The sequence below is a fragment of the Symphalangus syndactylus genome, chromosome 12 (genome assembly GCF_028878055.3).
Source record: "Symphalangus syndactylus isolate Jambi chromosome 12, NHGRI_mSymSyn1-v2.1_pri, whole genome shotgun sequence".
Classification (NCBI taxonomy): domain Eukaryota; kingdom Metazoa; phylum Chordata; class Mammalia; order Primates; family Hylobatidae; genus Symphalangus; species Symphalangus syndactylus.
The window spans coordinates 61,024,353-61,156,745 of record NC_072441.2 but is presented as its reverse complement, the minus strand read 5'-3'; the positions used below and the strand labels follow the sequence as shown (position 1 = coordinate 61,156,745).

The 132,393-nt window shown below is 39.8% G+C and overlaps 1 protein-coding gene and 2 pseudogenes across 3 annotated transcripts; 1 reads left to right on the top strand and 2 right to left on the bottom strand.

The window, feature by feature from the left end:
• Positions 1-7,646: 7,646 nt before the first annotated feature.
• Positions 7,647-9,565, bottom strand: LOC134734837 (ribosomal protein uL30-like; annotated as a pseudogene).
• A 3,670-nt stretch (positions 9,566-13,235) lies between these two features.
• LOC134734836 (hsc70-interacting protein-like) lies at positions 13,236-17,629 on the bottom strand (annotated as a pseudogene).
• A 27,783-nt stretch (positions 17,630-45,412) lies between these two features.
• On the top strand, positions 45,413-110,567 carry SLC25A24 (solute carrier family 25 member 24). Of its 3 annotated transcripts, XM_063624395.1 has the most exons (11): positions 45,628-45,795; positions 50,111-50,159; positions 59,899-60,025; positions 63,818-63,905; positions 84,915-85,026; positions 87,015-87,173; positions 90,331-90,483; positions 97,011-97,118; positions 101,678-101,845; positions 106,189-106,339; positions 108,556-110,567. In XM_063624395.1, the coding sequence occupies exons 1-11, from the start codon at positions 45,713-45,715 to the stop codon at positions 108,738-108,740; spliced, it is 1,383 nt and encodes a 460-aa protein (XP_063480465.1). In that variant the 5' UTR covers positions 45,628-45,712; the 3' UTR covers positions 108,741-110,567. The 3 variants fall into 3 exon arrangements, with proteins under 3 accessions (XP_063480464.1, XP_063480465.1, XP_063480466.1); XM_063624394.1 differs by lacking the exon at positions 50,111-50,159 and having other exon boundaries at positions 45,413-45,795; XM_063624396.1 differs by lacking the exons at positions 45,628-45,795; positions 50,111-50,159 and adding an exon at positions 53,034-53,371.
• The last annotated feature ends 21,826 nt before the right edge of the window (positions 110,568-132,393 follow it).

Below are 132,393 nucleotides of genomic sequence, written 5' to 3'. Positions count from 1 at the left end.
CACAATTAAAAGAACTAGAGAAGCAAGAGTAAACAAATTCAAAAGCTAGCAGAAGACAAGAAATAACTAAGATCAGAGCAGAACTGAAGGAGATAGAGACACAAAAAACCCTTCAAAAAATTAATGAATCCAGCAGCTGGCTTTTTGAAAAGATTAACAAAATAGATAGACCACTAGCCACACTAATAAAGAATGTAAGATAGAAGAATCAAACAGACACAATAAAAAATGATAAAGGGGACATCACCACTCATCCCACAGAAATACAAACTACCATGAGAGAATACTATAAACGCCTCTATGCAAATAAACTAGAAAATCTAGAAGAAATGGTTAAATTCCTGGACACATACACCCTACCAAGACTAAACTAGGAAGAAGTTGAATCCCTGAATAGACCAATAACAAGTTCTGAAATTGATGCAGTAAGTAATAGCCTACCAACCAAAAAAAGGCCAGGAACAGACGGATTCACAGCCAAATTCTACCAGAGGTACAAACAGGAGCTGATACCATTCCTTCTGAAAGTATCCCAAACAACAGAAAAAGATGGACTCCTCCCTAACTCATTTTTATGAGGCCAGCATCATCCTGATGCCAAAACCTGGCAGAGACACAACAAAAAAGAAAATTTCAGGCCAGTATCCCTGATGAACATTGATGTGAAAATCCTCAATAAAATACTGGCAAACTGAATCCAGCAGCACATCAAAAAGCTTATCCACCATGATCAAGGCAGCTTCATCAGCTTCATCACTGGGATGCAAGGCTGGTTCAACATACACACATCAGTAAACGTAATCCATTACATAAACAGAACCAATGACAAAAATGACATGATTATCTCAATAGATACAGAAAAGGCCTTCGATAAAATTCAAAACCCCCTATGCTAAAAGAACTCAATAAAGTAGGTATTGGTGGAACATACCTCAAAATAATAAGAACTATTTATGACAAACCCACAGCCAATATCATATTGAATGGGCAAAAACTGGAAGCATTCCCTTTGAAAACCAGCACAAGACAAGGACGCCCTCTCTCATCACTCCTATTCAGCATAGTATTGGAAGTTCTGGCCAGGGCAATCAGGCAAGAGAAAGAAATAAAGGGTATTTAAATAGGAAGATAGGAAGTTAAACTGTCTCTGTTTACAGATGACATGATTATATATTTAGAAAACCCCATTGTCTCAGCCCAAAATCTTTTAAAGCTGATAAGCAAGTTCAGCAAAGTCTCAGGATAGAAAATCAATGTGCAAAAATCACAAGCATGCCTATACACTAATAATAGAGAGCCAAATCACAAGTGAACTCCCATTCACAACTGCTACCAAGAGAATAAAGTACCTTGGAATCCAACTTGCAAGGGATGTGAAGGACCTCTTTAAGGAGAACTACAAACCACTGCTCAAGGAAATAAGTGAGGACATAAACAAATGGAAAAACATTCCATGCTCATGGATAGGAAGAATCAATATAGTGAAAATGGCCATACTTCCCAAGGTAATATATAGATTCAATACTGTTTCCATCAAGCTAGATTCAATGCTGTTCCCATCAAGTTATTATTGACTTTCTTCACAGAATTGGAAAAAACTACTTCAAATTTCACATGGAACCAAAAAGGAGCCCATACAGCCAAGAGAAACCTAAGTTAGAAGAATAAAGCTGGAGGCATCACAGTATCTGACTTCAAACTATACTACAAGGCTATAGTAACCAAAACAGCATGGTACTGGTACCAAAGCAGATATATAGACCAATGGAACAGAACAGAGGCCTCAGAAATAACACCACACATCTGCAAGCCTCTGATCTTTGACAAACCTGACAAAAACAAGCAATGGTAAAAGGATTCCGTATTTAATAAATGGTGTTGGGAAAACTGGCTAGCCATATGAAGAAGACTGAAACTGGACCCCTTCCTTACACCTTTTACAAAAATTAACTCAAGATGGATTAAAGACTTAAACGTAAGGCCTGAAACCATAAAAACTCTAGAAGAAAACCTAGGCAATACCATTCAGGACATAGGCATGGGCAAAGACTTCATGACTAAAACACCAAAGGCAATTGCAACAAAAGCCAAAATTGACAAATGGGATTAGTTAAACTGAAGAGCTTCTGCACAGCAAAAGAAATTATCATCAAAGTGAACAGGCAACCTACAGAATGGGAGAAAATTTTTGCAGTCTATCCATCTGACAAAGGGCTAATATCCAGAATCTACAAAGAACTTTAACATATTTGCAAGAAAAAGACAAATAATCCCATCAAAAAGTGGGTGAAGAATATGAACAGACACTTCTCAAAAGAAGACATTCATGTGGCCAACAAACATATGAAAAAAATGTTATCATCCCTGGACATTAGAGAAATGCAAATCAAAACCACAATTAGATACCATCTCATGCCAGTTAGAATGGTGATCATTAAAAAGTGAGGAAACAACAAATGGTGGAAAGGATGTGAAGAATAGGAATGCTTTTACACTGTTGGTGGGAGTGTAAATTAGTTCAACCATTGTGGAAGACAATATGGCAATTCCTCAAGGATCTAGAACCAGAAATACCATTAGACCCAGCAATCCCATTACTGGGTATATATACCCAAAGGATTATAAATCATTCTACTATAAAGACACATGTACCTGTATGTTTATAGCAACACTATTTACAATAGTAAAGACTTGGAACCAACCCAAATGCCCATCAATGATAGACTGGATAAAGAAAATGTGGCACATATACACCATGGAATACTATGCAGCCATAAAAAAGAATGAGTTAATGTTCTTTGCAGGGACATGGATGAAGCTGGAAACCATCATTCTCAGCAAACTAAGATAGGAACAGAAAACCAAACACCACATGTTCTCACTCATAAGTGGGAGTTGAACAATGAGAACACATGAACACAGGGAGGGGAACATTACACACTGAGGCCTGTTGGCGGGTAGGGGCAAGGGGAGGGATAGCATTAGGAGAAATACCTAATGCATGCAGGGCTTAAAATTTAGATGACGGGTTGATAAGTGCAGCAAACCACCATGGCGCATGTATACCTATGTAACAAACCTGCATGTTCTGCACATGTATCCCAGAGCTTAAAGTATATATAAAAAAATTCACAGACACCCACAGAGAATGCCATGTATGGTGGAGGCAGAGACTAGAGTGATGCAGCCAGAAGTTAAGGAATGCCAAGGATTGCTGGCAACCAGGAATGAAGCAGGGAACAGATTCTCCCTTAGAACCTCTGAAAGGAACCAACATTGCCAACACTTTGATTTTGGTCTTCTGGCCTCCTGAACTGTGAGAAACTAAATTTTTATTGTTTTAAGCCACCCAGTTTCTAGTAATTTGTTAAGTCAGTCCTAGGAAACTAAAACAGCACACTAGCCTAACTCAAAGTTTCAAAAATCTCTTCCTCTGAACATACATAAATTGAGCACCTAGTGTGTGCTCCACAAATAACTGCTCATTTATACCCTTGAAAAGGGAGAGTTAATTGTGTATAATAATATAAATAAGAAGCACTTTCACAATAATTGTAAACAAGATATATTCAGATGAAGAAAAGCCACTCTCTCTTTTTGTAGGAAATACGTTATAATAACATAAATAAGAGGCACTTTCACAATAATTTTAAACAAAATATATTCTGATGACGAAACGCCACTTTGCTGTAGTTGCATTTTAAAGAGTTTTATCATGTGAATATTATATATGACATATTACTGTCAAAAGAACTGATGTAAATCAGGGTTATTAAGTTTCATGCTTCAAAAAGATGCTACCCGCAGATATAAAGATTTTTATCATTCTTTTGTCTTTTGCTGTTGCCATGCACCCATCACATTGGCTTTCATTATTAACTTGACCCTTAACGTGAAAGATACCAATAAGACAACCTGTATTTGTAACACTTATGAGAGAAAACTAGTGCAATGTATTTCCTCGGTTGATGAGCTTTCCTGATATTGTAACATGGAGGAAAAAAATGTAACAAAGAATAATAAATAAAACAGGAATAAGTGAAAATTGCTAATTTTTTCCCGTTGCTTTTCCCAAATTATGAATGCATTTTATTTATAATTTCCTTATGTGGTTTTATATTCATAGCTAAATATGTCATTGAGTTTGTGGAAAAATATTAATTGAATGAATTGTCTATAGAAAAATACAACATGGTCTAAAGGCATTCTCAAGCTGTCATTTTGGTGTTCTATCACCCTCTACTGCTCAGTGCGCCAAATTACATTTAGCCTTTTTCCCCACCAAAATTGGTATCTTTTCCAAGGCTAAAAAAATATTTTTTGTCCATTTGCTAAATTTATAAAATCTGTTCATAAATAAAAAATCATACTGAAAATAAACACAGAGAAAGTTATCTGTTTATGTCTCTGTTAGCTCCTAAATGGAAGTTAGAGACTATTTTATGTTCATATGCCTAGCAGCCAACATACTGTGTAGCACTGTTTATATATTCCATAAATATTGGCTAAATGAAATGTTGAGACAATTTGCACAATTATTGCTGTTTTCATTTATCATTTTTTCAAAGTTTTTTATTTCATGAATATCATTACTATGTGGATTTCTAAGTTAGTAAAACAGATATTTCTAATCTCTTGATTTCATATAAATGTGAAAGTTATTTTGACTTCAATATAATTAATAGTTTCAAACCCTATATTGATAGTCATTTTTACTATGGTTTAACATGGGCAGTTTTGTGGTGATCTGTTATTCTGAATAGTTGTACATTATTCATTGGAGCTTTTTGTTGGTTAGATTGGTTACAATCAGCTGGGGGTGGTGGAGAAAACCTGAAATACCAATGGCTTAAGGTCCGATCCTAGTTCATTTCTGTCACACATAAACCTATGTCATCCAGGATGACATGAAGTTTCCATAGTAATCAGGATCCTGGCTCCCTCTGTTGTTCAGCTCCATAATGCCTAAATTCTGTACACTAAGAGGAATAGATCGGCGCAGAGCCTCTGGGACTGTACACTAGAATAACTGCATGTCATAGCAGAGTGGAGGCTGGTATACTCTGACAAAAGGTTCTGAAATAGTGGTCCACTAAAGCTATATAAGGTCAGTGTGCTCAATTGTGAGCTACTTGATGCACTGCAAGTTTCACAAATTGATATCCTAAAAAATCATGATTGCAAATTGGTACTCATAGTGCCCAGTTTCTTTGGTAACATAGTCTCCTTGTCTCCATAAAAATGATGCTATACCTTTTTCAAATCTCTTCAAACTTCTGATGCTCTCCCTCACATCCTTACATCCTCACTTTTATCACAGTGCTTCAGTCTTCACTGAAGACATGGAAGCCATTTTATGAGCCTCCTTCATCTTTCCACTATCATACCTGCAAATTCTTAACCGAATTTGTACCCGTTTTTCAGCTGCATTGGAAGAAGTGTGCCTGTAGCTCCAGTCAGCCACAGAGGTGAAGTTGCAGGGATTTACTCAAGGTTATGGTTTTGCCAAATGAATAAGGAAAATAAAAGAGGCATCGGGGAGTAAAGGGATATGTAAGGTATTGGTTAAGATGATGGATCATGGAATCTAAGTGGGACTAAGGAAAGAAATGAGAGCCCAATGAGGTGAGGACTGTGATAATGTAGAAACATGAATAAGTTATAGGTCTTATGGGGTCCCTTTTCATGTTCTTTACTTATTCATTACATTATTTGTCTTTTTCTTATTGGTTGATAGGATTTCTTATGTACTCTGAATACTATCTTTTGTTAGTTGTAAGGTTTGTATTTTTGTTCTGTGGCTTTTATTTTTCATCTTTTAAATGATGTGTTTTGATGCACAGGTGTTTTCAATGTTACCAAATCTGTATTTTATGATTTATGATTTTTCCCCAAAGACCAGATTACAAGCTTCAAGATTTATTTTTTAAATAATAACATCTTTTATTTGTATAGAATTATGAATTATAAACTATTGTTTTGCTTAATCCTTTTAATTACCATGTGAGACAGACAGGCTAGAGGATATTAGCTCCCATTTTACAGACAAAGAGTGGAAACACTGTACCCATATTTAGTATAAGAGCTGGGATGCAAGCCCTGGGCTTCCATACTCACAACTGCTTTTTTCCCATGACTTTGTGATACATCATTTTAAAGTAATCTGATTTCACAATGTTTCATTACAGTGTAAGAGTAACATCTATGTCTTATCTTCCTGGCATGTTACCTCTGGAGCCAACCAACCTAATTAATTACCTCATAGGCTGAAACATTTTAAGGCACTATTATACCTCTCACTCAATTTCTCAGCCATGTTTGAGGGCCCCATGAGCCAAAATTGCAGCAAAACTGACCTCAAAGGAGCAGGGAATACAAGGTCAAGTATGTTTTCAAGTGTAACCTAGGCCTGGCACATCCTCGCCAATTGCTCAGATGGCAAGTGGAGACAACCAAGTGAAGGGAGTAGTGCAAAGGCCCATTTAGGGGTGGACACTGATGAAAAACACTACAGTGTCAGACCCACTGTTTTCAGGATTAAAATCCCAAGACGCCCAGTTGCTGGTCTACTATCTACTACTCTATTATTACCAGCAAGAGACTAGAGTCTCCTGGTCTAGACTACTGGAGACTAGAATATACAAGGAGATGCTAATTAACCTGCCTGCCTGGGACCCAAAAAATCAAACAGCACTAATTTTATCCACGCCAAACTGAGAAAATGGTTCATTCCTTTTTTATCTGGGTTTTAAGGAGAGTGCTGATCATCAGAGAAACCAGGAAATTCTTTCCTGAAGCCCAAGAGAAGATACGATGGGCATTTCCCAGAGTTATAGATGGTGCAGGGGGCAACACAATCTGCCACAGTGAAGGGAAAAAAGCTATCTTGGTGAGCGTTGGTCCTCCACAGGACATGGAACCAGAGATGAGCAAGATCAGGGACTGGATGACCAATCCTGATAAGAGCAGGACTTCCTCACATAAGGTGCATTGGTCTCTGAGGAGAAGGGTCTAAACATCCTAAAACTGCAAGCAAAATTTTGAGTACATACATGTTTTTCTGGTGACGGGGTCTTTCATTCTCAAATCCTGAGCTTTTAGAGAAAAGGACTAAGCTAGTTGCAGGCTATGATACAAAAGCCAGCAGATAGACCTAGAGCCAGCCAAGTCTGAGCACTCTCAAAGGCATCAGTGAAAAGTTGGAACATAGAGACTCACAAGTGACAACCCACCACCTGTTTTTGTGCCGTTCTTCCTGATTGTATTTCAAGTCTTTTCAGAACAAGGCCCTAGGAACTCTCAGATTCAATTATGTCCCTGGGCTTGGTCCACTGCTACAGGAGTCTTAGGGGGCCTTGTGCAAACGTGACAAAGCAGGACTCCTTTCATGACACGTGATTATTTCAGAGGAGGCGGCAGCCAATGTAGAAAACACTGGAATGTTTCCTTGGAGCTGGACTGTGATGAGAGGTGCCTGCCATGTACATAACTTGCTGTATTTTCATTGACTCTTCTCTTCCAGTTTTTGAAGATAAAGCAGGAAATACTCTTCCCTCAAGATACAATTCCAATTGTTATTTTTGATAACAATTCAGAAAAACAGAAACACATGCTTCCAATGCACCATGCATTCAGGTATTCTGGGTCTAGTTCAGCTGGTGGATGAGCTGATTGATGCATTCACTCTGATAGCCAGGCGAGCCCATCTCGTGGAAGAACCTCACTCTATTCTTGATAGTGTGATGGGCCACCAAGAGCTGGAAAGGGTGCAGGAACCATGAGATCTCCTGGAAATACTTCCTTGGGAAGGCAATATCATGAATGAGGTCTTCTAAGCAAATGACACCAAACTTCCTCAGGTGCTCCTCACTGTGTTGTCTGTTGGAGAGATAGTCTTATTCTTGACCTTGGCTTGTCCATGTTTCAAGATGAGTTCCTAGATGGGCTTCAGATTTAGAAATCCCCAGGTCATATAAGATTCCAATACATACAGCAGTTTTAGGCTCTGGGGGCGACTTTTACAAAGGCACCACTAAAAATTTTCTTTAGGTAAACCATTTTCTTCTTGCAGTGGTTCTCTGCACCAGTAAACTCATGTTATTAATTTTTAGGATGTGTACAACAAAGGCCAAAGAATGTTTATCTGGCAATTCCAAGGCATGAGGTTTCACTTCTAGTCATCTGAGAGGCACCTTGTTGTGTTTCTGCCACCAGAAATCATGTAGGAACGATTCTAGTTGCTTACACCTGAGGCCATTTCTCCCTTTTTTTTTTTTTTTTTTTTGCTAAAAGTGCATTCTTTGCCTGAGTGGCTTTGAGGACAATAATGCACTAAGTAATATTTGCTTCTGTATCTTTTCAAACTTTCCAGTTGATCCTTATTTTCTTTATTCCTTTAAAGGAGTGATTGATACTTCAGAAATTTATGGATGCTCTCAAGTTAATAGGTATAAATATTTCTAAAAAAGAGGCAGAAAAGATTCTTGAAAGGTCGGCTCTTGGCCGGGCACGGTAGCTCACGCCTGTAATCCCAGCACTTTGGGAGGCTGAGGCGGGCGGATCACAAGGTCAGGAGATCGAGACCATCCTGGTTAACACAGTGAAACCCTGTCTCTACTAAAAATACAAAAAATTAGCCGGGCGAGGTGGCGGGTGCCTGTAGTCCCAGCTACCCGGGAGGCTGAGGCAGGAGAATGGCGTGAATCCCGGGAGGCGGAGCCTGCAGTGAGCCAAGATCGTGCCACTGCACTCCAGCCTGGGCGACAGCGAGACTCTGTCTCAAAAAAAAAAAAAAAAAAAGAAAGGTCAGCTCTTATATATGTATGTATATATTAAACTTAATTTTTATTATTATTAATTTTATTAGCTCTAAACCCTTTTTAATGATAAAAGTGATAACTATGGAAACGTTAGAAAAATATGAATAATAGCTTTTCATTATTGAACATCTGTCTGCTAGCACTCTTCTAAGAACATTGCATACATTATCTCATTTAATCCTCACGAGACTTTAGAGGCAAAGTCTATTATTTTTCACAGAAGAGGAAATTGTTGACAAGTGAGGTTAAGTAACTTGCCCAATGTCACCATAATCACCCAAATATTAACCTGGTATCATTTTAGTGTATATATTTATTGCTTTTTATAAGATTATGTCATTTTATATTTATCAAGTTTGATCCTTTTTGCTGGGCATGTACTAGCTAATGAGGATGCAATGGTAGCCTGGCCCTTGTGCCTGTCCTTACAGAGCTGACAGTCCACTGTGTGTGTGTGTGTGTGTGTGTGTGCGCACATGTGCTAACAGTGAACAGACAGTTGCAATTTGGCAAGGATTATGACAGAAACATATAGAAGAACAACAAAGAAAAGTATCTTATCAGGAGAGCGCTAAATTTTATTAAACTATATAACTTGTCATTTGACCTCTTTATATAATGAATTATAGTAATAGATTTTCTCATGTTAAACATTCCTGAAATAAGGCTAACTTATGAACCATTTTATACAGAACAATAAAAAGAATAATATAACCAAAAACCATACCTACCACTGGGTTTGTCATATTTAACATTTTACATATTTGATTCAGATTTTTAAAAACAAAATATTATGGCAGCAAACACTTTCAATTTATTATTCTCTAAACCCATTTCCTCCATTCCTGCCAGAAGTAACTACTATTCTGAACTTGTTATTTTCATATAGACTTTTATATTTGCATACATTTTACTGTATATATACTTTTAAAATATAGGATATTGTTCCTTATGTCTTAAGCCTTTAAATGGTGACATACAGGATTTTTTTATGACTATTTTCTAATCCTTCAATTTTTGGAGATTTATTTATGTCAATGCATATAGCTCTAGTTCAATTATTTTAACCAATGTATGGTTCCATTTAATAAATAAAACTCAGTTTACTTGTGAATTCTGATGGTGGTTATTTAGGTTAAAAATTTCTTTTGTTGCTAATATGATATAATATAATATAATGCTGCAATGGATATTCTTGTGTACATCTCCTTGTGTATTGCTTGTGGTGGAATTGTTTGGTAATAGGCTTTACAGACATTTAACTTTAATTAAATATTCCAAATTGCTCTCCAAAGTAGTTGTACCACCTTAGATTCCTACCAGAAATGTATTTCCATTCCAACACTTGATACTGTAGTATTCTAATATTTTAATATTTTCCAAACCTAAGGGTCAGAAATATTATCTCATTATTTTTAATGTAACTAAATGTAATTAATTATATTCCTTATTACTAGTAAAACTAATTATCTCTTCATATAGTTGCTGGCCATTTGGATATTCCTTTTCTGTGAATTACCTGTTTATTCCTTTGGTCAATTTTTCAGTGGGATTGGTTGTCTTTCTCTTAATGGCTTGTAGGTGTTCTTTCTAAATTCTGGATATTAATCCTATGTTGGTATTATGCAATATGAATAGGGCTGTTGAGTGAGTGAGGGTGAGGATGTGGGGACTGTGGTTTAAGAGAAATGGTTAATGTGAGGATGTGGTTTAAAAGAAATTTAAATGAGAAGGAGAGGACAAGTCTTTTTAAATTTTATTTTTGTTATCCTTTGGTGGATAGAAGAGATCTGAGAAGTAGCCACCAGAGAAGGACATGTTGGATCTGTTATAGAGACAGGAGATGACTGATTGGGAGAAAAGGGTTCCAACAGCTCGAGACAGAGAGTCCTTGAATAAGACTCAATATTTCAACCTCTGAGTGTAGAGCACAAGAGGTGGCGATGAAAAGTGGATTTATTTATTTACTAACAAACATTTATTGAGTGTCTGTGATATGCCTGTCATTCATCTAGGTGCTAAGGATGCAGTAGTGAAGGAAATAGGCCCAAATCCTCGCTCTCATAGAGCTCACCATAAACAAGAGGAGAAAAACAATAAACTAGATAAATAATTAAGCTATGTTAGATAATGAAAAGTGCTGAGGGGAAATAAAGCAGAGGAGGGAGACTCGTGTGTGTGCGTGCGTGTGTGTGTTGGGGAAATGCAATTTAACTGTGGTGAGTAGGGAAGTCTTGAAAGTGACATTTGAGTAGAGATAAGAAGGAAGTAAGAGAGGGAGCTATGATGATCTTTGGGGGAAGAGCTTTCCAGGCAAAGGAAATAGCAACAGCAAAGGGTGAAGTAGGCAGTGTCTCTGACAGGGTTAGGGCACTGAGAGGAGGCCAGTGTGTGCAGAATAGAGTGAATGAGGGAGAACGTGGTAGGAGATGAAATCTAGAGGTAATAGGAGGCCAGATCACATAAGGCTTGCAGGAAATTGTAAGAACTTTGGTTTTTACTCAGTTAAGTCATTGGGTGGTTTTAAACGTAGGTGTGACATGATCTAGCTTAAGTTTTAACCATCTTATTCTGGCTGGTGTACTGAGAATGGTTTATAGCGGCAAGGGTGAAAACAGAGAGACCAATTAAGACAGTGCTGCAATAATAACAGGCAAGATTTTAGGATGGCTTGCACCAGGATGGATGAGGGTGAGAAGCGAGTAGATGCCAGGTAGATTTTGAAATACTGACAAGATTTACTTCTGGATCATGTGTAGGGTGTTAAAGAAACTGAATAGTTAGGGATACTGCCAAAGTTTTTGGTCTGAGCATCTAGGAGGCTGTAGCTGCCTCATGTATTGAAATGAATAAGACTGTGAGAGGAGCAGGTTTAAGAGTAGGACTGTGAGAGGAGCAGGTTTAAGATGGAGTAGATCTCAGAGTAGAGTTTTGTTCTCAAGTTTCAGATGCTAATGAGACATCCAAGTAGAGATATCAAGTAGATATCTTGAAACGAGTCTGGAGTTCAGATGTGGGAGTTACAGGCTTATAGATGATGTTTGAAGCCATGAGAATGGCTGAGATGACCAGGGAGGGAGTACAGTATGCTGGGTCCTGGTATGCTCTAATGTTATGTGGCAGGCGAAATGAGGGGAAACCAGGGAAGGAGAATAAGAGGAAAGAACCAGAGAGAAAGGAAGAAAACCAGGAGAATACTTTGTTCTGGAAGCCAAATAAAGAACACATTTCAGAGAGGAGACAGTTCTGTCTGTCAAATGCTGATAGACTAAGATGAGGACAAAGAATGGACCACTGGATTTAGCACCATGGAGGCCACTGGTGGAGTAATGGTGGTGAGAGCCTGAGAGTGGGCTCAAGAGAGAATGACAAGGAGAAGGTGGACATGCAAGGGAGACAAGTCTTTAAGGGGTGTTGCTGCAAAGGCAAAGAGAGATAAAGGTGATAGTGGGGAAAGTGGGGTCAAGAGGTTTTTTGTTTTTGTTTCTTTAAAGATGAGATTGCTTGCACACTCATATTTCAGGGAGAAATAGGGAAAGACATGGCCTGAAAGTGTCAGGAATTCACTTGATGGCTTGAGGAGATGCATGAAGTTTAGCAATAGTTGCTGAGGAAAGCGATAAAGGGAGTTGACTGAGATAAGAACTTGAAATTTTGGAAGCAAAATTAGCAAAGTAATATATCTCACAATCTTCACATTCTTTTTTTCTGTTTGCTTTGCACTAATAAACTTTCATTTCACTCAAATTAGAGCAATAATCTTCCATATTTATCTTTCCTGCCCAATAACTGAAAGGGAAAAATCCAAAATGATTAGTAAAAAAAAAGTAAGAATTAGGCTGGGTGCGACGGCTCACGCCTGTAATCTCAGCAGTTTAGGAGGCTGAGGCAGGCAGATCACGAGGTCAGGAGATCGAGACCATCCTGGATAACATGGTGAAACCCCGTCTCTACTAAAAATAAAAAAATTAGCTGGGTGTGGTGTCGGGTGCTTGTAGTCCCAGCTACTCGGGAGGCTGAGGCAGGAGAATGGGGTGAACCTGGGAGGCGGAGTTTGCAATGAGCCAAGATCACCCACTGCACTCCAGCCTGGGAAACAGAGCGAGACTCTGTCTCAAAAAAAAAAAAAAAAAAAGAATTAACAGACCCTTTTAATTTGTTTTACATATTTTTAAGGTTTAAAAAGTGTTTAAAGTTTGTAATTCCGAGTAGGAAGCATTATCTTCATGAATACCCTAATGGCAAACCACTGTAAAATGCTTTAGTTGCATTTGGGGTAGACTGGTAGGGATTATCTTCAAAGCACCCCAGCTGTCTTGATAAGGTCAGAGGTACACTGGTTTGTATAATTGCAACATCCATTAGGTGATCTAGGTTGCTTTTCCTTTATCAAGGGCTTTATTTATCAGAAGGGCATTATGCTTGACCTCCAAATTTGGCTGACAATTTACTGATGAGATTCTTAACCTTTGGGTTAAAATGCTCTGGCATTTTGACGTATTTGCTGGGTTCTGGGCCACATCCTGGAAGGCCACCATAACTTCTGAACCCTGCATGGCTGTGAGAACCTCTGGTCACTAAGAATTTTGAGTCCAGGCATTCCTGCCATTCCAGACACGTCCCCTCCCATTCCAGGCATTTCTCTGAGAAAATTACCAGGCATTCTCCCAGAAAGGCCACCTGGAAAAGAGCCATACTGAGCTCCGGATCATCTTCTGGCTTCTTCCTCCCTCTGGGCTCTCTCTTTTCTTGAGAGCCTTCTTAACCCTTTCTATTCTTTCTTTGATCTCTTGCTCTTCACGTTTTCACTCATACTTTCTACAATGTTCTATAATTTTCTAGGCCCTAGGTTTGAACTTCTTTCAGCATTTTACTAGCATCTTCATCATAATCCAATTTCCAGGCAAGGGCAAGAGCATGGGCTCTCCTTCCCAAAGTCCCAGAAGTCTGTGTGTGTTTTCTCACCACTTGTAAGGCTGAGCTGAATCAGGATTTATCTCAATGGCTCTGTCACGGTCTTGAATGGCAGCATTGGGCTTCTGTAATTTGATGAAGACACTGGCTCTCTTGGCACACAGAATGGCCAAGTGAGGATTCAGCTTAATGGCATCTGTGAATAAGCCAATGGCTTTTTGCAGTTCACCATCATTTACGGTTTCAGTGGCAACCACTTTCTTACCATTTGCTGATCCATCATCTCCTCTGTTTTCTCTGCATTTTCATCTCCCATTTCTTGAGGGGCATCAGTGTCTTGTTCAGTCACACCTTCATTATCAATTTCTAGATCAGTTTTCTCACTTGATGGTTCATCTATCTTTATGTTTTCTTTCTGCCTTCTTGCTATCTGTTTTTCCTTCCTTGATATTTTCTTCTGATTTAGCTTTCTGAATAGCAGATGGTACTTTACCCCCCATGCTCTTCACCCATTCCCTCAGGAAGTGCATTTCCTTGGTGTGCAGAACACTCAGATCCTGCTTACACATTTTCATGAAGGCCCCAGGCTTGCTCACTTTGGTGGGGGTCCATGGTCAAGAGGTCAAGAGGTGGAGGGCGAAGCTTAGGGGGCTGTGGCCCAACTGCAGGCAGAGGAGCTGGCTCAGCATGACCATGCAGAAGGGCTTTCTTCAAATTCTTAACTGCATTCAGGGATTTGAGAAATTCTTCACTGAGAATTCCTAAAATTCTTCTTTTTCCTTTTAAAAAATTTTCATTTTACTTTAAGTTCTGGGATGTGCAGAATGTGCAGTTTTGTTACATAGGTATACATGTACCATGGTGATTTGCTGCATCTATCGACCTGTTATCTAGGTTGTAAGCCCTGCACGCATTAGGTGTTTGTTCTAATGTTCTCCCTCCCCTTCTCCCACACCCACTGACAGGCCGCAGTGTGTGATGTTCCCCTCCCTGTGTCCACGTGTTCTCATTGTTCAACTCCCACTTATGAGTGAGAACATGCGGTCTTTGGTTTTCTCTTCCTATGTTAATTTGCTGAGAATGATGGTTTCCAGCTTCTTCCATGTCTCTGCAAAGGACATGAACTCATTCTTTTTTATGGCTGCATAGTAGACAATTCCTAAAATTTTAAAAATTGACTTGAGCCAGGGACAGTGGCACTTCCTGTAGATCCAGCTACTCAGAAGGTTGAGGCGGAAGCATAGCTCGAACTTGGAAGTTCAAGACTAGCCTGGGCAACATAGTAAGACCCTGTCTCAAAAAAAGTTGGCTTCAAAACTATTATTTCATATTAATGGGAATTATATTTCCAAGAATATATGGATGTCTTGATATTTTGGATACTGGATATTTTATAGCCGTAGAAAATGTATATTGTCTTGTAAGATCCATAACCAAAAAGGGTAATTGTCAACCATTCTTTGCTAGAGAACATACAAGAAGTTATAAAATGAGTTTATAAGACAGAAAGAAGGAGAAATGTTTAAGAAGAAATACTAGAAAATTGGGATGCAGTACTACTGACTTACAAGTTCTGTAGTTGTGTAATTTATAAGGCCATTGTACACATAAACTTATTTAATAGTCTAATAGCTCCGTGTTATAGGAATTATTCTCACATAAACTGAAGTTCAGAGATGTTAAGTGGACTCTATATCACAAAAGTAACAACAGGAAGAATGCAACTACAATCTGACTTTTCTGACTTTAAGAATATGTCATTTTGATAATGTTTTTTGAAATATATGAATCATAATTTATATTTGAGCATATTCTTCTTAAATAATATACAGCACGGATATTGATGGGTCAATGACAGTGGACTGGGTTGAATGGAGGAAATATTTTTTACTTAAACCTGCAAAAAAAGATGTTGAAGAAGTTGCCCATTACTGGAAACATGTTACCGAAAGTGGTCTCTTTCTTACTATTGGTATATTTTATGCTATGCGTCATGGGCATAAAAATGTAATGCATTATAAACTATTAGATTTGCTAGTGGATCTTGCTGATTAAACAAGTGATGCTATAGAATGTTGTTTCATTAGAAATTTGTACAATGCCAAGAAGAATTGGCATATAATATCTACTTCAACCAAAGTCCCAATTTGCAAAAGGCATCCATTTATTGAGAACAACTACACTCTTAAGAGTTGATTACTCCTACTCAGCACCATCATTCTGTAGGGTAGTTGCCTATTTACTTGCCTGAAAGTAGGAATTGTGAATTGCAGATTTAGATAATGCTTTCCCAATATTTACTGGATGAATGTATAAACCATAACTGAAATTCTCTTGAAAGAGTGGCAAGGCTCATAGTCATATATATATCATAGTCTGCATAGCATTTGCCTCCAAGTACTCTTAGAGATCTATGCTTCAAAATGTCTTAAAATTTGAGGCTGGGTGTGGTGGCTTATGCCTGTAATCCCAGCACTTTGGAAGGCCGAGGAGGGTGGATCACCTGAGGTCAGGAGTTCAAGACCAGCCTGACCAACATGGTGAAACGCCGTCTCTACTAAAAATAACCAAAATTACCCTGGCTTGGTGGCGCATGCCTGTAATCCCAGCTACTTGTGAGGCTGAGGCAGAAGAATTGCTTCAATCCGGGAGGCGGAGGTTGCACTGAGCCCAGATCACACGATGGCACTCCAGCCTGGGCAACAAGAGTGAAACTCTCTCTCAAAAAAAAAAAAAAAAAAAAAAAAGTCTTAAAATTTAAAACGTTGTAAAAAATTTCCTAAAAATTTTGCTTGGTGATTCCCAATTATAATCTACACTGTTCTTCTGTGTACCACAATATGCTTCTACAACTCTGAGGTAGGGATTATTGTTCCTATGTTATAGATGAGGAAACCAAGGCAGAGAGAGGTTAAATAACTTGCCTCTTCTTTTTTTTTATTTTTTTTTGAGACAGAGTCTCTTGTTCTGTTGCCCAGGCTGGAGTGCGGTGGCGTGATCTTGGCTCACTGCAACCTCCCAGGCTCAAGCAATTCTCCTGCCTCAGCCTCCTGAGTAGCTGGGATTACAGGAATGTGCCACCATGCCTAGCTAAATTTTTTGTATTTTTAGTACAGACAGGGTTTTACCATGTTTAGCTGGTTTCGAACTCCTGACCTCAAGTGATCTGCTCGCCTCAGCCCCCCAAAACGCTGAGATTACAGGTGTGAGCCACCGCACTTGAGTAACTGGCCTCTAAAGGTAAGGAGGGTAGCGTAACATTTAAGATCATGAACTCTAGAATCATACTTCAGGGGTGTGCTTCTTAGTGCCCCTACTTAGTAGCCCTGTGACCTTGGGGACATCATTTAACCTTTCTAAGCCTCATTTTTTTCAACTATAGAGGTGATATTACCTACTCCATAGGGCTGATGAGAGGATTCATGAGACAGTCGTACTAAAATACTGAATACAGTGCCTTGTGAACAGGAAATCATTAATGAATGCTGGTAGGTGGTCAGGAGCAAGGACTCTGGAGATAGCTTGCTTGAGTTCAGATCCTAGTTCCACCCTTACAAGCTGTGACCCCTCTTTACCTCAGTTTCCTAATGTTTGTAAAATGATTTATGGAGAGTACCTACACCTTAGGTTGTTTTGAGGATTAAACTAGTTAATATATGTAAAGCATTTGCAACAGCAGCTGACACACGTTAAACACCATACGTATTAGCTGTTATTACCAATTATTGGTAGGAAATAAAGAACCTTGAGCTGAAACTTGTATTTCAAATCTGTGACATCTATTGTTTCTTTATGAAATCTATGCTTTTTCTTTAATTTTTCTTTAACATTGAGACTTTCTTTTAATAGTCTATGTGTTGAAGAAAAAGCTGCGATAAATACCAACCTGCCGCCATCCTATTTTCTGTAACTCCCCAAATCCCAAGATACCCAAATCAAATATATGAAAGCTAAGCCTAACCTAACTTCTTTTAACTGCCTTCTAAGGAAACCGAACTAAGTGAAAAGGAGTTTTGCGTGAAGCTCTACAGCTTTTCCTATATCTCTAAGAGATTGCTCTGAGAAAGAGAGATGATCAGTTGAATCAAGTTACTATTGACAGGTAGAAAAATCAAAGACATTCCACTACAGCCTTAGCTTGAATAGTGTGTCTTCTTAATTCTTACCGTGTTACTTACAACACTCTTCAGTTACCAACATTATTTTAATTTAAAACATATATAATCATTAAGAGAATATGTTATCTTTTTGGTACTTTTTCCTCTGTACTCTTAAAGATGATTAAAGGAAATTCAGGTCAGTGAAAAAATACATTTGTTATATGCCTACCATAGGATAAGTTTTCTGTTTGATAATGAAGATAAAAGGAAGATAAATACACGGGAAATAGCTATTTTGAATATTAAATGACATATTGTCTGTGACAACCTAGTAAAGAAATATAAATTAAATTCAATAAACTGTCTTTTTGAGTATAGTGCTAACAAAGGGTGCTTCATTTGTTCCAGGGGCACATTCACTGTTTGGCTTATAGTAATTTCATGAGAAACAAATAGGTTTAGCAGTATAGCTGTACAGCAAAGAAGTAGAAAACAGCCCGTTTTCAGGGTGGAATACAGAGTGCAGGCTCTGGATTCAGGCTGCTTTGGTTCAAATCCCGGCTCTGCCACTTACTGGGTGAATTGGGATAAATTATTTAATCTCTTTGGGCCTCAGTTTTCTTAACTCTAAAACTGGGATGGTAATACCTCTCAGGGTTTTTATGAAAATTGAAGATGGCACATATAGCTTTAATATAGTGCTGACTTTGCTCTGCAAATGTTGGTTTTTATTTATGCAACAGATACTGACCTATTTTTTAGTCACATTATATTGCTAATGACTATGCATAGCATAGGCACTGGAGGCCAAAATGCCACCAAACAGTCTGTGTTTTACAACTGATAATACCAGTAACTAACATTCACTGAATCTCTTTTAGTGCGAAGCACTGTGATAAGTGCTTTATGTACTTTTAAGTCATTTAATCTTAAGAATCCAACAAAGCCGGTATTACTATTGGCTTCACTTTGCATTTGAGGAAATGGAGACCCAGAGAGATCATTCAATTAGGAATTCAGGAGGTCAGAATTTGAATTCAATCTGGCTCCTGAGCCCAAGTCCTTGATCATGATAAATGTTATCAATCTTCTGGGCCCTCAAAATATTCTCACTTTATGATATATGTGTAGCAGAGCTTACTCTCTGCTTTGGGCACTACATGGAAAGACCTAGTTTTTTGTCACTTCCACTGTAGGTAAAGATGTAAAAGGAAACTGCTTTAAATGTGTGTTGTACATTTTTTATTTATTTCATTAAAAGTAAAGAGTCTGAAGATATTAGGTTGGTGCAAAAGTAGTTGTGGTTTCTGCCATTACTTTCTTACTTTTTTTTTTTTGAGACAGAATCTTGCTCTGTCACCCAGGCTGGAGTACAGTGGTGTGATCTTGGCTCACTGCAACTTCAGCCTCCCAGGTTCAAGCAATTCTCCTTCCTCAGCCTCCGGAGTAGCTGGGATACAGGCACATGCCACTGCACCCAGCTAATTTTTGTAGTTTTAGTAGAGATGGGGTTTCACCATGTTAGCTAGGTTGGTCTCAAACTCCTGACCTCAAGTGATCTGTCTGCCTTGGCCTCCAAAAGTGCTGAGAGTACAGGTGTGAGCCACCGTGCCTGGCCTCTTTTTATAATTTTTATTTTTATTTTAAGTTCCATGGTACATGTGCAGGATATGCAGATTCATTACATAGATAAATGTGTGTGATGGTGATTTGCTGTACCTATCAACCCATCACCTAGGTATTAAGCCCAGCAAGCATCAGCTACTTTTTCCTAATGCTCTCCCTCTTCCCACCCACCCCCCAACAGGCCCCAGTGTGTGTTGTTCCCTTCCCTGTGTCCGTGTGTTCTCATTGTTCAGCTCTCACTTATAAGTGAGAACATGCAGTGTTTGGTTTTCTGTTCCTGTGTTAGTTTGCTGAGGATAATGGCTTTCAGCTTCATCCATGTCCCTGCAAAGGACATGAATTCGTTCCTTTTTATGGCTGCTTAGTATTCCATGGAGTATATGTATCACATTTTCTTTATCCAGTCAATCATTGATGGGTATTTAGGTTGATTCCATGCCTTTGCTATTGTGACATGTGTTTGCTGTAGTGCTGCAATGAACATATGTGTGCATGTATCTTTGTAATATAAATATTTATATTCCTTTGGGTCTATACCAAGTAATGGAATTTGAGTCAAATGGTATTTCTGGTTCTAGATCTTTGAGGAATCACCACACTGTCTTCCACAGTGGGTGAACTAATTAACAGTCCTACTAACAGTGTAAAAGTGTTCCTGTTTCTCTGCAATCTCTCCAGCACCTGTTGTTTCTTGACTTTTTAATAATTGGCATTCTGACTGGTGTGAGTTGGTATCTCATTGCAGTTTTGATTTGCATTTCTCTAATCATCAGTGATGTCAAGCTTTTTTTTTTTTTTAAATACGTTTGTTGGCCACATGAATGTCTTCTTTTGAGAAGTATCTGTTCATGTCCTTTGCCCACTTTTTAATGGAGTCATTTGTTTTTTCTTGTCAATTTGTTTAAGTTCCTTGTAGATTATGGATATTAGACCTTTGTCAGATGGATAGATTGCAATAATTTTTTCCCATTCTGTAGGTTGCCTGTTCACTGTTATGATAGTTTCTTTTGCTGTACAGAAGTTCTTTAGCTTAATTAGATCCTACTTGTCAATTTTTGCTTTTGTTGGAATTGCTTTTGGTGATTTCATCATGCAGTCTTTTCCTGTGCTTATGTCCTGAATGGTATTGCCTAGATTTTCTTCTAGGGTTTTTATAGTTTTGGGCTTTACATTTAAGTCTTTAAATTGATCTTGAGTTAATTTTTGTATAAGGTGTAAGGAAAGGGCCCAGTTTCAATTTTCTGTGTATGGCTAGCCAGTTCTCCCAGCACCACTTATTAAATAGGAAATCTTTCACCATTGCTGGTTTTTGTCAGGTTTGTTGAAGATCAGACGGTTGTAGATGTGTGATCTTATTTCTGAGTTCTCTATTCTGTTCCACTGGTCTATGTGTCTGTTTTTGTACCAGTACCTTGCTGTTTTGGTTACTGTAGCCTTGTAGCATAGTTTGAAATCTAGTGGCATGATGATGTCTCCAGCTTTGTTCTTTTTGCTTAGGATTGTCTTGGCTATATGAGCTCTTTTTTTTTGGTTCCATATGAATTTTAAAATTGTTTCTTTATTAATTTATAATTGACAGTACTTCAAGCTTATTCATGAGTTATTTTAAATTGTGCTAGTCAGTGAAGCCCAATGTTCTTGGAGAGGATATTAATTTACTGTGGATCTGAGATATATAAAGCATTATTTAGATCTTATAAGGAGATAAAATTTTTATTTGAGATCATCTAATTATTATTAATTTTTTTAAAGTAAGGAATTGATATGGGAGATAAACGGACTTTTTGTAATTTCATTGATGAAGGAAGAAAATCCGGCCTGTTGTGGAAATATCTATTGGCTGGAGGCATAGCTGGTACATATCGTCAGACATGCACAACGCCATTAGATCATCTGAAAATCCTGCTGCAGGTATGTTGCATAGTTCATGTGTATGATTTTGAGTGATATGTATCGGGGGAACCAGCCCCCAGTATTTCAACGTAGGTTCTTTTCTATTTTCCCTAAGTGTCGGCCAGTCTGAGAAATAAAGAGAAAGAGTACAAAGAGAGAAATTTTACAGCTGGGCCTCCAGGGATGACATCACATATCAGCAGTTTCCGTGATGCTCACCTGAGCTGCAAAATCAGCAAGTTTTTACTAGGGATTTCTTTTTTTTTTTGAGACAGAGTCTCGCTCTGTGCCCAGGCTGGAGTGCAGTGGCGCAATCTCGGCTCACTGCAAGCTCTGCCTCCCGGGTTCACACTATTCTCCTGCCTCAGCCTCTCTGAGTAGCTGGGACTACAGGCGCCTGCCACCACGCCTGGCTAATTTTTTGTATTTTTAGTAGAGACAGGGTTTCACCGTGGTCTCGATCTCCTGACCTCGTGATCTGCCCGCCTCGGCCTCCCAAAGTGCTGGGATTACAAGCGTGAGCCACCGGGCCTGGCCTTTACTAGGGATTTCAAAAGGGGAGGGGTGTACAAATAGGGAGTAGGTCACAGGGATCACATGCTTCAGAGGGCAATAAAAGATCACAAGGCAGAGGGCGAAATTAGAATTACTGATGAGGTTCCATGTCCTGCTGGGCATGCATTGTCTTGATAAACATCTTAACAGGAAACAGGGTTCGAGAGCAGACAACACAACTGGTCTGACTAGAATTCACCAGGCTGGTATTTCCCACTCCTGGTAAGCCTGAGGGCACTGCAGGAGACCAGGGCATATTTCATCCCTTATCTTCAACTGCTTAAGACAGATACTCCCAGAGCGGCCACCCGTAGACCTACCCCTGGGAATGCAGTCCTTCCCCAAGATTATTCCTTGCTGAGAAAAGAATTCGGCGATAGTTCTCCTGCTCACTTTCTGCAAGAAGAAAAATATGGCTCTATTCTGCCTGACCTCACAGGCAGTCAGACCTTAAGGTTATCTTCCCTTGTTCCCTGAAGATCGCTATTGTTCTGTTGTTTTTCAGGGTGCCCTGATTTCATATTGTTCAAACACACATGTTTTACAAACAATTTGTACAGTTAATGCAATCATCACAGGATCCTGAGGTGACATACATCTTCAGCTTACAAAGATGATGGGATTAAGAGATTAAAGTAAAGACAGGCATAGGAAATTATAAGAGTATTGATAGGGGAAATGATAAATGTCCATGAAATCTTCACAATTTATGTTCAGAGATTGCAGTAAAGACAGGCGTAAGAAATTATAAAAGTATTAATTTTGGGAACTGATAAATGTCCATGAAATCTTCACAATTTATATTCTTCTGTCATGGCTTTAGCCGGTCCCTCTGTTTGGGGTCCCTGACTTCCTGCAACATCATGAATGTTTGATAATTTTAGAAAGAAGGATTTCAGAGGTGTTAATATTATTATCTGATGCTCTCATGTGCAAATGACTTCATTACCAGCAATCTACTAGACTAATTTCTTCAGCAAGCTGCCAGGCACTGAACCCATCTTGATGGTACAAAAACCAAATATATATTATTCTCAACCATATGCATTTTGGAGTTAAGTGACGAAGACAGATCTGTAAAAAAAAAAAAATTAAACACAGTCTAATAATGTAGCTCTAGTGTTCTAAGGAGGGACAAAATTAGAGAAGCCTCCTTTTTATGGGGAGGTGTGTAGAGGTGGACCTAAACCATTCTATGATTCTCTCTATGAGGCAGAAATTTTGACACCAAAAGACAGAGACTGGTCAAAAAGTTGTACCCACTCTGTATTCCTTACCAAATGCAGGGTCCTATAGATAGAATTCTTCAGTTGTGTGAAAGGCTTTGGGTCCTAGAACTGTTCTGGTCTCTTTGAAGATGGGACAAGCAATGCAGAAATTGACTGTGGAACCAGGATAGGGGAGAAGGGTTTCCACCCTCTTCATTGCTCTACTCAAGGCAGAAATTAGGGGCCTGCAATAGTCACTATCTCCTTTTACATTTTTTGGGCCATCAAGGAACACATTTCTTTCCAATTTTTTTTCTTTCCAATTTTTATAGACACATACAAAGCAAGCAAGTATGCCTGGCTGCTGGGATTCTAGGTTCAAAGCAGAGAAAGAGGCAGAAGGCCTGCTATCCATCGTGCATATTTTTTTCACTGAATCCCTGTGTTTCCAGTCCTCACCGAATTATTGAATTCTGTATTCTTGAATCAAGAACTTCTTCATTTTCTCCAGAGAATAAAGCCTCCAGGGGTTTTTAAGGGCAAATCAACTTCTATGTGCATTCTTTTCTGTAGAACTTGTTGTAATTTTTATTCTGCTAAGTCAGTTATCACTTTTCCGTTTGCTTTCCACCTCCTCCAAATCTGTTGAAATTGATAGTATTTTTTTTAATTTGTAGATTAGTTATGGGGTGACTGTATAATTTTCATACAGACCAAGATCCTTTTGGAAGTGAAAGGGGGCTGGGGGTGGTGGCTCATGCCTGCAATCCCAGCACTTTGGGAGGTCAAGGTGGGTGGATCACCTGAGGTCAGGAGTTCGAGACCAGTCTGGCCAACATGGTGAAACCCTGTCTCTACTGGAAAAATACAAAAATCAGCCTGCTGTGGTGGTGGGCTCCTGTAATCCCAGGTACTCGGGAGGCTGAGGCGGGAGAAATGCTTGAACTCAGGAGGCAGAGGTTGCAGAGAGCTGAGATCTTGCCACTGCACTCCAGCCTGGGCGACACAGCGAGATTTTGTCTAAAAACAAACAAACAAAAAAAGTGAAAGGGAGTGCTTAGTAATCACGAAGGGACAATCCTTGGACAAAGAAAGATACGTGTGCCACCCTAGGTACTTCCTTATTACATTACTGGTGTTTTTGTGTGGTTTTGGGAGGGAAAGAGAAAAATATGTGTGGTCAATGGCCATTTTTACTGCAAGTTAATTTCTTGTATGTCTAAAAATTATTTCATTTTGCTTTTTTCCTAGACTGGCAGTTTGGCTGAGTTTGAGCATCAAGTTCAAAAATGCTTTCCCTCAGAGCTATTAAGGCATTAATTATCTTATTAATTTCTAGCATCTAGTGTTATTTCTGAGAAGCCTGAGCCACTCTGATTTTTCATATATGACCTGTTTTTCCTCTGTGCAAGCTTTTAGTCATGCTTTTATCCTGGCTGTTATGAAATTTTACAATGTGAGTTTAGGTAGATTCTCTTTTTATTCATTATGCTTGACATTTAGTGGGCTCTTCCTAACTATAAATTTATTTTTCCTTAGCATTAGTGTATTCTATTATTTTTCTGAATTTTCTTCCTTCTATTTTCTATCTCTAGAATTCTTATTACTTGGATGTCATACCTTCTGGGATGACCTTGTGTGTTAGTCAGGGTTCTCCAGAGAAACAGAACAGAACAAATAAAAAAGATGTATATCTTTTATATTTGTTTTGTTCAAGGCAAAGCATCTGACTGAAGATAACACAGGGATCTATAAAGTCTTGAACACTGAAGACACTTTGTTGTTATTGCCAGTTAAATAGCTACTATCTCATCAGTTGTGTAGCCTGTGTTTCATCATAGCTAAAATTATTATTAGAATTTGGAAAATCATTCTTTTTGTATTCAATCTTTGACAAATATTTCTATATCAGAAGTTTATTATGGGAATTGGCTCATGGGATTATTAGAAGGTGTGGAGTTCCACAATATGCTCTCTGCAAGCTGGAGAACCAGGAAAGCTGGTGCTTTCCAAGTCCAAGTCCAAAGGCCTGAGAACCAGGAGAGGTAATGGTGAAATTCCCAGTCCAAGGCCAAAGGCCTGAGAACTAGGGTGGAGGGCAGGGACCTTGGTGTAAGTATCAGAGTCCTCAGGCCCAAGAACCAGGAGCTCTGATGTCTGAGGGCAAGAGAAGGTGGATGTCCTAGCTCAAGAAAACAGAGAAACAGAGACAGAGACAGAGACTAAGGGTATTTGCCTTTCTTCTGCTTTTTTGTTTTATGTGGGCTCTCAAATGACTGGATAATGTCCACCCACATTGGTGAGTGTGGACCTTCTTTACTCAGCATATGGATTGAAATGCTAATCTTTTTCTTAAACAGCTTCACAGTCATACTCAGAAATCATATTTCACCAGCTATCTGGAAATTACTTAGTCTAGTCAAGCTGACGCATAAAATTAACCATCTCACCCTCTATGCATCTTATTTATTTATTTATTTTTGAGGCAGGGTCTCACTCTGTCACTCAGGCTGGAGCACAGTGGCACGACCACAGCTCACTGCAGCCTTGACCTCTTGGGCTCAAGTGATCCTTCCACCTCAGCCTCCCAAGTAGCCGGGGCTATAGGTGTTCACCACCACACTTGGCTATTCATTTATTTATTTATTTATTTTTATTTATTTTTTGGAGACGAGGTCTTGCTAAGTCACCCAGACTGGTCTCAAACTCCTGGGCTCAAGTGATCTGCCCTCTTCAACCTCCCAAAGTGCTGGGATTACAGGTGTGAGCCATTGCACCTGGCTGCATCTTGTCTGCTAAATCCTACCAAATATCTAAAGAAGAGTTGATACCAATTTTTCACAAACTCTTCCAAAAATACAGGAGAGAACACTTTGCAGCTTATTCTGTGGGGCCAGTATTACTCCAACACTAAAACCAAAGACATCACAAGAAAACTACAAATGAGTATCATCTTTAAGTACAGACACAAAATCCTCAACAAAATATTAGTAAACTGAATCCAGTAACATCTGCAAAAATTATACCTCATGACCAAGTGGGATTTATCCCAGGGATAGAAGTTTAGTTTAACATCTGAAAACCAATTAAGGTAGCATCAGTAGAAAATAAACCAAAACTAATGTGATAATCTCAATAGACATGGGAAAGGCATATGACAAAATTCAGTATTCTTTCAACAGACAAGGAATACAAGGGAACTTCCTCAACCTAATAGAGGACATCTTTGAGAAAACTTCAGCTAACATCTTGTTTAGTGGTGACAGACTGAGTGCTTTCACCTTTAGATTAGGAATAATACAAAGATGTCCACTCTCACCACTTCTATTCAATGTTGTATTGGAGATAGTAGCCAGGACAATTAGGTAAGAGAATGAAATAAAAGGTATCCAGATTGGAACAGAAGTTAAACTACCTTTATTTGCAGATGTTATGTTCTTATATGTAGAAAACCTCAAGGAATGTACTAAATACTACTAGAATTAATAAGTTCATCAGGGTTACACGACATGAGGTCAGTACTTAAAAATAAATTGTATTTCAGATTAGGGATACTCAACTTATACACTTAAGTCTCTGGACAGTGAAATCATGAGTATTTTTTCTTCTGTGATCTCCTACATTTTCTATATGGTAAATACATGCCAGTTTCATAATCAGAAATGAAATTACAAAGATCATTTAAAAATAGCAAAAGAAATTGGTATGAAGGAGATAAATTTAAGGTCGCTGAAAAAAAATCATTCTAATATAACCCAGTTAGCTAATGTAATTTCTTTGTTTTTAAGATTAATTGCTTAGACAGCATGCAATCAGAATAAAACAGGTGTATTTTAATCTATTTTTAAAATTTAGTCATTTTATAATAGTTGATTTTCTTAGTCACCACTGCTTTCATAAATAACCTTTGTTCTTCAAGGGGGAGCATGGTAATATTTCCATGCAAGCAAAATGTTGTTTATAATGCTGTTCATTGATGCATCCTGTCGGGTCGCAAAAGGCTACCTGGAAGTTTGTGAAAGATGTTTGGTGGGTAGCAGGAAGTTGTGAGGTTTAACAAATAAATTTGGCTGAATAAAATTCTGATGGGTGCACATAGTAGCCAGTACTCCAATTCATTCATGTGCATTCTGGATTACTGTAGCCACGTCATAATTAGGTTGGTAATGACTTAACCAAATAATTGAACGGGCTGGTGACTCACACCTGTAATCCCAGCACTTTGGGAAGCCAAGGCAGGCAGATCACTTGAGGACAGGAGTTCGAGACCAGCCTGGCCAACATGGTGAAACCCAGTCTCTACTAAAAATACAAAAATTAACTGGGTGTGGTGATGCATACCTGTAATTCCCACTACTTGGGAGGCTGAGGCATGAGAATCACTTGAATCCAGGAGGCAGAGTTGGCAATGTGCCAAGATTGCACCATTGCACTCCAGCCTGGGTGACAGAGCAAGACTCTGTCTTGAAAAAAATAATACTGATAATCCAAATCGTTTTTTAGATTCAGTGATACAAATGAAGAACAATGGTCTTCATTTCTCTACTTTTATTTTTGGTAGCACTGTTATTGTTTTTAGACCAATATACCTTTATTTAAATTAAAAAAAATTGTTTTAGAGTCGGTGTCTCACTCTGTCACCAAGCCTGGAATGCAGAGGTGTGATCATGACTCACTCCAGCCTCAAACTCCTGGGCTGAAGTGATCCTGTCACCTCAGCCTCCTGAGTAGCTGGGACTACCAGGCATATGCCACCAAATCTGACCAGCTTATGCTTATTTTTAAACATTTTTTCTTAAGAGAAGACATAATGACATTTAGTTTGATAGTATATTCATGATGATGATTTTTGGTCCTCAAACACATGTTATTACTTCCAGCATAATTCTTCTGTCTGCAGAAGAGTGAGGACATAAGGTATTGCTCTCTTCCGCCAATAATAATATTCTTGAGTTAATGGAGTGCTTTAGAGTGGAGTGTGTGTATCTCATGATTCTTTCAATATTCCTTGGAGGATGGCAGAGCCGGCATTACGAATTTGGTCTTGTACATAAGGAAACTGGAACTTAGAGATTTTCAGTTAATTTGATAGAAGATGAAGATGTCTAAGAGAAGGAAATGTGAACTAAGATGATATTTAGAAAGGACAAGGTGGTTGGAACCAGACAAACATGGATATGAGTCATGATTCTGTCATTTGGGAAAGTCACTCAATCCCACTGATAATCACTTTTCACATACATAAAAAAAGGTATTAAGTCCAATTTTGCAGAAATGTTATAAGACTTAAATAAGAATAATATATGTTAAGCATCTAGAATTTAGGATGTTTCTTTAACAGCTATCTTCATTCATTTCTCTTAAATATCTTTATGTTTAGGAGACAGTTGTAGCTGAATATTTTAAATATGGAAACAAGCATGACTGGGGGATGCAATTGTAGACAATTTTAACTGTGATTCCCCGGGTCACTTTGAATTTCTTCTGTGGGATAAATTCTTCCCTTGCTCTAGATGAAAGAGCAACTCCTACAACTTATCACTTCCAGTTAATGAAAGCTTCTTCAAAATAGGAATTCATATGTTAGACCCAGGGTGGTCATCAAAACTTTAACCTCAATTTCAAGCTAAAACTTCTTCTCCCTGCACTCAGGCCAGCTCACACCAAAAGCCTGCAGTGGAGAAAGTGGACGTGTTTGCCTTTTTCTTTTTTCTCCGTCTAGGATTCTTCCTTCTTTAGCTCGATAACCACATCAGAGTCACAACAGGATAGCGAGGAGAGGAAGCGGGCAGTTAGCAGGTTCTTACTTGACTAATACAGTTGTGATAGCCCTATGTTCTCTGCCCTGAGAGCTTTTAAAGCCCTCTCTTTCTCTTCTGGGTCTGTTTTGTGAGTTATGTGGAGACTCCCCACCCCACCTGTTACTATGGATCTCTCATGTAGTTGCTTAGTGGGGATCATGTACTCTCCCCCTGGCTGGTCACTTATGTCTCCTTTTTCAGGTGCTAGATATCTGATGGTGCCTCAACATTTTTTCCCCTGCCGAAATCTGTATTTCTTCCAGAATTCCCTTTCAGAAAAAAATCTAAGACAACCCCACCCTGGCTGTCTTGCACAGCTCGCATCTGGTACAGGAGAAAAATTCATATATTCTTTGTTTCAACAAACTCTGAGCGAGTAACTTGCCCAAGGCAGCAGCTTCTCTTTCACTTTATTGTGAGAACTGTTAGCTGACATTTCTTAATTATATTTGCTGTGTCCTCAAAACCCATGACACTTGCATCAAACTTTGTGTCTGTCATGAAGAGGAAATAAGAAATGCGGTGTATACATGCAATAGAATATTATTCCGCTTTTAAAAAGAAAGGAATTCTGACATGTTACAAATGAATGAACCTTGAGGACACTATGCTAAATGAAATATGCCTGTCACAAAAGGACCAATGTATGATTTACTTATATGAGGTACTTAGAGTAGTGAAATTCATAAATAGAGTAGAATGGTGGTTGCCAGGGGCTTCCAGGAGGGAGGAATAAGGAGTTACTGTTAATGGGTACAAAGTTTCCATTTTGTAAGATGAAGAGTTCTGGAGTTTGGTTGCACTGGTTTGAATGTACTTTATGCCACTGAACTGTACACTTAAAAACAGTTAAGACGGTAAATGTTATGTTATGTGCATTTTACCACAATTAAGAAATAAGGCCAGGCATGGTGGCTCATGCCTGTAATCCAGGCAGTTTGGAAACCCAAGGAGGGAGGATTCCTTGAACCCAGGAGTTTGAGATCAGACGGGGCAAAATAGTGAGACCCAGTGTTTACAAAAAAAAATTAAAAATTAGTTGAGCATCGTGGTGCACGTCTGTAGTCCTAGCTACTTGGGAGCCTGAGGCAGGAGGATCACTTGAGCCCAGGGGTTTGAGGCTGCAGTGAGCCATGATTATGCCATTGCACTTCAACCTGGGCAACCCCGTCTCAATAAAATAAAGCAAGAAAAGAAAAGAAAACTAATTTTAACCATCTCATGCCATTTTTGCAGCTTAAAGTCACATTATACACTTCAGGCTTAAATAGATGACTGAGTCATGGATAAATCATTCACAGGAATTATAAAAGTCCTGACTCAATATAAACCTTTAATTTTATTATTGGTGGAAGGATGCTGATGTAATCGATTTTGCAATATATAATATAATTCTAAAAGATAAATGTATTACATTTCTTTTGTTGTTGTTTTTTCGTTATATTGTAGTGCACAGTGAGTGAATACGGACAGAGAATATTTCTTAAAACAAAAAAAGTGTTACACTCAGGTCTTAAATCGTATTTTAGTTCTGTATCATTTGTTGGTGTATTTCAATGATCTATAACTGTAGTGATGACTCAAAAAGTAAAGATCCACTTATCTTTCTTTCCTCTTACCTCCTCCTGCCTGCATTCACCTTTCAGCTTTTATAATCTAGCCTAGAGCCATTCTTCAGCTTTAAGTTACAGCACCCTCTACTGAGCTGTTAGCAACATTACATTGTGGCTGTTTTTCTTTTTTCTTTTTCTTTTTTTGACACAATAAATTTTATTGTTTCCATAATAATAGGCTCTGGACAAAGACTATGGAAACAATGACAACACATTTAAACTCCTATAACAAATTAATCTGTTACAAATTTCCAGTGGCTCAACATATTAAAATGCAAAATATATGAAGAAAAACACAGGAAATATAAATATTGAGATTTTTGCAGTACAATGAAATGTCTTTTAAATAAAGTTTGTTGTAATTGTGTATGTAATTCTGACAGTAATTCAAAACACAAAATCACACATTTTCCCTAAGTTCCCAACATCTGGATCTGGGGATTGCAATAATACAGAAATATGCAAAAATAAGTTTAGTGCTCAGAGATAAATAATTTTCCTTATTTCAATGCATCAATGCACAAAAATTTCATTAAAAAAAGCCAATCACTGCTATATGCAGATAAATAAAACAGATTTGACAACACTTTTATAATCAAACCCAACATTATAAAAACTAATGTGTGCGCGCACACGTACGAGTGCATGTGCGTATGCAACGCCCATTTTTAAAAAAAAGGTGTCTTGATGAAAATGATTTTGAAAATAGTCACTGATACACATTATATACGAAACCTTTTATATAAAAAGTTAAACTAGTTTCAATGAAATTCCATCTTCACATCCTATCTGAAAACTGTAATAGAATCATAAATAGGTCTACTAATGTTTTCTCTCTGAAATCATGGCTAAGGCACTTCTCTTTCCAAGGGTTTTCTTTTATATCCACCTGATACCACTAATACTAATGTAGTCAAATATACAGATGCAACCTGACATGCCTATGCGTTATTACCTGGAGCTCTGTTCACTGCTATATGGGAAAATTTACAGTTGCTACAAAGAATATTTTTCTTTTTAAAAATATACTGGTTTCTGTATTCCAAATTAAGCACTTACTTAAGACATTAAGTTTTTCCATTAGTGGTTGCCTTTCTTTCAGAAGTAAAATATAATTTTCAAAATAATATTTTGAAAATGCACTACAGAGATGAACTCTGCAAATCCAGTTACTCTCAAACTATTTGAAACTTATTACAGTTATGCATTTACAGCCACATTACTGCAAAGATACAAGTAGTCATGCGTTTGAAGATACAATCAGACTTTAATGTAAAGGACATTCAGTTTTGGGGTATATTTAGCAGAAAAGCATGAAAGAAAATAGCAAAAAGTTCTACTTTAAAAATGAGTAGTAGATACTTTAAAATAGGAAATGTGCATTTAAAATTTTTCTCTGAAGAGTGTGTTAGCTGTTAAAATGAATGTTAGGGGAGCAATTTTTATAGATTCTTAGGTTAATTGTTACTGATATGACCCAAATTTCTTCTAGCTATAAAACCCTTTAAGTGTGATAAAATTATTTCCTGTATTCCCTGACTAGATTATATGCTGTAGGAAGACTGAGAATTTTGTTGGTTTTCTTTACTGCTGCATCCCCTATATGAAGATCTGTGTACGGCACATAGTAGACACTCAATAAATATTTAATAGTTAAATGAACAAAGTATGTGGGAAGGAATGTCTATTCACACCTGCTTTGCACTTTAAAAGCACAAAAGAGTTTATTACGGAACCACTTGTGATTAGTCCTTTTATTTCCATCTTACTTACAGCCTTTTTCTTCTTAGAACTTTGATCACCATTGTTATAATATGGTACCGAACTCTTCAGTGTTTGGATCTCTTCCTGTAAAACTTTATATATCTAACATGATTGGGGGGAAGTAGTTTACACAAGATAATTCATGTAACTGGCCTTCTCTTTAAATAATTCTATGTAAACTTTCTATTAATGTAGTAGCAATTCCTCTGTCTTCTGAAGCGAAGAATGTAGATAATAATTAGCCTTTTTTGGAGTTATGCTTTCCTTGTGTTTGTTTTAATATTTCTGATTGCCTTGTGTTGTAATGAAATCTAGCTTGGATGTTAGCTCTTCCTCCACCCTCTTCTGTCACTGTGCTTGGCTCAGACATTCCTGACCACTCCCCAGCTACCCTTTAGGCTTTCCTGCTTTGAATCTGCTCTTCTGCTGGAAAGCAATTAAGCAAATATGACGAGCCAGATATTAAATAAAATTGAATATGTCTCTGAATAAGGACCAAAAATCATGGTTTCAGTGCACAGCCTCTGTGCGGGGTTGAGAATTCCATCTTCATATGAATGAGGTGTTATCCCCATGTATCACCTAACAAATAGAACAAATTTTTCTCCTGGCTTATGATATCTTAAAATGAAAGCTGGGAAAGTTTGGAGTCTTTATGAACTTTTCCGTAGAATGTATTCTAAAAGTACATAAGAAACAACATCAATTATGCTCAGTGCCCATTACATACATTGCATCTTGCCAGTGCTTATTTGAAATGTCTCCTACACAAGTAGGAAGAAATGTGGGTATTAGGGGAATTTGGTTTATTCTTCATTCACCCTTTCTTTTAGACATTTGGCCCCAAAATAAAAAGGAGGAAGGTATTCTAGAAGGAATTTTTGGAATGAATGCCAGCGTAATCTTAACTTGTGATTCTCTCGGGGTAAGGATGGATTATATGCTATGCACCTAGTATGCAATTCCCTTTTTCCTTAGCGACCTTTGTGGGTATGGAATAATCACTGCTTCCACTCACCTTTGCAGCCCTCTTCATGCCAGCTTTCTAACCGCTACTCCATGATGCCAGCAGCATCAGCGACAGCATCACAAATGGAGAGATTGCAGGAAGGTGAATTATCTGCTGTAACTTCATTCGTGGCCATGAAACTAGGCAATAATGACGGGTATTCCATCAGTCTAGCATCACTTTGACCACTTTTGCTATACTACACTGCTGATCTGATACAGTATTATAGGTTGGTTTTGTTTAGATCAGACAGAGGCAGCTTGCAAGGGAAAATATATCACAGGGAAACCTGAGGAGTGGTACAATCTGAGGAAGTTAGGGAGGGCTTTTTAAAGGGCATTAGAAGTTTGTACATTAAAAGAAATTAATTGACAAAAAAAGTTGCAAGCACACTTTAAGGAATGCCTATATATGTTCACCCAGAGATTCCATCCAAGTTTCACACCAAATGTCCTAACAACATCCTTTAGGATCACATGTTACACTTACTTGTCAGATTTCTTTAGTTTCCTTCAACTCAGAACGATGCAGTCATTCCTGATCTTTGTGGACTTTATACATTTGAAGGTTACAGGCTGGTTATTCTGTAGAATATCCTCAATTTTGTTTTCTCTGATGTTTCCTCATGATTAGATTCAGGTTATGCATTTTGTTGGGACTATCACAGAAGTGATGTTCTCTCTATCACATTACCCATGATTTTATTTCCTGTTACTGGTGATGTTAAGTTTGGTCATTTGAGTAAGCTAGTATTTGCTAAGCTTCTTCACTATAAATTCTTTGTTCCATTTGTAATATACAATATTTTATTGAGACACAGTTTGAAACAAGGTAAATATCACATTTCTTATCCAACTCTTACACACTGAGTGTTAGCATTTTTTGATATTTCTTGCCTGAATTAATTACTTTTACCATGATGATCACCAGACGGTGATATCCTAATTCCATCATTACACTACATTTATTAGTTGGCATTCAACTTTAGAGAAGGAATTTCTGTTGTCTCCTTTGTATGACATCCATGTGGATTGATGGATTCCTGTTTCACTAATGTGATCTAATCTGCTAACACTATTTATTGTGATGCCCAAATTGTCTTAGGCTTTTCCAGGGAGAGCCCCTTCAAGCTGACTCTGTGTTCTTTTGACACTATTCTGTTCTTTGAGCACTTACTATCTGGTGAAACGAGATGTTCTGTGCTTATTTTGGACCTTTGTTTTCCCTACCCTGGAATCAGCTATTTCTCCAAGGTCCCCTAGTTTCTTTCAGAGAGTGATATTTAGGAAGAAAGATCTGGGTACTGTATGTTCTCATTGCTAGTAGGCCCTGTCAGTGGACAGAGGTAGAAAATATATGTATGTATGTGTGTACACACAGACACGCACATTACACACATACACACACATACACATCCCTTTATATTTCTATATCTAAAAATATTTAAAACCATGAACTCACACCAATAGTATTAATTATAATCCAACACTATAGGGTTCATTCTAGCTTAACTCTTTTCATATTTGTAACTCACTTCTCTGACTTAGCCCTCATTATCCTCAACATATTTATCTGCTCAGTCCCCTTGTGTATAACCAATCCCTCAGCCTCATTAGGCTATTGCCCTTCTCAGCACCTTCCTTCCTTCCTGAGTTCTGACTATGGTTGTGCAGCTTTCCTCATTCTAGCCTGCCTGATGACTTTAATCTGATGAGGAAGGAAGGAGGAAGGAAGGAAGGAAGGCAGGAAGGAAGGAATAAGGAAGGAGCAAGGAAGGAAGGAAGAAGGAAGGAGAAAGGGAGGAAGGAAGAAGGAAGGAAGGAAGAAAGGAAAGAAGGAGAGAAAGGAAGGAAGTGGGGGCTTTACATATAAAAAATAAGTGTAAAATATCAATTCAAGTTCCATGATTATTGATTCTTGGAAGTACAAAGTATTCTTTTAATTTTAGATCTATCAGTCTTTAGGACATAATTTAAATAAATTCTGAAAATCTAGAAACAGTCTTAATATAGTCTTTTTAATCATTTCAAAATACTGAGGTATGTGGTTTTTAAGGCAGTTTGAATTTAACACAACTATTTTGAAATGAGAAGTATTTACATATTTTAGTGATGATGGCAATTTTCTGGTAACTAAGAGCCATATTTTTATGATTGAGAATTGTTTGCATTTATTTTGGAGGATGGAATGGGGTTAGGAGACAGGCAGAGCAAGAGATAGAATTTGTTTTACCTCGAATTCCATCTCCTAAATGACTTGGAAAACCTGATGAAATTTCCAATTAGCTTAATGTGATGTAAGTGAGCCAAAAATTTAAAATGATTGTTTCACTAAAGACTAGTAGGACACCCAAATTCAAAATTTATTGCACAATAAAATTATCCTCCCAGAGATCTTTTGTGGGGCAAGATGGCTGAAAAGGAACAGCTCTGATCTGTAGCTCCCAGAGAGACCAACACAGAAGGCGGGTGATTTCTGAATTAACAACTGAGGTACCCGGCTAATCTCACTGGGACTGGTTAGACAGTGGGGGCAGCACACGGAGGGCTAGCAGAAGCACGGTGGGGTGTCGCCTTACCCGGGAAGTGCCAGGGGCAGGGGAACTCCCTCATCTAGCCAAGGGAAGCCTTGAGGGAGTGTGCCCTGAGGGACAGTGCTATCCGGCCCAGATACTACGCTTTTCCAATGGTCTTCAAAACCCACAGATCAGGAGATTCCCTGGGGTGCCTACACCACCAGGGCCTGGGTTTGAAGCACAAAACTGGGCGACCATTTGGGCAAGCACCAAGCTAGCTGCAGGAGTTTATTTTCGTAACCCAGTGGCGCCTGGAACACTAACGAGACAGAACTGTTTCCTTCCCTGGAAAGGGGGCTGAAGCCAGGGAGCCAGTGGTCTCACTCAGCAGATCCCACTCACTTCCAAGCAGCCCAGCAAGCTAAGAACCACTGGCTTGAAATTCTCACTGCAAGCACAGTACTCTGAAGTCAACCTGGAACTCGAGCTTGGTGCAGGGAAGGGTATCAGCCATTACTGAGGCTGGAGTAGGCCGTTTTCCCCTCACAGTGTAAACAAAGCCCCCAGGCAGTTTGAACTGGGTGGAGCCCACCAGAGTGTGGCAAAGCAGCTGTAGCCAGACTGCCTTTCTAGATTCCTCCTCTTTGGGCAGGGCATCTCTGAAAGAAAGGCAGGAGCCCCAGTCAAGGGCTTATAGATAAAACTCCCATCTCCCAGGGACAGAGCACCTGGGGGAAGGGGTTGCTGTGGGCGCAGCTTCAGCAGACTTAAACATTCCTGCCTGCCGGCTCTAAAGAGAGCAGCGGATCTCCCAGCACAGCGCTGGGGGTCTGCTAAGGAACAGACTGCCTCCTCAAGTGAGTCCCTAACCCCCAAGCCTCCTAATGGGGAGACGCTTCCCACCAGGGGTCGACAGACACCTCATAGAGAAGAGTTCATGCTGGCATCTGGCAGGTGCCCCTCTGGGACGGAACTTTCAGAGGAAGGAGCAGGCAGCAATCTTTGTTGTTCTGCAGCCTCTGCTGGGGATACCCAGGCAAACAGGTTCTGGAATGGACCTATAGCAAACTCCAGCAGACCTGCAGAAGAGGCGCCTGACTGTTAGAAGACAAACTAACAAACAGAAAGCAATAACATCAACATCAACAAAAAGGAAGCCCATGCAAAAACAGCATCCAAAGGTCACCAACATCAAAGATCAAAGGTAGATAAATCCATGAAGTTGAGGAAAAACCAGCACAAAAATGCTGAAAATTTAATAAACTAGAATGCCTCTTCTCCCCCAAAGGATCACAACTCCTCGCCAGCAAGGGAACAAAACTGTATGGAGAATGGGTTTGATGAATTGACAGAAGTAGGCTTCAGAAGGTGGGTAATAACAAACTCCTCTGAGCTGAAGGAGCATGCTCTAACCCAATGCAAGGAAACTAAGAACCATGATAAAAGGTTACAGGAACTGCTAACTAGAATAACCAGTTTAGAGAAGAACATAAATGACCTGATGGAGCTGAAAAACACAGCACGAGAACTTCATGAAGCATACACAAGTATCAATAGCTGAATAGATCAAGCGGAAGAAAGGATATCAGAGATTGAAGATCAACTTAATTAAATAAAGCGTGAACACAGGATTAGAGAAAAAAGAATGAAATGAACAAAACCTCCAAAAAATATGGGACTATGTGAAAAGACCAAACCTACATTTGATTGGTGTACCTGAAAGTGATGAAGAGAATGGAACCATTTGGAAAACACACTTTGGGATATTATCCAGAACTTTCCAAAACTAGCAAGACAGGTCAACATTCAAATTCAGGAAATAAAGAGAATACCATTAAGACACTCCTTGAGAAAAGCAACCCCAAGACACATAATTGTTAGATTCACCAAGGTTGAAATGAAGGAAAAAATGTTATGGGCAGCGAAAGAGAAAGGTCAGGTTACCCACAAAGGGAAGCCCATCAGACTAACAGCAGATCTCTCTGCAGATACCCCACAAGCCAGAAGAATGTGGGGGCCAATATTCAGTATTCTTAAAGAAAACAATTTTCAACTCAGAATTTCTTATCCAGCAAAACTAAGCTTCATAAGCAAAGGAGAAATAAAATCCTTTACAGACAAGCAAATGCTGAGGGATTCTGTCACCAGCAGGCTTGCCTTACAAGAGCTCCTGAAGGAATCACTAAATATGGAAAGGAAAAACTGGTACCAGCCACTGCAAAAACATACCAAAATGTAAAGACCATCGACACTATGAAGAAACTGCATCAAATAATGTGCAAAATAACCAGCTAGCATCATAATGAGAGGATCAAATTCACAAATAACAATATTAACCTTAAATGTAAATGGGCTAAATGCCCAAATTAAAATACACAGAATGACAAATTGGATAAAAATTCAAGACTCATCAGTGCGCAGTTTTCAGGAGACTCTTCTCACGTGCAAAGACACACATCCGCTTAAATAATGGGATGGAGACATATTTGCCAAGAAAATTGAAAGCAAAAAAAAAAAAAAAGCGGAGGCTGCAATCCCAGTCTCTGATAAAACAAACTTTAAACCAACAAAGATCAAAAAAGACAAAGAAAGGCATTACATAATGGTAAAGAGATCAATGCAACAAGAAGCACTAACTATCCTAAATACATATGCACTCAATACAGAAGCACCCAGATTCATAAAGCAACTTCTTAGAGACCTACAAAAAGACTCAGACTCCCACACAATAATAGTGGGATAACATCCCACTGTCAATACTAGACCGATCAATAAGACCAAAAATTAACAAGGATATTTAGGACTTGATCTCAGCTCTGGACTAAGCAGACCTAATAAATATCTATGGAACTCTCCACCCCAAATCAACAGAATATACATTCTTCTCAGCACCACATAGCATTTATTCTAAAATTGACCACACAATTGGAAGTAAAAGACTCCTCGCCAAATGCAAAAGAACGGAAATCATAAAAAACAATCTCTCAGACCACAGTGCAAATTGAAACTCAGGATTATGAAACTCACTCAAAACCTTACAACTACATGGAAACTGAACAACCTGCTCCTGAATGACTACTGGGTACATAACGAAATTGAGGTAGAAATAAATAACATCTTTGAAACCAATGAGAACAAAGACACAACATACCAGAATCTCTGGGACACAGCTAAAGCATTGTGTAGAGGGAAATTTAAAGCACTAAATGCCCCCATGAGAAAGTGGGAAAGATCTAAAATCGACACCCTAACTTCACAATTAATAAAACCAGAGAAGCAACAGCAAAAAAAATTCAAAGGCTAACAGAAGACAAGAAATAACTAAGATCAGAGCAGGACTGAAGGAGATAGAGACATGAAAAACCCTTAAAAAAAAATCAATGAATCCAGGAGCTGGTTTTTTGAGAAGATTAACAAAATAGATAGACTGCTAGCCAGACTAAAAAAGAAGAAAAGAGAGAAAGATCAAATAGACACAATAAAAATGATAAAGGAGACATTACCACTGATCCCACAGAAATACAAACTACTATTAGAGAATACTATAAACACCTCTATGCAAATAAACTAGAAAATCTAGAAGAAACGGATAAATTCCTGGACACATACTCTCTCCCAAGACTAAGCCAGGAAGAAGTCGATTCCCTGAATACTACCAACAACAAGTTCTGAAATTGAGGCAGTAATTAATAGCCTACACACTAAAAAAAAAAAAAAAAAATTGCACAGAACCAAATGGATTCACAGTCAAATTCTACTAGAGGTAGAAAGAGGAACTGGTACCATTCCTTCATAAACTATTCCAAACAATGGAAAAAAAGAGACTTTTCTCTAACTCATTTTATGAGGCCAGCATCATACTGATACCAAAACCTGGCAGAGACACAACACAGAAAGAAAATTACAGGCCAATATCCCTGATGAACTTCGATGCAAAAATCCTCAATAAAATACTGGCAAACTGAATCCAGCAGCACATCAAAAAGCTTATCCACCATGATCAAGTTGGCTTCATCCCTGGGATGCAAGGCTGGTTCCACATACAGAAATCAATAAACATAATTCATCACATAAATAGAACCAATGACAAAAGCCACATGATTATTTCAATAGATGCAGAAAAGGCCTTTGATAAAATTCAACAGCCAATTCATGCTAAAAACTCTCAATAAACTAGGTACTGATGAAATGTATCTCAAGATAATAAGAGGTATTTATGAGAAACCCACAGCCAATATCATACTGAATGGGCAAAAGCTGGAAGCATTCCCTTTGACAACCGGCACAAGACAAGGATGCCCTTTCTCACCACTCCTATTCAACATAGTATTGGAAGTTCTGGCCAGGGCAATCAGGCAAGAGAAAGAAATAAAGGGTATTCAAATAGGAAGAGAGGAAGTCAAATTGTCTCTGTTTGCAGATGACATGATTTTATATTTAGAAAACCCCATTGTCTCAGCCCAAAATCTCCTCAAGCTGATAAGCAGCTTCAAGCAAAGTCTCAGGGTACAAAATCGATGTGCAAAAATCACTAGCATTTCTATACACCAATAAGAAACAGAGAGCCAAATCATGAGTGAACTCCCATTCACAACTGCTACCAACAGAATAAAAAATCTAGGAATACAACTTACAAGGGATGTGAAAGATCTCTTCAAGGAGAATTACACCAATGCCAAGGAAATAAGAGAGGACACAAACAAATGGAAAAACATTCCATGCTCATGGATAGGAAGAATCAATATCATGAAAATGGCCATACTGCCCAAAGTAATTTATAGAGTCAATGCTAATCCCATCAAGCTACCATTGACTTTCTTCACAGAATTAGAAAAAACTATTTTAAATTTGATACGGAATGAAAAAAGAGCCCGTATAGCCAAGAAAATCTTAAGTAAAAAGAGAAAAGCTGGAGGCATCACTTTACCTGGCTTTTAACTATACTACAAGGCTACAGTAACCAAAACAGCATGGTACTGGTATCAAAATAGAGATATAGACCAATGGAACAGAACAGAGGCCACAGAAATAATGCCACACATATACAACCATCTGAGCTTTGACAAACCTGGCAAAAACAAGCAATGGGGAAAGGATTCCCTATTTAATAGATGGTGTTGGGAAAACTGGCTAGCCATATGCAGAAAACTGAAACTGGACCCCTTCCTTACACCTTATACAAAAATTAATTCAAGATGGATTAAAGACTTAAACATAAGACCTAAAACCATAAAAACCCTAGAAGAAAACATAGGCAATACCATTCAGGACATAGGCATGGGCAAAGACTTCATGATTAAAATACCAAAAGCAATTGTAACATAAGCCAAAATTGACAAATGGGATCTAATTAAACTAAAGAGCTTCTGCACAGCAAAACAAACTATCATCAGAGTGAACAGGCAACCTACAGAATGGGAGAAAATTTTTACAATCTATCCATCTGACAAAGGGCTAATATCCAGAATCTACAAGGAACTTAAACAAATCTACAAGAAAAAAACAAACAACCCCATCAAAAACTGGGCAAAGGATATGAATAGATACTTCTCAAAAGAAGACATTTATGTGACCAAGAAACATACGAAGAAAATCTCATCATCACTATTCATTAGAGAAATGCAAATCAAAACCACAATGAGATACCATCTCACACCAGTCAGAATGGTGAACATTAAAAAGTCGGGAAACAACAGATGCTGGAGAGGATGTGGAGAAATAGGAACACTTTTACACTGGTGGTGGGAATGTAAATTAGTCCAACTGTTGTGGAAGACAGTGTGGTGATTCCTCAAGGATCTAGAACCAGAAATACCATTTGGCCCAGCAATCCGATTACTGGGTGTATATATCCAAAGGATTATAAGTCATTCACATGCACATGTGCACTTATTGCACCACTGTTCACAAAAGCAAAGACTTGGACCCAACCCAAATGCCCATCAGTGATAGACTGGATAAAGAAAATGTGGCACATATATACCATGGAATACTATGCAGCCATAAAAAAGGATGAGTTCATGTCCTTTATAGGGACATGGATGAAGCTGGAAGCCATCATTCTCAGCAGACTAACACAGGAATAGAAAACCAAACACCGCATGTTCTCAGTCATAAGTGGAAGTTGAACAATGAGAACACACGGACACAGGGAGGAGAACATCACACACCGGGGTCTGTTGGGGGTGGGGAGGGGAGGGAGTGGGGAGGGGAGGGATAGCATTAGGAGACATACTTAATGTAGGTGACAGGTTGATGGGTGCAGCAAACCACCATGGCACATTTATACCTATGTAACAAACTTGCACATTCTGCACATGTATCCCAGAACTTAAAGTATAATGAAAAAAAAAAATTACCCTTCCAGTAATGGTTATGGCTTTACACTAAACCAAGCAAATTCTCTTACAGAGCCTACGCTGTGATTACTCAAATTTGAGGGAGCAATGACCAGGATCTTTTTTTCCTTTCTGAATATTCTTGAAGGATTTTGAAATAGAATTGTTCCTTGTGGAGAGGCAGATTCTTTGGTCTTATTAGCACTACACAATAAGTAAGTGATTCAGTGGATAGAAAGAAGAAATGTGTTTATCAACTAAAACTAGCCTAATCTAGAACGATTATTAAAAGATTCCAAAGTAGGTGCTGAAAGAGGTCTTCAAGGACTGAAACTGGTCAAGTCTGAAGGTTATTCCAGTGGAAAATGGTAGTACATGAGAAGGCTAGAAGCTGGGGACAACAGAAATAGCTAAATTGGGCTGAACCCTAGACTTTTGTTCTGACCAAGGAAATGAATTAAGGAAGTGTGAATTCTGGGTTTCTACTACTGCCCTCTAGGAACCACTGGTCTTTGGGAATTGCCAATAGAATTAAGCAGGGGTGCCTTCTTTCGTCCAGATGTTTAAATGTCCATGTAAAGGTTTCTTCTCTTATGCAGGAAGTTGCTAGTGTTAATTACACCTTTTATCTTCATGGTGTTATCTCAATTCTTTGCAGACATAGTTTCGTAAAATACAGTAAAAATGCAATACTAGAAAATTGAAATTAAAAAGACAAGATCTGAGTTTTATTATTAGATATAACAAAATTACTTTATCAAATTGCTATAAAGTTTCTAAATCCTTCCTCTCAATGTCTGACTCGTTGCAGACAGGTAACAGGTTGCACTTTGAGTGGTTTGCTTCATACTAGCTGTGCTTCTCAAACTTTATGAAATGCTCATCCAGGGTTCTTGTATAAGTGCAATTCTTGCTTAGTGGGCTTGGGCAGGCCTGAGATTATTTATGACAAGCTCCCAAGTGACACTGATGCTGCTGGTCTGTGGCCTGCACTTCATAAACGCTTTGATTTTCACAATAACACTGATGTGACACCAATGCTGCTGGTGTGTGGCCCATACTTCATAACTATTCATAAACTGTTTTGATGTTCACACTGATCTTTTGAGAATTTTTATTCCATTTTACTCATGTTTAAGTCAGATTTATTGATATCCCAGAATAAATTAACCCATGTTAGTGTGTAGTTCTGCTGGCACACACATACAGTTGTGTAACCACTACCACCATAAGCAAGATGTAAAATAGCTCCATCACCCCCATAAGACTTCTGATGCTCTTTTGTCATCAATTCCCCTCCCCCGAGTCCCAGCCCCTGGTAACTACTGATTTGTTTTCTGTCCCTATAGTTTTGCCTTTTCCAGAATGTCATTGTTGATAGGTATCAGTAATTCATTCCTTTTTATTGCTAATTACTATCTCATTGTATGAATGCAACACAGGTTGTTTACCAGTTCACCCATTAAAGAACATTTTGTTTCTGCGCTTGACAGTTATGAAGAGAACTGCTATAAACCCTCAAGTAAAAGTTTCGGTGTGAAGATAATTTTCTCAGCAAAAATGTTGACAGGTAATTTTTCTAAGTATTACTTTTTTAAAAAAGTAAAATAGCCTGTAGCCCCAGCTACTCAGGAGGCTGAGGCAGGAGAATCGCTTGAACCCAGGAGGCGGAGGTTGCAGTGAGTCGAGATTGCGCCACTGCATTCCAGCCTGGGCGACAGACTGTCTCAAAGAAAAAAAAAAAAAGAAATAAATAAAAAGTAAAATGAAAGCATGTAAGTATAAGATGACTAATTCAAGCAACCTCTCTTCAAGTACAGAGTATTCAGAGTAGGGATTAAAAGAGGTTTTCAAGGACAGAGAAAATTTGAAGTTTGAAGGCAGTTCCAAAGGAAGGCAATGATTCTTAATAAGACTGGAAGTTGGAAATAATATAAAAAGATAAATCAGTTTCAAGATGATTTTACTAAGCAGGCAGCCCTTAACTTACAAATTCTAGATTCATATATATCTTTTATTTTTTGTATTTTTTGTATTTTGTTTAGTAGAAACGGGGTTTCACCGTGTTAGCCAGGATGGTCTCGATCTCCTGACCTCGTGATCCACCCGCCTCGGCCTTCCAAAATGCTGGGATTACAGGCGTGAGCCACCGCGCCCGGCCTGATTCATATATATCTGAAACATACAATATGATATGAGGGGAGGTAAGTTCAGGGTCTGAGTTCCTGGCTCTTGTTGGAACAACTGATTTCTGTGTAGTGATTCAGAAGATGTGAGACACCCTAATTTACAAGTACAGAGGTATCTTCTTTAATGCAAACAGCAGTACAACAATAGTTCCACTTAAGCAGCTGTGAATGAACAGAATTATTACAATTAATGATATCTCATTTGATTGGCGCCTTAGAGAATTAAGACCTTTCACATATAATATACAACCTTGTTGTGAAGGCAGATATTTATATTCTCATTTTACTGATGAGAGACTACCGGGAGAGGCTATGTCACATCTGAAGGATTAGGTACTTTCTCTGTTAAGTCCAATGTTCCTTCCGTTATTCCATGCTAGGCAGTAATTTCTGTCTTGCCTGAGTAATAAGCTCCAAACCTTGGAACTGCACCCATCTTGAGAAGGAGGAGGGCGCTGAGGTTTTTTCTGATAAGTGCAGCTGGCAGACACTGTATACGCTTAATCACGGGCAAATCCTAGCTAAGCTGCCTACCAAACTAGTCCTTCTTTTCCCCGTTGCCCACGCGGATGGCTGTTGATCTTTTCTGCAACAAATCCAGGAGTTTCTCCTTTTTGTTTTATAATTGCTCCAATAGATGCTTTCGGATTAACTCTCTGCTTTTTAAAGCAGAATCGCCATCCCAGGTGTGCAGCCACGGAAATGTTAGACATGCGTGAGAGACAATGCCCTCCACGGCCCAGTTTCCAGGCAGAGAGAAGCAGCTCTGGGCTGACCGCCAAGGCTCCGGCCCGAGGGGGTCTTTAAGTGGAGTAATCGGTCTTCAAGACCCCGGCTCCCAAGCCACCGACGCGCTGACGCTGCAGCCCTGGAGCTGCTGGGGGCCTCCTCCTCGGACCCGCACTGCTGACAGCGGGACTGGCAACTGGGCGGAGGTCGACACCGGGTCCGCACAGCCCCTCCCGAGACCCAGCTCGCAGCTCCCATACTTCCTGCTCTCCGGAGGCGGGCCCGGCCAGTGCAGCGGAGGCCAGCGCGGCGAGCTCCTCCCCAGCGGCGGCGGGACGGCCACACCCTGCGCGTCGCGCGGGCTAGGGTGGGGTCTCCGCTCCTGCGCCCTGCGCGCCGCAGCCGCACCCCCGACTGCGCCCCAAACGCTGTTGCGCCGCGCGCCCCGCCCAGCGCGGCTTCGCGCTGGTCCCGGTCGCGCCCCGCAGCCCTCGATCTCCCGTGACTTCTTCGGCCAGTGCGCCCGCGCCTCTGGGACCATGTTGCGCTGGTTGCGGGGCTTCGTGCTGCCCACCGCGGCCTGCCAGGACGCGGAGCCGCCGACGCGCTACGAGACCCTCTTCCAGGCACTGGACCGCAATGGGGACGGAGTGGTGGACATCGGCGAGCTGCAGGAGGGGCTCAGGAACCTGGGCATCCCCCTGGGCCAGGACGCCGAGGAGGTGGGTCGCCGCCGGGGCGCCGCCTGAGCGCAGGGAGGGCTGCGGGCGCTGGGGACACTGCGAGGACCGAGGAGGGCGGCGGCCCGAGGCGTTGCCAGGAGGAAGGAGGAACTGTGGCGCCCAGCGCTCCGGTGGCTTCAGAAACTCGGGCGTGGGGCCGCGACTGGCGACCCCGGTAACAGAAGTGGGTCATAATACGAAAGTCTACTGGTATTTGTCCAGATAAAATGAATGTTGTGGGCACTCTGGCCCACGGACACTGTTAAATTTTTAAGACACTTTTGTCCTGAATCCATCCCAGGTTCTTTGTTTTTTGTTTTAATACCTTGCAAACATGTAATCAGTTTTAGCTGTCAGACTTCAGTGGGTCCCAAGTTTTGTAAAAAGGCGCACACATTCATCTCTTTCGAAGCTGCTTTGTTAACACCAGCTATGTGTGTTGTCTCCTGTTTCAAAACTGTTTGAAAACCAATCGCGTGTTTCCCCCACTTCCTGTTGAGAAGGAATGGCGGCATTTCGTTGTTTAAGACATTCCTAGGTTAATGCCCTAGGTACATAAATTGATCTGAAGGATTGACCTGCGACTGAGCAATTTCATTTTCTCTGAGTCATCTTAACTGTGCCCCTGAACTTCTGCCCTTTTAGTAGAGTGGAGATATGTGGAACTTCTCCAACCCTGTTGAAGTGTTCCCTGACACTGGCATTCTCTTATCCTAAGAGGGAAAGTGATTAGGTTACTATGAGGGCCAACAACTGTTATATAGTTATATTTAACTTCTCTTTTAATGTCTTTGGTAGTTATAGGCCTCTTCAGTTTACTGTTTCTTCTAGAGTCAGATTTAGTTAAGTTACAATTGTTTTTTGAAACTGCCAGTTCTGTCCAAGGTTCATAATACTCACTGATGATTTTATAACACTTCTGACTGAATCTGTAGGTAGGTTCTCTATTTCATTCCTGATATCTATCCTTTTCTCCCCTTCAATCTTGCCAAAGTTTTGTATATTTTATTCATACTTTGAAGGAACCAACTTTTGGTACTTTGTGCTGATTGTCCCAGAAATGGCCCAGTTGGAGTTCCCTACCATGTCCAATCATTGGCTGGAAGCAGCCCAGGAAAGGGACGGCCTTGCTGCAGTGCATCAGCAGATGCCAGGGTTAGAGGCTAGAGAGTGGAAGTCAACTGTGTTCCTCACAGTAGGCACCTTTGAAGGGGGATCTCGGTGGTACAACTCCATGGTCCCTACAATATACAAAAGCTCTTTGGAGTGCTCAGTGATTTTTAAGATTGTAAAGGGATCCTGAAATCAAAAAGCTTGAGAATTGCTGCTGTACCATCATTTTTACGTAACTGCATCATATTCTGTTATATGTTTGTGTCATAGTATATGTTACTAATTCTTTTTAAACCACCATTTAGTTTATTGATAGTTTAAAAACGATTGTAAGTGAAATTGCAATGGATGTCCTTTGTATTCATTTTCTCATTCTGGTCCAGTTACTTTCATAGGATAAATTTTGAGGAGTGGACATTGCTGAGTCTGAAGGTAACACACATTTTAAATTGGGATACCTATTGCCTTTTGGAAACCTTGGACCCATTTTCACTCTTTTGACTGACAGTGCTTGCTTCTCCACATCCTCGCTCATTCAGGGTATCAGTCTTTATAAAGTCTCCTATTCTGCAGGTGAAATTCCTTTTCATTTCCTGTCTTAGTCCATTTAGTGTTGCTATAATGGAATACCTGAGACTGGGTAGTTTATAAAGAAAAGACATTTATTTAGCTCACAGTTTTGCAGGCTGGGAAGTTTAAGAAGCGTGGTGCTGGCATCTGCTGGACTCCTGGTGAGGGCTTTCCTGCTGTGTCACAACATGGTGGAAAGTCAAAGTGGAAGTGGACATGTGTGAAGAAGCAAAATCCGAGGGATGTCCTGGCTTTATAAAAACCCAGCCTCGAGGGAACTGATCCATTACTGAGGGAACTAATTCAGTCTCATGAGAGAGAGAACTCACTCTCTACTGCAAGAATGGCACCAAGCCATTCATGAAGGATCTGCCTCTGTGACCCTGACACCTCCTGCTAGGTCCCTCCTCCCAACACAGCCACATCAGGGATTAGACTTCAACATGAGTTTTTGTGGGGACAAACAAAACGTAGCACTTGCTTTGCCTTTTTGTTCTATTCACATCCTCCACAGGATTGCATTATGCCTACCCATTTGGTGAGGGCAGTCTTCTTTCATTGGTTTACTGATTCAAATGCTACTGTCCTCCAGAGACATCCTCACAGACACACCCAGAAATCATGTTTTACCAGCTATCTGGGCATCCCTTAGTCCAGACGAGTTGATACATAAAATTAACCATCACACGTGGGATAGAATTAGGATTACACAGTCAACCTTTATGGGGGAAAATTTCAGAGGCATGTCAGGGGTTTGTGTAATGTCAAGGAGTGAGGAGATTGGCTACTTGAGCATAGAAATGGGAACTGTGGGGTGACTCTTCGGTGGAAAGTTTCAAGGTAGTAGTTTGTATCTAAGCCAAATACTCAGCTTGAAGCAAAATCTCTATACATTTTCATCTGATTTGATCTCATCTCCATGTTTCCAAGCATTTGTAATGAATTGAACATTTAGAAGAGAACAAATTTCTGTTTAAGTTTCTTTAGATTTTAGATGGAAAGAATGTAGAAATATGAGCTTTCTTTTCTATATGTTCCAAATCTCCTCCCTATGAAATTAGTGAAAAATTAAAGTTAAAAATTAGAGAAAATTCACATTAAGTTCTCCTAGGACTCAGTAGTATAAGGATATAGACTGAGAGTAGAATGTAGTATGAGAACAAGCAGATACAGTATTTAAACCATTGCTAATTTTCTTATACTTGTCTAGTAATCCTATTTCCTTTTAAAAATCTTCAGTTATTTTCTCTTTATGCACCTCCTTCTCCCTCTTGTCTTCCCCCTTCTACCCCCATCTTCTTTCTTCCTGTGGAGCCCTCATGAATGGGATTAGTGCTTGCATAAAAGTGACCCGGAAGAGCTTCCTTGCCCCTTCCACCGTGTGAGGACACAGTAAGAAAACAGTGGTCCATGGAACCAGAAAGTGGGTCCTCACTAGACACTAAATCTCCTAGCACCTTGATCTAGGACTTCCAGTGTCTGGAACTGCAAGAAATCAATGCTTATTGTTTAAGTAAGCCAATAGTATTTTTGTCATAGCAGCCCAGATGGACTAGGACAATTACCAAGAGCAAGAAGGGAAGCAGCAAGCTAAAGAGAGTTCCATCCTTATTGTAAATTAACCGTGTAACCCTTGTCAAGTTTGAGCCTTACTGGAGCTTTACTTTCTTATTCTTAAAATGCAGGTATCTTGCCTGCATCCTGGACAGAGCTTTTAACAAGGTCATATGTGGCAGAATATGAAAGTTCATGTTAAAAAACCCTTTAAAATGTGGTATCCCATTTACTAGCTGGTGAACTTCTTGAGGAACCTCTGTGCCCATGAGTATGAAGTGTATGCTGAATGATCACCCAGTGTTAGAGGAGTGGGTGTACTGGTAACCTGATTTAAGGGCCATTCTGACTCTTACATTCTATGATTTTTTTAAATTCTCTGTCTTTAAATGTTTACATTTACAATCACAGAAGAAATAGAGTCACATAGAAGAATAGTAGCTTAGCAAATGTTTATTGCATTGAATGGAATCAGGATTTCACTCCATTAAGTAATTCCTCTGTTAACAAGGAGGGTTCATTTCATTAATATTGCTTTTTTTTTTTTTTTTTTTTCTGGAGGCAGAATCTTGGTCTATCACCCAGGCTGGAGTGCAGTGGTGCGATCTTGGCTCACTGCAGCCTTTGCTTCCTGGATTCAAGAGATTCTTGTGCCTCAGCCTCCCAAGCAGCTGAGATTACAGGCACATGCCACCACACCTGGTTAACTTTTGTATTTTCTAGTAGAGATGGGATTTTGCCATGTTGGCCAGGCTGGTCTTGAATTCCTGGCCTCTAGTGATCTGCCTGCCTTTGCCTCTGAAAGTGCTAAGATTACAGGCATGAGCCACCATGGCTGGCCCATTTCCTTAATATTTTAATTGTCAGACATGTTATGGTTTCTGGCACAATATTAAGAAGACATGATACAGAAATCATAGAGTGAGTTTTGGGGCATCACAACAGAAAGATTATGGTATAAGAAAAACAATGGAATTTCAACTACATTTCTATCAAATGTTCTAAAATATATAAAATCTGTATCTTTTGTGTTCTCTCCTGATTTGTATTCTAAATTTGATGTTATCCTTCTCTGCAGAAATAAAGTGTCTGAAAGAATGAAAAAAATCGAAGAATTCTTTAGTAAGGTATAAAATACCCTTTCCATCTTTGTAGCATTCTAAGCCTTTTGTCACCTTTCCAAACTCCCAACATGCCATATTCCCTGACTAGGCCACAACCATGTACATTGATCCCTTTATTTTCTTCTCTCTGCCTGAGATTTCTCTCATTCCCCCTTCTCTGCCTGGTATATGATTGCCCATTGTTTAAGGCCCCAGCTCACCTTTATAATTTTCCTAACCCACTTTCTTTATCAGTATTCCAGAAAAAACATTTAGAAAGAAGCTTCCACAAGACAACATTCTGTAATACACTGCTTAATTTCTTTTGACCATGCTGAGTTCAAAAATCTTATCTTTTTAAGGATCGAATGGAGTCCACCAAGGTATCTATATTTGACAGGAATTATGAAAACAAAAGGATTTGTTGAGAACGTTTGAAGCCTAACTCTGACATGTGGATCATAGTGTTTACTACAGATTAACTGTTTTAGTGGATATAATGGTTATTATTATAGGCTGTGGAATCAGAACAGGGTTCAAATGTTTTCACCGCTTGCTAGACAGTGGCCTTGGCCATGTTATTTAATGCCTGGAGGCCTCAAATTTTAACTAGGAATGGTAAGAACTACCCAGTAACTTAGCATAAATAGTAAATTCATTCATTTAATGTTTTCAAACAGTACCAGACATTGTTTAATGAACTGGGGATATAGTGGTGAACAACACTGACAGCGTTCTTCATTGTATTCTCAAAACCCTCCCTATAGTAAGTAGGTCTGTCTGTGTGTGTAGGTGTGTGGGGAATGAAAAATAATAAGCAAATAATGAACAGGAAATTTAAAAAACCAGAAGGAGCTATTCAACAAAAATACCTGCTTTTTATTAGATGAAACTCTCAACTCCTGTCAATTCCGTTAAATGCTGTCAGTCTGTTTCCCTTATCACCCTGGCCATGACTTCTGTCTTTTCTGCTTGGTCCTGTAGACTCTAACCCAAGGCTCATTCTTTGCCTGGCTATCTGCCTTCTGTGGCTCTTTGCCACTACCTACATTCTCTGTGTTGCACAGGGAAGGACCATTCCCTGTGGACCATACAATTCTCTTTTTGAAAGAATTCATTCTTTTTTTTTTTTTGAGACGGAGTCTCGCTGTTGCCCAGGCTGGAGTGCAGTGGCGCGATCTCGGCTCACTGCAAGCTCCGCCTCCCGGGTTCACGCCATTCTCCTGCCTCAGCCTCTCCGAGTAGCTGGGACTACAGGCGCCCGCCAACATGCCCGGCTAATTTTTTTGTAGTTTTAGTAGAGACGGGGTTTCACTGTGGTCTCGATCTCCTGACCTCGTGATCCGCCCGCCTCGGCCTCCCAAAGTGCTGGGATTACAAGCGTGAGCCACCGCGCCCGGCCGAAAGAATTCATTCTTGATTGGGCCACAGCACATCTTGTGTGACAGCATTAGACATCTGCCACTGCTCAACAGCTCTGGGGGAAAATGTTTATTCAGTAGTTTTTTTGACTAACCATGGTACAACCTCCTCCCAGAGGGAAACCTATGAGCATTTCAAGGACATGTGATGGGCCATTTATGTCCCCAGTATCTGACATGATGGGTGGTGTAGAGCAAGAGCTTACAGATAATGGCTAAATTAAATTAAATTTTCTTTTTGAATTTTAATATTCAACTTTTTAGGGTACCTGATCTCCATATTTAGGAAAATAAATTACATAAAAAGTGGAGAGTTTCTATTATGAAACTGCACCTCCATATTCCCAGTGGTGCAGGATGAGGGAGCACAGGTGTTTGTCTGGGGAAGCCAGGGCCCTCCATGGTTCTGCAGGGTGAGGATTAAGAGGAAGCCCTAGATAGTATTTATGAGTATCTCCTAACTTCTCTCTGGGACCCAAGATCACTGAACTTTTGCCTATTTTGAGATCATCTTTCCAATCCAGCCACTAACAGCTGAAGGATAGTCTTGCCCTGGAGCCATTGTAGTGGTTGGATGAAGATAAAAGATAAAAAACTGTGAGGGGAGGTGTCACAGAAGAAAGGGCCCAAGTGGGCAGATTTTCATTCAATTCCTAGTCTTTATTACAGCAATTCTCCAGGGCTGCAACCTTAGAAAAGGATTCCTACAACACAGTGTAGGTACCCATCAGCAGCAGATTGGATAAAGAAAATGTGGTACATACACACCATGGAATACTTTGCAGCCACAAAAAAAGAACAAAATCATGTCCTTTGCAGCAATATGAATGCAGCTGGAAGCCAATAACTTAAAACGAATTATTGTAGAAACAGAAAAACAAATACTGTGTTCTCACTTATAGGGGGAACTAAACCTTGGGTAAATGGGGCATAAAGATGGGAACAATAGACACTAGGGACTCCAAAAGGAGGGAGGGAGGGAGGAGGGCAAGGGCTGGAAAACTTCCTACTGGGTACTTCGTTCACACCCTGGGTGATGGCACCATTAGGAGCGCAAACCCCAGTATCACACAATATACCCTTGTAACAAGGTGATGGTGTAACCCCTGAATCTACAATAAAATTATTTTATTTTAAAAAATCATTATAAAGATTTTTGAAAAGAAGGATTCCTAGACAGGTGCAGCCAAACAATTTTTTTTTAAATGTTGGCAGGCCGCCACCTCCAGTCACTTATGCTACAATAGCCCATGTCCCCACATTCCCGACCTACTTCTCTCCAAAAGAGAAGCTATACTTTTAGATGGCCCTGTGCTGGGTTCTCCCTGGAAGTTTCTGGGGAAAGGGGCGTGAGTTGCCCCGGCTGGACTCTTCCTGGAGTGGGAGCCAGGGCTTCTGTTCAGACGTGAGTGCGGCAGGAACTCCGCGGTCTCCCAGCGCAGCCCCGAGTTCGGACCCACGCAGGTCCCGGGTCCTGCGCGCTCGCGCCTTTGCGCTGGAGCCTTTAGGATGAGCCCTCTCCTTCCAGAGCTTTAACCGATGAAGGTGCTTTGTGTTTGGCGCCCCTGAGGAGGATGCTGTCTTAGGCCTCTTCCCACTGGACGTGTGGTGGGCAGAGATCCCGTTGGTCCGTCGCATTTCCACTCCCTTGGGGCTCACTCAGGCCGCGGAGCTGCGAGGGAGACATCCTCGATGGACTCCCTCTACGGAGATCTCTTTTGGTACCTGGACAAAAGGATGGGGACCTTGGACATTTTTGAGCTTCAGGAAGGCCTGGAGGATATAGGGGCCATTCAATCCCTAGAGGAAGCGAAGGTGGGTCTCACTGGGGCTGTGATCAGAGAGACGTTGGGGCTGGGAGCCCTGGAGAGGCATTGGGCAGAGAGAGCAAAATTTACATGTTGTCAGGCTTGACCTGGGCCCACTGCAGTGTTCAGGTGGTTGACCAGCGTTACTGTTTATTAAGAATAACACAACACAGCTAACACATTCTCAAGTATTTTTCTCTGTTTTCCCCCTGGCTGTAGTAAAATCTCCAACTTCAGATTGCTCTCAAGATGTTGGCTACATACCGCCTTGTCTTAGGAGTCACCTTGTTCAATGTGCTCACCTGTCATTAGTCACCCAGTGGGGCGTCTAGGCCAAAGACGCGCCCTCCCCAGTTCAGAGAACTGGGATAATCACTCTACGTGTATTTGGGAGTGGGGTGGTGATTGGAAATTTTCTGATGTTATGTTTTGGTTTCTGTTCCTGGAAGGGGGCAGTGTAAGTGGCTTTTACTCTTGGGTTTCACTAGTGCTGAGGTTTCCTCATAATATGCCTTAATTAATAGACCCTAGTTATCAGTACCGAGCTTAGGCTAACCCTTCTCTTCCCCAGCAGGCTAACCTATAGGCTCCTTCTCAGCATGTTATGCTTTGTACATACTCCTATTGCAGTATTTCCAAGTTATTTTTCATTTGGAATTTATTATTATATATAATAATTACTTTATAAGTATATTTGCTCTTTGGATGTTTGACCCAGTAGACTGGGAGATCCATGAGCATGCGGACTATTGAATTTATTTTGGATAATTGGTGCTTTGTGCCCAAAAAACTGTCAGTTGAGTTCTGTCATGTTAAAATTTAGTAAAACTCTTTCTATTAGCCATGTGAACTTTGGGAATATTGAAGCATCCATTCAGTCATGGGTCAGTTCTAGTTTGAGCACATTCTGTATTCCAAGCCCTGTACCCTGGTATCCTCATCTGTTATATCAGAGGCCTGGACTGTGTACTTTCTGTGGACCAATTCAGTCCAAAATGTTATTTCTGCAAAGCTTATCTGGATTTTTAATTCCTAGGAAAAAACACTGTTTCTCCTTTTAAAGTTAAGTGTTCTTGTTCAGGTGCAGTGGCTCATGCCTGTAATTCCAGCACTTTGGGAGGCCAAGGCAGGTGGATCACTTGGGGCCAGGAGTTCAAGACCAGCCTGGCCAATATGGTAAAACCCCATTTCTACTAAAAATACAAAAATTAACTGGGTGTTGTGGTGGGTGTGTGTAGTCCCAGGAGGCTGAGGCAGGAGAATCACTTGAGCCTGGCAGGCAGAGGTTGCAGCAAGCTGAGATTGTGTCACCGCACTCCAACCTGGGTGACAGAGTGAGACTCCATCTCAAAAAGAAAAAAAAAAAAAGTGTTCTTCATATTTGTTTAAAGACATTCTTATATGTAGGTTTGCAAGTGTAACTTGTATTTGTTTATTTGATACAAACTAGCCTTTCATAAGAAATTCTGGGTTACGCTATCCAGTCGAATCTTTTGAAACACATTTCTTCCTTATTGAAACAAAAGGTTTGTAGATCTGTCTTGCATTTTTGGCAAGGAGGCTTTGTGTACCTAGTGGTGACTGACGAGGGTTCACATGTCAAAACCCAAGGGAGAGGTGTCCCCAGAGAATTCTGCACCAACCACACAGAACATTCTGTTTCAGAGGAGCACCGTTGTGACTTTTCCTCAAGTGGCAGTCACATCGCTAGGAGGTTTTGATATGAGGTCTCTTCCCACACATCTCCACCTCCCCAGTAGGAAAATTTGTTTATATAGACAAAGCTCAACTGATTAAAAAAAAAAAAAGAAATGGTACTTACATTGTCGTGTCAAGATACAAAAGCAATAACTTTTTATTGTGAAAATAGTCTGTTTTTGAACAATATATTGTTTTGTTTTTTCCTGTGAAAGTTGAGAAACTGAATATACGAAGAGATAATGGTCAGACCATAAATAAAAATAGAACTTTGACTCAAAATTTACAGCAGTCTGCCCAGAAAACCAGCACTTTATCTAAAATAAACAGACCGGGAAACCAGCCTGTTATCTCAGACTTACAGGAAGTCAGGTTGCTATCTGTAGAGACAGTACACAAAGCTATGCAATAACTGCTGTAACAGCCCCAAATGGTCAGAATTTGATTAATAACCGACAGTCCGCCTAATTTTTTTCTTCACTTCCAACTTAGGACGAACCAGAGAAAGCTAAATATGTACCACCTACTAATCAAATAGGATGCCCCGTTTCTAATGAGCCCTCCTACAGCTTCCCCGGGGCCAGCAGCCCCCAATCAGGAAACGCCTGAAGCCTTCCCTTTTTCCCATTGTAAAGCTTTCCCACTCCTCTGCCTGCCTTTGAGTCTCTGTCAATACGCAAGTGACGTGTCTGACTCCCTTGCTATAGCAAGCTTGGGCCAAGTAGATTTTACTTTTCTCGTTTGATTGGTCTTTTATTTCTACAAGGAACATACAGGAAAATTTAAAGGGGAATCCATTCCTAGTCTTTCATATTATAGTAGTCCCCTTTTATCTGCAGGGCATATTTTCCAAGACCCCCACTGAACACCTGAAACCGTGGGTAATATTGAACCCTATATATACTCTCTCTCTCTCTCTATATATATATATATATATATATATTTCAGTATTTTTTTTTACTTTATCTTTAATTAGCTTTAGCTCTTTTTTTTTTGAGATGGAGTCTCACTCTGTCACCCAGGCTGAGTGCAGGGATGTAGTCTTGGCTCACTGCAACCTCTGTCTACTGGGTTCAAGCAGTTCTTGTGCCTCAACCTCCGGAGTAGCTGGGACTACAGACGTGTGCCACCACTCCTGGCTAATTGTTTTAAATTTTAGTAGAAATGGGATTTCACCAAGTTGGCCAGACTGATCTCGTACTTCTGACCTCAAGTGATCCGCCCACCTTGGCCTCCCAAAGTGCTGGGATTACAGGTGTGAGCCACCGTGTGCCCGGCCATAGACTATATATTTTTGATCTGATAACTGGTTCGGCTACTGAGTGACTAACAGGCAAGTAGCATCTATAGTATGGATATGCTGGACAAAAGGACATTCACCTCCTGGGCAGGATGGCACAGAATGTTGAGAGATTTTATCATGCTACTCAGAATGGTGTGCAATTTAAAACTTATGAGTTGTTTCTGGAGTTTTCCATTTAATAGTTCAGACCATGATTGACCGCAGGTAACTGAAACTGTGGAAAGTGAAACTGTGAATAAGGGAGGACTATTGTATTGTTAAGTCAGACTCATTAGGCAATCATAACTCTTGATTTACCATAAGAAATGCTGCAGAAATATGGGTTAAAAAAAAAACTGTTCAAAAATAGGGTCAGGGATGTCCTTTAACTTGTTACTTCCAAAATGTTAGTGAAAACTGTGGCCCCAAAGAGTGAAAGGAACCAATGACTAAGAGAAAATCTTGCTTTCAGGATGACAGATTAAAAAAGAAGCAACTTGCTGAAACACTGAAAATCTCTCCACTTATGAGATAACACGAAACTGGCTAAAACTGGTTGGAATGAATATGGCCAACTCAAGTCTGCACAGAACTAACTTGGTGATGTTACAGCCCAAATTTCCACCACATATTTTATACTAACTCCCCCTGGATTTTCACACATGATCCGTAAGGTAGCATGAAGAGGTAACTATGCATGCCTAAGTACTTGGGAGACCTCCCCATTTCCTTCCACCAACACCCACTAATCCCAGAATCTGCCCCCAAACATTTTCTAATAACTACCTTAAAGCCAGCACAGGGAGACAGATTTGAGCTGGACTCCTGTCTTCTTGCTGGTCATCTTGCAATAAAAAGCTTTTCTTTTCTCAAAACCTGGTATTATAGTATTGACTTCTAGTTCATCGGGCAGCAAGCCCCTTTTGGTCAGTGACTATTCTTGCTCGCTGATATTTCCATTGGCCAAAATATAAACCTCTTAGATGAAACTTCAGTACATAAATGGCGCCACAGAATGCTGTGACATTTTTCTCTTGGATTACAGCAGGTTACTGCACTGAATACTGTAGGCAGTTATAACACACTAAGTATTTGTGTATCTAAATGTAGAAAAGGTACAGTAAAAATATGGTAATTTTTTTCAACTTTTAGTTGAGATTTGGGGGGTATATGCACATTTGTTACAAGGGTATATTGCGTGATGCTGAGGTTTGGGGTACAATTGAACCCTGTCACCCAGGTAGTGAGCATAGTACCCAATCGATAATTTTTCAACCCTTGTCCATTCCCTCCCTGTTCTTGTAGTCCCCAGTTTCTGCTTTTCCCGTCTTTATATCCATGTGCACCCCATGTTTTGCTCCCATGTGTATGTGAGAACTTGTGGTGTTTGGTTTTCTATTTCTGCGTTAATTTGCTTAGGATAATGGCCTTCAGCTGCATCCATGTTGCTACAGAGGACATGATTTTATTCTTTTTTATGGCTGTGTAGTATTCCATGGTGAAAATATGGTACTATAATCTTACTAAACCACTGTCATATATATGGTCTATCCTTGACTGAAATGTATACAGTGCATGAATATATATATATGATATCCACTTTGTGTATTATTAGATTTGATTTGCTAATATTTTATACAGGAGTTTTGCATCTTTTTCGCTAGTTGACATTGCTTGTAATTTTCCTTTTTTTGTGATGTCCCTGTTAGGTTTTAGAATCAAGTGTATACCCGCCTCATAAAATGGGTTGGAAAATGTTCTCACCCTTTCATTTCTCTGGAAAAGTGGTGTTTTTTTCTTAAAGTTTGGTAGACATTATTGTTAAAACCATGGGGGCCTCAATTTTTCTTCATGGAAATGTTTTCAAGTTACACTTTAAATTTCTTTAAAATCTGAGTATAGGGCTACTCAGAATTTCTGCTGTCTTATGTCAGTGTTTAATAAGTTGTTTTTGTAGGCGTTTGTTATCTCACTTTCATATTTTTGATATAAAGCTGTTCATAATATCATTAATGTCTATAGTGTCTAGTAGTTTCCATCTTTACTTTCTGACATTGGTTATTTGCCAGTTTTAGGAGTTTATCAATTTTATTAGTCTTTTCAAAGAACCAAAGAGGCTTTGTTAATCCTCCCAGTGGTGTGTTTTCTTTCTCATTACTTTTGGCTCTTTATTTCCTTCAACTTCTTTTTTGCTTAATTTTAAAATAATTTCTTGAGATTGAGATAAGCCTCAATGATGGGTCACTGATTTCCAGTCTTTCTTCTTTTCTAATTATGCATTTTAAACCATAAATGTTTCTCTAAGTGTAGCTTTAGTTGCAGCTCACAAGTTTCAGATCTGTCTCTCTAAGTCTGGAGGTTGGAGATCTGACCATGACCATGAAACCATCCAGTCACAATGTGGCATTATTTTTTTAATTTTTTTTTTTTTTGAGGTAGAGTTTCACTCTTGTTGCCTAGGCTGGTGTGCAATGGTGCGATCTCGGCTCACAGCAACCTCCACCTCCCGGGTTAAAGCGATTCTCTTGCCTCAGCCTCCCAAGTAGCTGGGATTACAGGCATGCGCCACCTTGCCCAGCTAGTTTTGTATTTTTAGTAGAGATGGGAGTTCTCCATGTTTGTCAGGCTGGTCTTGAACTCCCGACCTCAGGTGATCCACCCTCCTCAGCCTCCCAAAGTGCTGGGATTATAGGCATGAGCCACTGTGCCCGGCCCAACTTGGCATTATTTGCCCAAAACAGCATGACCATCAGAACAGTAGAATTTGTAAACTTTGAGTGGGTGACTGTGAGTGTCATAATAGGTAGAATGTTGTATTTTGGGTGGTGGTAGGAGAGGGCTTACAGTTTGCTATGACAGCTTTTTATACGGATCATCCTTAGTAAAAGATTAATTTTTGAAATCAAAGGGGAAACCACTATTTTAGGCTTTCTTCTTTCTTTCGTTTTTAGAGACAGGGTCTTGCTCTGTCACCAGGTTAGAATGCAGTGGTGCAATATTGCTCACTGTAACCTCAAATTCCTGGGCTCAAGTGATCCTCCTACCTCAGCCTCCAAGTAGCTAGTATTTACAGGCATGCACCAACACATCTGGCTAATTTTAAAAATTTTTTATGGAGATGAGGTCTCACTATGTTGTCCAGTCTGGTCTTGAATCCTGACCTCAAGCGATCCTCCCCCATCAGCCTCCCAAAGTGCTGCAATATTTTAAATCCTGTGGTAGGTCAAGTGTTTGTCTTCTATCTTGGGGTTTATAAAGTGCATGTCAAGAAATTTAGGGCATGGTTAGATTAGCTTTAAAAATGTCATGTTTTATAAAAATCGATGCATCATTTTTCTGATTGAAAATTTAATACAAGACCCGGAATCTTTTTGCAGCAGTAGAACTACTTTTATTATAGATCTTTGCGATAATGAATGATGATACATCTGGCCAAAAATAGGTACTATAGTCTTTTAGGAAAACAGCTAATCTGCTTGAAATATGTGTAGAAATAATTTAGTGCATCAGCCCATATTGGCAATAACTTCTCTCTAATGTTTTTTTTTTTATAGAAAATTTTTACTACTGGAGATGTCAACAAAGATGGGAAGCTGGATTTTGAAGAATTTATGAAGTACCTTAAAGACCATGAGAAGAAAATGAAATTGGCATTTAAGAGTTTAGACAAAAATAATGATGGTGTGTCTTTCTTTTGTATTTATCACCAGCTATGAAGAAGCATTTATCATGCTTTCAAGAGTCTAAAAGGATGCTTATTTAATCTCTGTGGTTTTAGATGATAATTATAATTTGTGTTAATACTTTTTTTTAGTAATGTGATTTTTATGTAGAGTTTATATTATTTAGTGAAGAAAACTTATAGATAGCTTTTCTTTTTCATTACTTTGAAATGTAATGAATTGCATTGCTGAATTAAAAACTGCAGGCAGGGCCTGTTGTAAATGTTGACTATGGAACATTATGCTGATTTGAGTTAAACCTGTAGGTTAAAAATAATAATTATATTTTCTTGTCCTCTGGGTAAAGCGAGATTTCTTTTTATTTGTATATAAGAATGACAGTTGTGTAGTCTAAAATTTAAAAAACGTGCATTTTATCTTGCATTTGTTAGTGTTTTTGGAAGAATTAATTTAGAGAAGATACTCTCTGATCCTGGAAATTAGGGAAAAATAGCATATAAATATTTAAGTGTGTACCTTCTGGTTAAGATTATGACCTCTATATTTCGATTAATAGGTTGGAGTTTGTCTTAATCTGTTTTCTGTTGCTGTAATGGAATACCACAGACTGGGTAATTTACGAAGAAATGAAATTTATTTCTTATAGTTCTGGAGACTGGGAAGTTCAAAGTTGAGGAGCCGAATCTGGTGAGGGCCTCTTACTATGTCATAACATGCTAGCAGGCATCACAGAGCAAATGCGCTACCTCAGATCTCTCTTCCCCTTATAAAGCCAGTAGTCCCGTCATGGGGGCCCTACTCTGAAGATCTTATCTAATTTTAATTGGAAATAGGGTCTCGAAGCCCTCATCACTAGAGGTAATCTTTAACAGGAAAAGAGAATTTATAAAAATTATAATGCAGCACCAAACCCCTCCCTACTTATGAATAGTAAGGGTCATTTCATTTACAGACTTGTTATTAAAGAAACAGGTTAAACAAATAGATTGAGAGGAAATGTGGTTCATGGCTGAGATCAGCAAACTTTTTTGTCCAGAAATCCAGATAATAAATATTTTAGCTTTGTGGGTCATTTGGTCTCAGTTGTAGCTACTTGTCTCTGCTGCTGTACCTCAGAAGCAGCCATGGATAATATGTAAATGAATGGAGATGACTGATTTCCAATAAAACTTTATTTACAAAGAAAGTTAATACACCTTATTTGGCTTGAGGGTCATAGTTTGCCATCCCCTGATTTACACTGAATATTAAAGTTTAATTCAAAGCAAGTTCCTTCAAACAAACAAACTAAACTCTAAATGGTTTTGAAGATTATTCACATCTGTGACTCTCAGCCAGGAAGAGCTGAGTTTGGGTTGGAAAGTAGTACTATTGGAACATTTGTTGCCCATAAGCCTTACAATATATGCCCCTAAGTCTAGCCTTAGTCCAGTCTTCTAGCAAAACTCAGCTTTCTTTCTTCTCTGCAAACTTTCATTCCAACATCGACCCTCTGCAGTTCAGATTGTCTTGCAGGTCAGATTGTCTGTGTGCTGTTATGGCAGGCAGTAGCTGAGAGATGGAGCTACGTTAAGATCAATTGCCAGATAATCAGAGGTCAATTATCCCAGTACATAAGTTGTGTACATATCAATTGTTCATTTTATAAAATTCTAAATGAACCAGAGGCTATAATTAAAGATGAAATTTTGATGGTATATTTGTAGGAAATCTACACAATGTTTCCTTAATTTCCCATGTTTGTATATTTTAAAACAATGTGGCATTATAGGTTCATATTTTTACTTTTCAGACTTCCTTAATGCAAAACATATACAGATGATCCTCATTATTTGGGGATTCTGTATTTGCAAATTTGCCTACTCAATAAAATTTATCCCCAAAGTAACCCCAAAATATATACTCACAGTACTTTCCCAGGCATTCATGGACATGCACAGAGCAGTGAAAAACTTGAGTTGCTCAGCATGTACATTCCTAGCTAGTAGAATAAGGCAACACTCTGCCTTCTTGTTTCAGCTCTCATACTATTAAATAGCAAGTATCCCTTTCAAGGTCTATTTTGTGCCAGTTTTTGCACTTTTGTATTTCTGTTGGTAATTTCCTTTTTAAAATGTTCCCCAAAGGTAGTGCTGAAGTGCTGTCTAGTGTTCCTAAGTGCAAGAAAGCCATGGCATGCATTATGGAGAAAATATATGCATTTGATAAGCTTTGCCCCAAATTCAATGTTAGTGAATCAACAGCACACATTAAATGAGGTGCCTTCAAACAGAAACAGACATAAGACAAGGTTATGTATTAATCAGTTGATGAAAGTGTTGTAATCGAGGCTCACAGGAACCTAACCCTGTTTTTCCTGTAGGAACAATGGTTCAGTATTTGCTAATTCAGTGTTTGCAATGAATATAGAACTTTATGGAAGATGATTACTGTGAATAATGAGAATTTACCATATCTCTTTAAGAGTGCAGTTCTAAGGGAGAATATTCAGAAGGGTATTTGCATAATTTCTTTGCTAACAGATGTGCCTCTCACTGTCTTTACATGGTCCAGATTCTTATGCTGCTCCTTCCCTCTCCCCAGGAGGATTCTCTCAGAATCCTGTCATCTCTCCAGGATCCTTTCTCCAAGAAAGTCTATCCTTTCACCACTAACAGTAATTTTGGTCTTCCTCGTTTTCTGGAGAAGTCAGCTGTTTATGCTGCTTCAGCACCAGACCCTCTCTTACTTTGTTTTGTTTCATTCTTTTTCATGTACAGTAGTCTTAGGATTCTCATGAGCCTGTGAGCTGCTAGAAGGAAATACAGCAGTGCTTACATTTATTGCTTCTATTTTATTTTGTTTTCTCCTCCTGTCTTCTGATTATTCTTCTTCTGTCTACAAACATGCTCTAATTTCTCTAGTATTAAAAATTTTCTGTCTTTTGTTGTTCTTTTATCCTTGCTTCCTTGTTTTTACTGCCAGATTTTTATTTTTATTTATTTATTTTTGAGATGGAGTCTCACTCTGTCACCCAGGCTGGAGTGCAGTGGCGCGATCTCAGCTTACTGCAACCACTGCCTCCCGGCTTCAAGCGATTTTCCTCTCTTAGCCTCCCAAGTAGCTGGGATTATGGGCACCTGCCACCATGCCCGGCTAATTTTTGTATTTTTAGTAGAGAAGGGGTTTCGCCATGTTGGCCACACTGGTCTCTAGCTGCTGACCTCAGGTGATCCACCCACCTCGGCCTCCCAAAGTGCTGGGATTACAAGTGTGAGCCAATGTGCCCGGCCTTTTACTGCCAGATTTTTAAAAGAATAGTCTGTGCTTTAGCTCTATTTCCTCATTTACTACTTCTCTTTAACTCAGTCATATATGATGTTTTGCATAGTAAATGTCTAGTAATTTATTAAAAATGTAGAAATAGGTACTTTTTAAATGAATAGATCCTACTTTAATTGAATTTATCTTAGAGTTAGAATATCTTGATTTGGATCTTAGTTCTGCTACTTCTTAATTACATTACTTGGTAAGGCCACTTGAGAAGTCAGTCTCTTTGGAGGAATATTATTTATAAGGCTGTTATAATTACTGAATTTTTAAAAATGTGTGTTTATTTGTTTAATGGATTTGTTACATTTTTAGTATTGATGTTGGGATAGGCATTTAAGCAAATCTATAACTCACCTATATGCATAATTTTGCCTTAATCAGTTTAAAGCTTTCTCTTAAATGAGAGATTTGAAATTCATAATTTCTGTGGTTCTTATCAGTTCTGAGTTTATTTTTTGCCCTTTTTATTTTTTTAAAGGAAAAATTGAGGCTTCAGAAATTGTCCAGTCTCTCCAGACACTGGGTCTGACTATTTCTGAACAACAAGCAGAGTTGATTCTTCAAAGGTAAGCTCTTCATGTTGGTCAACAATTGACTTTCACTTTAATATCCTGCATTAGAACTCTGTGTTTGTAAGTGTGCCTTTAAAACACTTCCCTAGTCTTCATTATATATATCCAAGATCTTTTTGTCTTTTTTCCTCCCATTCATTTTGTATGTGTACATTTATCTAAAGTGTAAGAATGGGAAGTGTAAGCTCAGACTGGACTCTTTCTTTCAAGGCCTCAAAGGATAGTGGAATGGCAGGAAGTAAGGTTTTAACTCCATAGATGAGGAGCTGAAGAGTTTTGGTGTTACTTTTTTTCCATTTGGTTTCTAATGTGACAGTAAAACTCATTGATTCAAACTAAGAAGACTAGCAGATTCATCACATTATTTAACCTAGATGTGACTGGAAAAAAGGGAAATTACTAAGCTCTCCTAGCTAACAAAGAAATACCTGTTTAAACTTTCAGAAAACAGAAATGCAAATTTGAACCTTATTGTCTGGGGCAATCAGTTTGGCTATTTAAGTCAGACTTTTATAGTCTTAAGGTTTTATTTCACGGGATAGAACAGTAATCTCTGCAGCCCAGGTGCTCTCAAATACTCTGTTGCTACAAACACAGGGCAGGAACTGATTTTTTGTGATAACATAAAACAGAAAAGGACAATTACATTGTGTTAATATTGTTGTGAATATTTTCAGTCCTCACATTGTCTAAAAAACCTTTCTAAATGGCTTTGTTATTGAATTTATCTCGTTTTATATCTGTGCCAGTAGCATTTTCATCCTTTCTCTCTCTTCGTAATTTCTTTTACGAACAGCTGCTAAGAGGAAGGCTCAAAGTCTCCAAGGCTGAGCACATAATGACTTTTGTTAGTACTAGATGAGAAGGGCTTTCCTCAGGAAATGAAAACCTAAAACATGAAAAGAAGATAAACAGAATTTGGATAGTGAGATATACAGCATATAATATTCTGCTTCTAAAGTCAACATTCTTCTAGGAAAGTGAGGGCTTTTCCCTGGCTGTTAGGCCAGAAATCATATTCCTATATTTTCTTTGATAGCTTTAGGAATAATGCAAATTCTAAGCCCAAGCTTCAGAATAGACTAAGAAGTATTAGCTTAGCTGCCATGACAAAATACCATAGGCTGGATGCATTAAACAATAGAAGTCTAGTTTTTCACAGGTCTGGGAGCTAGAAGTTTAAGATGAGAGTGCCAGCATGGTTGGGTTGTAGTGAGGGCTCTCTTTCTGGCTTGCAGATAGACCCCTTCTCACTGTATTGTCATATGGCAGAGAAAGAGAGAGAGAGATCTTTCTCTTGCTTTCTATTATAAGGCCATAGTCCTGTTGGATCAGGGTTCCATTCTTATGACTTTATTTGACTTTACCCCCTAAAGATGCTATCTCCAGATATAATCACACGGTGGGTTAGGGCCTCAACATTTGGATTTGGGAGGGACACAGTTCTGTCCATAGCAAAGGATAATGCAGAGGGTTGGATATTTAAAAGTAGCTACACAATTTTTAATATAAATATTTTATGGCAACTTTTTTTTTTGAGATGGAGTCTTGCTCTGTTGCCCAGGCTGGAGTGCAATGGCGCGATCTCAGCTCACTGCAACCTCCGCCTCCCAGCTTCAAGCAATTCTCCTGCCTCAGCCTCCCGAGTAGTTGGGACTATAGGCACACGCCACCATGCCTGGCTATTTTTTTTTATTTTTAGCAGAGACGGGTTTGCACCATATTGGTCAGGCTCGTCTCAAACTCCTGACATCAGGTGATCCGCCCACCTTGGCCTCCCAAAGTGCTGGGATTACAGGAGTGAGCCACCGCACCAGGCCGGCAGCTTTACTGAGATGTAATTCACATACCATAAATTCACTTTTCTAAAGTATACAATTCAGTGATTTAAAACATTTATTTATTTTTAAATCGACAGAATTATATGTATTTATCATGTACAACATGATGTTTTGAAGTATATATACATTGTGGAGTGACAGTCTAGCTAATTAACATGATACATCTCATACTTAGTGATTTCTGTGGTGAGAACACTTTACATCCATTCTCTTAGTATTTTTCAAGAATATAATATATTATTATCAATTGTAGTCTTCATGTTGTATAGTGGAGCTCTTGAACTTATTCCTCGTGTCAAGCTGAAATTGTGTGTCCTTTAACACAAACCATACCCCACTCCCAAAGTATTCTGCTGTCTGCTTCTATGAAATTAACTTTTTCTGATTCCACATGAGTAAGATCATGCAGTATTTATTTGTCTTTACCTGGCTTGTTTCATTCATGTTGTTACAAATAACAGGATTTCCTTCTTTTTTTAGTGGCTGAATAGTTTTCTATTGCATATGTATAGCACATTTTCTCTATTCATGCATTGGTGGACACAGGTTGATTCTGTATCTTGGCTATTGTGTATAGTGCTATAATGAACATGGGAATGCACATGGCTCTTTGACATATTGATTTCATTTTATATATGTATATATATATGTATACACACACATACATACAGTGGTGGGATTGCAGGATCATATGGTAGTTCTATATTTAATTTTTTTTTTTTTTTTTTGAGACGGAGTCTGGCTCTGTCGCCCAGGCTGGAGTGCAGTGGCGCAATCTCGGCTCACTGCAAGCTCCACCTCTCAGGTTCACGCCATTCTCCTGCCTCAGCCTCTCCGAGTAGCTGGAACTACAGGCGCCCGCCACCACGCCCGGCTAATTTTTTTTGTATTTTTAGTAGAGACGGGGTTTCACCGTGGTCTCCATCTCCTGACTTTGTGATCCGCCTGCCTCGGCCTTCTGAAGTGCTGGGATTACAAGCGTGAGCCACCGCGCCCGGCCCTATATTTAATTTTTAAAGGAACTCCATACTGCTTTCCATAATGGCTGTATTAATTTACCTCCTCACCAACAGGGTGCCAAAGTTCCCTTTTCTCCACATACTTGCCAACACTTGTTGTCTTTTGTCTCTTTGGTAATAGTCATTCTAAGTGTAGTATGAGGTGATAGCTCATTGTGGTTTTTATTTGCATTTCTGTGGTAATTAGTGATATTGAGCTTTTTTTTTTCTTGTACTTTTTGGCCATTTGTATGTCTTTGAAAAATGTCTATTGGGGTTTTTTGGTTGTTTATTTGAGGTTTTTTGTTTTTATGTAGGCGTTTACTGCCATAAACTTTGCTCTTAAAACTGCTTTTGCTGTGTTCCATGGGTTTTGGTATTATGTGTTTCCATTTTTTTTCATCTCAGGAAATTTTTGAATTTTGCTTTCAGTTTCTTCATTGACCCACTAATCATTCAGGAGCATGTTGTTTGATTTCCGTGTATTTGTGAATTTGCTGAAGCACCTCTGTTAGTGATTTCTAGTTTTTTTTTGTTTTTTTGTTTTTTTTGAGATGGAGCTCTGCCACCCAGGCTGGAGTGCAGTGGCGCGATCTCGGCTCACTGCCAGCTCCGCCTCCCAGGTTCACGCCATTCTCCTGCCTCAGCCTCCCGAGTAGCTGGGACTACAGGCGTTCGCCACCATGCCCGGCTAATTTTTTGTATGTTTAGTAGAGATGGGGTTTCACTGTGTTAGCCAGGATGGTCTCAATCTTCTGACCTTGTGATCTGCCCGCCTCGGCCTCCCGGAGTACTGGGATTACAGGCGTGAGCCACTGTGCCCGGCCTGATTTCTAGTTTTTTATTATTGCAGTCGAAAAAAAAGAAACTTGATATGATTTCATTCTGCTTAAATTTGTTAAGACTTGTTTTGTGGCCTAACATATGGTATCCCCTGGTGCATGTTCCATGTGCAGTTGAGAAGAATGTGTATTCTCTTGCCCTTAGGTGAAATGTTTTATGTCCGATCTGTCCATTTGTTCTAGAGTATAGTTTAAGTCTGATGTTTCTTACTGATTTTCTGTTGAGAGGATTTGTGCATTGCTGAAGGTAGGGTGTTGAAGTCCCCTACTATTGCTGTATTGCAGTCTATCTCTCCTTTCAGACGTATTAATGGTTTTTCTTTAGTTTTCTTTTTTGTTGTTGTTGTTGTTGTTGTTGTTTTTGAGACAGAGTCTCGCTCTGTCGCCAGGCTGGAGTGCAGGGGCAGGGTCTCAGCTCACTGCAGCCCCTGCCTCACGGTTCAAGCGATTCTCCTGCCTCAGCCTCGCAAGTAGTTGGGGCTACAGGCACGTGCCACCACACCCAGCTAATTTTTGTATTTTTAGTAAAGACAGGGTTTCACCATGTTGGCCAGGATGGTCTCGATCTCTTGATTTCATGATCCATCCGCCTTGGCCTCCCAAAGTGCTGGGATTACAGGCATGAGCCACCACGCCCAGCCAATGTTTGGTATTTATCTTTAGGTGCTCTGATGTTGGGTTCATATATGTTTATAAAAAACAATAGCTACATAATTCATTAAGGGATATGCAATATAAAATATATAAATTGTGAGATTGAAAATTCAAAATGGGAGGACTGGAGTAAAAGTGCCTTCATATAACTTATTGTTATATCCTCTTATTGAATTGACCCTTTTATCATTATATAGGAACTTTGTTTCTCCTTTACAATTTCTGGCTTAAAGTTTGTTTTATATGATACAAGTAGAGTTACTCCTGCTCTCTTTTGGTTTCTGTTCCCATGGAACATCTTTTTCCATTCCTTCACCATCAGTCTGTGTGTATTTTTACAGATGAAATGAGTCTGTCATGGGCAGCAAATAGTTGGATCTAGTTTTTTTTATCCACTCAGACACTATGTTTTTTGATTGGATAATTTAATCCATTCATGTTCAAGGTAATTATTGATAAGTAAGGACTTGGTACTGCCATTTTGCTTATTGTTTCATGGTTCTTTTGTAGATCCTTTATTCTTTTCTTCCTCTCCTGCTGTCTTTTTTTGTGGTTAAGTGAGTTTCTCTAGTGGTATGTTTTGATTTCTTGCTTTTTATTTTTTCTGTATCTCCTATTGGTTTTTGGTTTGTGGTTACCAAGAGGTTACAAAAAAAATCTTAAGAGTTATAATAGTTTATTTTAACTTGATAATTTAATTTTTATTGCAAAACCCCTCCAAACAAAAAAAATCTACACTTTTACTTAATCCCCTGACATTTTGAATTTTTGATATCACAGTTTACATTTTTTCATATTGCGTATCCCTTAACAAATTATTGTAGCTATTATTACTTTTAATAATTTTCTCTTTTATCTTTCCTTTTACAAATATAAGTGATTTTCATACCATCATTACAGTATTAGAGTATTTTGAATTTACCCGTGTACTTTCTTTTATCAGTCAGTTTTATACTTTCAGATGTTTTTGTGTTAGCATCTTTTTCTTTCAGCCTGAGGAACTCCTTTTACATTTCTTATAAAATAGGTGTGGTCATGATTATCTCCCTCAGCTATTGTTTGTCTGGGAAAGTATCTCTCCTTCATTTCTGAAGGACACTTTGCTGGGTACATTACTCTTGTTTGGTATTTTTCTCCTTGAACACTTTGAATATATCATCCCTTTCTCTCCTGACTTGTTAGTTCTCTGCTGACAAGTCTGTTTCCAACCATATTGGGACTCTCTTATATGTTATTTGCTTCTTATCTCTTGCTGTTTTCAGGATCCTCTCATCGTCTTTGATTTTTGATAGTTTGATTATAATATGTCTTGAGGTAGTCTTGTTTGGAATGAATCTGATTAGAGACCTTTGACTTTTTCTGGATGTAGATATTTACCTCTTTCTCCAGGTTTGGAAAATTTTCTGTTACTGTTTCTTTAATTAAGCTTTTTACCCTTTTTATCTTCCTTTTCTCCTTCTTTAACTCCTGTGACTCAAAACTTTGCTCTTTTGATGCTGTTCCATAAATCTTGTAAGCTTTCTTCATTCATTTTCATTCTTCTTTCTCCTCTGTGTATTTTCAAATAACCTGTCTTTGAGTTCATAGTTTCTTTCTTCTTCTTGATCACTTCTGCAGTTGATGCTCCCATATTGCATTTTAATTTTGTTCATTGTATTTTTCAGCCCCATGATTTCTGTTTGATTTTTTCTTTTATTATTTCAATCCCTTTATTACCTTTCTCATTGTGGTCACTGGTTGTTTTCCTAATTTCATTGAATTGTTTCTTTGTATTTTCTTGAAGTTTGCTGAGCTTTCTTAAAACAGTTATTTTGAATTCTTTGTCAGTTGATACATCTCTGTTTCTTTAGGGATGGTCACTGGTACTGTTTGTTTTTTTTTTCTTTTTTATTATTATACTTTAGGTTTTAGGGTACATGTGCACAATGTGCAGGTTTGTTACATATGTATCCATGTGCCATGTTCGTTTGCTGCACCCATTCACTCGTCATTTAGCATTAGGTATATCTCCCAATGCTGTCCCTCCCCCCTCCTCCTACCCCACAACAGTCCCTGTAGTGTGATGTTCCCCTTCCTGTGTCCATGAGTTCTCATTGTTCAATTCCCACCTATGAGTGAGAACATGCGGTGTTCGGTTTTTTGTCCTTGAGATAGTTTACTGAGAATGATGGTTTCCAGTTTCATCCATGTCCCTACAAAAGACATGAACTCATCATTTTTTATGGCTGCATAGTATTCCATGGTATATATGTGCCACATTTTCTTAATTCAGTCTATCGTTGTTGGACATTTGGGTTGGTTCCAAGTCTTTGCTATTGTGAATAGTGCCGCAATAAACATACGTGTGCATGTGTCTTTATAGCAGCATGATTTATAGTCCTTTGGGTATATACCCAGTAATGGGATGGCTGGGTCAAATGGTATTTCTAGTTCTAGATCCCTGAGGAATCGCCACACTGACTTCCACAATGGTTGAACTCGTTTACAGTCCCACCAACAGTGTAAAAGTGTTCCTATTTCTCCACATCCTCTCCAGCACCTGTTGTTTCCTGACTTTTTAATGATGGCCATTCTAACTGGTGTGAGATGGTATCTCATTGTGGCTTTGATTTGCATTTCTCTGATGGCCAGTGATGATGAGCATTTTTCCATGTGTTTTTTGGCTGCATAAATGTCTTCTTTTGAGAAGTGTCTGTTCATGTCCTTTGCCCACTTTTTGATGGGGTTGTTTGTTTTTTTCTTGTAAATTTGTTTGAGTTCATTGTAGATTCTGGATATTAGCCCTTTGTCAGATGGGTAGGTTGCGAAAATTTTCTCCCATTTTGTAGGTTGCCTGTTCACTCCGATGATAGTTTCTTTTGCTGTGCAGAAGCTCTTTGGTTTAATTAGATCCCATTTGTCAATTTTGGCTTTTGTTGCCATTGCTTTTGGTGTTTTAGACATGAAGTCCTTGCCCACGCCTATGTCCTGAATGGTATTGCCTAGGTTTTCTTCTAGGGTTTTTATGGTTTTAGGTCTAACATGTAAGTCTTTAATCCATCTTGAATTAATTTTTGTATAAGGTGTAAGGAAGGGATCCAGTTTCAGCTTTCTACATATGGCTAGCCAGTTTTCCCAGCACCATTTATTAAATAGGGAATCCTTTCTCCATTTCTTGTTTTTGTCAGGTTTGTCGAAGATCAGATAGTTGTAGATATGCGGCATTATTTCTGAGGGCTCTGTTCTGTTCCATTGATCTATGTCTCTGTTGTGGTACCAGTACCATGCTGTTTTGGTTACTGTAGCCTTGTAGTATAGTTTGAAGTCAGGTAGCGTGATACCTCCAGCTTTGTTCTTTTGGCTTAGGATTGACTTGGCAATGTGGGCTCTTTTTTGGTTCCATATGAACTTTAAAGTAGTTTTTTCCAATTCTGTGAAGAAAGTCATTGGTAGCTTGATGGGGATGGCATTGAATCTATAAATTACCTTGGGCAGTATGGCCATTTTCATGATATTGATTCTTCCAACCCATGGGCATGGAATGTTCTTCCATTTGTTTGTATCCTCTTTTATTTCATTGAGCAGTGGTTTGTAGTTCACCTTGAAGAGGTCCTTCACATCCCTTGTAAGTTGGATTCCTAGGTATTTTATTCTTTGTGAAGCAATTGTGAATGGGAGTTCACTCATGATTTGGCTGTTTGTCTGTGATTGGTGTACAAGAATGCTTGTGATTTTTGTACATTGATTTTGTATCCTGAGACTTTGCTGAAGTTGCTTATCAGCTTAAGGAGATTTTGGGCTGAGATGATGGGGTTTTCTAGATATACAATCATGTCATCTGCAAACAGGGACAATTTGACTTCCTCTTTTCCTAATTGAATACCCTTTATTTCCTTCTCCTGCCTGATTGCCCTGGCCAGAACTTCCAGCACTATGTTGAATCGGAGTGGTGAGAGAGGGCATCCCTGTCTTGTGCCAGTTTTCAAAGGGAATGCTTCCAGTTTTGTCCATTCAGTATGATATTGGCTGTGGGTTTGTCATAGATAGCTCTTATTATTTTGAGATGCATCCCATCAATACCTAATTTATTGAGAGTTTTTAGCATGAAGGGTTGTTGAATTTTGTCAAAGGCCTTTTCTGCATCTATTGAGATAATTATGTGGTTTTTGTCTTTGGTTCTGTTTATATGCTGGATTACATCTATTGATTTGCGTATGTTGAACCAGCCTTGCATCCCAGGGATGAAGCCCACTTGATCATGGTGGATAAGCTTTTTGATGTGCTGCTGGATTCGGTTTGCCGGTATTTTAATGAGGATTTTTGCATCAATGTTCATCAAGGATATTGGTCTGAAATTCTCTTTTTTGGTTGTGTCTCTGCCAGGCTTTGGTATCAGGACGATGCTGGCCTCATAAAATGTGTTAGGGAGGATTCCCTCTTTTTCTATCAATTGGAATAGTTTCAGAAGGAATGGTACCAGTTCCTCCTTGTACCTCTGGTAGAATTCGCCTGTGAATCCATCAGGTCCTGGACTCTTTTTGGTTGGTAAGCTATTGATTATTGCCACAATTTCAGAGCCTGTTATTGGTCTATTCAGAGATTCAACTTCTTCCTGGTTTAGTCTAGGGAGGGTGTATTTGTCGAGGAATTTATCCATTTCTTCTAGATTTTCTAGTTTATTTGCATAGAGGTGTTTGTAGTATTCTCTGATGGTAGATTGTATTTCTGTGGGATCAGTGGTGATATCCCCTTTTTCATTTTTTATTGCATCTATTTGATTCTTCTCTCTTTTCTTCTTTATTAGTCTTGCTAGCGGTCTATTGATTTTGTTGATCTTTTCAAAAAACCAGCTCCTGGATTCATTAATTTTTTGAAGGGTTTTTTGTGTCTCTATTTCCTTCAGTTCTGCTCTGATTTTAGTTATTTCTAGTCTTCTGCTAGCTTTTGAATGTGTTTGCTCTTGCTTTTATAGTTCTTTTAATTGTGATGTTCGGGTGTCAATTTTGGATCTTTCCTGCTTTCTCTTGTGGGCACTTAGTGCTATAAATTTCCCTCTACACACTGCTTTGAATGTGTCCCAGAGATTCTGGTATGTTGTTCTCGTTGGTTTCAAAGAACATCTTTATTTCTGCCTTCATTTCATTATGTACCCAGTAGTCATTCAGGAGCAGGTTGTTCAGTTTCCATGTAGTTGAGCAGTTTTGAGTGAGTTTCTTCATCCTGAGTTCTAGTTTGATTGCACTGTGGTCTGAGAGACAGTTTGTTATAATTTCTGTCCTTTTACATTTGCTGAGGAGAGCTTTCCTTCCAACTATGTGGTCAATTTTGGAATAGGTGTGGTGTGGTGCTGAAAAAAATGTATATTCTGTTGATTTGGGGTGGAGAGTTCTGTAGATGTCTATTAGGTCCACTTTGTGCAGAGCTGAGTTCAATTCCTGGATATCCTTGTTAACTTTCTGTCTCGTTGATCTGTCTAATGTTGACAGTGGGGTGTTATAATCTCCCATTATTATTGTGTGGGAGTTTAAGTCCCTTTGTAGGTCACTCAGGACTTGCTTTATGGATCTTGGTGCTCCTGCGTTGGGTGCATATATATTTAGGATAGTTAGCTCTTCTTGTTGAATTGATCCCTTTACCATTATGTAATGGCCCTCTTTGTCTCTTTTGATCTTTGTTGGTTTAAAGTCTGTTTTATCAGAGACTAGGATTGCAACCCCTGCCTTTTTTTGTTTTCCATTTGCTTGATAGATCTTCCTCCATCCCTTTATTTTGAGTCTATGTGTGTCTCTGCACGTGAGATGGGTTTCCTGAATACAGCACACTGATGAGTCTTGACTCCTTATCCAGTTTGCCAGTCTGTGTCTTTTAATTGGAGCATTTAGCCCATTTACATTTAAAGTTAATATTGTTATGTGTGAATTTGATCCTGTCATTATGATGTTAGTTGGTTATTTTGCTCGTTAGTTGATGCAATTTCTTCCTAGCCTCGATGGTCTTTACAATTTGGCATGTTTTTGCAGTGGCTGGTACTGGTTGTTCCTTTCCATGTTTAGTGCTTCCTTCAGGAGCTCTTTTAGGGCAGGCCTAGTGGTGACAAAATCACTCAGCATTTGCTTGTCTGTAAAGTATTTTATTTCTCCTTCATTTATGAAGCTTAGTTTGGCTGGATATGAAATTCTGGGTTGAAAATTCTTTTCTTTAAGAGTGTTGAATATCGGCCCCCACTCTCTTCTGGCTTGTAGAGTTTCTGCCGATAGATCAGCTGTTAGTCTGACGGGCTTCCCTTTGTGGGTAACCCGACCTTTCTCTGTGGCCGCCCTTAACATTTTTTCCTTCATTTCAAGTTTGGTGAATCTGACAATTATGTGTCTGGGAGTTGCTCTTCTCGAGGAGTATCTTTGTGGCGTTCTCTGTATTTCCTGAATCTGAATGTTGGCCTGTCGTGCTAGATTGGGGAAGTTCTCCTGGAAAATATCTTGCAGAGTGTTTTCCAACTTGGTTCCATTCTCCCCGTCACTTTCAGGTACACCAGTCAGACGTAGGTTTGGTCTTTTCACATAGTCCCATATTTCTTGGAGGCTTTGTTTGTTTCTTTTTATTCTTTTTTCTCTAAACTTCCCTTCTCGCTTCATTTCATTCATTTCATCTTCCATCACTGATACCCTTTCTTTCAGTTGATTGCAACGGCTACCGAGGCTTCTGCAATCTTTGCGTAGTTCTCGAAACTTGGCTTTCAGCTCCATCAGCTCCTTTAAGCCCTTCTCTGCATTGGTTATTCTAGTTATCCATTCGTCTAATTTTTTTTTCAAAGTTTTTAACTTCTTTGCCATTGTTTTGAATTTCCTCCCATAGCTCGGAGTAGTTTGATCGTCTGAAGCCTTCTTCTCTCAACTCGTCAAAGTCATTCTCCGTCCTGCTTTGTTCTGTTGCTGGTGAGGAACTGCGTTCCTTTGGAGGAAGAGAGGTGCTCTGCTTTTTAGAATTTCCAGCTTTTCTGCTCTGTTTTTTCCCCATCTTTGTGGTTTTATCTACTTTTTGACTTTGATGATGGTGATGTACAGATGGGTTTTTGGTGTGGATGTCCTTTCTGTTTGTTAGTTTTCCTTCTACCAGACAGGACCCTCAGCTGCATGTCTGTTGGAGTTTGCTAGAGGTCCACTCCAGACCCTGTTTGGCTGGGTGTCAGCAGCAGTGGCTGCTGCACAGTAGATTTTCGTGAGACTGCAAATTCAGCTGTCTGATAGTTCCTCTGGAAGTTTTGTCTCAGAGGAGTACCTGGCCGAGTGAGGTGTCAGTCTGTCCCTACTGGGGGATGCCTCCCAGTTAGGCTGCTCGGGGGTCAGGGACCCACTTTAGGAGGCAGTCTGCCTGTTCTCAGATCTCCGGCTGCGTGCTGGGAGAACCACTACTCTCTCAAAGCTGTGAGACAGGGACATTTGAGTCTGCAGAGGTTCCTGCTGACTTTTTGTCTGTGCCCTGCCCCCAGAGGTGAAGCCTACAGAGGCAGGCAGGCCTCCTTGAGCTGTGGTGGGCTCCACCCAGTTCGAGCTTCCTGGCTGCTTTGTTTACCTAAGCAAGCCTGGGCAATGGTGGGCGCCCCTCCCCCAGCCTCGCTGCCGCCTTGCAGTTTGATCTCAGACTGCTGTGCTAGCAATCGGTGAGACTCCGTGGGCATAGGACCCTCCAAGCCAGGTGCGGGATGCAATCTCCTGGTGTGCCGTTTTCCAAGCCCATTGGAAAAGTGCAGTATTAGGGTGGGACTGACCCGATTTTCCAGATGCCGTCTGTTACCCCTTTCTTTGACTAGGAAAGGGAACTCCCTGACCCCTTGCGCTTCCTGAGTGAGGCAATGCCTCGCCCTGCTTTGGCTCGTGCACAGTGCGCTGCACCGACTGTCCTGCACCCACTATTTGGCACTCCCTAGTGAGATGAACCTGGTACCTCAAGTGAAAATACAGAAATCACCCGTCTCCTGTGTCGCTCACGCTGGGAGCTGTAGACCGGAGCTGTTCCTATTTGGCCATCTTGGCTGCATCCCGGTACTGTTTCTTTAGTGATGTCATTTGTTCCTGATTGTTGTCCATGCTTGTGGCCATGTGATTATGTCTGTGCATTTGAAGAAGTAGGCACTTATTTCAGTCCTTGCAGACTGGCTTTGTCTGAGAATGCCCTTCAACAGTCAGCCTGTCTAGAGATTCTTTAATATTTAATTAAATATCTTTAATATTTTGAAGAACAAATTGTTTCTAAAGTGGCTGCACCATTTTATAATCCCAGCAGCAATGAATGAAGGTTTCAGTTTCTCCACAGCCATATCAATAGTCATTACTGTCTGTCTTTTGATTTTTTGATTTTTATTTTTTTTGAGACAGGGTCTTGCTCTGTCATCACATCTGGAGTGCAGTGGCATAATCATGGCTCATTGCAGCCTCAACTTCCCTGGCTCAATTGATCCTCTCACCTCCTGAGTACCTGGGACCACAGGCATGTACCACAGTGCCTGGCTAATTTTTTATTTTTTGTAGAGATGAGGTTTTGCCATGTTGCCTAGTGTATTAGTCCATTCTCATGCTGCTATAAAGAACTGCCTGAGACTGGATAATTTATAAAGGAAAGAGGTTTAATTGACTCACGCTTTTGCTTGGCTGGGGAGCCCTCAGGAGACTTACAATCGTGGTGGAAGGGGAAGCAAACACGTCTTTCTTCACATGATGGCAGGAAGAGCAGTGCCTAGCAAAGAGGGAAAAAAACCCTTATAAAATAATCAGATCTCATGAGAACTTACTATTACGAGAACATCAAAATGAGGGTAACCTCCTCCATGATTCAGTTACTTCCCACTGGGTCCTTCCCATGACATGTGGGGATTATTGGAACTATAATTCAAGATGAGATTTGGGTGAGGACACAGCCATACCATGTCATTTTGCCCCTGGTCCCTCTGAAATCTCATGTTCTCACATTACAAAACACAATCATGCCTTCCCAACAGTCCCCCAGCATCTTAACTCATTCCAGCATTAACCTAAAAGTCCAAGGTCTCATCAGAGACAAGGCAAGTCCGTTCTGCCTATGAGCCTGTAAAATCAAAAGCAAGGTAGTTATTATACTTCCTAGATACAGTGAGGGTACAGGCATTGATTAAATACACTTGTTCCAAATGGGAGAAATTGGCCAAAATGGAGGGGCTACAGGCACCAAGTAAGTCTGAAATCTAGTGGAGTAGTCAAATCTTAAAGCTCCAAAATGATCTCCTTTGACTCCATGTCACACATCCAGCTCATGCTGATGCAAGTAGTGGGCTCCCATGGCCTTGAGCATCTCCACTCCTGTGGCTTTGCAGGGTACAGACCCCCTTCTGGCTCTCTTCACAGGCTGGCGTTAAATGTCTTTGGCTTTTCCAGGTGCATGGTGCAAGCTGTTGGTGGATCTACTATTTTGGGTTCTGGAGGATGGTGGCCCTCTTTTCACAGCTCCACTAGGCAGTGCTCCAGTGGGGACTCTGGGTGAAGGCTCCAACCCCATATTTCCCTTCCGCTCTGCCCTAGCAGAGGTTCTCCTTGAGGGCTCCACCCCTGCAGCAAACTTCTGTCTGGACATCCAGGCATTTCCATACATCCTCTGAAATCTAGGCAGAGGATCTCAAACCTTAATTCTTGGCTTCTGTGTACCTGCACACTCAACACCTTGTGGAAGCTGACAAGGCTTGGGGCTTGCACCTTCTGAAGCCATGGCCTGAGCTGTACCTTGGCCCCTTTTAGCCATGGCTGGGATGCAGGGCACCAAGTCCTGAGATTGCACAAAGCAGCAAGGCACTGGGCCTGGCCCAGAGGAAAAAAAAACCATTTTTTCCTCCTGGGCCTCTGGGCCTATGATGGGAGGGCCTTCCCTGAAGACCTCTGAAGTGTCCTGGAGGCATTTTTCCCATTGTCTTGGTGATTAACATTTCACTCCTTGTTACTTATGCAGATTTCTGCAGCTGGTTTGAATTTTTTCCTTAGAAAATAGATTTTTCTTTTCTGTCACATCATTAGGGTGCAAATTTGCCAAACTTTTATCCTCTGCTTCCTGTTGAATGCTTTTCCACTTGGAAATTTCTTCTGCCTGATACCCCAAATCATCTCTCTTAGGTTCAAAGTTCCACAGATCTCTAGGGCAGGGGCAAAAAGCCACCAGTCTCTTTGCTAAAGCATAACAAGAGTCACCTTTGCTCCAGTTCCCAACAAGTTCCTCATCTCCATCTGAGATCATCTCAGCCTGGACTTCATTGCCCATATTACTATCAGCATTTTGGTCAAAGCAATTCAACAAGTCTCTGGGAAGTTACAAACTTTCCCACATCTTTCTGTCTTCTGAGCCCTCCAAATCTCTAAGAAGTTCCAAACTTTCCCAGTCTTCTTCTGAACCTTCCTAACTGTTCCAACCTCTACCTGTTACCCAGTTCCAAAGTCACTTCCACATTTTTGGGTATCCTTATAGCAGCACCCCACTCCTGGTACCAATTTACTGTATTAGTCCATTTTCACACTGCTATAAAGAACTGCCTGAGAATGGGTAATTTATAACGGAAAGAGGTTTAATTGACTCACAGTTTCGCATGGCTGGGGAGGCCTCAGATAACTTACAGTCATAGCAGAAAGGGAAGCAAACATGTCCTTCATATGGTGGCAGGAAGAAGAAGTGCTAAGCAAAGAGGGAAAAGCCCCTATAAAACCATCATATCTCATGAGAACTCACTCACTATTACAAGAACAGCAGTATGTGGTTAACCACCCCCCATAATTCGATTACCTCCCACCAGCTCTCTCCCATGACACATGGAAATTATGGGAACTACAATTCAAGATGAGATTTGGTAGGGACACAGCCAAACCATATCATCTAGGCTGGTATCGAAATTCTGGGCTCAAGCAATCCACCCACCTTGCCCTACCAAAGTGCTGGGATTACAGGCATGAGCCACCATATCTGAACTGTCTTTTGATTTCTTTTGATTTTAACCATCCATTGGTTCTGCTTCTCTAGATAACCCTGACTAATATATAATTGGTATGAAGTGATATTTCATTGTCGCTTTGATTTATATTTCTTTCATGGCTAGTGACTTTTTTTGTACTTTTGGGATATTATTATTACTAGTGTTTATACTTCTTCAGTAAAAATGTTCAAAACAATTTTTAAAGGCAGAATGTGACCAGAGTTTCCTGTAGTTATGTAACCATCATGGACCTTCCCTCAAGTGCTTAGCCATTAGTGTTACTCATGTCACTCCAAATGTCAGCTTGTTTTCTTCCATTTCACGTCTTTTTGTGTCCCAAACCTGAATTCATGGGAAAAACATCTGAATGGTGCTTAATATGGCTTGGATATTTGTCCCCTCCAAATCTCATGTTGAAATGTGACCTCCAGTGTTGGAAGTAGGGACTAATTGGGTCACAATAGTGGATCCTTCATTAATGGCTTGGTGATAAGTGAACTCTATTAGTTCATGAGAGCTGGTTGTTTATAAGAGCCTGGCATCTCATTTCTCTTGTCCTTCTCTCACCATCTGACACACTTGCTCACCTTTTTTCTTCAGCCATGAGTAAAAGCTTCCTGAGGTTTCACCAGAAACTGAGCAGATGTTGGTGCCATGCTTGTACAGTCTGTAGAACTGTAAGCCAAATAAGCCTCTTTTCTTTATAAATTACGGAGTCTCAGGTGTGCGTTTAAAACAACACAAAACAGACTAACACAGTGCTGATTGAAACAGCTGTGACTGGGTCATCAGGGTGTAAGAGAGGAGTCACTGGGTTGAAATATAGCTTCCTACTTACACCTGTTCAGTAGAAGCTATAGATATGAAGTAGCTGAAGCAGGCATTCCCTCTGAAACATGTGTTTCACATATATCATAATTATCTTGTGCTCTCATTTTTCTTTTAGGCTTTCATCTCCATCTCATTTCCCCCGTTTACTTTCGTTTTCATATCTTTACATTTCTTTCTCCACAATTATTCAGAACCTTGGAACCCTTCACTCCAGTTATTCTTTGACTATGCAACTTGTTTCTCTGCTTCATGGTGCTTATGGTTTGTAATCATTGACTTATTTATATAGTTCAGTGGTTAGGAGTACAGTTTGGAGTTAGAATGCCTGGGTTGAAACTCTTAATTCTACTCTACTTACTAGTCTTGTGACTATAATAAAATTCTTAGCCTCTCTTTGTCTGTAAAATGGAGAGTACAGTAAATACATGGGCTTGTTTTAAGGATTAAATGAGTTAACATGTGAAATACTTAGAGCAATGCCTGGCAAATGCTCAATGAATATTGGGTATTGCTTGCTTTTGTTTAGTGCCGTGCCTGTTGTTCCCACTGAGGGCACAGACCGTGTGTATCTGGTTAACAGTTCTATGTCCACCACATTGCAATAATGGACTCTCAGAAAATATTGAAGCATATGTTAAAGAATGAGTAGAATTATGCTACTGAAAAGGGTGAGTGGAAGGTAGGTAGGAGAAAGGACATATACAGCCCTGGAAGCAGCATATATGGGGAATGGGTGACACAGTGTTTCGTTGTACTCTCTAGACCATAGTGGGCCACCTCTTAGCTAGTGGTCTATGGATTATTTCAGCAGTCTGTTGGAAACAGCCATGAATATGGTAATAATGACCCATTTGTGGGTTCTAAGAAAAAGGACAACTACAATGCTAGACAATAACAGTATGTAAGTTAAGAGGGAAGGGGATGATTTGTATTAAACTGTTCTAAAATTCTTACCTTATTTAGGATGGTGGGGTCAAACATTAACTTTAGACTTTGTTATATGTATGTGGTAAAATTTCAAGGTAAACCATTGAAACTATAGTAGTTGAGTATATAACTTCCAAATCAGGGAGGAAAGAAATGAATAAGAAAATAAATACATAAACATAAGATTGAAGCAATCCAATGAAGAGGAGAGAGGAGAGGGAAAAACATAGAAAGAATGAGATAATTAGAAAGCAATAGGTAAGATGTGAGAAATAAATTCAAGTACAGTAAAACTCCACTAAAATATGCCCTGCAATAATGTTGGGGCATGATTTCCCTTCATCCCCATTCTCAAAAGGGGCAGGCTAAATAAAGTTCTTATCCTGTTTCCCTGGGGGTTTGAGGTGGGTGACAAGTAAGTTAGAAGATAATCACCTTCTGATCAGTTAGGACTTTCTCAGTTTAGTCTTCAATTAATAAAAATTAATGTAAATTTTGTCAGAAGGAAGAGATTGTCAGATGAGAGAACAAGCAAAATAAAGTCTTACTAACTGAAAAAAAGCTGGGGTAGCTATGTTAATATCAGCTATGGGATAGCTATGTTAATATCAACAGTTAATATTATTAACAATATATTAATAATAGATTATATAGTAAAAACATCAATAAAAATAGAGTGTCACCACATTTTAAAATTCAGTATGAGGATATACAATTCTTAAACTGGTTGATAAAATTCTGGGGATTAATTGGCAAATCCATCATAGTGCTGAGAGATTTTAACAGAATTCTTCCTGCATTTGATAGGTCAAGCAGAGAAAAGCTTTAGTGAAGACAAAAAGTTTTAAATACATAAGCTTGATTTAATGGGCATGTAATAGGACCTTGCATCAAAAAATTAGAAAAAATATTTTTTCTTAGGTGTGTGTATGGAACATGTATAAAAATTGATTTCATAGAAGGCCATAAAGCCAGGTTCAACACATTTTCAAAGAACTGGTATCACAAGAACTACTTTCTCTGACCACTATGCATTAAAGTAGAAGTTAATTACAGACATACATTATAAAAATGCCAATATTTTAAAATGTGATATACACTTCTCAACTTATGGGTCAAAGGAAATCGTAAGTGGAAATTCAAGGACACGTTGACTTGAAAACATTAAAACTTATGGAATATTTCTAAGATGGCACTTGTATGAATTTTATAGTCTGAAAGCTTTTATTAGAAAAGAATTAAGTCTGAAAATTAATGTGCTAAGTCAGGGGAGAGAAACTGGAATAATCTCGAAGAGGGTAGGAGGAAGGAGATAGTAAAGAATATATAGCAAAGATGCAGTAACAGGACCAACAAAGCCAGAAGCTGTTTGTTGGAAAAGACAAGCCTCTGGAAAGATTGATGAAGAAAAAAGAGAAATGAGATGTAAATAAATCATATTCAATTACAAATAGACACATAAGAACTTTCAAAAAACTAATAAAATATTATGAATTATTAATGCCAATAAATTTGAAAACAGACAAAGTAGATGAATTTCCAGAAAAATATAACTTACTGGGACTGAATCAAGAAGAAACAGCTGATAGTACCTAAGCAATTGAAGAGATCGAGTCAGTAATTTAAAATTTTCTCATAAACAAAATGTTAGCCCCAGATGGTTCTTGCAAATGATTAAAGAACAGATGTACAAACATTTCCAGAGTGTAGAAGTACACGATCCTATCCTTTCTAGGAGATCATTGTAACACCAAAAGCAGACAGTATATGAAACAGGGAAATTAGCGGCCAAGATACCTGTGACTTATATGTAAAAATTTAAAGAAAATATTAGCAAACTGAATCAGCCATATTAAAAAATATACCACAATCAATGCATTTATAAGAGCAACTTAACAAAATTTATAAGAAGACATTAAAGAAGACTCAGTATGGAAAAGATGTACCTTCTCTCCAAATTGGTGATAGAGATTCAATGCCATTAAAAAAAACCACCTGGTTTTTTTGAGGAACTTGTCAAGCTGAGTCTCAAATTTTTTATCAAAGAGCAAAGGCCTAAGAATATCCAGGACATTCCTGAAGAACTGTAAGGAGCCAGGGGCCTGCCCTATCAGATACCAAGGGTTGTTATTAAGCCATAACTAAGTCAGTGCTGTTTCTACAGAAACAGACAAGTTAACAAGTGGAACATAATAGAGAGCCCAGAAACAGACCCATCCATATTTTGGATTTGTCACATGAAAGAAGTAGCTTTGCAAAACTTTGGGAAAAGGAGAGTGTGTGCAATAGATGATGCTCGTGCTCATGCAGACAAAAAGGAGATTGGGACACCTGCCTCTTACCATACACAAACATCAACCTAAATGTGAAAGTTAAACTTTAACAGCTTGAGGTGGTGGGGAAGAAATATCTTTATCTCAGTGTAGGGAAGAATTTATTTTAAAAAGAAGACACAAAAGGCCATACACAGAAATGAAAAGATTGAATTCAGCTGCATTAAAAAGATTAAATTCAGCTGCATTAAAATCAAGAGCATCTGTACTTGGACAGCATAGAGTGGAAAGACAAAGAGAAGGTATTTGCCAACTTATAACTTGAAGGATTAGAATGTAACAATATAAAGAACTATATAAAAATAAGAAAAAGACACACAAAATGTTAGAAAAATGGGCAAAGACATGAACAGCATATTTCACATGGAAGAAAGAGCAATTGCAAATGAGCATGGTAAGAGATGCTCAACATCGTTAGTAATCTGAAGGGAAATGCAAGTTATACCCACAGCAAGACTATCTTATCTAGGAAGTTTGTCAATACATTAAATGTTCTGTGGTTTTAAGCTACAGAGTTTGTAATTCATTTATTTATTCAATAAATATTTACTCAGTGGTTGGGTGGTGGGGTCAGACAACAAACAATTACATTAAAATAGAAAATAGTGATATAAATAAAGCTATAAATATTGCAACCCAGAGTAATATTATAAACGTAAGTAGTGACTAGGACTCTCATGCAGATATACCTCTGTGCTGGGACAAGTGAAAGTTTAAGTGTAATTTCCCATTTGCAGGTCAAAATAAAAAGTGACACTAGAAAACACAATAATGAATGTCTGAAAATTGCATTTTATTTGACTGCCATCCTTTTGCATAATTTTCATACTAATTATAGGATAAAATTTGTAGGATGCACCAAAGCTTTTTTTAGAGACATCCATTAATTCAATAAATAAATGAGCACCTTCTTTGTGCCAGCCATTGTAAGAGGTGGCCCAAGGAAGGGAATAAAACAGTCAAAATCCTGGCACATTCAGAGTTTCTCTTAGGAGAAAACAGATACAAATGGCATTAATTACCAAGAAACTTGTAAAACAAGCCAAATATTAATGATAAATATTTAAGAGTATGATATGTTAATTTTAAGATTGAAAATGAGGTGCCAGGATTTCTTAAGACTCAAAGTCACAGTCCCTGAGAGTTTGATTTTTACAATCACTGTTAATTTTCCTAACTTCGAGGAAATTGGTAGCATGTTTTGAGTATATTTCAAAAGTACATTCAAATGTTGCAATAGAACATTAAGAATTATCTTCATGATCCACTAAGCGCATAAAAAAATGGATAATGAATCTATTCATTACCACCTTTTAATATTTTATCTTTCAGTTTTTGTGTTTTGTAGCTCATTGGCAGAGTTTGACAGAGTGCTGAAAGTAGTCTTTAGTGAGCTGGCTGTAATTTTTGGGCCCATTTTTATCTAGATAATTAAAACTATCTGACAGGACCATAAAATGCTTGCTGCCATTTCCAACAACCTATACTTGTGGATGGGGTTTTTTGATTTAATAAGAATATTATGTTAGAAAAGAAACTGTCATTCTGTAAAGTGACCAATAATGTTAGTTTTATTTATCAATTTAGTTTTGTTCTTTGATCATTTTTTAAAAATTTCAGCATTGATGCTGATGGGACAATGACAGTGGACTGGAATGAATGGAGAGACTACTTCTTATTTAATCCTGTTACAGACATTGAGGAAATTATCCGTTTCTGGAAACATTCTACAGTAAGTCTACTTTATGTATTTATGCTTATTTGGAGCTATAAACCATAGGTACAATTATCACCCAAGAACACTCTGTAACACTTATGGGCCAGGATACCTGAGTCCCAGTAGCTCCTTAACCTGTAGAGTTCTATTTATTCTGTTAGGCATAGATTTATAGAGTATTAAAAAAAACAACAACCGAAGACTGCATAAATGTCCATTCTGAAAACTTGGAAGAAGTACCACCTTGATGAATAAGCTGTCTAGCTTTTATTGGCATTTAAGTATTCTGCCATAGGGAAGTGTAAAAGTTGTAGGCTTTTATATTGTCCACATTATCTCAGCACCTCATGGTTGCTAAGGATCTGTGTCCTCGTTTGGTCAGATTGCCTAGGTTTATCTCTGGCATAAGGCACTTACAATATTCGTTAAAGGTTACAGAATCTTTTTTGCTTCATCTGCGTAGCATTTCATACCAGTTTGTTTTCCACAAAACTCAAATTTTGATTGTTTCATTAATATTCTGCATACTGATGTAAACCAAGTTCTATTATTATGCAATCTGCTCCTGAAACCCTTGGGAACTCTCTGAAGGAGTTTTTTTGTTTTGCTTTTTTTTTTTTTTGAGACGGAGTCTCGCTCTGTCGCCCAGGCTGGAGTGCAATGGTGCGATCTCAGCTCACTGCAAGCTCCGCTTCCCAGGTTCATGCCATTCTCCTGCCTCAGCCTCCCGAGTAGCTGGGACTACAGGCGCCCACCACCGCGCCCAGCTAATTTTTTTGTATTTTTAGTAGAGACGGGGTTTCACCGTGTGAGCCAGGATGGTCTCATATCTCCTGACCTTGTAATCCGCCCACCTCGGCCTCCCAAAGTGTTGGGATTGCAGTCGTGAGCCACCGTGCCCAGCCTTTTTTTTTTTTTTTTTTTAGGGGCTTGTCTTCTACGCTTCAGATTTTACTAAATTAAATATGCATTAAATGAAATCAGGAGTTCACATTGCCACTAGTAACAACGCCTAAGCTTACATAAAGCATCATAAAATTGTTGGTGATTAGTGCCTTCTCAGCTAGGAGTATAAAATAATATTATACTAGTAGTTCAGTTGCCTAGATAAATTGTACACTATGTGATGTTTTATTTACATAATTCTTACTGTATTTTTAAGGTAGTTGATAACAGTTGAGACTACAATCGCATCTCCATTTTATTGATAGTAAAATGAAGGAAAAGAGGGTTACTACCATAGGAGAGCACCTTCCCATTGCACTCTTGCCTGTAAAAATTTTTCTGCCAAAACAATTTAGATAATAGAATTGTAAAAATATTATTATAGAATTGTTTCTCTCAAGCTATAGTAATGTAGAATAGGTTGAAGGGGTGATGATTTGAAACAACACCTCTCCATTAGCTAAATTTTATATAGAATCTATTGCGTGTTTTAAATGACAAGTCAGATTTATAAAGATATTTTTATAAACAGTAGGAAATGAGTTTGGGGTATTCACATACAGTTTTAATTTTTATTTACATATTTAAAACATATCATGGTATAAAGTATGATGTGGATATAAATTTGAGATAAAGGAAGTATTGTTTAAGAATTGATGAACTAATTTCTTAAAAGATGTCATCACCAGTTGGTTTTCTGGCCTTATGAAAAATGGTTGCAATAAAAAAGATTGACTATGATAAAATGCTGCCCTTTCATTCTAACCTAGACCAAGAGAAGAAAACATACTGTGAATCTATGATGAAAGAAAGTTGTAACTGTTGGTTTTGTATATTTGTAATTACTGTTTATTTTCATTTCTTGTGAACTGATACTGTACTTTGTTCGTTGTGAGTAGACGACTTATAATCTATGTGCTCAAATTGGTTTAGTATAAATTCTAGGGAATGAAGTTCATATTAACTGTAAAATAACATATGATTCTTCTCTAAAACAAAACGTCTTCTGGGATTATTTTTAACTAAGGCACATGGGGATCTTTTTTTCATTTTAACAGGGAATTGACATAGGGGATAGCTTAACTATTCCAGATGAATTCACGGAAGATGAAAAAAAATCTGGACAGTGGTGGAGGCAGCTTTTGGCAGGAGGCATTGCTGGTGCTGTCTCTCGAACAAGCACTGCCCCTTTGGACCGTCTGAAAATCATGATGCAGGTAAGCTTTATTATCTTGTGTCCAGGTTTGCCCTAAATATTCTAAAACAATGAGAAATGTGTTGCTTTGAAAAAGAAGTTTTAAAATTTCTCAGTAATAATCTTTTATACCCTAAAAAATAAATCTACTTTGTTGCTGTTAACTCTAAATTCAGTCCATGTAAGTATGGCAGTGTACCAAACCTTAAATTGTTAGTATGTGTGTGTAATGAACTTTTAATCTTTGGCATTCTATGACTATTCAAAAGTTTAATTTAAAAAATATCTCTAGCTATTGTTGTAGGATTCTCCTTATTTATAATTTCCTTCTTTTTTATATACTTTATCAAAAGTAAAGTATTTTTGAAATCTAGAATCTTAAAGCAGCAATTTAAAAAATATTCTATTTTTTATTTTATTTATTTATTTTTATATGACATCTCAGTTTATTTGATTTTGAAAGTGAAGTGTTTAATAGTAATATAAAACAACACTAAGCAGAGAACTAGAAAATACCCTCTAAAAGATTTAAGAAAAATGTGAAAACTCCAAGATGAGCCATCAGTTGTTTTGTAGTTATTTTTCTAGTAATTTAAGTAATATTTTGATATTCTATGACATTTCATTTAGATAGGTTTCAGGTTTTTTCTTTTTTAATTTAATTTAATTTAATTTTATTATTATTATACTTTAAGTTTTAGGGTACATGTGCACAATGTGCAGGTTTGTTACATATGTATACATGTGCCATGTTGGTGTGCTGCACCCATTAACTCGTCATTTAGCGTTAGGTATGTCTCCTAATGCTGTCCTTCCCCCTCCCCCCACCCCACAACAGTCCCCGGAGTGTGATGTTCCCCTTCCTGTGTCCATGTGTTCTCATTGTTCAATTCCCACCTATGAGTGAGAACATGCAGTGTTTGGCTTTTTGTCCTTGCGATAGTTTACTGAGAATGATGATTTCCAGTTTCATCCATGTCCCTACAAAGGACATGAACTCATCATTTTTTATGGCTGCATAGTATTCCATGGTGTATATGTGCCACATTTTCTTAATCCAGTCTATCGGTGTTGGACATTTGGGTTGGTTCTAAGTCTTTGCTATTGTGACTAGTGCTGCAATAAACATAGGTGTGCATGTGTCTTTATAGCAGCATGATTTATAGTCCTTTGGGTCTATACCCAGTAATGGGATGGCTGGGTCAAATGGTATTTCTAGTTCTAGATCCCTCAAAAAATATTCTAAAGCTGAGGTTAGCAGAAAAAGATCTGGCTTTATAGACTGACTTTGCTATTTACTAGCAGTGTAGCATTGGGCTGGCCAGAGTGGAAAGAGGGAACGGAAAAGAATTAATATGTATTTGCTCACTGTGGTAACCCAGTTAATCCTTGCAGCAGCCCAGTGAAGTAGGTATTTTATCATTTTTCCAGCGGGAATCTGAGGCCCAGAGAATTAACTTTTCCTTTACAACAAATGAGAGGGAGGGATGGAGTATCTTTGCCTCCGGTGCTCCTGGTTCTCATGCTGCATGAAACCTCTGAGGTCTCATTTTCCTTCATTCTGGGATGGGGATAAGAATATGTAACAAGAATGGCTTAAGAATCAAACAATATCAGCTATGTGAAAATGTCTGGTACACTGGAATAACCTATTGGAACATAGTAGTTGTTTACAAAATATTTTTAAAACTTTGTTATACTTATGGTCAACACTTTTTGTATTTGTCCATAGATTTCTGTACAAAAAGATTTCTGACAGTGTTTTAAGCTAGCATTTCTTCAGAATGTACCGAAATCTCAAAATTTATTTAGGGGCAAAGCTAATGCTTTAAAGAGAAAGGAGAGGGGATTGGTGTGTGTTTTTCTTAAGGAGCAGTAGTAACTTGACTTTTAGAGAACTTGAATAAGTATTTATTTTTTCCTTTGTCCTATTTTATTGTGAAGTTTATTTATTTAAAATAAAATGGATTTCTCTGGAATTTAGTTTCTGCAAATTTGAGGAGTTTCCAAAGTCAACCTTCAGGTTTGATACTTCTCTAAAAGGACTCACACAACTCACTGAAAGCTTATTACAGGGAAAAGATGCAGATGAAAATCAGTCAAGTAAAGAAGCGCATAGGGCAGAGCTTCTGTTGTCCTCTCCCTGTGGAGTCTCCGTGTCTTACTTTCCTGGCACTATTGTGTGGCACTAGGCATGGAATATTGCAGACCAACCAGGGAAGCTCACCCGAGCCTTTGGTGTGCAGAGTTCTTACTGGGGCCCGTTTTCATACTGGCCACGTGGCTGGCCTTCAGAATTCAACCCGTTCTGTGAGTGTGTGTGTGTGTGTGTGTGTGTGTGTGTGTGTGTGTGGTGGTAGTCACCCCTTTTATGTGAGCTGAAACAATCAGAAGAATAGCTGATTTGTTTAATTATTTTTGGTGTTATTGGATTTAATCAGTTTTTATCTGTAGGTGGTCATAAGGTACAGTATTTTTAAATGACTACCACATCTGTAGTATAAGCCAAGTAATTTATCAGTACTCACAAGATGGGTACATGTTGTAATGAATTTATTGCCTAGAGAGGCCTCAAAATATGCCAAAGAGGGTGCAATTTTTATTTTTGGTTTCAGGCTGTATGCATTCCAGTGTTGGTAGCCCTGATATGCACAATATCCAAACCATTTCAGACCCATTTACAGTTCATTTCTGTACTACTTCTTGAGGAGAGGGAGTAACATATTATTCCCTCTCCTCAAGAATATAAACAGTATTACCTGCAGTATATATAATGTGATGTAATAATATAATATTATTATCTGCAATATACTTTTTTATTTCTCTTTAACTGAGCTTGTTCATGTTTCAAAGGGTGTTCCACTGCCAGATACATAATTTAGTTAATATTATCTTATGAAGGTTGTTCATAATTTTAATATTCTTCTTGTCTTCTCTCTCTGCTTTCTCACACTGAAGATACCAATTATTCTTAGTTTTAGAGTCAGAGACAGGCCTCTAAAATCATGGCAATATTCCCTCCCATCATTATATATATATTTTTCAACCTTTCTATGTTTTATTTTCAAATATATCTTCTTGCAGTTAGAAACAGTATTGAAAAAGGTTGTATGGTTGCTTTAGAAAAGGTAATAGTAATATGCCACCAGCATTCTATATCATTTTGCTTTTATTTTTAGGTTCACGGTTCAAAATCAGACAAAATGAACATATTTGGTGGCTTTCGACAGATGGTAAAAGAAGGAGGTATCCGCTCGCTTTGGAGGGGAAATGGTACAAACGTCATCAAAATTGCTCCTGAGACAGCTGTTAAGTTCTGGGCATATGAACAGGTAATTGTTATCACCTGTGGAATTTATTAACAAGGAAGAGTTAGTAAACGGATTCAATAAAGGTTAATGTATAATGCTTTTGGGATTCTTGTTTTAATACATGATAATCTTTCACATATGCTCCATAAGGAGTATCACTTATAGGAGATTAGACTAAATAAAATCAGAGATTTCTCATGACCAAGTTCTTAAAGGAAGGGTAGAATTTTAGTTTATTCATTCTGAATTCTGAGCAGAAGCAGCACACTAACATAAGTTTTGTGAAAGTGTCACAGTCTGACCTCTGGAAGGGAAACTTATAAGTTGAAGTCCTTTGTGTAATTTGACATTGCTGTAAAATTGAGCTGAATTTGGAGTGACAGCTCTGTGAAGGCAGGGGCATGGCTTCTTCCCCATGTACTCCAGCACCTAGACAGAGCTTGGCATGTGATAAGTTTCAAGAGAGTGTTGAATGAGTCAATGAATGAACAAAAGCATTTACCTCTGAATCACTTCTCTGTCGACTTTTGTTAACTTGGATTATTTGAGCTATTGCTTCAGCCTAACTCAATGTAAAGGGGAAATATGAGGTAAGTTTTAGAGTTTGGGTTCTCTTTATGGTCATTAGCAGAACTGTCTAGTTGAGCAGCCACAGATTACTTTTTCCATTATTTATTCCATCATTGTTTATCAAGGACTGTAAGGGCCTTGAAATTCAACTCCCCCCCCATAGTTTTTGTATTATTCAATGTAGATTTTAGATTATTCTGGAGAATGCTTTGTTCTTGAGCAACAGAATACTCCTGAGAAGATTACGAAGTCTAGTGGTATCCTTTTCTTTGCCTAGGAAATAAAGAAGCAAAAAATAAAAATAAAAAAAATTAAAGAAAATCTAGTCTCCAGAATTTTAATGAGAACCTATCCTTGGGAAGGTTATTTTCCTTATGTGAAGGTTTGAAGATTCAAATGATGATTATTAAGGGCTAATGTTTGAGATACCCTTAGGTTATTCTGACTACATACTTGGATTTTATGATAGGAGAGCCAGAGCCTAAAATAAACAAATACTCAATGCAGTTATTTCAGTATGCAAGAAGTTTGGTATTTTTGAAAGTCCGTGGGTATTGCAAGCAAATATGCACATTTTACTTTATGCCATTTGTCAGATTCTTACCTTGGATACCACCAACAGGCATCCTCTGCTTCTGTCCACCCAAGTTCCTTCCTGAGTCCTCTTTATAGTATTGTGATTTCTGCACACCAACTTTCTTAGACATCAACAGAAAGCTGTCTACACAGTGTGGTGTAGTGTTCTTATGGGCTCTGGACCTATGGTGCTGTTTTCTCTCCTCCTGCTGAAGGTCCATTCATCCCTCGGGGCTCTCTAAAAGCCACCTTCCTGTGAGAAGCATATCCCAAGCATCTCAACCAAAACCAGTTCCTCCCCGTCCAGCCTCCCTCGAGTGCTGAATTGCAGAATATCCCATTTTTCATTGGATGAGGGAAAACCCATTGTTTTCCCAGTGGATTGTAAATTACTTCGGGGTAAATAGGCTGTATATATTCTCAAATATCCCAGAGTATGTAACTAGGTCACTTTTAGATTCAGATGGGTTTTGTTCCTTGAAAAGCTAGTACTTTAGGAAACTAAGTAAAAGATCTTTTCAACCTGGTATGTGGCTCTGTCAAACACATCATCAGTTTGGGGTAAACATGTGTTCTCTGTGGGTTGTCATTACCATAGTAGTGTCAGTGTATCATTGACAGGGTAGTAGTGTGGAGTACTGTTCTCGTGGTTTCAGCTGCCATCTCTGTACTGACTGCCTTCCACTCCAACATCTTCCTCTTTATCTCAACACTGTAGGTCTACCTGTGTACTGTGTGTTTCAGCATCTCTGCTTGCATGTCCCAGGAGTGCCACCCACTCAATATGGCCACCATGCATGGTCATCTTTCTGCTACTCCCTGTCTCCTGACCCTGCTCCAGCAACACACACAGACACCCTTCCTCTTTCTATATGTCATATGGTGGGGAATGTCCTTTAGTACTTACTCAGGAGTTAATTCCTCTGGAAAGCCTTCTGTTCTAGTTTCCTTTTGTTACAGCACTTTCACACTGAATTCTGACTTTCTCTGTACTTATCTGCTTTGTGAGACTGTGAGCTTCCTTAGGCAGTAGCTACTTGTATTCTTAGCACCTTGCCCAGTGCCAGGAAACCCTTATTTAGTGAATGAAAAGACAGAACTGCCAGACTGGAATTTGAGCTCAAGCTTGCCTCAATCTCAAGCCATTAAGATGAAGGGGAGCCGGGCATGGTGGCTCATGCCTCTAATCCCAGCGCTTTAGGAGGTAGTTTGCTTGAGCCCAGGAGTTCAAGATCAGCCTGGGCAACATGGCAAAACCCCATTTCTACAAAAAATATAAAAATTAGTTGGGTGTGGGGATGTGTGCCTGTACTCAGGAGGCTGAGGTGGGAGGATCACTTGAGCTCGAGAGGCAGAGGTTGCAGTGAGCTGAGATCATACCATTGCAGTCTAGCCTGGGTGATAGAGTGAGATCTTGTCTCAAAAAATAATAATAATACTAAATAAAGGGGAAGATAAGGATTGGAACCAGAAAGAGCAGCATGTGGACAGAAATGTAGGCACAAGAAGGCATCACTCACTGAAGAGACTGAAAGTGGTTCACTGTGCCTCAAGAGTGGTGGAATGTGTTTCTGGAAAGACAATAATGAAAGAGAGCTGGACAGATAAACAGGGGCCAAATGTAATAGGAGTCTGGATTTTATTCTGAATACGGTAGGAGCTATTGTAGCATCTTATATAGGGAAGTGAAATGAGTACATTCACATTTAAGGAATATCAACCTGAAAAAAGAGTGGAGACACTGTTGAGGGAGAGTGAGGTAGACTAGAGGCAGGGAGAATATTTAAATAATTCAGGTAAGAAATGACGAACACCAGTATAAGGTGATGTCTTTAAGGAATGGAGAAGGGAATGAACTGAGAAATATTTTGGAAATAGAAGCAACAGAACTCACTGACTGACTGGATATGGAGGTGAGAAAGAGAGGAGTCAAGAATGATATTCTAATTTCTAACTTGAGTGACTGCATTCATAGAGAATACAATATCAGGTTCCATTTTGTGCATGCTGAGTTTGAGATGTATGGGACATGTACAGGGAGCTGTCTAGTAATCAATTGGATATATCAGCTAGCAATTAAGAGAGAAATCTTTGATAGAGAGGTTGTTGCTGAGTTGAGCCATTGGAATGGGCAGGATCACTCAAGAAGAGCTTATAAATGAGAAGAATTCTCAGAGTAAGTCCAAAGGGAGAGGTAAAAGAAGAAACTTGCAAAGGACACTGAGAAGAAATAGCTCGAGGGATGGGAGAAAATCCAGAGAGGGATGGCATAGGAGTCAGTGGAAGAAAATGGTTTCATGGGGGTCAGTGCTACTGGGTAGTGAATATAATAAGAGTATCTTTTAGGATTTCTCAACCCAGAGATGGGTAAGCTTAGTATAAATGCTTCTGTGAAGTAATGAAATGAGAAACCATGCTGAAATGAGCTTAAAGTGAATGGGAGGTGAAGAAACTTGGACAGTGGAGACACATTTTTAGGGAGTTTGACAGTGAAGGGAAGGAAACTAGAGGAGGGAGAGGGTGATAAGAAGGATGTTGGGTGGAGGGAGGATTTGTTTTTTTGTTTTTTTGTTTTTTTCTGTTTGTATGTTTGTTTGTTTTTGAGATGAAGTCCTGCTCTATCACCCAGGCTGGAGTGCAATGGTGCAATCTCAGCTCACTGCAACCTCTGCCTCCTAGGTTCAAGTGATTCTTCTGCCTCAACCTCCTGAGTATTACAGGAGTGCACCACAACACCCAGCTAATTTTTGTATTTTTAGTAGAGATGGGGTTTCACCGTATTGGCCAGACTGGTTTCAAATTCCTGACCTCAAGTGGTCCTCCCGCCTCAGCCTCCTGAAGTGCTGGGATTGCAGGAGTGAGCCACTGTGCCTGGCCTGGAGGGAGGATTTTGGTTTGACTTTAATGTGCCTGTTGCTGAAGGAAGCATGTCAATACAAATAAAGAAGTTGAAAACATAGGTAAGAGAGGTTGATTAACCCAGTAGGTGTTCCAAGGGAGTTTGTGTGTAGGGAAAGGGAGTGGGAGATGGAAAGGGGCTCAGGGAGACAGGTTCTATCCAGAGACTGTTAAAAGGATTAGCCTTTGATTACAAGAAGAACTCTTCTTATACCTGCTTGGGAAGAAAAAGGATGGGAGTAGCTGTGGATAATTTTGCAGGAGGTGGGCAGAATACCAGGATATTCTGCCTGGTGGCCTCTCTACTCTTCCATGAGCTCCTGAGAAAGGATGTGATCTGAGAATGAGGGAGGAAGTGGTGTTGGAAGCTGGAGGAGAATGGAGAATATCAAAATGGTTAGTCTGACAAATGGGAGAGAACTGAGATAGACAAAAGGATTTCAGGGTGGTTTTGAGGGCTCAGTTAAGTCTCCTTTAGGAAGGTTCAGTTCTGTAGCCTTGGCAAGTTACTTCAAGTCTCTGTGACTGTTACCTCATCTCTAAGATGGGGATTAAGCTTGGTGACATAGTTTTACATGCCAGGCACAGTGCCTGACTTTTTGGCTCTGTCCTGAAGTCTTCCCTTTGTATATGGTATGTTTCGGGGAATAGGAGCCTCAAGCACTTATCCTTTAAATGTTTATCCTCCATCAGTCACTAAATGTTTACTCTGTACTTTTGATAGGTGCTGTGGGGGTCCAAGGTATAAAAGGTACTTTCAAAGTTCCTGTTAATGTGCAGGAAGGTTTTTAAGCAAATTATGTTTAATGATTTTGACAATCTGACATGCAGGAAAATTAATAGGGCCTGTGCAGAAGAGGAGTTTTATGTAACACTCTAGTTCAGGAAACAGAGCCCTTGGAAGCAGTGATCTCTCTGGGGAGGAATATCTGGTATTTGGGAATCTCATGAAATGATAATATTCTTAATTTTTATCATGAGCAGCAAAACAGATTTGCTAGGAGAAAGTCATTGTATGTTGTTGCATTGGGCACTTTAGATCCCAGGGAACAGAAACTGGCTGGCACAGGAATGGGCATCACTGTGGGGATGGATCATGTAGGGGAAGGATCCCTGGAGAAGTCCAGGAGGTGAGACTTCCCCCCTTCCCTTCTCCATGCATGAGTCCACTTCTCTCTGTTAACTTTCCCCTTGTCCCTCTGGTGACAGCAGCTGCTTACCTCTGGAGACCCCCTCACATTTCGAGGGGAAGGAATCCGGCTTGCCTGGCTAATTCCCATGGTCTATGTTTGGGCAGAATGTCTTTCCAAGTTGTGTAAAGATAGTGTGTTCATATATTAATAATAATAACATCTACTGAACATTTGCTAGGTGTCCAGACCTGCACTAACCATGTTATAAGTATTATTTTTTTGTAATCCTTTCCATAATCCTGTGAGGTAAGCACTGTTATCACAGACAAGGAAACCGCAGTGTGGACCCGTTTATGAACTTGCTCGAGGCCACGTGGCTCTGGGGTTCCAGCCCAGGTCTGCCTGACTCTCAATCCGTTGATATTAATATCCTGGCCAGTTACTATTTTGGCTGTATTGGGGTCATATTTACATCCTTGGTCCAGTTAGCTATGTTGGGTCATTTTAGTACTGATAGCCAGGGAGATGCTGGGCTTGATAGGTTAGTATAATTCTATGTATTACCTACAAAAACTGTTTTTATAAATTGTTTTGTTAACATTTATTTGTCACCTATTTATTCATTTTATTTGCACTGGTGAAAATAAACTCATCTTTTAAAAACTGTGGGGAAAATATCCAAACATTGTGAAAACTTGATTAACCTTGTATTTTCTGTACATCTGGGGAAGAATGCTGTTATGCTGTTTCAGCAAAGGAGCAACTTGGTCCAATTTGGGAGACATCTGTGTTTTGTGGAAATCTGACTTGAACACCACTGTCCAGTAACTGCGTGTATTAGCATTTAGGCTTTCTCTTCTGCTATGTATTATTAATGTAGTGTATACATTTCAAGAAACATCATCACATTTGTCAATTTATTGATTTCTAGGAGCTGATTTGTATTCTAGGATTGTCTAGTTGGCTTGGGCTGCCATGAAATACCACAGAGTGTGTGGAATCAACAACGGAAATTTATTTCTCACAGTTTCAGAGGCTGGAAAGCCTAAGATCAAGGGCCAAGCCAGTTTGATTTCTAGCGAGGGTTCTTTTCTCAGCTTGTAGACAGCTGGTGTGTGCTCACATGGTCTTATCTTGGTGCACACGTGATGGGGGAGAGAGAGAGTGAGCTCTCTGGTGTCTGCTCTTACAAGAACACTGATCCTGTCATGACAGCTCCATCCTCATGACCTCATAACCCTAATTACCTCCAGAAGCCTTATCTCCTAATACCATCACATGGGAGGTTACAGCTTCAACATATGAATTTGGTGGGGGTGCAGCTCAGTCCACGGCAGGTAGTAATGTGCATTTTAAAACTTATTTATACAGTACAAGAAGTTGCTTACTGAAGAAGGACAAAAAATAGGAACATTTGAGAGATTTATTTCTGGTTCCATGGCTGGAGCAACTGCACAGACTTTTATATATCCAATGGAGGTGAGTACCATTGTGAAGTCTGACTGTGTGGTGGTGTTCATGTTGGTTGTCTATTGCTCTCTAACAAGTTATCCCAAAATTAACAGTTTAAAACAAGCATTTATCATCGCACAGTTTCTATGGGTCAGGAATCTGGGAGCAGCTTAGCTGGGTGCCTCTGGCTCAGGGTTTTTCACAGCCCACTGTCAAGATGGTAGTCAGAGCTTGGAATCAGCTGGGGGCAGATTCCAAGCTCACTCATGTTGCTGCCAGGCCTCACTGGCTATTGGCTGGAAACGTCAGTTCCTTATCACATGAGCCTTTCTGTAGGCTTCCTCAGTATCCTCAAAACACAGTAGCTGGCTTCCCTAGAGTCAGTGATCCAACAGGGAGAGAGAGAGAGTGCCGAAGATGAAAGCTGATATCTTTTGCCTCTTCTGCTGTATTCCATTGATCACACAGACCAACCCTGGTAGAGTGTGGGAGGGGACGGTATAATGGTGTTAATAACAGGAGACAAATACCATTGGGGTCACTTTAGAGGCTGGCTGCCACTTTAGAGGCTGGCTGCCATTCCTGTCCAAAGAGTTTCTGTACCATAAATTTAATAATGGAATCTCAGGATTTGATTATGTGGTAGTTATCCTAATTAGACATCCTTTCATTAGTGCATAGGTTGGCAAAACACAGACCTATGGACTGTTTTGTACAGCCCTTGAGCTGAGAATGCCTTTTACATTTTTAAAAAGTGGGCAACACAGGATAAAGCGAGAAAGATCTAAAATCGACACCCTAATATCACAATTAAAAGAACTAGAGAAGCAAGAGCAAACAAATTCAAAAGATAGCAGAAGACAAGAAATAACTAAGATGAGAGCAGAACTGAAGGAGATAGAGACACGAAAAACCCTTCAAAAAATCAATGAATCCAGGAGCTGGTTTTATGAAAAGTTTAACAAAATAGACAACTAGCCAGAATAATAAAGAAGAAAAGAGAGGAGAATCAAATAGACACAATAAAAAATGATAAAGGGGATATCACCACTGATCCCACAGAAATACAAACTACCATCAGTGAATGCTATAAACATCTCTATGCAAATAAACTAGAAAATCTAGAAGAAATGGATAAATTCCTGGACATATACATGCTCCCAAGACTAAACTAGGAAGAAGCGGAATCCCTGTATAGACCAATAACATGTTCTAAAATTGAGGCAGTAATTAATAACCTACCAACCAAGAAAAACCCAGGACCAGACAGATTCATAGCCAAATTCTACCAGAGATACAAAGAGGAGCTGATACCATTCCTTCTGAAAATATTCCAAACAATAGAAAAAGAGAGACTCCTCCTTAACTCATTTTATGAGGGCAGTATCATTCTGACACTAAAACCTGGCAGAGACACAACCAAAATAGAAAATTTCAGGCCAATATCCCTGATGAACATCAATGTGAAAATCCTCAATAAAATACTGGCAAACTGAATCCAGCAGCACATCCAAAAGTTTATCCACCATGATCAAGTTGGCTTCATCCCTGGGATGCAAGGCTATTCAACATATGCAAATCAATATAACAGAATTCATCAATAAACAGAACCAGTGACAAAAACCACATGATTATCTCAATAGATGCAGAAAAGGCCTTTGATAACATTCAACACCACTTCATGTTAAAAACTCTCACTAAACTAGTTATTGATGGGATGTATAACAAAATAATAAGAGCTGTTTATGACAAACCCACAGCCAATATCATACTGAATGGGCAAATGCTGGAAGCATTCCCTTTGAAAACCAGCACAAGACAAGGATGTCCTCTGTCACCACTCCTATTCAACACAGTATTGGAAGTTCTGGCTAGGGCAATCCGGCAGGATAAAGAATAAAGGGTATTCAGATAGGAGGAGAGGAAGTCAAATTGTCTCTGTTTGCAGATGACATGATTGTATATTTAGAAAACCTCCTCGTCTCAGCCCAAAATCTCCTTAAGCTGATAAACAACTTCAAGCGAAGTCTCAGGGTACAAAATCAATGTGCAAAAATCACTAGCATTCCTATTTACCAATAATAGACAAACAGAGAGCCAAATCACGAGTGAACTCCCATTCACAATTGCTACAAAGAGAATAAAATACCTCGGAATACAACTTACAAGGGATGTGAAGGACCTGTTCAAGGAGAACTATAAACCACTGCTCAAGGAAATAAGAGAGGACACAAACAAATGGAAAAACATTCCATGCTCATGGATAGGAAGAATCAATATCATGAAAATGGCCATACTGCCCAAAGTAATTTGTAGATTCAATGATATCCCCATCAAGCTAACATTGAATTTCTTCACAGAATTAGAAAAAACTACCTTAAATTTCATATGAAACCAAAAAAGAGCCCGTATAGCCAAGACAATCCTAAGCAAAAAGAACGAAGCTGGAGGCATCATGCTACCTGACTTCAAACATACTACAAGGCTACAGTAACCAAAATAGCATGGTACTGGTACCAAAACAGATATATAGATCAATGGAACAGAACAGAGGCCTCAGAAATAACACCACACATCTGCAACCATCTGATCTTTGACCAAAACAAGCAATGGTGAAAGGATTCCTTATTTAATAAATGGCATTGGGAAAACTGGCTAGCCATATGCAGAAAACTGAAACTGGACCCCTTCCTTACACCTTATACAAAAATTAACTCGAGATAGATTAAGGTTTTAAACATAAGACCCAAAACTATAAAATCCCTAGAAGAAAACCTAGGCAGTACCATTCAGGACATAGGCATGGACAAAGACTTCATGACTGAATCACAAAAGCAATGGCAACAAAAGCCAAAATTGACAAATGGGATCTAATTAAACTAAAGATCTTCTGCACAGCAAAAGAAACTATCATCAGAGTAAACTGGCAACCTACAGAATGGGAGAAAAATTTTGCAATCTATCCATCTGACAAAGGGCTAATATCCAGAATCTATAAGGAACTTAAACAAATTTACAAGAAAAAAAAACCCCATCAAAAAGTGGGTGAAGGATATGAACAGACACTTCTCATAAGAAGACATTTATGCAGCCAACAAACATATGAGAAAAGGCTCATCATCCCTGGTTGTTAGAGAAATGCAAATCAAAACCACAATGACATACCATCTCACGCCAGTTAGTTAAAAAGTCAGGAAACAACAGATGCTGGCAAAGATGTGGAGTAATAGGAATGCTTTTACACTGTTGGTGGGAGTGTAAATTAGTTCAACCATTGTGGAAGACAGTGTGGCGATTCCTCAAGGATCTAGAACCAGAAATACCATTTGACCCAACAATCCCATTACTGGTTATATACTCAAAGGATTATAGATTATTCTACTATAAAGACAGATGCACACATGTGTTTATTGCATTACTATTCACAATAGCAAAGACTTGGAACCAACCCAAATGCCCATCAGTGATAGACTAGATAAAGAAAATGTGGCACATATACACCATGGAATACTATGTAGCCATAAACAAGGATGAGTTCATGTCCTTTGTAGGGACATGGATGAAGCTGGAAGCCATCATTCTCAGCAAACTAACACAGGAACAGAAAACCAAACACCACATGTTCTCACTCATAAGTGGGAGTTGAACAATGAGAACACATGGACACAGGGAGGGGAACATCACACATGGGGGCCTTTTTGGGAGCGAGGGGCTAGGGGAGGAATAGCATTAGGAGAATTACCTAATGTAGATGATGGGTTGATGGGTGCAGCAAACCACCATGGCACGTGTATACCTGTGTAACAAACCTGCACATTCTGCACATGTATCCCAGAACTTAAAGTATAATTTTTAAAAAGTAGGCAAAAACAAAAGAAAAGAAAAGTAACGTACAACCGAGACCTAATATTTTAGGCTTGCAATGACAAATATTTTATTATTTAGTCTTTACAGGAAAAGTTTTCCAACTACTGCTTTATAGCAAAAATAATATTGTAGATGTGGAATTTATTGATACAGCAGAGGGGTTTTTAGTAACTGATAAGACTTAAGCAAGATAAATACAATTTTCACCGGTGTGTGGTATGCCTGCTAATATAGCTTTTTTTCAAGCATCTTAATATGATTGTTCATATTACTCCACACACCTCTCAAAAAAATCTTAATACCTATTTTTCCTCTCATATCCTCCATATCAGTTAATAGTATCACCTTCCCAACTCCCCACTGCCCCATCCTGTGTTCCAAGCTAGAAGTACTGGGGTTATCCTTTATACTACCATTTCCCTCACCTTCCAGACGCAGGTGGTCACCAGTCAGTTTTGTTAAGACATCAATAGATTATCTTGCTTCCATTTCCTTGGTCACTTCCTTCATCAGATCCTCCTTGCAGTAAACGGGTCTCTCTGGCTGTGGTCTTTGCCCCTCAATAGAGGTCATACGTGAAGGAGAATGTATCAACAAATTGTACAGTCTTTTAAGTGACAGTATGTGCTAGGTATTTGTTCTATGTAAAATTACTTCGTTTGAATTCCATGATGATAGAGTTAATATGAACAATCATATTTTGTTTTTTTTATATTCAGGTTATGAAAACCAGGCTGGCTGTAGGCAAAACTGGGCAATACTCTGGAATATATGATTGTGCCAAGAAGATTTTGAAACATGAAGGCTTGGGAGCTTTTTACAAGGGCTATGTTCCCAATTTATTAGGTATCATACCTTATGCAGGCATAGATCTTGCTGTGTATGAGGTGAGTTTATAGACATCTTTTGAATCGGAAAATGCAGTTAGATCTTTTTAGAATTGGACTTTATGTGAAGAAGTAGATATATACCAGAAAACTGTGTGACCAGAAGTAAATTCAAGCATGTGTTATTTGAACTTTCAAGTAACTTGAGTGTGAATATGCATGGGGTCACTTTTGTATTAGATTTTCTTGGGAATTGATTTTGTTCACCTTAAAAGGTGGTTCTAGAGATTTTTTTCAGGGAAGATAAAAAAAGCAAGTAAGTTCCTTTTGTTTTGGATTTGCAAAAATCTGACATTAAGCCAAGTGACTAATGTGACTAACGTGAGTAATACAGTTTCATTCCTTGTATGAAAGAATACAAATCTTGGATCAACCCTGCAGTCTAAATCATTTAATAATTTATGAATCTCACAAACAATTATTGAGCACACACTATACAAACCACTGGGTTAGACACTGGATCTGGGGATTCAAAGGACTCAGTGTGTGCCTTGAAGAAACTGAAGGTCTTGTGGGGGAGACAAACAAACGACTAAAACCCAGTGTGGTTATCTGTGCTGCGATAAACATGAGCCAGGGTGCATGTTAGGATGGGACCTAAGCTACAGCGTAGAGGAAGAGTGGAATGTGTAATGAAAAGAAGACTCGGCTTTTTTTTTTAAAGAGCTTTATTGAGATTTAGTTCATATTCCTTACATTTCACTCATTTGAAGTGTACAAGCAAATGGTTTTTGGCTTCTTACATAATTTTAAAAAATTATGATAAAATATAAAATTTGCCATTTTACTCATTTTAAGTGTACAATTCAGTGGCATTAATTACATTCACAATATTGTGCAACCATCAACACTATTTCCAAATCCTTTTCCTCACTCCAAACAGAAACACCTTAACCTTTAAGCAATAACTTCCTACCCTCCCTAACTCAAACCCTTGGTAACCTCTAATCTGCTTTCTATGTCTAGGAATTTACCCATTCAAGATATCTTATAAGTAGAATCATACAGTATTTTTCTCTTTGTGTCTGATTTATTACTCTTAGCATAATGTCTTTAAGGGTTGTTCATGTTGTAGCATGTATCAGAACTTCATTTCTTTTCATGGCTGAGTAATATTCCATTATGTGTATATACCACATTTTGTTTAGTCCTTCATCTGTTGAAGAACATTTGGATTATTCCTACTTTTTCAATATTGTGAATAATGCTGCAGTGAACACTGGCATCTGCATATCTGTTCGAGTCTATGCCTTCAATTCCTTTGGGTGTATGTCTCGGAATGGAATTGCTGAGCCGTATGGTCATTCTGTGTTTAGCTTTTAGGAACTATCAGACTGTTTTCCATAGTGGCTGCACCATTTACATTCTCACCAGCAACATACAAAGGTTCCAGTTTTTCCACATCCTTACTAACAATTTCCATTTTAAAAAAGCTTATTTTTATTACAGTCATCCTCTTAGGTGTGAGGTGGTATCATGGTTTAGGACTTTACTTCTTGTGCTGAGTTTTTAAAAAAATTGTGATTAAAAACACAGAACATAAAGTTTATGATTTTAACCATTTTTAAATATATAGTACAGTAAGTGTTAACTGTCTGTGGTTTGTTGTGCAACAGATCTCTAGAACTGTTCACTTCTCAAAGCTTAAACTCTACACTCATTAAACAACAGCTCCCAATTTCCCCTTCACCCCAGCGCTGTGTAACCTACTTTCTCGTTTTATGAGTTTGATTACATTAAATACCTTGTATAAGTGAAATCGTGGTATTTCTCTTTTCGTGACTGGCTTATTTCATGCAACATAGTTTCCTCAAGATTCATCCATATGATAGCATATGACAGGACTTTTTTGTTTTTAAGGCTGAATAATATGTCGTTGGGTATATGTATCACATTTTCTTTATTCATCTGTTGATGGGCATTTGGGTTGTTTCTACATCTTGGCTATTGTGAATAGTGCTGCAGTGAACATGGTTGTGCAAATATCTCTTCAAGATACTGTTTTCAGTTCTTTTTGACATACACTCAGAAGTGGAATTTCTGGGTCAAATGGTAGTTCTATTTTTAAGTTTTTGAGGAACCTCCATGTCATTTTCCATAGTAACTAGACCTTTTTGTTTTTTAACATTTCTGTCAATGTACACCAAGATTCCAATTTCTCCATGTCCTCCCCAACACTATTAAGTGGGGTAGTGAAGTCTCCTACTATTACTGTGTTGCTGTTTATTCCTCCCTTCAGTTCCATAAGTGTTTGCTTCATATATTTTGGAGGTTAATATTAGGTCCATATATAGTTATAATTATTCTTTCTTCCTGGTAAAATGACCCATTTATCATTATGTAATGTCCATCTTTGTCTCTTGTGACAGTTTGTGTCTTAAGGTCTATTTTGTCTGATGTAATTATGGCCACCCCTGCTCTCTTTGGGTTCCCGTTTTTATGGAATATCTTTTTCCATCCTTTCACTTTCAGCTTATGTGTGTCCTTAGATCTAAAGTGAGTCTCATAGATAAGGTATAGTTGATTCTGTATGTGTTATTCACTCAGCAATTTATATCTTTTAATTGGGGGATTAAATCCATTTATATTTAAAGCAATTACCGATAGGGAAGGACTTACTGTTGTCATTTGGCTAGCTGCCTTTTATCTTTGTCCTGTGGCGTCTTTGTCTTTCCCTTCCTCTCTTCCTGGCTTCTTTTGTGTTTTGTTAATTTTTTTTTGGTAGTGATATGTTTTGATTCCTTTCTCATTTCCCTTTGTGTGCATTCTATAGATGCTATTTTTGTGGTTACCATTACAACTACATAAAACATACTAAAGTTACAGCAACTTATTTTAAGCTGTTTACAACTTAACTTCAGTGGTATATAAAACTCTATTTCTTTACATCTTTCACCTCCTCCCCACCAACTTTATGTCTTTTGATATTGTATATCCTTAACATAGATTTATAGTTACTTTTTATGCTTTTCTTCTTTAAATTCTGTTTAAATTTTGTTTTTGAAATTTAGATTTTCAAGTTATTTATATACCTTCATTACAATACTATAGGATTTTATAATATTCTAAATATTGACCTTTACCATAGAGTTTCATGTTTTGTGGTTTTGTATTGCTATTTATGATCCTTTTGTTTCTCCTTTTAGCCTTTCTTGTAGGGCTGGTCTAGTGGGGATAGGCTGTATCAGCTTTTGTTTGTCAGGGACAGTCTTAATTTCTCCTTTTTTGAAGGGCAGTTTTGCCCATGCAGTATTTTTGTTTGGCAGTTTTTTTAAGTTTCAAAACATAGAATATAACATTCCATTTCCTTCTAACCTGCAAGATTTCCATCGAGAAATGCACTCAATGGATTTTTTAATCCATTGAGATAATTTTTTAATCCTGTAGGATTTAAAATTTTTAGTCTTACAGGATTAAAAAATTAAAAAGTTAAACTAGTTATATAACATACTAACATATATCTTATACTTAAAGTATCTTATGTTTAAAAAGTTGATTATCATATATATTTTATACAGTTTATCCTAATTATTGCCTTCTAATGAAATACAGGGACCTAGAGTAATAGGGGATAAAGTATGGCCTTTTGATCAGCACGCCTGGTTCTGAGTCCTTCTTAAAAAACTCTGGGCCTGGTGTGGTGGCTCATGCCTATAATCTCAGCACTTTGGGAGGCCGAGGCGGGTGGATCACCTGAGATCAGGAGTTTGAGATCAGCCTGGCCAACATGGCGAAGCCCTGTCTCTACTAACAGTAGGGCGTGGTTGTGGGTGTGGGTGCCTGTAATCCAAGCTACTCAGGAGGCTGAGGCAGAAGAATCGCTTGAACCTGGGAGGCAGAGGTTGCAGTGAGCAGAGATTGGGCCACTGCACTACAGCCTGGGTGACAAGAGCGAGACTCCATCTCAAAAAAACAAACAAAAACTCCGCTGAGATGAATTTTCCTCATTTCTAAAATCAGAATAGTAGATTTATGTCAGAGTTTTTGTAAGGCCCAAATGAAATATATGTAATGTGTAAAATGAGATACAATTAGTAGAATTATATTATTTTATTAATACTCACCATAAGAGGTGTTCTTTAGGTCCTGCAGCGTTTGGTACGCAGTTCACATTTGTTTAGAAGAATGTCAGTAACTGGTGCAAATCTCTTGTGTTCTGCATCCCCAGTGGCCTCCCACCTCTCCACAGAGCCGCTGCCTTCTACAGTGCCTGCTGCTTCTGCAAATGCGTGGCCTCATCCTGCAGAAATGGGGTTTCTCATGAGGTTGAGCATAGCTGTGAAAATGTTTACACTGAAGTTGTAGAGTTCGTTAATTATTTTTCTTCTTTATTTCTCTGGCAGCTCTTGAAGTCCTATTGGCTGGATAATTTTGCAAAAGATTCTGTAAACCCTGGAGTCATGGTGTTGCTGGGATGCGGTGCCTTATCCAGCACCTGTGGTCAGCTGGCCAGCTACCCACTGGCTTTGGTGAGAACTCGCATGCAGGCTCAAGGTGAATTTTTGATTACAGAACCACACCGATCAAAGTGCTGCACCAGTAATGTGCTTTTAGAACTCCAAGTTCTACTAAGATGCAGACTGTAGTTTTAAGACAGTATTTCTCAACCATTTTTTCATTATTGCCTCCTTAAGGAATCTTTTCAGAAATTCTTTTTCTAAATGCTCCCTCGTCCTGAAATTTTAATGTGACAGAAGCATTGCATATGTACTGTATGCATACATATGCCTTATACATAAACAGAGGACTATTTTTTTGACTGTGTTACATGCACGTTTTAAGATTATAAGCTTTAGTATCTGATGGATTTGGGTTCAGATCCTTGCCTCAGACTTCTTGGGGTTTTTAATGGGAATGAAAATTGTACAGTGTTGTAAGAATTACCAACAATATAAATAAAGCATCTTGGGTTTGTTAAATTTTTGGGAAATGGTGGCTGGAATCATTTTTTAGTGTTGCGTAGACACTACAAGTTTTGAGCTGTGATTCCTCCTCACTGTGACGCTGTCTCCTTTGTTGGCTTTGATTACACTGTACCATCCTGGTTGTTCTGCCAGCCCACTGATAACTTTTACCATTTGCTGGCTTTTATTGCTATCCCCACTCGATTAAAGTATGCATTTAAATGCCTTTCTTTTCTCTTTGGTGCTTTCCCTGGTCAGTCTTATCCATTGTTTTCTTAAGTAGTACACCTTGGGCATCTACAGCTCCATTCCCAACCTCCCTTCCAATTGCCAGCCACAGCAACCCCAGCCAAGCAGTCAGTCACTAACTGGCAAATACTCCCTGAGCCATTGTCTCATTCTAGGCACTGCCAGATGCTAGGGGTAGAGCAGTCAACAAGTCAGATGTGGCCCTGCCAGTGTAGAGTAGAGAAGACGTATGTCCAGCAAGTAAACAACCTGGTTAAACCAGTTCCTCTTTTGTTAGGGGAGCACAGAGCAAGGAGCTGTAACCTAACTTGGGAGCTGCAGAATGCTGTCAGTGAAGCTGAGACTGGAAAGATGAGTGGGAGTTAGCTGGGCACAGGCCAGTGGAGTGGGAACAGAAAACATTCCAGCTGAGGGAAAGCATGTGTGAAGACACTGAGGCAGGCACCAACGTGGCGTATTTGAGGAGCTGAGAGACAGTCATGGTGTAGAGAAAAACACAAAGTAGTGAACTACACGTTTCTTGTGTATTCTCTCATTTCACCATCATAACATCTTGGGGATGGAAATACTAATATTGTCCCCATTTTTCAGATGAGCAACTGGGGCAGAGAGAAATTAAGTAACTCCCACAAGATTATACCTGTGGTAAATAGTGGGACTGGAATTCAGACACATGCAGTCTGATTCCAACCCTCCTGTCTGCCAGCTCTGATCCAGAACTTTGCATGGCTGATATGGCTGATAGATTGTCTATGGCTGATAGATTGTCATTTCTGACCTAAAAGTCTGATCATTTTACATCTGTTCAGACATCTTTGCAGCCTTTCGGTGTCAGTTCCAAAGTTCTTAGTGGGAATTTCAAAGCCTTTAATAATCTGGCCCCACTTTATTCACTATCTGTGTAATAACCACATACAACAATCAGCTGCATCTCCATAGCACATGGTGCTCCTCCTGTTGTCTTGGTTGTGCCAGCAACACTGGATTTCACTTTCTCTTCTTGCTTGTTGAGGTCATTTCCAAGGCCCAGGTCCTTGTGCTTTTCCCACACTTCCCAGAGCTTCTTCCATACTCCCCTTACTTCCTGAGATTTAACTGTTCTCTCTTCAGTGCTTGTCTAGTAAGAAGGAGGCAGCAGCAGCAGTGTGGGGTGGTGGAAAGTATACCAGCTTTGGAGTCAGACCATTGGATCTCAGTCCTAACATTTTCTACTTAGCTTTTTTAGGACAGATTTCTCCATCTTTCTAAGCCTCCAATTGCTCACTTATAAAATTGATATAACATTTACCTTGCAGGACTGGTATGGAAGGTAATTAACCCAGTATTTAGAACATAGTAATTAATAAATAACTATTATTGCCATCATTACTATAGTTAGGACACTCATTGTTAGGTGCTATACAAAGAGGATCATGAAAGGGATATTGTCTTGGGCTCCTTGGAATAAATGTTGTCCTTTTACTGTATTCTAGAATATCATTCTGAATCATAATTGCTTGCTGTACTAATAATGAAACATGCTTGAATATTAAATTACACTCTTTTTTTATTTTTTAGCCATGTTAGAAGGTTCCCCACAGCTGAACATGGTTGGCCTCTTTCGACGAATCATTTCCAAAGAAGGAATACCAGGACTTTACAGAGGCATCACCCCAAACTTCATGAAGGTGCTCCCTGCTGTAGGCATCAGTTATGTGGTTTATGAAAATATGAAGCAAACTTTAGGAGTAACCCAGAAATGAGGCTGCATTTTTGCTTTAGCATGATAATTGAAACTTTCCACAATCCCTGGAGTGACCTTCTCTCCTCGAGTTGAAACAAGTCTATGGCAAAAGAAGCTGCATTTTTTTCACAAAAGGGAAGATGATAACAATGGTCACTTCAAACTTTTGGGCTCAATTATATGTACACAGAAATGTTAAAAATCATAGTTTTAATGTGTTTTGAAAAGGCCACACAATTATACTTTATCTTCTCATAATAATCCTGCAAATCTCTGCCCTGAATCTGAAATCTGAAAATCTGGTTGCTTAAACAAAATTTGTTTTGTGTGGTAGAGTTATAAATCATTAATCTTTATTTCAGGTGGTTCACGTTTATGCTGGTTCCTTTATACTTAAATGTCTTGTTTTATATATTTTGAATGTCCTTATAGATTTCTTTAAATTTCCTTGTAGAACCATTAATAGAAAATCATTACATTTAAAATATACCGTATAGCAAAAGCATCCAAATAAGTGTAGAGTTTATGTCCTTATTTCTCTTTCAGCTGAATAGGAATGAACACAGTGGTAGAATTTCTGAAGAGAAGTGATGAAATTATATTTATTTCAGCGGGCACTTTTCCATTTTACATGTACCATTATTTGGTTCCTGGAGTTATACACTAATTTTCAGTATATTACTGTTAAATTATCAACACAAGGCAACTTATTTGAAAGATTCTGTTTATCCTGCCATTGCTTTGAAAAATAGCAGGAAACAAAATCCTTTGACTTGTATCAGCTTCTGAAGAGCATCTTTGTTTTCCTTTGTTCTTCGTGTCCTACCTTTTAAATCAGATTCCGTTTTAGTCAGAAAGACTTCTTGGGACCATTCTTAGTAACCTGAAATTTCTTTTTTAATTGCATGAGGTGGGTTGATCATGAGCAAATGACGTGCTTATTTCTCCCTCACTGTTGAATATCTTTGAACTTGCTGTTTTCAATATGGGCAGCACAAAGGTGAGAGATACATATTAATAGTAGTATGTATTACTCTTATACATTAGATACCTATATTTAAATGAAAGGCCCAATTTGTAAACAAATACATTCATATTCTCTCTTGCCCCAAGTTTTAGGTACATGTATGATATAGGAGATTTAATTTATAATAATGAAAGCATTTTTTTATTTTACTAAAGCCATTTTTGTAGTTGACTATCTTTTCTTATTTGTGTGACTAGAACTTAGAAAAATATTTACTAGTTGAAGGTATTATCAGTTTTTAATTTAGTTCTTAAACTCATTTCACTTCTAATAATTTCTGTTATAAATTGCCAGCATTTTAATGAAAATCTAATGACGTAATAGGCATTTTCTTTATTTGAACCTACCTCTTTTATTTTCTGAACCAAAGAGAAAAGATGGACTGGTGTTTGTGAAACATTTTTAAAAACGTAGTTTCATTTATATTAGTTATGTTTGATAAATGTCTCAGTATTTTTATAATATGATAAGCCTGGGATTCTACTTTAAGGGTTATTTGTACTTTTGAGTAATATATAAAGTGACAATATTAAGGTACATGATCAGCTCTTTCTATTTTTACTCATAAAAATTATGGAAATGAATAATTTTGCTAACAATTTTGAAATTTCAAACTTCTGGAAAATATGAAAATATTCATTGTTCATTATGAATTTAAATTGTAAGGTATGAATGTGATTTGTCTGTACATCTTGTTTCTTTTCCAAAAAATGATTCTGTATCTTTTGGAAAAAAGCTGAGAGTTGAAGATAGTATATTTCTGGTAGTACTGAATATTTACTTACAGTTTCTATCAAAAATATATATTTGTGTCTGAAATTACTTGTTTTCCAGTTTTTATTTTTTTAGAGAAAACTCTTAAGTCTCAGTTTCCTGAGAATTATTTATAAAAAATTTTAAATAAAGCAAAAATTGTGTCCTGCAGCTTAGCTAGCTTAGATGTTTGGCACCAGTTTGAATCATGCTTCTTACATCTGGCTCCAGGTAGTCTTTACAAACATTTTGGCCTTTCCTGAGCAGCCTTTGTAGATATTGTCTGTGTGATGCATTTTGACACAAGATGATATTTTTTGTGATATCAAAATTCCACATTTACCAATTAGAGTTACAGCCCTGGGGTTCACAGTACCAAGGGGGACCCAGAGCCTCAGGATTGGCCAGGCTCATTTTGCCGTGGAGTATCAGTTTGTCTTGAAATTGTGGGAAAAAATTCTAAGTTGAATTCACTGGTAAGTAATTTTTTAAAATTTCATAATGCAGATTACATCCAAAGTTTGATTTAAAAATTAAAACATAAGACTGCAGAGAAATTCTGCATTTCAACTCCAATACTATCCAGACGTCAGAAATGACTTAGCAGTTATTTCTGTAAGCTTCTCGCTTACCTGGATACCCGACAGGTGAGATGGCTGTAGCAGACACTGGCAGTTCCCTGCCCACACACCTGTCCCTGTCCACAGCTGCACAAGGCAGCTCTGTGTGCAGTTGCCAGCATCTGCTCCTCTGTTCTCAGGAAACCTTTGTTAGAAAAATGCTGCCATATTTGTTTCTTGCCTATTAGTCTTGTCTCCCAGTCAAGAGAATAAATTTATGCAAGCAGAGATTGTACTTTACAATATTTTGTCTTTGAGCTTGGCATTAGGTTGCATTTGTAAAAGTGTGGCATGGCTTCCTCATCCCTCAATAGGAATTTTGCCAGCCCTTTTGTTCCATGGAACTTCCTTTTTTGAGAAGAGCACCAAAAGAGTAAAAATATTGTGGAGGGGGCAACCCTCCTTTGTCATATGCTCTCATTGGGAGACATGTGGAGCAGTCTGAAGTCATGTAGGCCACTCTCTGGGAGAGCACATCCTATGATGTTCTCCCACCCCAGCCCCTTCCACTGTGCTCAAGTCCAAGCTGACCAGCTCTCTGACCACAGTGTAAATGAAGATGATTGTCAGTGGGCCCCAGAGCCCTGTACCCAGACACTCAGCCACAGCCACTAACCCCAGGCCACTTCAGCATTTATTCCACCAGCATTCACTCACTCACTTGTTCTTGCAGTGAGCATTTATTAGGCACCTGTTATGGCTTGGCTTTATCCCCATACAAATACCATCTTGAATTGTAACTCCCACAATTCCCACATGTCATGGGAGGACCTGGTGGGAGGTGAATGAATTATGGGGGTGGGTCTCTCCTGCACTCTTCTCATGATGGTGAATGAGTCTCATGAGATCTGATGGTTTTAAAAACAGGAGTTTCCCTGCACAAACTCTCTCTCTCTTTGCCTGTTGCCTTCCAGGTAAGATGTGACTTGCTCCTCCTTGCCTTCTGCCATGATTATGAGGCTTCTTTTGTAAATTGCACAGTCTTGGATATGTCTTTATCAGCAATGTGAAAATGGACTAATACAGTAAATTGATACCTGTAGAGTGGGGCATTGCTGAAAGGATACCTGAAAATGTGGAAGTGACTTTGGAACTGGGTAACAGGCAGAGATTGGAACAGATTGGAGGGCTCAGAAGAAGGCAAGAAAATGTGGGAAAGTTCTGAACTTCCTAGAGACTTGTTGAATGGCTTTGCCCAAAATGCTGAAAACAATATGGACAATAAAATCCAGGCTGAGGTGATTTAGGATGGAGATGAGGAACTTGTTGGGAACTGGAGCAAAGGTGACTCTTGTTATGTTTTAGCAAAGAGACTGGGGGCATTTTGCCCCTGCCCTAGAGATTTGTGGAACTTTGAACTTGAGAGAGATAATTTAGGGTATCTGGCAAAAGAAATTTCTAAGCAGCAAAGCCTTCGAGAAGTGACTTGGGTACTGTTAAAGGCATTCAGTTTTATAAGGGAAGCAGAGCATAAAAGTTTGGAAAATTTGCAGCCTGACTATGCAACAGAAAAGAAAAATCCATTTTCTGGGGAGAAATTCAAACTGGCTATAGAAATGTGCTTAAGTAGCAAGGAGCTGTTAATGTTCGTCCCTAAGACCCTGGAGAGAATGTCTCCAGGCCATGTCAGAGACTTTATGGCAGCCCCTCCCATCACAGGCCCAGAGGCCCAGGAGGAAAAAGTGGTTTTGTGGGCCAGGCCCAGGGTCCCCATGCTGTGTGCAGCCTAGGGACTTGGTGCCCCGTGTCCCAGCCGTGGCCGAAAAGAGTCAATGTACAGCTCAGGCTGTGGCTTCAGAGGGTGGAATCCCAAGCCTTGGCAGCTTCCACATGGTGTTGAGCCTGTGGGTGCAAAGAGGTCAAGGACTGAGGTTTGGGAACCTTCACCTAGATTTCGGAAGATGTATGGAAACGCCTGGATGTCCAGGCAAGAGTTTGCTGCACGGGCTGGGCCCTCATGGAGAACATCTGCTAGGGCAGTGCAGAAGGGAAATGTGGGGTTGGAGCCCCCACACAAAGTCCCTACTAGGGCACTGCCTAGTGGGGCTGTGAGAAGAGGGCCACCGTCCTCCAGACCGCAGAATGGTAGATCCACAGATGACTTGTACTGTGTGCCTGGAAAAGCTGCAGACACTCAACACCAGCCTGTGAAAGCAGCCGGGGGAAAGGCTGTACCCTGCAGAGCCACAGGGGTGGAGCTGCCCAAGATCAAGGGAACCCACTTCTTGCATCAGCATGACCTGGATGTGAGACCTGGAGTCAAAGGAGATCATTTTGGAACTGAAAAACTTGCCCTGCTGGATTTCGGACTTGCATGGGGCCTGTAACCCCTTGGTTTTGGCCAATTTCTCCCATTGGGAATGCCTGTATTTACCCAATAACTGTACCCCCACTGTATCTAGGAAGAAACTGCTTGCTTTTGATTTTACAGGCTCATAGGTGGAAGGGACTTGCTTTGTCTCACATGAGACTTTGGACTGTGGACTTTTGGGGTTAATGATGAAATGAGTTAAGACTTTGGGGAACTTTTGGAGGCGTGATTGGTTTTGAAATGTGAGGACATGAGATTTGGAGGGCCAGGGGTGGAATGATATGGTTTGGCTGTGTCCCCACCAAAATCTCAACTTGAATTGTATCTCTCAGAATTCCCACATGTTGTGGGAGGTACCCAGGGGGAGATAATTGAACCATGGAGACAGGTCTTTCCCATGCTATTCTGGTGATAGTGAATAAGTCTCACGAGATCTGATGGGTTTATCAGGGGTTTCCACTTTTGATTCTTCCTCATTTTCTCTTGCCACTGCCATGTAAGAAGTGCCTTTCACCTCCCACCGTGATTTTGAGGCCTCTCCTGCCATGTGGAACTGTAAGTCCAATGAAACCTGTTTTTCTTCCCAGTCTCAGGTATGTCTTTATCAGCAGTGTGAAAATGGACTAATACAGCAGCCAATGTGGGCTGAGGTCACAACATTGAACAAAAGACTCAGTACTTCTTATCTAGTGGGGAGAGACAGACAATAAACTATTAAGTAAAATATGTAGTGTGTCAGATGGTGCTAAGTGCAGAAGGGAGAGCTGGGGGTGTGGCCAGGGCTGCAGTTTTACAGAGATAGATAAGTTTTACTGAGGAGGTGCTGTTTGAAGGTGGTGCAGGAATGCGCTATACTGAGTCTGGGAAGAGCATCCAGGCAGCAGAGGGAAGCAGATGCAGTGGCCACAGGAGGGAGTAACTTGCAGGAGGCCCGTGTGGCTGCAGGGGAGGAAGCCCAGGGAGGCAGCAACCCAGGAAGCAGAGGGGACTCTGAGGGGCCCACATCATCATGCATTTCTCTCCATTTCTTGCTTTCTAGTGCTGCAATAGCAGCAGTTTCTTGAGGGTATTCCATAAATAAGATTCAAATGTCTCTCCTCGGGGGGTGGGGGACACTTGGGGTAGTATCATTGGAAATGATGGAAAATGTCTCAGTTTCTGGGAACTGTCATGTCCATCACAGGCTACCTGGATACGTGGGCCCATTCCCCAGGTAGCATGTCTATTGGCTTCTCTGTGCCTCTCCTCCTCCAGGGAGAATTATAATTTTTAAAAAGAGAATTAACTTAGAAACCTTAAAATCTTTCTAGATATTTTCTGAGAATAAAGAGGATTTTAATCTTAGCAAACTAACAAGGCCACCACTGTCCTGACTTCCTTCTCTGATCACCTTGTATCTGCCCAGGGTTTGTTTGTTTGTTTATTTGTTTTTAATTTACACAAGTTTGACAATGTTGGAAACAATCCTTTTATTTGATTTTTTGTTTTGTGTTCATTGATATTGTCCTGTTTTAAATTCACTTCTACAAAGTCAAGATAACCATAACAAACAAGTGATTTGTATTTTGTTACTCCAGAAAGAAAGGCTGGTTTATCCAGGGATCTTAAAGCTTTCTAAAGTACCCTTTCAACCTAAGCTTATCACAGACTCCTGGTTTTTCCTAGTCAGCATGAGTTTACACTCATTTCGTTACACTGGTTCTACCGCACAATCTTAGCCACGGGCTCAGGATGAAGTGGCCTGAATCCCAGCACCTGTAATCAGTGCCTTCTGTAGCTATGCGTCACCCAGGCAGTCTTTGCCATACTGCAGGGGGTCCCCACATCAATCTTAGTGCAGCAAATGGGATGGTAAAAATGTGGTATTTCCTTATTTTATTTAAATCAACTTAAGTCCAGCTCCTTAACCACTCAGTGTTGTGCCAGTGATCTAGGATGTTGGCCCCTTTGGACACTGGCCATGGTCTATTCCATTCACGGCTGAGGCGCCCTTTGTTCTAGCCTGCATGGTCCCTTGGTTCCAGCAGTTGTGCCATGCTTGGGATGGGAGCAGTTGGGAAGACATGGAGCATCTGTGTCTGGGGTCTGGCCTTCCCATTCTGAAAGGGTGATGAGTAGAATGTGGATCTCCCTTAGCCATGGGACCCACTAACCTTTGTCTTCTTCCAAACCTCTGACCCACATCTTTTTCTCTTTGCTCTTAAAATTATCCCTCTCCTCTTCCCTCTGAGGCCCCTGTCATCCTCTCTGTAGGTAGCTTCAGTGTTTGCAAAAGACAGAAGAGCCTTTGATCAAAAGTGACTTCTGATTTCTACTTTAAAATATCACCAAGGGAAGGAAATGCTAAAGGCCTGACTCCTGCCCTGAAATGAGAAAAAAGGGAAAATATAGGGAAATAAATACAAGTTAGTATTTTACTCATTTATCTTGCTACAGGCTCTCAAATTGCCTCCTGTCTCCTGGTACTCTGTCTCAGGAGTAAGCCTTGTGCCTTATAGCAGTAGGCTCTGCACATAAAAGGAGATGGTTGTTTTGTTTGTTTTAACATAAACAGATTATTATACCTATTGAATCTCCAAGTTCCCACAACTATATTGATATGTGGCAATGCAGTTTCACAACCAGACAGTTCAATAAACGGTGTCCAGGTTGAAGAGTCAACTATGTACTTAAATTTCAACACTTTTCAATGGCCTGGGGAGGAGATGGGAAGTATGGGAGAGGGTACAATTAGTTGGAATGCTGAAAAGAATGATAAGGTGAGACTTCCTCTCTGCAGGGAGTCTAGAGCTGTTTCTAAATCTGTTTTGGTTTTGGATGTGTTAGTGAATATGAGTGCAAGCTCTCAGAAGACATGGCTGATAAAGTTGCAAGTGTAGAATTAGAGGTGAAATTGATGAGTCGGGTGCTTGAGTTTCTAAGTAGAAGAATCTGGTGGAATTCTACCAGAAGATGAGGAACATGGTTTAAAACTCATCCTTTAGTGATCTTTGTTTTTGTCCTGATTTTATTCCCTTTCTGCTTTACTCTTTGTAAACATGTTCCCCCTTAAGATATAGGGAAATGTTCTATAAGGTAATAAAGCTATATTAAGGCGAACAAAAAGTAAATGAATGAAGACTTTTGCTGGAGTTTGAAAAGTTAGCTATTTTATATGTATGTTTTCTTTGACTAGTAAAAATGTATGACTACTGTTTTAGGGAATTCCAACCAGAGACTGTGGGAGACTTTCTTTACTTTGCCAAGACTTAATAATTCACTTACTCTTTTTATAAGGCAGTGAGAGACGTTCATTGGTCAAATGGTTTGTTCAACAATGTTCTTTCTATTTTATTTACATAGCATTAACTAATAATCTTTCTATTTTATTCATGATACCATTAACATCATCAACACTTAATTATTGAGTATAATTGGATTTATTATAATTGATCACAATAAACTGCACATGTTTAAATTATATAATTTCATAAGCTTTGACATATGTACATACCCGTGAACACAAGATGGTGAACCTACCAGTTTCTGAGTACATTAGGACACCACTGATTGCTTTCTTTTTTTTTTGAGACGGAATCTCGCCCTGTTGCCCAGGCTGGAGTGCAGTGGTGCAATCTCGGCTCACTGCAACCTCGGCCTCCTGGGTTCAAGTGATTCTTCTGCCTCAGCCTCCTGAGTAGCTGGGACTACAGGAGCGTGCCACCATGCCCGGCTAATTTTTTTTTTTTTTTTTTTTTTTGAGACGGAGTCTCGCTCTGTCACCCAGGCTGGAGTGCAGTGGCGCAATCTCGGCTCACTGCAAGCTCCGCCTCCCGGGTTCACGCCATTCTCCTGCCTCAGCCTCTCCGAGTAGCTAGGACTACAGGCGCCCGCCACGACGCCCGGCTAATTTTTTGTATTTTTTTTTTTTGTATTTTTGGTAGAGACAGAGTTTCATCATATTAGCCAGGCTGCTCTCGAACTCCTGACCTCGTGATCCACCCACCTCGGCCTCCCAAAGTGCTGGGATTACAGGCGTGAGCCACTGCGCCCAGCCTGATTTCTTTCTTTCTATCACTGTAGATTCATTTGTATTTCGTAGAATTTTATGTAAATGTCTAGCTTTTCACTCTGCAAAGTTAATCAGCGTTATCTGTGTTGTTGCATGTCTCAATAATTCATTCTTTGTTTTGCAGAGTAGTATTCCCCTGTAGGAATATTCCACAGTATGAGACAAGGCCCTGCAGAGAAACTCTACATAGAAAGGGTCTCCATGGGGCCGGGGGTGGTAGCTCACGCCTGTAATCCCAGCACTTTGGGAGGCTGAGGCGGGCGGATCACAAGGTCAGGAGATGGAGACCATCCTGGCCAACATGGTGAAACCCCATCTCTAATAAAAACACAAAAATTAGCTGGGTGTGGTGGCACATGCCTGTAATCCCAGCTACTTGGGAGGCTGAGGCATGAGAGTCGCTTGAACCCAGGAGGTGGAGGTTGCAGTGAGCTGAGATCGTGCCACTGCACGCCAGCCTGGGCAACAGAGCAAGACTCCATTTAAAAAAAATAAAAAATAATAATAAAAAAAGAAAGAGTCTCCATGGAACACTTGATCCCTAATTGGCAGAAGAGGTCAAGGAAAAACACCAATGTGAAACAAGGGCAAAAGGTGCAAGAAAATTAAAAGGCAGTTAATAACTTCAGGAAAAATTAAAAAGCTCTAATATAAAAGAAATGTGGCTTGGCGTGGTGGCTCATGCCTATATAATCCCAGCACTTTGAGAAGCTGAAGTGGGCAGATCGCTTGAGGCTAGGAGTTTGAGACCAGCCTGGGCAACATAGCGAAACCCCATCTGTACGAAAAATACAAAAATTAGCTGAGCATGGTGGCCTGTTCTTGTAGTCCCAGCTATTGAGGGGAGGGCAGCTAAGGTGGGAGGATTGCTTGAGCCTGGGAGGTCAGGCTGCAGTGAGCTGTGATTGTGCCACTGCACTCCAGCCTGGGCAACAGAGCGAGACCCTGTCTCATAAAAAAAAAAAAAAAAAAGAAATGTAATTATAGTGAACACTAGCTCGGCAGTGAAAAATACCACAAAGTCACATCATTAATGTGCTTTCAAAATCAAACTGTAGGCCTAAATATAGCTATAGAAGAATGTAAATGAGGAAGCAAATGTAATCAGAAGCTGAGCAGTAGGAGAGAGGAGGTGGGGCGAAAAGGGAAGGGTGAGGAAGGTGTGGGTGTGCAAGCCTCCTGCTTACCTGGGTACCCGACAGGTGAGATGGCTGTAGCAGACACTGGCAGTTCCCTGCCCACACACCTGTCCCTGACCATGGCTGTACAAGGCAGCTCTGTGTGCAATTGCCAGCATCTGCTTGGGGGTTGCTCTTGGAGCTTACTTGCTGCCCATGTGACAGGAGCAGCTCTAAACCAGTGGTCGTGAGCTCTGTTTCTCACTAGCTCCCATTTCTACGCTGGGTCTGGTGCAGGTGCCTATGGTGGCAGCTAGTTTGATGATTTGCCCTTTACTGATGGCCTTCTCCTCATCTTACTTTCCCATTCTGTCCTTGAATCATCCATTTCAGGGTCTGCCTCTGAAAGAACCCAAAGTAAGGCAGTCAATCCACCACAGACAGACATGGAAATAGCAGCAGAGTGTTTTGTTTAGAGATTATGGAGGAAAATACGAAAAGAAGCAACTAACAGAACTACAGGTCATTACCTCTAGGGACCAAGACTAGAGGTGGGAAGGGGCGGAAGAGGAGACCATGCTTTTAAACATATGCACGGCATGTGCTACTTTAACATAATTAAAAACAATCACTTAAAACATAAAGCAAACTGGAACAGTGTAACAAATGAAATCGAGAGAGAACAAATATATCTGAGTGACCTGGCCTGAGGTCTATCCCCCAGTCCCCCTTAATGTTGTTACCTGAATATGTCAATCGTTGTCAAAAGACAAGCATAAACTGAAGTCGGTTATTGTATGGATCTGAACAGATGGAAAATATTCTCTGTACAGCAGTTTTAAAAGTATAATGGTAATCACTGTGTTAGGGATTAAGTATACTTCCCACCCTGTGTTTTTGCCGTTGTATAGGAAAAATCATGCAGAATACATTGATAATCACTGTAGAAATGAGATTTATTAACTAAAACACTTAGCACTTCACTTGGCACTACTTTATGAAGAAGCACTTTGTATAGGGCACTATGTGTAGTTTGTATATATAAAGAAACATTTGTGTATTGGGTTTAAGTGTTACTTGTTGTTGAATATTCTTCTGCTAGTCCACCCTGTCCCTGATGGAAGCTATGCCCTCGGATCAGAAACGCTTGATGCGCAAGCGGTCCTGGGAAACCACTATTGCAAGTAACTGTCAGTGCCCTCTATTTTCCACTAGATGGCAGACTTCCCCCAGCTCTGTGGACGGCAGGTACCCAGGAGAGGAGTGCAGAGCTTCAGATCTTTGCTTTCTCCCTTTCCCTTGACCTGGAAAATCACTGGGCTGCCTCTGAGGCCAGATTTAGATTTCCTGCACAAGCCATCATTACCTTGTTTAGAGGAGTGAAATTAGGGTCGACCTGTCCTGTCATTCCAGGACAGAAGGTGACAAAGAAGGTCCTTTATGTGTAGCACTGAGGAGAAGGGCTTGTTCTTAATTTTTAAGACATTTTCCAAAAATAGAAAAATTCTGTTTTAAAAGCCAAATAAGAAATGATTGAAAAACAAGTATCACTGTTCATATACAGAGTTGTAGGTAAATGTTCAGATATAAAAATTGTGACCATAGAACATATTTTTGGATATTTGTTTTCATAGTGTGATGAATATTTTTGTTTGCTGAAAATAATTTCAGAAGTGTAATCATAATTCAAGCTTGAAATACAAGAGTGGTAAAAATGAGAGCAAAAATAAACAAGTAATAAAACGCACCACAAAATTTCTGACTCCAGTCCCTTTTAGGGATTTCTTTTTTTACAAGAGTTATTTTTATTGATTTGTGTGACACCCTGGCTGACACGTTTTAAAATAAATAAACTTTGGGTTTCAGATGAACACAGTTTGCATGGCTATCTCTCTGGAACAATACACTTCAGAGGAAGAAATTAATAGGAAAATCAGGCAGCCCAATCTGTGTTTTTGGATTAATCAGGAATTTCCTTCAATTCTAGTAAACAGGTGGAAATAGAAATTTTGAGCTGAGAAAAGTAGGAATCAGGACATGGAAGGGAAAAGCTGGGTTCTGCTGCGGTGATGTGGGCGACCCTCCATGATGCGCCAGCTGTCTGTTCTCCCAGCTCTCTCCCGGCAGCAGGAACTGCGAAGAGGCGCCCCTCGCCGCAGGCCCTTTGGTGCCTCTCCTCTCCCCGGTCGTTTCACCCCCACACTGTGAGTTGCTTTTAGATATCATTCTTTACTTACCAATTGTCTCTTTCTCCCCTGCTTGTTAACTTATCATGAAAAAACTGTGACGTGATGACCCCCCATGAATGCATCTGGAGGAGAAGTGCTAGGAAATTTAAAAAGAAAATTAAGGTGATAAAACTGGCCTCGTTAATCTGTTAAACTCTTTCAACACTGCCAAAAACAGAGGCGAGCTTCTCAGCTCAGTTTCCCCAAAATTCACAGAAAAAATTACTGTGCTTGAAAAGAAAACACAGCAGGCCAGGTGCAGTGGCTCATGCCTATAACCCTAGCACTTTAGAAGGCCATGGTGAGAGAGCTGCTTGAACCTACGAGTTCTAGACCAGCCTGGGAACATAGTAAGACCTCATCGCTGAAAAAATGAACAAAAATTAAGCAGGTGTGGTAGTGCATGCCTGTAGTCCCAGCTACAGGCTGGGAGGCAGAGGCAGGAGGATCACTTGAGCCCAGGAGGTGGAGGTTACAGTGAGCTGAGAGGGCATCACTGCACTGCAGCCTGGGCAACAGAGTGAGACCCCATCCCCTCCCCACAAAAGGAAAAGAAAAACACAGAGGATGTAAAATGGAGCTAAGATAGTGATATTCTGCCCAATATTTTAGGCAGTGCTGGGATTTTCTCACTAAATGATCAATATTGAAAACTAAAATATTAAAATGAGAAAAAATTATCAGAGTGAAGATTAAAATTATAAGGCTCATTGAAAGAGACAAGGGTGTACTTATGTAATCTCCCAGTTTTAACTGCAAGATGTTTCATGACTTATGATGGGGTCATGTCACATCCTGATAAACCCATTGTAAGTCGAAAATATCATAAGCCAAAAATGAATTTAATACCCCAATAAACCAATCATAAAGCTGAAAAATCATAAATCGAGCCATCATTAAGTTGGGGACTGTCTGTATTGTTTACTTTAATATTTTGGAATTTTTTTTTAGTGTGTGATACCAAAATCTACTTGACATTTAAACACTGATTAATGCTAATGATTTTCACTGGGTCTTTTTTTTAAGCCCTAGCACAGCTGTTTGAAAACTTGGCTGCACATTAGAACCACCTGGGTGGGAGCTGGGGTTAGCTTTTAAAACTCTCAGGTCATACCAGACCAATTAAAGCAGAATCTCTGGGGTGGGACACAGGCACCAGTATTTTTAAAAGTCCCCTAGGTGATTCCAACTGCTGCCAAGGTTGAGAACCACTGCAGTCTGGCTTCATTCTGACCACTGTCTACACATGATGTTAGTAATGGTTGGGATTAAAGGACTATAAATAAAAGCACAGTGTTTCCCAGTGCCCTCCCAAGTGGAGGAGGCCAGGAGGGAGTGATGATGGGATTTGCTGATCAATTAGACAGAGGTTTAAGAGAAGCTGTTAGGCCGAGGCGGACAGATCACTTGAGATCAGGAGTCCGAGGCCAGCCTGGCCAACATGGTGACACCCCCATCTCTACTAAGAATACAAAAATCAGCCAGGCGTGGTGGTGGGTGTCTGTAATCCCAGCTACTCTGGAGGCTGAGGCAGGAGAATCACTTGAACCTGGGAGGCAGGTGTTGCAGTGAGCTGAGATCGTGCCACTGCACTGCAGCCTGGGCAACAGAGCAAGACGATGTCTTAAAAAAAAAAAAGGAAAAAAAAAAGCTGTTGAGTCAAGGATGACTGTAAGTGTTTGACCCAAGAAAGACAGAATGATGAAGTTGCTTTTGAGATGGGAAGTAGCATGAATAACCAGGTGGGCAGAGTGAGAAATGGAGAACTGGGTTTGGACATATGAAAATTAAGATGCTCATGAAATATCCGGGTTGAAAGTTCAAGTAGGGAGTTCTGGAATCCAGGGAGGGGTCCAGGCTAGTAGACACACATTTGACAGTCATCGGTATTTAGATGGTGTTGAAAGCCATGCGGTCAGATGATTCTCTAAGGAGTGAAGATAGATAAGGAGGGGATGAAGGCTGGCCCCTCTAGGAAACGGCCAGAGAGATGAGGAGGGAGCCGTGGAGGTGCTGAGAAGCAGAAGCCAGCAAAGTGGGAGGAAAACATGGGGAATGGGGTGGGCTGGGGCCACATCAGGTAAGATGACCCAGAACCGAACCTGCCTCACACTCCTCCTCGGAGGTCACCAGGAGAAGGAGAAGAGGAAAAGAAGCCGGTGGCAGGAAGGAGAGTCCTGCTCCACCACACTGGATTTTCTCCAGCAAAACTGATATTATCCAAGGTGTGAGCACAAAGCCGGGTGCCTGACTGGCCCGGAGTGGAACTGGGTAAGTGCTGAGAGCAGAGGGGAGAGAGACTGAGAGTGCTGCGGAGGGACTCTGGTTAGAGCCATTGACCCTGAGTTAGGGGAAAGGAGGAGGTGGAGGCATAGAGAAGTGTAGGGGTCGGTGGACAGGGCGGTCCCAAGGAATTCGAACAAAGGGCTGGGAATGATTGGCAAATAAATTGGAAGGGAAGCCTTGGGCCAGACAGATTTTGAATCATAAAGCTGACAGGAAACAGTTTGGGGTGATGACAATTTCTAGTGACCCAGCTACCTTAAAGTCTTTAAGGGATGAGGGGTGAGCAGCACGGGGGAATGTAACAACAAGGGGTGGGTAAGCGATCAGACACGGGACCGTCGACGGAGCAGGGGTTTCACAGGACGGTCTGCGGTGGTGGGTGGGGGAACTGTGAGGGAGAGGAGGGGGACAGTGAGGGGCACACATAGCCTGCCTGCCACTCTGCGGAGGGCGAGGGGCGTCCTCCTCGGAGGCCTTGGTTCAGTGAGAAGGGAGGCTGGGAGGAGGCACCTGGGCGAGGGCTGGGCGAACCTTTATGATGCAGAGATTTGAGGGCTGAGGGAGGGTCCAGTGAAGACAGGTGCCACGCCTGCAGTCCCAGCTGCTCTCGGGAGGCTGAGGCAGGAGGGCCGCTTGAGCCCAGCAGTTAGAATCCACCCTGAGTAACACAATGAGACCTCGTCTCTAAAACCCCCCCAAAAAGCCAGGTGCGAGACGGTGCCGGTGCTCCACCAGTCCCCTCCCCTTCCTGAGGCTCCTGCTCCAGGCGGTTCTCCTAGGGGCAGGCCCGGCCTCTGGCTGCACTAGATGAGGGCAAGGCAGATCTGGAGGCCCCATGCCGGCGGGATGCCAAGATCAGCTGGTCACTAAGTCCCAATGGAGTCATCATCCGTGTAACTAAGAAAGTGTGGGGCCCGCGGCACAAACCACAAGCGGGAGCGAGGAGAATCTGGAAAGCCGAGTGGGAGAGGTAGCTGGAAGGGCCGGCTGCGCGGGACTGGGAGTATCCTGGAGGTCGGGCATCTACCTGCATTTTTGTGCAGTGATTTTTTCAATTCAGTCCCAAAGAAGTCCGGGGTGGGTGGGCGTGGCGCATCTAAAAGGGCAGGAATAGGATGAACGGAAGGCACGGTTTCCAAAGAGGGCTATGCAGTAATTACTACAACAGTGACAAGGTTGGAAAGAAAAGAAGGAAACTAAACATTATAAAATATAGAGGCTGTGCCTTTTAAATCAAGAATAGCCAATTAGCCCATTGTGTTATGTAATATCTCATTCATTAGTGATTGAATTACCTCTGGCTGCATGTACTGTTTCCCTGAAGTTAATTTTTATTCCATTATGAAGGAATAAATCAAATCTATTGAAAGGAAATCTGACCTCTTTGCTGTCTACAGGAGGAAGGCCTTGAACCAAGTCTTTTTTGTGGTTTAATATTTTCGGTTTCAACTTAATAAAGAGGAGCCTGAGGGATAAGAAAAGAGGTCGGGTTTTGTCTTTTCCACTTGAAGAACATAAACAGAATAGAAAGAAGTAATGACGTAGTCAGTTGTAAAGTACATGAAATCAACCCGGAAAATATAAAATGTTGATAGGGATGCACGAGCACCAAGTATTCATGGTACCACTGAGAATAGAGTAATTAATTCACAAAGTTCTTGTGGATGCCTGCTAAACATCTAGCAGAGACTTTGCTAGGCGGGAGGCTTGTACAAAGGTAAACAATATGCTGTTTTTTCTTAGCGCTCACAGTCTGCTGGAAAGGCTGACATGAGAAAATAATACAAAGCGCTAAGTGCTGTAGCAAAAGCTTGTTCAATGATTTATGAGAACAATGGGCAGGGCAGTCGACAAGGCGTGAGAGGTGAGATGAAATTTTTACTGTCTTTGGGGGACGTGGAGAATATTTCCACACAAAGAAGGTAAGTGAAGCACGTTCTGGAGAAAGGAGACGGCGTATGTAAAGGCATAGAGACAGGCGGGATAGGTACATCTGGGGAAATTGCAAAGATGTTCTGTAAGGCTAGAGTGCTCCCTGGGGAGAGTGGTGAGAGCTTCGGTTAGAAAGATGGGTTAGTACCAGTTATATGCCACGCTGAGGCACTGGGTTTGATAAGAGAACCACTGGAGGATTTAATCAAAGGAGAGTGCATGCTTGGCTGCATCTTTCTGAAAGGTGGATGGGTTGGAGAGGAGTGGGTGGGAGGCAGGTGCGGACTGAAGGCAGAGGCTAAGTAAGCCCTTACCTCTCATGTCTGTATCCCCATGCGTCGTGTACATTATTTGGCACATGGTTGGTACTTGATAAATATTTGTTGGATGAATAACTGAAAGAAGGAAGATGAAATTTCTGATTTGGGGTGGTGGATACGAGGTTTTGGGGGGAGCCGCATCTGGGAGAGTTGTGCCTCTCTTCTGCCCCTGCCAGATTTGTCAACCCATGCCCCTCATGGCCCCTCCGGCTCATAAAAGTGAAGTATCAATTAGGGAGACTGAGAAGGAAAGAAACACCAAAGAGCTGATATCACAGTAGTTTGGGAATGAGTGTTTCAAAAAGAAAGGAGTGATCAACACCATCCCATGTAGTACAGATGTCCAAAAAGAACAAGGTCCTTGAGTTGTGCCAGGTCTGAGGCTTCAGTGATAACTGTTTGGTGGAGTGGCAGCTGCAGACTCCAGATGGCAGTGAGCTGAGGAGTGAATGGGAGGGAAGGAAGAGGGGTTCAGGAGGGTAGACATTCTTTCCAAAAGCTGAGCTTGAAGGGAAGAAGGGGAGGAGGCAACCTGAGAGGGAGGCATGATCAAAGGGATGCTTTTTTTCAAGGGTGGTAGGCTTATGAATTTGAGAAAAAAACAGTGAGGGAAGAGGTTAAAGTCACTAGGGAGAGATGGAATAAGAGAGATGGGCTCAAATATAGATAATTACGATTCAGATACCGTTTTTAGTTTGAAGTTTGAAATCTGTTTTTTGAAAGAATGAGTAAATGACAGCTAGGGAAGCATTAAGGGGTGGAGGGGAGAATGCTGGATTGAGGGTAGGAAACCTGGGTTCTCGTCCCTGCACCTTTCCTGACCAACTGGGAGTGTCTCCAAGCTATCAGTCTGCTCTGTGCCTTCGTTGTTTCACCTCTCAAACAAGCGAAGTTCTCTGGAATGATTTCCTTCAGCAATAGAATTCTATGACTCAAAGTATTGTAAGCTGGCAATATCTACCTTTGAAGATAAGACGCTTCCCAAAGTACAGTTTGCTTCCCTCATAAATCAGCTACTTCATTTTTGGAATTTTTGCTTTATTTATATTATCTTTAAGAAGAATTGAGATAGTAGGTAAGAAAGAACTGTGGAGACTGAAGAAGTAAAACAGTTTGAAAGTCACATTTCTGGTTATTAATAATCATGCTAATATTCTTGACCTACAGACCTCACATGTTTTTCCTGTTTTGTATATATTACCCTACAGTAAGAAATCTTAGCAAAAGGAGAACCAAAATTAAATTAGCCCCTTATCTAAAGCTTTTAGATGCCCTGCTACAAACCTCTCAAGGATAATAAACTAATCACTTCCCTGTGGATGGTGAATTTATGGTTTGCACAATTATTTCCTCATGATTTAATTGAAAATATTAAAGATTAAGCACACAGATACCAGGGATTCTAATACAGGATTACATATTTCCATCCTTTTTGTCTGCAGCACTTGTGGCCTAGAAGATTTAAATAGAAATGCTTGCAAAAGATGATGAGTCAGATGTGGGGCTAGGCCATTCTAAGGCATATTTAAGCAAGTGATCACTGGCCGGTGGATGCCATTTTCCAGGGTTCTGTGGAGAGCAGAAGGCTAGCAGTTGCCTTTCCCTACCTCTAGCTTCTTCCTAATTGTGCCCATCAGATCACCCTGAACGATCTAGCAACGCCACCAACCGTTCACACCCTCAGGCCCGGCAGCACAGGAATTGGCTGGCTTGTTATAATATCAGCCTTATGAACCCAGCCATTGCACAGCTCTCTCCTGAACTCTGTGTTTCAGAGGCACAACCAGTTGCGCCAGCTGGAAGCCTGACAGCCATCTTCAGTCCTCTTTTTCTTTCTTCCCCCATGTCCTATGCATCATCAATGACTGTGGATTTTGCCTCCTCCACAGCCTTTCTTCTGTATCCCCTTGCTCTTGCTGTGTTCAGGAGCTGCCTCCTCCTCTTTTAGCCTACTCCCTTCATATCCACACACTGCTGCCAGGGTGAAGTTCTGGACCCTGGCATTCAAAGTTCCTCCTGTTTTTGGCCTCAGATGCTTCTGGAGTCTGGTCTGTCATCTCTTTTACTTTCACATCTATTAATAGATCCCCACAAATGCAGTGGCTCTGTTTGCCTAAACTGCCCTTGGTACGTGGCTTTTCCGGCTGCCGGAACTTCATGGTTAATGTCAGCTTCCCTTTGAGGCCTTTCTAGTCCAGTTTCTCCAACCAGCTGAAGAAGGAATTGCTAGTTTCTTTGTTCTACTCCTCTTGTTGCACAGATTAGAGGTTCTACATCATATTTAGAGGTTTAGTTTAATCTATCATCACAATTAGACTCTGAGCTTTTTAAAGGCAGGGGACTAGGTCCTACACATCTTTGTATCTTAATGTCTAGCGTATAATAGACACTCAATACATACATACTAAATGGAGCTGATTTTTGTTTTATTCTTTCCCTCATCAGCTGTCTAACTTTTTCATTTCTATTTTCACAAATATGTTAATTAGAATAGAGAGATTTTTACACATATTCTAATAATACTAATACTAATATTACTACTAATAATAATTACTTTTATGTATTATGTGCTTCCAAAATGCCAGGCACCAGTCTAAGAATTTTACATACATTATTTCTTTTATTCCTCACAACAGCCAGGTGAATGAGGCATGATTGTCCTTATTTTATCTACCTGAAGAAACTTAACCTCAGAGATGATGCAATTGGTCTAAAGTCCCACAGCAAACAGACATTGGAACAGGCCTGCAGACCCGGGCCCACCAGGAGCGTGCACCCTTAGTTGTCTTGCACGGGACTCTTATTAATTTTACTTCCCATTTCTTGAATGTACTTTAGCAACAAAATGTTCATCAATTGTTTTAAAGAAGTTTTAAAAATTGCTCAAAACCACAATGAGATACCATCTCACACCAGTCAGAATGGTGATTATTAAAAAGTCAGGAAACAACAGATGTTGGCGAGGCTGTGGAGTAACAGGAATGCTTTTACACTGTTGGTAGGAATGTAAATTAGTTCAACCATTATGGAAGACAGCGTGGCGATTCCTCAAGGATCTAGAACCAGAAATACCATTTGACCCAGCAATCCCATTACTGGGTATATACCCAAAGGATTATAAATAATTCTACTCTAAAGACAAATGAACACATATGTTTATTGCAGCACTATTTACAGTAGCAAAGACTTGGAACCAACCCAAATGCCCATCAATGATAGACTAGATAAAGAAAATGTGGCACATATACACCATCGAATACTATGTAGCCGTAAAAAAGAATAGGTTCATGTCCTTTGCATGGACATGGATGAAGCTGGAAACCATCATTCTCAGCAAACTAACACAGGAAGAGAAAGCCAAACACCACATGTTCTCACTCATAAGTGGGGGTTGAACAATGAGAACACATGGACACAGGGAGGGGAACATCACACACCAGGGCCTGTTGGGGGATGGGGCACAAGGGGAGGGAGAGCATTAGGACAAATACCTAATGTATGTGGGGCTTAAAACCTAGATGATGGGTTGATAGGTGCAGCAAACCACCATGGCACATGTATACCTATATAATAAACTTGTGCTTTCCGCACATGTATCCCAGAACTTAAAGTAAAATAAAAAAAAAATTGCACACTGTGTGAATACTTTCTCTTATTTAAAAGAAAAACATCACAGAGTTCTTTGACCACTGTAAGGGATAGAAAAAAGACAGTGTTTTTCCTACTCTCACAACACATCCTACTTAACACAGCGCATCCTGCTTCACTTCTCACTCCAGATGTGCGTGAAGTTTCCCCACACACCAAGCAGTTCTCCACTGGACTCCAAGGGGGTGTTCTGTCATTCAGTTTAATTCTGACACTGTCTACCTGTAGTCAGAGTCAGATCCCACAGGTGAAGGGCTCAGTCCTATGAGACTACTTGCCATTTGAAAATGCCAACTGCAATTCCTAGCCTCTAGAACATCTGACTGACTGGCTGTAAACTGGGGGTTTCCACAACCCCCTCTTCAGGTTTGTTCACTTGCTAGTGTGGCTTATGGAACTCAGGGAGACACTTATGTTTACCAGATGTTATATTAATAAAGCATATGATAAAGCATACAGATGAGCAGCCAGTTGGAAGAGAAGCACGGGGCATGGTATGTGGGAAGGATCTGGCACTTCCATGCCCTTTTAGGGAGTGCCACCTTCCAGGCACCTCCGTGAGGTCAGCAACCTGGAAGATCCCCAAACTCTGCCCTTTTGGGTCTTCGTGGAAGTTTTGTTACGTAGGTTTGATTGATTAAATCACTGGCCATTGATGATGAACTCAACCTTCAGCTCCTCTGTCCTCCACAGAGGGGAATGTTCTAATTCTCTAACCACAAGGTATACCTGTCACTGAATTGTGTGCTAATACAATTGTGTACTAATACTAATAGGGAAAGGGCAAGCTATTTCAGCAAAGAGACCCCCAAATATAGCTGATTAAACAAAGTAGAAGTTTATGTTTTCTCATGGAATAGTCCCAATGTGAGCAGTTGAAGTGGAGCATTGGCTCCATTCACATGGCCATAGACCATGTTTTAGCCATGTCTGCAGGGTTGAAGCTAGGTGGAAGGTAGTTCCAAATTCCATCCTAAGAAAAGAGGAATGCATAAAGGAGCTCATGTTAGTGTTGTTCTAAGAAGCAGACCCCAAAGAGGTACACAGCGCTTTTCCTGATTTGCTACTGGGGGGACATGGACATTTCATATCTTAATAGACGCTGTCAAATAGCTTTCCATACTGGGCAACTGTACCTGTTTACACCGTTGCCAGCAGAATATGAGAATCTTCTATGTTCTCCTTATCACTTGATAGTAATGGATTTAATTTTTTTCTGTCAGTTGAAAAGATGAAAAATGATATCTCATTTTTCTGTTGAGCCTTTTTCTTATTGATTTGTAAGTTTCTCTTTCTATTAGAGTCTGATCTTTTATCTGGGATATATATGCCAAACAACATCTCTCAGTCTTTAACTTGTCTATTAACTGTTAGGATTGGGTTTCTTAACCTTGGTACTACTGACTTTGGGGCTGAATAATTCCTTGACTGGGTGGAGTGGGATCTGCCCTGTGCATTGTAGGATTTTTGGAAGCATACTTGGCCTCTATCCATTAGACGCCAGTCGGACCCTGCCTCCCCTCCTGAGTTTGGCAACCTGAATATCTCCAGGTATTGTCAAATATCCTCTGAGGTGCAAAATTGCCCCAGCTGAGAACGACTGACTTACACAAAGTGTAATTCTTAGAGTAATCAAATTGATAAGGTGTTTCCTTATGATTTTGCTTTTTGTGTCTTGTTTAGGAAAGCTTTTCCTACCCACAAATAAGGTATCTTATTTTTTCTAGTGTTTTAATTGTTTATTTTTCTTTAAAAAATTAGGTCTTTAATGCTCCAGCATTTATTTTTGTATAAAGTAGGAGATGGGGATCTATAGCAAACCCAGTTTATGCACCACCCCAGATATGTCTGGGTCTGCTGACTGCCCTGGATCCTGGCCACCTGACTTATTTCCTGGCCAGAGCAACCCTGGCAATATCTCACTCATAGTCGTAAAGTTATGGCCCCCAATGCCACAGACCGAAGATCCCCCTGTGCAGCACTGACTGACAAGCAGAGTTTGCCACACAGGCCATATGGGACCTGTGAAGCCTCTAACTTCCTCAGTGGCTCTCCAAGGGGTCAGGAAACATAACCAGGAAGTGCCAGGGGGTTAAAGCCTCAGCAGGTGGGCTTCTGCTAATGATAGCAAGGAGGGGAAGGGAAAAGCCAGCATTTAGATTGTTTCCTTTTCCCATGGTGTTCCAAGATGCAGTAGTTTCCTATGACCTTCCCGAAGACATGCTGTGAGAGCAAGCAATGAGCTGTGTTGGTGGCAAAGCTGGGGCCAGCTCGGTAATTTGTTCTTCCTCCTTGCTACAATGAAGTGTTCGCCCATAGGCTCTTCCTTGGGCCTGTTCTAAAGTCAAACTCTCACTTTAACATTTATCCCACATGGATAACTAGTTTTCCCCAAATTTTTTTATTGAATTGACCATGTCTTTTTTCACCCTGGGGATGATTTTGGCTGCAAGTAAAAAAAAGTAACTGGGTAAAGAGTAGGGTAAGGTGAATGATGAGGGATAAGCCTTGGATGAAAAATTTAGGAGGGACACCAACAAACTTAACAAGAAAGGTGGGTATTATTTTGATATAATGTTCTTTTTAAATAAAAATCTTTGCAAAAAACCCATGATGAACAAAATATTAAAATTTTAAATGAAGACAGAATTCAATCCTATACTTGCACAATCCTACCTCACTTGCCTCACCCTAATCCTGGTCCTGCCAAGCAGCTTAGTCAATTGGGAATTACTGTATTCCATAACAAGAAATCCACAGGAAGAAAAAGACAGGCCCCAGGCATGTTGCTATCCTGAGCTTGATGATACCATCAAGAGACAGATTCTTTTCATCTTCTGTTCCATCATCCTCGGCATCAGCTTCAGCCCCAGGCTGGCTCCCAGTGGGACTGCAGCTCGCTGCATCGGTCCCAGGAATTACATCCAGAGGAGATCACATCCAGAGCCTGAAGGGGGACACATCTACTGGTGCTTTATTTCATGGCACTGTGGAAAGGCTCATGTGATATGACACCTGGATGTTCAGTACTGTAATGAATTAAGATTTCTTAAACTCCTGCTCTGTTTTAGGTCACTTCACATATTTTCATTTTTAATCCTAGAAGTTCTGTAAAGTGTACACTACTCTATTTTAAATATAAAAAAAAAACCAGAGGCTTTAAATCATTATGGACTTTATTTAAGAAACAACTGCTGGCTGGGCGCGGTGGCTTATGCCTGTAATCCCAGCACTTTGGGAGGCAAAGGCAGGCAGATCGCAAGATCAAGAGATCGAGACCATCCTGGTCAACATGGTGAAACCCCATCTGTACTAAAAATACAAAAATTAGCTGGGCACGGTGGCGCACGCCCGTAGTCCCAGCTACTCCAGAGGCTG

Bases quoted from the DNA above. Each gene is read 5' to 3' on its own strand.
- SLC25A24 (XM_063624394.1), top strand. From the start codon at position 45,613: ATGTTGCGCTGGTTGCGGGGCTTCGTGCTGCCCACCGCGGCCTGCCAG. The intron at 45,796-59,898 runs GTGGGTCGCCGC...TTTTTTTTATAG, and splicing joins TGGGCCAGGACGCCGAGGAG to AAAATTTTTACTACTGGAGA. The intron at 106,340-108,555 runs GTGAATTTTTGA...TTTATTTTTTAG, and splicing joins AACTCGCATGCAGGCTCAAG to CCATGTTAGAAGGTTCCCCA.